This window comes from Pholis gunnellus (assembly GCF_910591455.1).
Source record: "Pholis gunnellus genome assembly, chromosome: 14".
Classification (NCBI taxonomy): Eukaryota; Metazoa; Chordata; class Actinopteri; order Perciformes; family Pholidae; genus Pholis; species Pholis gunnellus.
Window position 1 is genome coordinate 5,437,956 of NC_136541.1, and position 121,896 is coordinate 5,559,851.

Below are 121,896 nucleotides of genomic sequence, written 5' to 3' on the forward strand. Positions count from 1 at the left end.
AGGCAGCTACAGGTGCCTCTGTGGTGTAAGCAGTTCATCCTTGCACACTGGGGCAGAAGGCTGAATGCAGTGAGGGCTTAATGAACAGAAAGGTTGATATTAGTTTTGAGAAATACAGCCACGTTTCTGAGGAAGTCATCGGTGGTAAATGAGAGTCCTCTGATGTAAAGCTTCACAAGTGCCCCAGTTATTTTATACCCTTTAATACTTTAGCTTTAGGATTAGTCCACTCCCATTAAAAAAAAAAGTTTTAAATCTAACTGCTAAGCACTCTGTCAATGATATATGACTTTATTATAAAGTCTGTAAATGCTTTCAGTGCTTCTTTTTTTTTTAGGGTGGAACATAAAAGAGATCCCTGGGATTGTAATTGCTGTTATGATGTATTATCTTCCACATTAGCTTCCATGACAAGCATCACAACAATCCTATAATTTTATGTTGGAGCCCTGGGATTTTCCAGTTCCTCCATCCCTTCTTTAGAAGTGCAAGTCATAGTATGCGGATCTGGGTAGCCTTTCAGCGCAGGGTGGAGACTGAGTCCTCCGACTTGTCCCGACAACTCGGCAGGTTGGGTACTTCTCAATAGAAACACCTCGGCAGCGTCACGTCTGCTACCTGCACCTGCCACAGGCAAGTGCTTCTGCCTCACAAAGGCATAACTTAATGCTGAAGCAGGTCCCAGCCTGCATCACCCCCCCCCCCCCCCCCCCCCCCCCCCCCCCCCCCCACACACACACACCCTGCATCCTCTTACCAAGCCCTGCCTTGTTGTTCTCACCGCCTTATTGTCAGACCACAAGGAAGGCAAGAAAAAGTGCCTACTTGACCTTCTTTGCCATGACTTTCAATAACTTTTATCCTGCAATAACTGTTGGATTGTTTCCTGCATTAGGCCAGATCATTTTAAATCCTCATCCGAGTTGATATTATGGCACACCCGCGCTGATAATGTTGTTTACAGGCAGCTCACAATGTGCCTTGTATATTTGCATATTCAATTTGTCTTCTGTTCGGGCCCTGTGTGCTCTCTGATCAGGTGGGGGTACCTATGTTTTATTAAAGGCTTCTTTCAGAGATGCTACAGTATTCCGTCACAATATATCACCACCGTTGTTTGCATTGAAATGTCAGATTTCCAAAGCTTAGACCACTGTAAAACCAAAGCACTTGAATCGGTGAATCAGTGAGACAAAAGTCAAAACACGATGCCTCTGTGCTCGTGATAACCCTCCGATGCATGCCCAAACAGATATTATTTTGAATTCCTTCTCGCTTATCTCCATCTTGCTCCGCATCTGCTGCCAATTACATCATCAAAATGCTTCAGTTTCCTGTTTCCTCCCTCTCCTGAATGGCTGATCGACCCTCGGTGGCAGTCGAACGGACCCACCAAGGATTTCATTTAGAAGGGGAAGGTGTTAGTGTCTGAATGGATGAAGGGGAGTTATTAATGTGAGGGAGATACAGTACGTATTAGAGCAAATGAGCATTATTCTGCTCTGGAGGGGGGAATTAAATTGATATTGTGGAAATGCTTAAAGTGTATTCTCTAAGGCACTTAAGTATGTACAGGTAGTGGACAAAATAACAAGGACGTTATTCTGGATCAGACAATTAATCAAGAAAATAATATGCAGATTAATCCATTATTAAAAAAAGCATCCATTATAAATTAAACATATATCATGTCATGTCTACAAAATAAGACCTAATACCATAGTCCAAATTTGCCAGGGCTGGTTGGAGGGTTTTTATTTTATTTTATTTTTTTAAGATGAATAATATTAACATAACACAATAGACTTTTTATTCATTTTGATATCTCCAGCTATAGGCAGACTTTGTCAGTGATTTAAAACATGTCCATAGACATAAATGTCTTAAAATCTGATGTTGTTGCATTATTGAAACTAGGGTTGGTAATCTTGAGGAACTAATCATTATCAAACCTAAAATCCCAGCCCAGTGTTGGCAACTCTTCTCAAAGAACAGTAACTTTTGGAGCTGGTGCTGCTAGTTACTAACACCTACAATTGAGGGACTGAAGCGGAATCAATGGAATTATTTTGACGATGACTTGAGTCAGGTGTTGTCACCGCTCAGTCTATTACTTTATTGTATTTTTGCCTCCCGAGTCTACTTTGAATGATGGAAGAGGATATAGGTCAATAAGATGAGCACACATAAAAATGGCTGTTCTTTTCTTCCTGTGCTTCATGAAAAGAAAAGCAGAGTCATTTGTCATTGATTTTTTCCTGCCTCGCCTTCAGATTACTCTTGCTCTCCTCCGCCATGCCCAATACCTCTGGGAGAGCGTACAGGAGAAAGAGGGCAGCTACACCTGTGGCTGCTGAACAAGTGTATCACTGTCTGGGCGCTCTGTCCCGGCATGTCGGGCCCTCTCACCTGGAATGTGCCGATGAGACAATCAGGTGCAGTAGGCGCGTGGCAGCTTGCTGCAGGGAGAGATAACCTGCTTTGAGACACCGAGCAAAGAGCAGCGAAGGACTTTCCACCCCCTCGTGCGCACACTTCTCTTCAAAACCAGACGTGCCAATACAGAGAGAGAAGGAGAGGCCATGTGACACGTCAGTGAGCACAGTGGCTGATTTCTAAACAGATCCTCCTCAGGAGCGAAGTAACGTCTCCAGATTCATCATCGTGTGGGCTTGTTTGACTATCCCAGCATGACTCACTCGAAGGGTGGAGTGCTGTGAGATTTTCTTCAGCCTGAGGGAGTGAATTTCATTTCTATCAAGAAAAAGGTCACAAGCAATGCTCCAGCTTCACAGGAAATGCATCAACGCACATAATTGGATAACCTATCAGTTTTGGGGCCACCGTGATTGGGGTGACACTATTTGCCAGTGATATTTGGTCAGCTGGATTGGTCGTGAAGGAGAAATGTCAGACGCCAAGTAGCTGTTTGGGCTGCTCAGGACAAAAGTTGCCGTAGCAATAATCTTTTATTAGCATGTCGTTGCGAAACATCAACAAGAGTTGTTGAGCTTTAGATGCCAGAATTGAATAAATCTATACTTATGTTTATGTATAAGCTGCTAAATCAAATTAGCTATCTGAGTTCCATCTAAAAATAACATTTCCATGTTGTTATTTTTACCCACACACAGTTTAACATCTTTAGTCTTGGATCACGATGTGATTACGAGCTGTATTTTTCTACGCAAGGCATCATAATCCTTCGTTACTTGTAAATTTAGATTAATGGTTTGATAACAACAGGCATTTTTGTAAAGCTGCATGATTTTCCCCCTCTGAAGGGAATATCATTTACCGCTGAAACCCAAGCAAGACGTTTTGAGGAGAAAACGACCCTTCTCAAGTGTTCACTTTTCCAGAAAGTGTGTGTTTTTGTTGTCTAGGCTTTCCTTGGTGGCCGTGAACAAAGCGTTCTACTGTGGAGTAGTTTCAGCGATCGCAGACACAGTGTCTGTACAGGGAGTTCCTGTCCCTGGCCCAAACCCACAGACCAACAGCAAAGAAGGACAAGGTCAACCATTGCTTCTGCTTTCTCTTGGCATCGAGGCAGTGGAGCTTTACCTCACCCTCAAGTTGTATTCCTCCAGGCTCCAAGTCGGTGGATTTATTTTGCAGATGAATCTGACAAACCTTTTAGAATGTATTTCTACAGAAGCGCTCCATTAAAATGACTCCAAACTGAGTTCTTAAAACTCTGTTAATTGGGGTTTCTTATCAAATGAAAAACATAACAATACAAATCCAGGGGAAGATACAGGGAAGACAGTATGACAGAAGAAAAACTAGAAAAGTCTACTTAGTAGAGTGTAGACCTCCACCAACAACGGCCACTGTAATGTTTGATGGAATGAATACAAATCACAATTGCCCCCCATCTGGACTGCAAACGTATCGGATGCCTTTTTCACTTACACGTCTCCTAGCTTAGCTTAGCATTAAGACTGGAAACTAGCTTGTCAACAGCAGAATCCGCATACCAGCAACTCAAAAGCTCAGCAATTAACACGTCTCCCGTAAAAACCACAACATGTCGTTTCTACACTTCTTTCGAGACTGGGCCTCAACCAATTGTCAAGGATAATTAACATGTTAATTAGTGTGCTTCAGGTGGTTGTCGGTGATGTCGGCTTGGTGACTTTCTTGCTAGATTTGAAACTTTTGGAGCTAGTGCTGCTAGCGTCATTGGAAAAGAGTTGGCAACACTGGGCTGGGATACATTTTAAATAGTGTACGCTTGCTATTTATTCCAATGTTACCTTCCCAAGCAGGTGTTCTTCTGGAGACCCATTCACTTGGTGGTAACCTCACTTACAGTTTTGAGCCAGTTTGTTAAAATGTTAACAATCCACATTAGTTCAACTCTTTGCTCTGATAACCACAGATTACGAGACAATTATCAGAGGCTGGAATTCCAAACTGTGCTGCACATGATAAGAGACGCTCGGCGGTTATAGAAGATAAAAGCAGAGACACCCACCAATGAAAACACAAGAAGTCTTATCAGATTGCAATAGGCTTTGTAGATCCCCCCCTAATCTGTATACTTGCTTTGAAAAAGCTTTCCCTGTCACATTAACTCTCTGCCATATGTGGTTCGTCACCTTGGTCTGGGTGGGAATTCATGCTCTTGTTTGTTTTTTAAAAAGAAAGAGAATTGATTTACATTTTTCCAAATTAGCTCTAGTGCTGTTCTAAGCAATTGCTCTTTCATAAGTGAGAACATCTATTAAATCTGGATCAAATTAATTGTAGCAAGTTAAAAGAGAGAGTGACAAGATAAATAGCCTAGATTAGATTAGATTTATGTGCCTCTGTGAAATAATGAGTCTTCAGTCAGCACAAAGATCACAGGATTTCATACATGTCACTCTGTAATACGCTCAAGTGATGCACACGGTTAAAGAAATACACCTCAATGGATATTACGCATGATGCAAGACTTATTTTTCACGGTATTACTCTGACGGAGAGCTTAAGCATCCTCTCTGACAACTGCAGCAGCCCTCCAGGGGGAATATCTGGCCTTTTCGCAATGTGCCGTTCTCCAGCGGCATTTTAGATCCACATTACAGAGTCCATGCAGCGGTATCTGCGAGGCCGTCTCTCTACAAAGCTTCAGCAGCATTATCTGGAATCTGACCTCTGACTTCATGCTGACACTGACATCAACGTGTTTGGAGCCGGAGGAACAAGATTGTACAAAATGATCTATGACAAAAACCGATGTCGTGCGTTTTGACATTTAGACCCGGTAAATATACATACTGGTTTCCTTTTTTTTCATATAGTTTGGAGTACTTCTGCAGTTAATTGGTATTCTAAGAGCTGCAGAAATCATGTTGTGGCTACTGAGTAGTCTGAAGGGAGGGGAAATCTCATTATCAAACTCTCCAGTAAACCTCTGCAATTTGTGACCAGTTTTTTTGTTATGACGCTGATAGATTTGGTCTATTTTTGGGTCCTTTATTAAAAGTACAGCTGAGCAAAACCAGAAACAAATTCTCCATTCATTTCCAGGTTTTACATTTCTCATGGACAGCTGGAACTCATGGTTATATGGCTCTATCTAAATATTATAGACATATTAGGAAACCACACTATGTTTTTATTATTGTCAACAAATCCCACGAAAAGACCAAAACCAACAATGACTTCATCATAAGTAGTAAAAGCTTGATATTGTAGAGTATTCATCCATGCCATAGACCCCCGAAAACTATTAAAACACGAACATGAGGCATGTTCCTTCAATATGATGAGCACGAGCATTGCAGTTGATTTTGAATTCCACAGACACTGTTCTCCTGGAGCACAACATGTGTTTTAGTCCGCAGCTGAAAATAGTCCCCAAAAAATGTACTTTTTACTCCTATTCTGGTAATGCATGTTAAAAACTACTAATACTAATACCTTCGGAAATCACTTTGCCTTTTTGAAAAATGAAAGTATGTATTTCAATTATAATTTTTTTACATCTTTTACGTCTCCTAGGTTTGGGGCTAAATGGAAAGCCATTGCGACCCCAAACGTCTGTAAAACAAACGATATATAACATAACAGGGAAGCTTTTGAGATGATGGTGGGCGGTTTATGTTTCCTCCGGGCAGAGCCAGGCTGGCTGTTTCCCTTCGTTTCCAGTCTTTATGCTAAGCTAAGCTAACCAGCTGTGTCTTTATATTTACAATTCAAACACAAGAGTGATTTCGGTCTCTTCTCATTTAACTTTCAGCAAGAAAGAAAATAAGCTCATGTCCCAAAACTATTTCTTTAAGTCACATAGTAAAGAACTAATGCCATTTGCAAACTTCACCTCAAACTCTTGAACCGGAATGACTAGAAAATGCATTTCCATACATAAATATGGCAATAAACCATCTTAAGCGTACTGTCCTTTTTGAATTATGCAACAAAAATAGTACTTCCAAATGTGTTGCTTAGCTTAACAAGTCTTTGATGTGGCGCCCCACTGAGAGAAAAAAGCACAACAGGCCTGTACTGCATGATAACAATGCAATTATAGGACATTATTAGCCATGGTCGTTGCCTCTTTTAACAAATCATGCCCGTGCAAGCAAAGCCCCCTTGAGAGCTCCCTTGTCTACACCACATCCTAGTGAGTAAGAGCAGGCCAAGACGCTGATGTACTCCGGGCCCTGCCTACTTCTCCACACCTACCTCACCGTGTCATCACGGTCAGAGCTACTTGCTGAGCCGTAATTACCTCGGACTGACACACACAACAAGGGGGATGCCTTCAAGTAAACACAGTCCAGATTCTGGCCCAGCTCACTTCAAAGCTGGAGCATGCTGATAACAAAGCACACCCTGGAGAGCCCCCCTCTCGCCTCCCACAGAGAGGGTGGCCGGGGCTCTGGGGGGGTTTGATAGTGGTGGTGGTGGTGTGAGAGAGAGCAAGAGAGGAGGTGTGAAGTGGCTTTTGACAGCACAGCACCTGCTGCGTCTTTACTGCCAGGCAGAGCCTCGCCATTTGTCTCGAGTGACCGGTTAGCGCGGACCGAGGGGATTAGAGCTGGAGGGGGGTTCAACCAGGAGGCATGTTGATGGGGAAGGGTGGCGTTGAGAGAGAGGTGGGGGGATGTTGCTGTGTGATCGGACGCACCCTCTGTCATCCCAGTGGAACATTCCAGCTGTCTGTGGCAACTAACACTGCCGTTGTGGGACGATGACGTGCTTTCCCCCCGCGGGCCCTCAATCCATATCCATTCCTGTGCTCGGTGGCATGTCTCATATTGATGCTATCATCAGTGATCTCAAGCCAGTTTTTTGTTTTGTTTTGGAGTGTCACTGCACTCACAGAGGCCTAAATTAATCTTAATATATCGCGAGCATGGTCTCCTAATACAATCCAAATGTTGCTGGTTGCCTTTAAAGTCACGCCTCATCCCACATCACTGGGTGTCTTCTCGGTCTCTTATCAGCCGTGGTTTACTCTGCGGCTCATGACACAGCTGGATCAGGTCTCCTGTGATCAGTCCACTGGAATGAAAGCATCGGTGCAGACCAGACAATCTCCGAGAATACTCAAAGGCTGTGGTGAAGGCAGAGGAATGCACCATTGACAGAGGATATTTATGGCAGGGAAGACTGTGACTACTAGCTCGCAAAGACAAACAATCTGTTTCTCGGAGGGGGATTGTAATATTGATGCAGTGTTTATAAGCCCCGTAATTGCAAAATATCACTCCGTACAAGTATTCAGCTGCCTGGTGGGTTATGTTAGAAATCCTAGAGTGCTGAAATGTTTCCGACTCCTCTTGAAAAACAGGAAAATGGCAATAAGTTCTGTTCAGCGTGAATACAATCCAGCAGTCCCAGAGGAGTTTTCACTTCACTGTGGACGGTTTTCTTGGATACTGTAAACATTTCTGTATCTATTCTGTTCCAGTCATAACAGAAAAAATACAATTCGAGCCAAAAAACTAGTCATACTGAAAAAAAATGTTTTAATGACTGATGACATTCAGCCATTTTGGTTCCGTATGCAGATGGTATTTCATCGTGCATATCGTATCGAAATGTGTCGCCAGACTGGATTTAGTGAGAAAGAGTATTAAAACTATCACACTACGACTACGGTTACTTTTTCAGATCTTGCACAAAAGAAGAATTTGTTTAAGTGAAAGTAGCTCATAAAATATTTCCCAGGCAATTAAGATACTCTATACACACAGTGTTCTTTAGATAAAAACAACTATAAAAGATTCCCATTTACAAAATGATTTATTGCTCGATAAACTTTTTCTTTGGCCCTGGTACAGGCTCTTCAAAGCCTTCCTGGCTCATCAAGCTGATAACGTAAAGTACTGAAAGATCATAGTCATCATTTCCTGTGACAGGTACTGGGACGTGGGAAGTTTTGGCAAGGGGAGAGGTGAAGGGGTCAACACAATCAGGGGTACATCCTTCAGTAACTATAAATGTGGTTAAAAAAACTTGGGGGAATCAGTTTTCTCATGTACAAAGTTGACGCGAGGTGCTCACATAGCGGTCCTAAATTAATGGGTTCATCTTTTGGGAACAGGCGGTAACCTCCGGGTCTGAAGCCAACGCCAAGTACCTTAAACTTGCATTCTTTCTAATGGCCATCAGGAGATTGTCAGATTGTATAGAAGTCAATGAGGAAATGACTCTACTTCGCACTTGATTTATTACCTCAGTAAACATTGTAAACATGAGTTTATGGTCTCAACCGCGAGTTTCATGTCTTCTTCAATACAGCATGATGTTCATTTATTTTGGTAAATTATGGTTCCGTTTATAGTAAATTAGATGATAAAGCAGGGTATGCTTTAGGGCGCGGCTACCCGCGGCTTTAGGTCGTCACCACGGCTTTGTCGGGTGAATTACTGCATGATTTTACCTCTTCTTCTTCTTCTTCTTCTTCTTCTTCTTCTTCTTCTTCTTCTTCTTCTTCTTCTTCTTCTTCTTCTTCTTCTTCTTCTTCTTCTTCTTCGTTTTGAATAACTGGTGGCAACCTGCTGACATATGCAACGTGTGACGAGGAGCCCCAAGTAAACCAAGCTTTGTTTTAAAAGTACACAAGCCATTTTGGTTGGAAACCACTAACTTAAAGAAGAGATTTTAACATTTATAATAGGCCATTTTAACATATTAAAAAAGTTTCCTTTCATACTGTTCAATTAGTATAGTGAAAACATACTTTAAAAAGTAAAATTATGACCTCAGAAAATACAGGATACAATGAGTATGAGAATAAATAAAAATGCCTGTTTTCTATAATGTAATATAATCCAACATTTCTGTAATGATTGCTACACTTGTGAAACTTTAATGACTTTGTGATTGGTGTTTACATGGTGCCAATGGTGTTGATTCAACTCGTTCAACGCTGAGTTGCAGCTTGCTTTGCTGTTGTATTAATCGCATTGCATTGCACTGTGTTTTTGCTCCTAGTGAAGTGGACAACATATTGGGAACACCTTTTAAATATAATGTAGTGCGAAACCACATAAAGTACCAGAGAACTGCGTCAAAACACAGATCAACTACTGTGGTCTGAAAAGAAACATGTGGTAGTATTTCCTGCAGGGCTGCTCCTGTATTGCATAACATCTTGCAGGTGTTTCTATTTTTCTAGTTGTGACATCTCATGTAGTAAAACATTTGTGATGTGTTATTCATATGCAGCAGCAGAGGCACAGATTATCTACATAACTTTTTTTTTCTTTTTAATCCGCTGAGTCAAGTCCTACCAATCCCCGGAGAAGCTTCTCTGGAGGTGCGCGTCCTGTTGAGGCTTGTCAGCAGAGTACAATACCCAGAGTCTGAATAATGTGGCCGGGAGCTAGTTTATTCAAGCACCTTTTGTTTGTGCTCCATACTCACCTTTTCCCTCGGCTGATGATCAGATAACCACGAGACAGAAGGGAGGAAAAAACTATCTGACGCACTATAGCTGCCACTGGCTCTTTGCAGAATGTGTCTCAGTGGATATTGTCGTCTGATTTCATACCCTGTCATGGTTTGGGCCTAACACATCCATCTAAGAAATCCCCCAAATCCCTCAAAGCAACGTATTCAAGTGTTGTGGATAGCGCCTGATACAACTCGGAGGCCCAATGTCATGCCAAACTACAGGGCGAGGCTTTTCTCAAGCCCCCAGAGTATTCTGTTTCACTATTTACCCATAAGTTAAGAGAGGTCACACAGTATGTGTGTGTCCCCGAACAGCTGCTCTTTGATGTCGGTACCTGGGTCTCAACAGGGATACGCATATTTCAATGACAAGCTCATGCAATCTAGATCCAGTTAGGTTCTTTTTTTTTTTCCATAAAGGAGTAGTATGGCATTAGATGTTGAAGTTATAGTTTGGGTCTTTTGAAGTGGGGTTATATGAGGTACTTATTCATAGTCAGTGTATTACCTGCAGTAGACTAGGCAATGGACACGCCTCCAATTTGGAGAAACACACACAAGTACCAGCACAGCAGCCAAGCAATGTACTGAAGCCATTATCTATGCTCTCGCCAAAGCTACCAGACTCCATTGGAAAAAAAAACATTTTTTGTTGCTTATTGATTCACCAAAGTCACACAATAACACAAACACTCCAACCAAACAAGGCAGAGGTGGATAGTAATTTCTCTGTTCTGCGAGGTCAAATTGTTTTTTTTCAATAGAGTTCCTTGTTGGAACGGCTGCCTCATGGCGAAGCAAACCGACGAAAATATTCTAGATAAAGCAGACATGTATAAACGGATATATGTATTTTTAGGTCGACCTTTGTTTTAAGTGGCTAAAATAAGTTCGACTAACGTCCTCTTCCTCAGAAGTACATTACTTTGCTGCTGTGCCGGTCTGCTTCTCATAACTGGGGGCGTGTCATCTGTCATCTTCCTTAGGTAATACTGACTATGGATAGGTACCGCACACAAACCCACTTTAAAAGACTCAAAAATATCCCTTTACGTTATGAGAAGAGGGATATCACTCTTCGTCAGCGAGCGGTAGCAATCTCCCCATCTAACTCTCGACAAGAAGCAGGTTCCCAAAATGTCAAAGCAGTCCTTTTTTTTAAAAAGCCACACAACAAAATATCTTCTTTAATCCTCGATAGTCCCCTTTTTTTTTCCAGCTCATACAACAAGAAAATGTGTTGAGCAACATACCTACTGCCTCTGTGGAGCTCGGAGCATCGCTGTTGTGTTTTGCTGCTCTGTTGAGGCTGTTCATGCTGTTGCTGTGGAGTGTAAAAGCACTTAGAAACGGCTGGTGGCTAGACAGCTTTTTCCCAGCTCTGATTCATCATAATTAGGTCACTGGCTCGGTCTGCTGGCCTCTCAGGGATCATCTCACACTTGTGCGCTCACACCACTGTGCACCGCCAACGCTGCTCAGTGATAATCAGTGATCAAAATGATATGCCGGGAACGTGCAGCAATGCTCCTCATATTTACAGAAGCTGCAACCCTCCTTTTGCACAATGTCTAATTATTGTCTTGTAAATCCTTCTCAAACTCGTCTGCGGCTCTTTATCCGTCTCCTCCTGTGTCGTTGGTGTGGATTCATTGGGTGAAATCAATTAAGGATAATAGCCTCATCAGTGGATGTCATGAAAAGTGCCCGGTAATATTTTTTATATTCAGGATATGTAATGGATTGGAATGAAAAGAAAGAAAAAAAGTACATTAAGATGCACAGCGAGAGTTCCACAACAGGTAAACAATGAGAAAATCAATTTGAATAAATGACTTAGGACACAGCTGTACAATTAGAAAGTAAATCCCATTTCCACGATGATTATTTGTCTTTAAAAGTCCGGGGCATTCTGTTTTGTAATTTCTCCTCCTAATCTGGATGTGAATGAACAGCCACAGTTGTGATTGGACCCAAACGACTGGTAAATATATGCAGTCGGTATAGACCTACCTCGCTGTTAATTTGTTGCTCAGAGCAGAACGTGACTGTGAAATAGTATAATTAATTCTAAAAGTGGAGATCCAGTGTGGAGCTGGACGGAGTTACCTTATAGAGGTATAGAAGTAAACATTTACTAAACAACTTTTAGAGGTTATGGTTGTTACGTCTCTGAATATTCATAATTATTCTCCGGATTTGTCTTTCATTATCTTATATATTTGCCATTAACGGATGATGTGAGGTTTTTTTTTATTTGGTAATAGACAAAAGAACTATTGGTGCCTAAAATTAATTAATGACAACCAATTACTGACAAGCTACCAGCCTGTTTAAACACTGACAGTGTATGTGAGGCTGCCTTAACTCGTAACGTCTGATGGCTGCCAAAACATCCTCTGAAAGAGACAAGAGCGAGTTCTGCATTGTCTTACTAAATGAGGAACATATTAATATTTCATGTTATTGAAAACACTGCGGCTTAAAATAACGATCAAAACAGCCTTCTTGACGTTAATAAAAAATGAAATGAAATTCCTCCACAGGACTTTGAGTTTGTTTAACCAAAAGAGTGAACCCTGAACACCAGATAACATGCAAAGTGTGTACAGAAGTACATGCAGAAGTGTTTTTATGTTCATCCACTTTGGAGAGCTTTTTGAAAAGGTGCATTTTCTGTGGTATTAAATGCTGACATGATAAGATAAAATATGTTTAATTAGTTCTAATGTGGATATGACCTCGGTCTATCCAAAGTTCAGCTTCAGCAGACGTCAGCTACTAAATGGTTCTTCTGGTAAGATTGATTTGACAATTAATGTGTTCAGCTTTGTTGGAATTTGATCAGCTCTGTAAGGGTGTCCTGAGGCACAGTGGTGCTTTGTGCTAAATGATAAGGACATCGTGCTAACATGCTCACAATGACAACGCTAACATGCAGATGTTTACCAGGTATAATGCTTACCATGTTGTCTGTCTTCATTTAGCGTGTTAGCATGCTAACATTTGTTAGTTAGCACCTATGATGCAAGTCAGAAGAAGATAATTCAAAGTCAGTATTACCAAATTCTGACTTGAATGACCGTTCCGTTGCACTTCTCTGTGTCCGAGGTCGTTTTTTTCTGAGTTTCTATTACTGTGGATTGAAGCATGAACACGAAGAACAACTGAGGCTGATGGGAATGTCATAAGTTTTGCAGTTATTCAGACGTTAACAAATCGATCACATTTTTACCTGAGGATGGCACAGATGATGATGGTGAAAAGTCAAGGGATCGCTTACATTCTGAGAGGGGCATGAATGTCTGTGATAAATGTCATGGCACTCCACCCAATTGTTATCGCAACATTTCACTCAAAACCACAAATGTGAACCTGGTGATGGCGCTAGAGGAACAGTCAGGGGATCAACAGAGGTCGGTTGTTGTTTTAGTGTAACAAGGCTGTTCATGGAAACTGATGATACATTAGGATTTAACAGAAAGCATAGCTCCAAATCATCGCCATATCGACAAAACGAAGCATTGTGTTTACAAATGATGTGGCTCAGGGGGATCTACTGTATGTGTAGAATGGGTCGGCTCAGAAATTGAGCCCTGAGGAACTCCGCATTGATGTTTGCTCAAGAGAAAGATGAGATTCCACTGGTGGAATAAAAGTTTCTGTTTGAGTGGAGGGAGATGAATCAGTCAAGCGCAGGGCAGGTAATAACACCCATGTGCTTACGGCGTTCAATTTAAAATTGGATGATCAACAGTGTCAAAGGCAGCTCTGAGGTCTAAAAGGATTAAAAATGAGCAATTTGCTGGATCCACTTTTCAAAGAATGGCATCATTATTATTCAAATTAAAAGCAGGTTCTCCCCACTAAGTGTGACAGTGGCTTCACATCAAACTCTTCTGCATCACTTTGTGAAAATGACAATCATTCAGAGGTTCCTGTCAGAACATTACCTGAAAACTCTGATGTCACCCGGATGGAAAGGACTCAAAACTCTGGAGAGCTGCACGTTGAAAGAGAAATCCAAACTAATGGAATCATGTGGCGTCTTTAAAATCTGTACGCATGCAGCTCATCTTGCATGTTTTGAGATTGTACTGAATATGTTATTATGGAAAAATGCTCTGAAAGTTCAAGAGGGTTATATTGAATTCAAATTGGAAAGACGTTCAAGGATCATTTATTGTCATTATGCAACACAGGGATGCGCAACGAAATTCAGTTATAGCCCATTTGTAACATAACAAACACATGACAAACAGAACAAAAACAGTTTTACATGTTGTGCATTTTTTCAATTTGCATCACAAGGAATGTAAAACACCAGGAACAAAAATAATTCTCCGGGCAGATAATATGGCCGACAGCTTCACATTAAAAATTCAACATGAGGAAAACATTGCCCATCAATTCTGAATGTGTTTACATCAAGATGCTCGGTGCTCAAACACAGAGTCCTGCTCCTCTCGTCCAACCGTAGTCCGGCGCTCTGCCCTGCTGTCCGTCCGTCAAGTGCAGCTTGGCCCGGGATGAACGATGGGTCCAGGTCTCCGTGAAGGCGTGAAGGCTGGGTTGTGGACTAGACTCAGGTCTTAGCTGGGTTAGCTTAGCTTCCATCTCGGCTCTCCTCCCTCTCCTCCCTGGGCCAGGTCTGGCTGGCTGGTCGACCGTTAGATGTTGAAGAATGTATTCCATCATATGCCATTAGTGATAAAGACGCACTAAAAGGTAAACAAAATATAGACAAAAATGTAGCGACATTTATGGGAGCAGTACATGTATATGCGCCTCCGCTGCCAAAGCAAAGATGATCGAACCACAAAACTAAAACAATCCCAGTGTAATTTATATTTAAATATAAACTTCACAATTTCAAATAACTAACATCTTAACACACACACACACACACACACACACGCACACACACACACATAAATCATTCATAAAGTGACACAATGTAGTTATAAGCAGATAAAAGGACATTTTAAGTGTTGATGCCGACTTTAACTCCTGTTATTTTATAATCGGAGTATGAACAGATAATTAATTATTGATTGCTTAATTATCATATTGAATGATACATGAACAAAGCATAAAACATGAATTAAGTGTTTATGGACATGTGCAACATGTGCTAATAATTCACAAGTGGGTTGAAAACCGTTTATAAATAGATCAGATCTGTTTGTTGTTTCACAACCCGCTGATGTGACAGCATGAGTCTTTGCCCCAAAAGGGAGACTGGCGCTTGATGACCCGCTGCCGATCTGGTCTAATGATTTACCTGTTAGCTGTTACTTACATACAAAACATACATTTTGATGAATTCAGTTCCTGCTGAAGCTAACTAAGCAGAGTAGCTGTAAGTGTCATCAAAGATGCTCTCTAACAAAGATGACGCATAACGAGCTCTGCCAGTCTTCCCCCACACCTTGTTTGGAAGTGTTGATGAATGACAGCATACTCACATAATGAATTTATGTTTTCTTTTGCCAACACTTGATATTTACACAGCTAACAGACACATTTAGCTCACTAATGTTAGTTGCCAGATCTCGTGAGTGTGCTGCTGAGACAGAGAAAAGGTCTTCGAACAACGTTCATTTTCTCCTGATTTGTGTGTTTGAAAAGTGACATTTTAGTGTCAGAATGTCCGTGAGATAAGTGGCTTGTGAAAAATGGGTCCAACTACTTTACAGCTACTCTACTTGGATGACTATGGAGCAAAATAATCTGTCATAACATGTGTTCATGTTCACTTCTCCCTTTGGAATCAATAGACTCCAAAGGGGCGAAATCCACGTGACACAGAAATTGACGGCAAGTTGGCCGTCTCCTCTCTGAACTGCCTCTCGTGTCATCTCAGCTTCTAGGCATTCTAGAGGTTAAACTACCTTTAAATGACTTATTAAGATATGTCAACTTGTGGATATTTAATATTCATAGTTTAATATTACTTGTAGACAGACAAAAACCTGCAAGCAAAACAGAGATAGTCTTACATTTAATGAGCCATGGACTTTAAAAAGTAGGGCGATGCACTTGAATAATGAGCACACCAACATATCCTTATCTCTGCTTGCAGCCGCAATGTTTTAATTGTTTATATGCTGCTTATAAATGCTACGTTATTTTGTTAATTAAATAAAACTGTTAGAGTGAAAAATTTTCATACAAGGGCCAACTTTCAGTCGGTCAAACCATCAGTGGTCACAAAGGGCCGTGTTGTTAACGGAGATGTTCTTTTACGGCCGCTGTCATGGGGTTTTGTGGGTTGAACATTAAGGAGGAAATACAATCAAGTAAATATGATCACAGGATCTTTTGACAGCTGACCTCTGCTCGACAAGGAGGCAACAAAAAGAGACCAGAGAGCTATTGATTAAGACAACACAGCCCCGTCTGTGTCTGCTGGACTCTTCACTTCAGTGCTCGTAATGACACACCGAACAAAAACCATTTATGACCTACATGTGAGGGTCAGCAGTCTTTTCTCTGTGCACGAATGCAGCCTGCCGCACATCGAACGGGCGGTCATCTCCTTCTTTTTCTTACTAAAATGATATTTCTTTTTCAGCCCCTCAACATTGAATCGTTTTACTTTTAATGGGATAAACACATAAGACCATAAGACAGCAGCAGAGCTTCAGAGGAATCTATTTCCCCCGGTGATTAAATCACGCTCGCTCGATCTGCATGAATCCAATTTATCAACAAATTGAGCGCCGACGCAAAGGACGGCACACAATTAGAGGAAAACCGTATTATCTGGAAACCTGCACCTCCAGCTGAAAAAAGCAGTGCCAATTCTAAGTAGCTGCCCAGTCACTTGAGGAGACGACAGAAATGAAAGAGAATAGTCTTTAACAAGACGCGGGAGCTCAATAAACAGGCAAAAATTCCTCCAGGCGGTCGGAGTAAAGAGGAATACACAATCATCTCCCTTCTGATGTGGCGGGGAGACAGAGAGGAGGGTTGGGGATCGCTTCCCGGCTAGGACAATCAGACCTCAGAGGGCGCCGTTAACTTTATTTGTTCCACTTGATGGTCATAAAGAAATCATACTCCCTGATTCACCATGAACTCAGCAGGTTTCTGAGAGCTGTGTCCTCCTTTACGTCTAACCCACTGCTCTCTGAGGCAGCTCTGGGTTTTTAAAACGCCCCCAAGCACTCGTCTGTGCAGAGTGAGGACATTTATTTTACATGTGATATAAAATACATGATAAAACACAGAGTATCATGAATTCAGGCTTTAGTGATAGTAAAATATCACAAGGATGGGCTTCCACATGAAATGAACAGACAGCTCAAGAGGCTAAATCATATTTCTGCGAATTAGTCGATTAAACAATTATTTGATTGACGAGAAATTTAAAGCACAACTCTTTTATTTATTGGTTCATCTTTTTAGTCATTTTTCAAACAAAAATGCCAACTTCCAGCTTCTCAAATGTCAGGATTTGCTTCTTTTCTTTGTCATACATCGAAGTAAACTGTTTGTGGTTTGGACTGTCAGATGTAACAAGCGATTCCAAACATGGCCTTGGGGCTGGGGGAAAGAATGACGGGTATTTACATACATTTTTTGATAGAATAATCTGCACTTTTATCGACAACGAAATTACTTGTTAGTTGCCGCTTTGATTTGAACCGAAAATTATAACTCACTTATTTCAGGCATCAAATTTGTTCATTTTAGTTGCCTTTTGGGAAAGATCTGATTGCATTTCACATCCTCTTTACAATGTTTCAGTTCAGTGAAACGATAAAGACAGCCAAAGTAAAACAGGCTGTGGCAAAGGCACATTTTACTTGCATTGAATATGATAAACGACTTAATTCAGGCCTCAAATGTGTAGTTGAATCTTGGGAATGAGCAAATCACATTCAATCTCATCTTCACATTATTTCAGCACGGAGATGCTTTTGCAGAGACACCCACACGCTATCTACCTGCACTTGGCGTCTGCGGGATTCACAACTTAAACACAACAGTGTGACTGTTAACAGTCTCCACACCTAACAAATATTTGATCTCACATTCTTTAACACATCCTCTAATAGGCATATGCTTTAGAACAAATGAGCTCCTGCTCCTTCACCTCCCCTTCTCCTCCCACTATTATCACAATGGCTAAATCAAATATTCATGTTGGAGGGGGAAGCATTTAGCACGTTGTTGTTATCTGAGGAATCTGTCATGCAGTTAATTGTTGTTGTAAAAGGGGAAATCTTGCACGATTATGAAGCTAATTGGTATCATGCATTCATTGTTTGTCCTCTCTGCCACCAGCCTGATAAAGTGTTGCCTATATGGAGTAAAAGATATTAGTGAGTGAGTACAAACAGCTTTACTATCTCAGCAGCATTGGAGTTTAGAGTGCCCTCTCGATGGCACTTTACTTTTATGAGGCAAATGATCTGAATAATAGGAACTGCCGCTTGTAATGTTTCCACATTAGGTCACGGCTGAGGTTTCCACATGTGTCGGCGGACCTGTGGCTGCGGTTTGCATCCTCGCGGTTGCACCTGTTCCTTCCAGAGAGGTTGCTGAAGAGCCCCGGAGTCACCTGGCCCGACTCAGAGCGCGGCGGCGAGCACCTGGAATAGCTCGACGATGACTCACAGCGAGGAGAGTCTACCTACAGGGGAGTTCAGCCCCTCGCTGCGAGAAAAAAAACAAGTGTCTGTTTCTTCAGATCACATCGCTCAGGTCAGTAGCTTTAGGGCATTAGGGGCAAACAGAAACACACTCTGGGGTTTGTTAGAATGAGTTCAACTTTGACTGTATCCCTCTAGGCGTTTTTCTGCTCTAATCTCTATCTGCTGCAAGTAGACAGCATATGGTAAAAGACAACAAAACGTAGCCCGAGGAAGTCTATTTAATCCTGGATGGCAAGCATCCCAGAAATTCAAGGAGGTTGTCAAAGCAAATGCAAATTTGAGCTTTTTGTGAAAACATATTAAAATCTAGATATCCGAGTGTCCTTTACCACTGCAGTCATTGTTATGATTTAGAAGGAAGATAACATTTTTTTTTTTTTTTTTTTTTAAATGTCCTCAAGTTACAAACATTGATGACATGAGATTCGGATTACTTTCTAAAAAGAACAACGCCCTCGCATTTAAACTTTACAAACACTTAGGCAAAGAAAGTCATGGGCCCTCAAAGGGTATAACAAGTGAGTGCAGATCAATATAGCTAGGATGTGTTAAATTTCAAGATTGTTTGATGTCTGGACAGGTTCACAAGGAACAGGTTCAGGCCTGATTCAGAGCTGAGTCACCTCTCTCCTCAGTTTTACATCTCCATAACATGAGATGGTGCAAGCTGGATTAAATATCGTTTACTTTCGTGCAAGTTGTTCCGTTTGAAGCACCTGACAATCAGCGAATGCTGCTGAGTCCTGATGAATGAGCTGCTGCAACCAAAGGCTCCACGGATACAAAAATCAATTTAAAAAAGCAACTTCAAAGATACCAACAAAAATTATACAAAATGTCATGAAACTTTATTTCTTAAAGTGTCATGGAAATATGAAAATATCAAAAGTCGTTCAGCATCACAGTTTTCACTGTAAATATACAATCATCTCAGTCACGCTTTACATTCAATATATAAAAATATAACAGGAAACTGTTGAATAATACAATATTATTGCAAGTAAAAAACTGAGGCACTTGAGAAGGTTTGTTCTGCTATTTGAGTGCTGGCAAACTGTTTCTAATGACTGTGCAAAAGTTATAATAATTTCACCCTAAAAACTAAGTTTGCACTTGTTCCCTAAGTAACAATGGCTTCAGTATTCCTATGTGTACTGTCATTCATAATGCGCCTTTTTTGGTATCGTTTGTGTGGTGCGTATAAAACAAAGTGGAGGACTGCATAACAGCCATTGATAGACATTATACAAAACACTGAAGATAACATTGTAAAGGCATACAAAACATACTAGACATGCAGAAAAAGTGCATGAATAGCACAGGTAGGTGAGTACATGACAAAGCTCGACACAGAAACACTGCTTGAAACGAGAAACACGTGAGCACAGAGCTATTTCTCACTCTGAAATGAAATGGACCGCTTGGGGAAAAAAAAAAAAAAAAGAAGAGAAAAAACAGTCTGCATATTTGGGAACAAACCCCCTTCGATGTGATTCCCTGACAGTTCTCCTGGGAAAAATAGAGAAGCAACAAGAGGTTGTTTTTTTTCTTCTTCTTCTTCTGGTGGTGGAAAAGTATCCCAGTTCAGTGTGCTACACAACAACCAGATTCCTCATGCTTGTGCAGAAGAGACATCCTGGAGAAGGTTTTGGAGCAGTTCTTGCATTGGTATTTTTTCACATCCGAATGGGTCTGTAGGTGAGCCCTGAGATTGGACCTGTCCGCAAAGGCCCTGTTGCAGTGAGGGCAGGAGAACGGCTTCTCTCCTGTCAAGAGGGAGAGATGAGAAGAAAAGAAGAAAAAGACACTGTCAAAGATAGCACACAGACACACGAATAACATTCTTACAGAGGCATCTTGGTCTATTATTTTTCAGGGCTGGTTGCAACACAGTGTTTTGATTGTAACGTGACATTACCCCCCCCCCCCCCAAAAAAAAAGCAATATTTTTTCTTTTCCACACACAAGCAAAAGTAACCCTACAGGAAGTAATAACATTCTGAGAGTTTTCACAGTAATGTCAGCCTCAGTTATGAGCTGTGCAACACGGCACAGAAGGCTGTTCAGTCACGTACTAAGTTGAATTACTTTGCCTGCAAAAACAAAAGCCCACAACGAGTATTCAGCCGTCTTCACACTGAAGGCCCCTCCGCTATTCCCCATTCACTCACCGGTGTGCGTCCTGATGTGTCCTTGGAGCAGCCACGGTCTGGAGAAAGCTTTCCCGCATATTTTGCAAACACAAGGCAACGTGTGAGTCCTGATGTGCATTTTGAGAGCTCCCAGGCTCACGTACTCCTTCTCGCAGTATTTACAACTGAAGGATTTCCTCGTTTGGGCGTCGCAGTGCAGCTGTTTATGCTTGAGCAGTCCAGAGTACGTGGAGTAGGACTTGCTGCACAAGCCGCATTGGAATTTCTCTGCCTCGACTCCGTGAGGGTCTGTCAGCTTGGGCAGCATATGCTCGTCTTCATCGCTCCTCGGACTTTCAGAGCCGCTGTGGTCTTTAGAGGAGGCGTCGGAGAGCGATGATGGGTATCCAGAGATGGGAGAGAGGTCACTGGGGAGCGGAGACAGCGGCAAGCTGCTGGTAGTCCACACTGTGATGGGGCTGTACGCTGCCGGGCTCAGGATCTCCGGCTGGGGGATGACAGGCAAGGGGAGGCCCCTGTAGATGTGTGGCGTGATGAACACTGCAAAATAAAGAAAGCAGAATGAATGATCAGGTCTGGCATCGCTTGAGAAGTGAGGAGCACAGATTGAAAAAAAAAAAAAAAAGTGGGCCAATAAGTTTGAAAACTTTTGTTAAGTTAAAAAAAGAAAGAAAAAGAAAACGCGACTGGTTGTCAGAAACATTAAAAAAAAGTTGGTAAAGTCAGACAGGTTGGAAACGTTACCTATTGGGCTCTCCAGCTCACTATAATTTGGCTTCTTTGCGGAGTTTATGTGTTTCTTGACCAGAAAAGAGCGTGGCATCTTGGAAAACAAGTGGACAACTTTTTGCCCAACTTTTTGTCGTGGAAAATACAGCGGAGAGTTTACTGTGAGAAGACGGAAATCCTTATTGCTTAAGTCCAGTGGAGTGTCATGGTGCGGCGCTGCGCTCTTGGAAACAGTGCAGCGAGTAGCTGTAAAGAGCTGTAAATACTCCCCATCAGGTGCATGGGAGGAGCCATCCACTTCTATTTACATACACTGGGACCTCAAACCAATTAAACGTCGCTTTTACCACGGAGCTCAAAAAACGCTGTTGGCCTACAGGAGCACATAACCCCCCCTAGGGGCTGGGTTAGTGCCATGTTCTCCAGTTAGACAGGTGCTTTGTGCTCGACTGGTGTGTGCTGCAAGGATGCAAGTGTATCATACTGTTGGCAGTACAGTTCATATGTATGTATGTATGTATGTATGTATGTATGTATGTATCTCAAAGATTAAAGTGCAAGGAAAAGAAAATAACAGAACAGATAACAGAATAGTGAGGGTGAGGCAGACAGGGTTATTTATTCAAAATGCCATTGCTAATGTAATCACTGCACACAGTGTGCATGGTGCTGCTGATGATTGTTGTGCTACAAACCTCTGGGGACTGATTATCCTGTGGCATAGTTCTTTATTTGAATTGGATACACCCCCGCCAACACCAGCACTTCTAATCATGAACATTTCTTTATATATGTGTAAATAAAATATGGCAATTCATGATATCGTGAAATGCAATTATGTTGTCTAAATTGATAATGACGAGCACGTACTGGCTTCAATTTCTCAGTAAATCAGAATTGATATGAATACTTCTTCTGGGAATACCCCAAATCAACATAATATTGTCTTACTCTGTGTGCATGCACATAAACAAAGACAGTGTATAGCTGAAAATATGTATTTTCTCAGTAGTTTCATTTGAAACATTTTGACAAAATTGTACTTAATTCACACAGGAGTATAGAAAATAGGCTTCACAATGTGGATATTTATTGAATAACCAGAAAACATACCATATCATGATATATATCGTTATCGAGATATGACACGACCTACATCGGTATGGAAGATTTTGGCCATATTGGCCATTTATACAACTCTTGAACAGACAAATCTGTGGCTTCATGATAAAACCAACAACTGGACCGGCCTACACGCTGCCGTTCACATTGACATTCTGTGGCTTTGCCGGAGGACGACCCTTCCTAATGCAGTTGTGTGTGGAGAAAGCCACACATTTCCTCGCCAATAATGCAATAAGGCAGTCCTCCTTGAAATGTAAATTTTAGAGTAGTTCCCTCTCAAGGTCAGTCATGATGCTCTAATCAAATTTATCCCTGCTGCTGCTGAACTGGACACGGAGAGGCAAACTTAGCAGTCTACGCCCCCTTGTGTTCAACTCAGTTCTTCTGACAGGGGCAGCAAGGGTTGAACATCTGAAGGTAACAAGGCAGGAGAAAACACAAAGGCAAAGGCTTAGTGATTTCAAAAAGCAGCTCCTGGAGCAGTTTGATTGGCTGGGTCAGCAGATATGAAAAGCACCTTATGTCTGGGGCAAGCCTTAAGTTAATTGTGAACCGCTTATCTTATCTGGAAAACATAATTGCAGATCATGAATAGTTTCCCTTTGTGTCCGCTTGGATTTATAAAGGGAAGGGAAGGTTATCAGTCCATAATAACTCCCAGCTACTGTCACACATTCAGCGGGCTGTGTGGCAAGTGTAGGATGTGTGAGGAGTGGCGGTGTTTTGGTGGTGATCCACAAGAAAACATCGTGCACCGTAAGAGATAATGAATTGACATCAATATCACCCACCAACCAAACCGTCTCCATGAGAAGCAGACGGAGCACGGCCAGGAGGGAGAAACAAAAAAAAAAAGCCTTCCTGCAGTTTTCATGCTTCAGTTCTGTTCGCTGCATTCAGAGCATGTGGATGCTGCTCTGCTGACAGGCGTGAAGCGGGAGAGAAAGCTCGGTGCGCTGACTCAAATCATATCACTGTTTCTGAAAAGCAAAGGCTGTAGTTTATGAACTTGAAAATTAATTAACCGAGTGGAAGCTGTGTATCCTTGGCCCTGTGGGATAATGTAACACCAGCAAAAATGTGCTCAATTAAAACCTGAACATGATTTTGATTTCTGGTCAAGCACATGGAAAAGGATGCTTTTTCTTGAGCGGCAGCAGCAGCTTCTCAATGCAACATCCAGGTGTCTCTATAGACAGTTTGGACATCTTCATCTTCTTCTGTGTGTTCACATTTTCATTTACATACAGGTGAAGTTTTGTTAAATTTTGCTTATTTTCCCATCATTCATGATCTTCTTTTAAAAAACATCTCAAACAAACATTGTTAACTTCCCAATTAAAGTGATGTGTGATGAACAACTGGACTGAGACGTATTTTTTTTTCTTTATTTTTTCTCTCTTTGTTTTGTAATTGCCTTCCCATTCCTCATTATTTTCATTTAATGTAATCCTCCTTATCGTGCCTTGAGTTTCTAGGAGCGGCCTTTGCTCGAGCTTTTAGCCCACACCGCTCCTGCACGGGCTTTTGTTTACTTTTAATCCACATATATCTGAGTATATGTAGGCGACGCCATAACTGCATCTGTGTATGTGTATGTGAATACCTTTGTGTACCTATTTATTTCATAATAGCTGTATTTTGAGTGTGCAAAAATTAACATTATATGTACAGACGGTCAGATTGGTTAACGCCCTCCAGAATCTGATCTGTCCACGCGTCAAAAATCATGTGAAACAACCCAAACTGATCAGACTCTGGCAGATCATTTTAGATAATACATCTAGAAGTACTAGATATAGGGTTATTTTCTAATGGACCTTCTGCACAATCTAACTTGTTTTTGCAACCAGAGGTATCGCCCCCTGATGGCCATTAGAAAGAATGCATGTTTGAGGTACTACTGCATTGGCTTCACTTTTCAGAACCGGAGGATGCAGCCTGATACACACCCCTGCAGACCCTGAGCAGCATATAAGAGATATCTGACACACATTTCCTTAGGTTTAGGCAACAAACACACTTGGTTAGGTTCAGGAAAATATCATGCTTTGGGTTAAAATAAACCCTTTTTGGAAGAAGGCCTGATGGCAAGCAGGAAGCAGTATACTGGTCAGAATAAGAGACTTGCACTGCCATCCAAATCACTTACTTTTTCTATTTCACTCTCAGTACATACTGCCCTGAGACATGCTACTTCACCATAACATTTCACCTTGAACTTTGACCCTCTTGCTCATATAACTGCGCTGAGGATTGTGGGTCAGAATAGCCAGAAAAGCATGCTGGCTTACATACTGCAAAATGCAACCGGGTGCAGTAGGACATCCTGATGTTTTTGGCATATACTGCGATCCACTACCCATATTGTCATACTATTAAGTATGTCCCAATACATAGTATTCCAAATATATAGATATTCTACTAACGCCGGTTGCATTTTACAGTGTGCAAGCCGGCATGCTTTCTTGGCTATTCTGACCCACAATCCTTTGCGCAGCAGATATAAAAGCAAGAGGGTCAAAGTTGAAGGTGCAATGTTATGATGAAGCAGTAAGTCCCAATCGAATGCATACTGCTTGCAACAGTATGTACTTTGTAAGGGCATCTGCATTATGGACTATAAGTCAAAAGAAAAACTACAAACGCAGCTGAAAGATGCTTCTGGCATACGTAACAGTATGCTATGGTGGTAGTAAGGGTGTTGATGTGCATGTGGTTTCTGCACGTGCTCCTCAGTTTTAATTTAAGAGCCGTCTATGACGTATTGCCCAGGTTGGTATGGCCAGCGTGAAACGTCAGAGGAGTCAGCTTGCATCATGTGGGGAAACAGACTTCTCAGCTGGCATGATGACAGCGATGAGGTGCACCTGGTCAACTAGCACAGCTGCTCACGCGAGGGCCCCTGGGGAAATAGAACAAATACTACTGAGTGACTGCATATGTAGGCCCACATTGTGTGTGTGTGTGTGTGTGTGTGTGTGTGTGTGTGTGTGTGTGTGTGTGTGTGAGAGTGTTCATTGACAACACAAACTGAGTCATTCATGAGTGTCTGACTGTGCAAAGGCTGAGAAAATCCACCACATTTTATTTTTTAAGTGCCATTTAGCTCAGGAAAAGTTGTAACATGCGTCCACACCACCTTTGAATGTGGAATTGACTTTGAAGTATGGGCGTTGCGTTAAAACAAATATTCTATATATATCGTTCTTATACGCAGATCTCATTCTGTAGGGGGGCAAACCTTGGTATGAATCCCGAGTGAATACATACACACTCACACACACACACACACACACACACACACACACACACACACACACACACACTAGAGGACCGCAGTGCACGCAAACGTAATTGGCAGGAGAAAAAAAAGGGGAGAAAACGCTTTGTGAGATGTTTGTGCGTCTTGAGCTCAGGGTGTCCTGTGGGACAGAGCAGCAGCAGACGTAGCCCATACCTAGAAACAGTGAAAAAAGTAGAGCCATGTAATATTTATGGATCCAGAGTTGTGCGGGTGCCTCGGGTAAACGAAGTCGATTGACGCGCGCGTTAAACCAGCCGCATGTGATTTCTCAGCTTCAGTCATTTTGGCAGCACGATGCGAGAGAGAGAGACAGACACGGAGCTGTGAAACTGGACCCGCTGCCAGAGATGTCGACGGAGAGGAATCCCTGAAACCGCGCCGCTGCCCAGGAAATATGGACAAATCTTGTTTTATGTGCGAGTGCGGGCTGTTTTTTTTCCCCCTGTCGGTTTTTCGCACATCGCTACAGAGTAGGCTATAGTGGACCAGGATGCCGTGTGGGCGATGCTGCCACAAGGGATACATTGTGATTTCGCCGAGATGTTTTAGCAACCGTTGCATATATTAAAATAAGAAAAAGCCCGTCACATGAGGGATTGGAGTCCAAAGGGATCTAATAAGACATCACCACCTGTTACTAGAAAATCAGGTAAGCCTCACAGACCTTTTTTCTTTTTTTTTTGGCTTTTACATTGACAATGTCTCATATTACAGTGTACGACGAACGTAATTATTATGCCAAACACCCATGAAACGAATCATTAATCCTTTTACAATGTACTTTTTTAAAAGATGTAATCTGCCTCAATGCTGCGCACCAAGATTTATGTACCAATCACCTATGTGATCCGATGCATAATAAAGCATCCCGTCCTCCCTATCAGTCACGTTGTGTGTGATGCACTGAGCCGAACACTTCACTTATAATGGGCCTCGTGATGAAACACCCTTTCATTATTGTATGATTTGCAGAGGGGATATGTGGGCTTGCAGAAACCTTCACATTGCCTCAGTGCAGGTACGAGCACCACCCGCAGTTCCTCCAGCCAGTGCAGTGGCAGCAGACCTCTTTTCACCCACAGTGCTAATCAGCAGCGTTAAAGTAATCTCTCTGCACTGGATGCCAATAATCGACAACAGACCTACTTTGTTTTTGTTTTGTTTTTACAGGCTATTTTGTTTCTTAAATGCCACTATTCACAAATTGCTCATCCGCAGCTTCTTCTTCTTGGAAAGAGCACCAAGGCAACGTCCATCTGTGATAGACCTGAGGAGTATTTCAGCTCAGCCTGCTGCTGCTGCTGGTTCAGTGTGTTTTATTAGCCTCGCAGAAAGCTCCTGAATCCTCCAGTGTTTCTCAAAATGTATGTTTCTTCTTTAACTGTAAACTGGCGTGGCAGGGTGCACTGTAGACGGGCTTGCTTTTTTCGCATCAAAGGCTACAGGGTGACAGACAATCAGTGCAGTTTGTAGCTGGAAGCCCACTGAGATGGAGAAATCAGACCTCACATCAATGCTTTCCGTGCCCATACAAGCACGCTGAGTTGAGCAGAGCTGGTCCATTCGCTGGTCATAGGTCAGGAGCAATCTGTTTGATGCACTGGAGGTCTCGCTTCCTATACAGTCCTCGCTCACGCATCCCCTCCCCCCAATTTCTGCTTATGTCCTAAATCACAAAGCAGTTCTGTCAAGTGACACTAGCGGGAAATCAGGCCTGATTGAAATGGTGTCAGCCATGTCCGGTCAATATGTCAGGTGGGAGAGAGAGAGAGGGGGGGGGGCGCCAGGGACAACTTGTTTGAGTCCCCCATACAGTGACGCAGTCTGAATCTGCTGATAGTTGGAGGGGGGGGGGGGGGGGGTCACAAAGCTGTCACAAAGTTTTACCCGACACAATCCCGATCTAAAGCAGGCCGGCATCGATCATGATCTGGAAACAATGTCTACACTGCACAACAAAGAGTTCCTCCACACTTTATCATCCCTGCTTAAGCAATCAATATTCCGCTATTTCTCCTGCAGCTGAATCCCATCGGGTCGTTTAAGAATTCGGACCAGTTAAACGTCTCGAAACACCCAAGTGGGATAGCTTGTCCCAAGCCCTTACTGCAAGCATCGGATGTACACAGTTACATCAATTTAGTATGTTAACAAATTCAAAATATTGTTGCACTCCCCCAGCAGCGTGATATGTAATATTCAAGGCTTACACTTGCAGGACTCGAAGGGAAGCATGAATTCATCTTCTTTATGTCATGTGGCTCTATTCACTGACCTATTTTGATCGTGAAAAGGAGCGCTGTGCTGAAAATGATGCATAAAAAAACTTGACAAGGCTGGCAGGAAAAAAAAAAAGAAGGAAAAGTATAGCAATGAGTTCTAGGGGAAATAAAAAACAAAACTAAAGCATGATGTTGCAGATTTTTGTGTATTTATAGAAAACAGTTCCTCAAAATAGAGCAAAGATGCTCCTGCAGCGATTGTTCCATCTAAAGGGCAGCTGAGAGAGCCTACAGTAAGTCACTGTGAGGCTGGACATCTTCATCACTATCTAGCCCCAGAGCCCCGCAGCAGAGAGGAGAATGTATCACACCTGATGTTTCTGTGGGGCTTTTATAGCAACTGTTTGCTCGACCATCCATACAAACTGCTCCAGATGTTGAATTCACCGGAGAAGCCATATGTTGTTTTTTTGTTTGTTTTTATGGCGGTGTGATGTAGGAGCAGCACAAATAAAAGGAAACAGTATTTATCTCTCTCAGAGAGAGCAGACAAGAAATACTAGGGTCTATGCCACAAAGTCACTGCCTGTCATGCAACAAGAAAACCATTAGTCCGTCTTGGCGGAGACTGATGGCTAATGAAGCGAATGCACACTGAAGTCTCATGGCGGGGAAGACCGAAGACACAACTCTCATTTATATGCGCCTCATATACCAGCCCATCTGATTTAGAGGTTCAGGACTGCAACACAGACCAGCGCACTGAAAGCCACACGAAAGTGATAACTGCCCCAAGTAAAGCAATAAGGGGTTTGGATTACACCTAACGATTTACGATACAAGCGTGCTGCTTTACATACAAGTGACAAAACCCCTCAGAGATAACATCTATACCTCCAACACTGGATTCCTCTTCATTGCTTCACGCTTCGCAACGTGTAAACAACCCAGCCTGGACAATTTTAGGTCACATTTGATTAATGTGGAGAGTCTTATTCGTTAAGCTCTGCTGCCTTGACAAGCTTCGCAGCTCAATCTACGTGTATACGCTGTAAATTGTTTTATTGTGTTTCCTTGGAACGTTTGCAATTCATTCAACCTGTGAATGGTAAAATAACCCAGAGCAGCAATTAACCCACTTCACAGTTTTTGCTTACGAGAGCAAAAACAGACTGCACAGCTGTCACGGTTTTCTTTTTATTTAACAGTTGTGAACACTCCACAAGCAGTTTAGCATTTAGGGCTGAAACAAATAGTAGGGCAACAGAAATGTGGACCGCTAACTGTTTGGTTTCATTTAAAGGGACAGTTCACTCGAAAATAAAGAAATACATATTCACCCTCTTACATAGTGTTATTAATCGATCTGTATTGTTTGGGTGTGACTTGTTGGAGGTATCAGCCCTAGAGGTGTCTTCCTTCTATAATGTGACACTCGGCTTGGTTACTCGAGATAATCCACAGATCTTGTTGTGAGCAGTTTCATGTAACCATTGAGTTTATCTCCATTATATTGAAAAGAAGAGATGGACATCTCTACGGCCGATATCTTCAAAACTGGGCAACTCGCACTAAAACAATCTAGATTGATAAATAGCACGACAGGTAAGAGAAAAATGTCTAGTTTTGATTTTGGGGTGAACTCCCTTCAGTTATTGAATTCAAGCATGAATGCAATATGTTTTCTGATTCCAGCTTTCAAATGTGGGGATTCACTGTTTTCTTTTTATGTTTTATAAATTTGCGTTTTGATCTTTTGATTCAACAAAAAAAAAGCCTTTTTTAAGACGTCACTTTGGGGCTCTGGGAAAATGTGATGGCCATTCGTCTCTATTCTTCCATATTTTATAGACTAAATGATTCAACTGTTAATCAAAACAGGAATGAACAGAATAATGAAAATAGTCATTAACTGCAGTCCTTCATATATGGAGTCACATTAGAGGCAGTTTTCAGATTTATATCAGATTTTGCTTCAGTAGATGACCTGAAGGGAATCGTGCAAATCTCCAGGAAATAAAGCAAACGTACGATCGTCATTTGTTTCTAACTGATCTTTTTTATCTCCAGTAAAGCTTACTACCATTTAAGGTCTACAGAATCTATAATTTATTTCCCTAAGACAGTCATTAGTTTCATGTCAGGCAGTTTGAATTCATAAATAATTTCCCCGAGCAATTGAGAGACAGTTCTATATTTCCTTTTAATTTATATTTAGTAAATGAGCAGATGTGTCCCTCCACTGTGTTGCTGCATTTCGACGTAGTCCGGCCTTCGGCAATTAATCCTTTCATGTACTCCACACACAGCATGGTGCCATTTCCAGGCCCCCAGGTCTTCCCCTGCAAGGGTGCTCGGGCCTTAGTTGAAATACAAAAATGGCTATACACATATAATATAATTAAAAGACTGAATTATGTTATTCAGTGTAGTATAAAGGTTGCTTGTTGAGCCTAATTAAGACCCTCATGTAAGATAACATGCTTGACATGCCCAATCCATTTATCCACAGGCGTTGCAGCATTATATCACATGTTAAAGAAAAGAAAATCAAATGAAGCAGCCCATCAGTATCAAACATGCAGCAGGACCAGTGTCTTCTAGCGATACAGTTTAATATCCTGCGTATGTTCTGCTCCCTGATATCAGTTCAGGAAATGATTCTCACTGATTTAAGATGGCACGCATCTGATATCTGGAGGCTCCCTGATGCCAAAAAGGATACATCATAGTCAGGAAGGTCAAGAGCTCAGTCTATAAACGTGTCCATCACTAATTTACTCCTCTGCCTATCACTCATGAGCGTCTGGCCTGCAGAGCTCCACTGGCTGTTGCCGGGACTCAGGTGTTGACTTACGAGGAAATGACAGATTTCTTTTTTTTGACAAATGCTCCAAATGAATTCAAAGCTCGATGAGATACTCTTTCTATCTTGTCTGAACGATCCATCTTGAGTTTAATCTGAAAGCAAAGAAGGAGATGCAGCACCTCTAGTGGCACACAAAACGGGCCCAGTTGGATGCGAGATGTGCTCTGTAAATACAGAACTGTTCAAACAGCTGCCTCTTTACACGAGCCGTTCACTGTGGGAGACGCTTCAGTTTATTAATGTGTCAGGAATTGGCAGGTGAGGAGGAACCTGCACACCGCCCAAGTTTACACAACATTCTTTAGGTTAAAGTCGATTAGAACGGAAATGAATAGTCAACTGAACTGCAATAGTTTTGCTTTATCGAAAGGAAAAAAGTGATTTTTTTTGGTTCCAGCTGCTTAAATGTGAGGGTTTTTCCGCTGTAAATAGAATATTGTTGGGTTTAGGACGGCTACTCAGACAAAACACCACATTTGAAGATCTCTCCCTGGGCACTTTTGGTGGATTTCTTTTCCTGCATTTTCTGGACCAAACAATTAAAGGAGAAAATAACAGGCAAATGAATCAATAATGAAAAGAATCATTATCGTTCGAGCCCTATAATTGCCTGAAAGTCCCACAGAGATGTACTTTTTTTTTTAAAGGCATAAATGCCAAAAAAAATCCACTGGTTTCAGCTTCTAAAATATAAATATTAGCTTTTTTTATTCTGCGATGGTAAATTGCATATATTTGAACAATTTTGTTGTATCGGTCAGACAAAACGAGTAATCTGTGCATGGCACTGTGGGCTCTGGGATTATTTGATCAACATTTTTCATTGTTTACTGACATTTTATAGCCCTAACCCTCAACTGATTATTATCGGAAATCATCTGCAGATGCATCAATAATGAAAGTAATTGTTGCTGCAGCCCTAAAACCAAGTGAGGAATAGAGAAAATGTACATTTTCTTTCTTTGCCTCACTTTTTCTCGATGAATAAGGCGTATTTTATAGAACTTCCACTTCTATCTGTTCCAATTATACACCTACCGTACATAAAACAAACAAAAAAACAAAAAACAAGACAAACGCAAAGCTACAGCTCACAAATAAGCCTTCACATGTCCATAACGTTTCTACAAGGCCCCGCAACAGTCCAGCAACACTCTTTTCAAAATACGTATAAAAAAACTAAAGTAACAATAGAAAACAATGACAAGGAAACACAATGAAAAAATCATGTAACACGAAGAGCAGAAACCAACAAAATCTGTAACCTTGAACAAAATCGGCCAAACAATTCTGCGTCTCCTCCAGATTTAGATAAATCAACAAGTCCTCACGAATACGAAAGAGAAGGAGCCCAAAAATCGTCAAAAATAAACACACAGTTTAGTGAATTTCTTGGATGGTAAAAATCCTGATAATTGATCAAAAAATAACTCAAATGTTGAGGGAGTGTGTTCCTCTCAAGATGACACACAAATAGATAATCATAATTCTTCATTGTGTGTTTGTATGAACAGATTGAAAAGATGCACACTCGACAGAAAGGTGATCATTAACAACAGAGGAGACTGGAAGCTTGCACCATAAAAGTCATAATGTTTTCTGCCATAAAATGAGCAGCTTCTGTGAAATGCTGTCAGTGTAACACCGTTTATGTTGAGCATGACTCTTTTGGGACGCCATAACATTTGAGTTGCATGATATCTTCTATCATCGCTCGTCAAATTTAAAAAAAAAGCTGCACTCCCAAGCACCACATGTGTCGGGTCAAAGAACAAGTGAACGGCACAGTAAGTGAAACCCATCCCCGGTAATAAAACCACATTCGCTGGAGCACTCTGCAGGCAGCTGCTTCTCCTGCGTTCACAAACGGCCGTTCATCATCCTGTAGGAGCCACAGCTGTCCTCGGGTCTAAGAGATGGAGATGTCACGTTGCAATCTCCGCATCATCCAAGGCAATCTAACTCTGCTCCTCTCGCCATTGTGTCAGAGACAAAAGCGTTATTTGAAAAACACTGGTCTGTAAATTGGTAGGACAGAACATATCTGATGACGTGGTTGTAAAAGGACTTGCGCTGACTCGACTTAAAAGGCACACAAAAGGTTCGGTTTATTTAATCTGTGGATTCTTGCAGAAAAATCAAAAGGGGGGGGGGGGGGGCCCTGGTGCCTGACAGGATGTACGGGAGGGCACCGGCTAAGACAAAGGGCCGGTCTCGGAGCCTGGCCGCAGACATTTTTCAGCTGACCACGTGAAGACATTCATTTTAAAAGCAGGTTCACAAATGATGTCAGGATTTCTCTTACATCCATTACAGAGCTGGCTCGTCTCCGACAGCTCGATGAGGGTAGAGTAGCGCCAACCTGAAAGAAACCCTGTGATCTTGTACTTCAGATTGCATTTCTAAAGTCAAGGAAACTTCAGTAGTAAATCTGTGAAACATTCACATTCATATACAAAATCAATATTATCAATTAAAAATACATGGAACGATTCCGCATATATTTGGAAATGCCTCACTGACCTCAGTAATATTGCAGAATTTGCATCAATGTTTTCATATACAAACTGGAACCCCAATTAATGACTGTTTTATTTATGGTTTATTATCTGCAACATGTTTTGCCAATAAGTTGATTGATGGGTGAGTTGTTTGATCTATAAAATGTCACCACATTCATCCAGTGCACAAGGTCACGTTGTTGCTTGTTTTGCCTGAACTATAATTCTGAACTCTAATGAAGATGGACAGTTTTTTTTCGGGCATTTTTCTCCTCACGATGGCATGAACTATGACACATCGATTATCAATCACATTAACTGAATCAATGAATCAAGTAATTGTCACAGCTCTATGTCAAATTAATAGTATTAATATCATCTTCTGTGTCATTTCTGTAATGTGATATATTCTCACTACATTGAAAAATAACATTACATTTACACTCGGCTGCCAGTTTATTAGGTCCAATGAATGCAATCTATCGCGTCTTTTTTCAGCCATATATATTGGTTTTAATGAAATACTAGAAATATCTCTCAGTCTAACAAAATAGAGTTCAACAGCACACAGCCTACACAATGATTATGTAGTTGAATCTCTCTCTCTCTCACGGGTGGCAGTGTGGATTAGTGTGGCAGGTAAATTGTTTATGGGGCACAGGTGCAACAGACAGGCTAATGATGCATGGGTGAAGGGGAGATCGCACGTTTTTTTACCGAAAGCCTAATTAATTGGGAACCTCACCCAAAAGTGAAAGAGCCTGGAATCTCTTTATTGAAGCGCGTAACAAACATGATCTTCTTCACAGCCGAGCGGCTAGTTGCTGGAATTAGTCACGTCAACCGCAACCTTTTTAATGTGACTTTCCAGCTGATAGCTGTCAACGAACAGAGAATGTAACGTAAACAAGCTGAAAACATCACTCAAAAGACAACAGTCTCTGTTTAACAACCTGACAAAGAAGGTCAAGCCAAGGCAGAGGCTTCGTTTTGTGGCACATTGTCCTAACGTAACACAAACGGCTCTTCATCGATGGCGGGATTGGAACCGAGGCTGAAAAAACGTTTGTACCGTATGAACAACTTGGTGCTATAAATAGCTCCCGCCCACCAGCTCTTGGAGTATAAAAGGTTGAAGACCCCTGCTGCAGAACAACAATCATCGTGGTTAACTCTGCGGCTCAACTTAAAGCTGGCATCGAGCCAACAATGCTAACTAACAAGGAGGGTTGCTCAAGGCTGCACTATTGGAGCGTAATAAACGGAGTCATTTGTGCTTGGCATACAAAAATGGAAGAATATGAGTTAATTGCGTTCTGGCATTCGTGCACACGAAATCCACAGGTTTTTAGGAGTGAGGCGTTTGAGAGGATCCTTCATCGTATGCTGAAGGATGGAATTCACTGTTCTGAGTTTGCTTTTGAATCTCCTTTTTGTTGCACCAGGTGCTTATTTGGGGAAGAAAGCTTTGAGTTGCTTCTGATTCAACATCCCACGTACATGCAGTAGCATTATATTGACATCACACTCATCTGTGTTGCTGGCGACTGTAGATTACATCTCAGTCATTCAATCAACAATATTCAGCTCTCTTTTTGAGCTTCGTTTTAAGACTGTTTTTTTTGTTTGCGTTGAACAGCAGCTCCTCACCGTCAAGAGGTTTTAGTATCAGAATGATACCTTAACTACATCTTCCTCCTGTTACTGCAGCACGACCACCAATCAGGGACCGCTGAGAGTGAAACCTCACCTACACGGTCGCCTCATTCTGCTCTTCGACACCCACAGCCGGCCAGGAGAGGTGACAGCGCCGCTCTCCAAGTCCGACAGCCATGATCCGGGGAGGCCCTCTGCTGCGGCTCAGATCAGGGATCAACTCACCGCTTGATGGCTAGATCTCACCGTACAAAGCACTGGGGGCCTTTCTACTGAGGTAAGTCGCCGACTCCCTCTGCGGCACAGGTTCTATAATTCAAGTGTGAGCCATTTTTGTCCTGCACTCGTTTTGTTGAGTCAAGTGGCAGTCGTGTCTGATTAAAACTGAGTGGAACTGGTTTGTGTAAATGAGGCTCTCGCATAACATTTCTTTAAGGCTGTATACTTGTGTATCATTTGGTATACAGCAGGTAGGATAAGCCACAATAGGTGTCAGGTTGTCGTACTTAAACTGTGGTATTTTCTCCTGCAGTGGCCCAGTTTTACCTCTGACAAGGCATCAGATATAGCAACACAGTTCAACTCTGGGATTCAGTATTGAAACATTTATTAGGATACCTGGGTTCCCACCTTTGCTAATGAATTATTCATTATCGCTTAATGGTCTCCGGTATTCTCCCGGGATTGCTCAATGGGGATTTTTTTTTAAAGTCGAGTTAGAAAAGGCACGTACCTCAGAGATATATGTGAGAAAGGCAGAACTATAATGAAAATGGGGATCCTGCTAACAATGCTAGTTTAAATCGGCTGTACGTCTTTGCTGCAGCGAGCCGGTCGTGTCATTAAGCAATTCTCTCCACGGACTAACTCAATCTTGTTTCTCACCGTTGCAGTATCCCTCACTGCGTAGTAGCACATGGATTTCAAGACTTCAAATGAAGAGGTTGGTAGGATTCAATCAATGTAATATTCTGACAGTAAATTGACTGATTATAGAAACAGCCGTGGCATTTTCAAAGGCCTGAAACGACATCACTGAAAGCATGCGGCTAGACAGCCCATAAATCTGTGGCCCTGTGCATATGCAGCCTCAGAGGCTCCCCCCCCCCCCCCCCCCCCCCTTTCAATCCATCCATTGTTACACCTGCACAAATAACTCAATCAACAAGTAAACACATACAGTACAATGAAACAGGCTTCTTAAAGAGAAAGTCCAATTAGCCGCTGCTCCGTAAAATTGTACGATGTTGTATTTCTTTTTAAAGTTGTCACTATGTTTTTGTCTTATTTGTGTTCATAATATTTCACTGTACAGTATTGCACCACTGTAATCACCATCAATCTCCTTATCAGTGTAAGATGCAGTAAATGACTGATTGAAGGGACTTTTAGTAGTCGCTTTATGAACTCAGATCCTCCGTAACGGGAGGATGACGGACCTGCAGGTGAACCATGTTTTTGTGGCGGTTTGTCGAACTGAGGCCAGTGTTGCTTAATTTATCAGCAACCTAACACTTCTAGCAAGTTGCTTCCCCTTTGATTTATTTCTTTCTCCTGGCTTTCTTTGTTCTTTTTGTAGCCGGAGTTGACCTTACATTTCTTTTATATGACACGACGGCTTCACCTGAAGTCTTCAGCATCAGCGACACTACAGAGGCCTTTATGCTGTTTTAGATACAAGAAATAATCTGACTCACTATTTAGTCAGCCAGAAGCAACAGTTTTCTAATAATGCTATTAACTTAAAAAAAATGATAGCTTTTAATACGATTCTGTATTTGAGGGCCTCGCTATTTATGTCCCTTGGCAATTAGTTCCACTACTCCAATCACTTCTACTCCCCTGGGTTAGAAAGACTTATCCTTGTTGCTTATGCTGCAGTGGAAATACTCAAGTGCACAATATCAGATTAGAGACGATGATGTAGATAATAATGGAGGGGAGGGTGATAGATGAACATACAATAAGATCACAGATGAGGTTAATTATGTGCTATGCAAGTGCTACAGCAGGGTCAAACGACACTCAACCACGTGAGACGCCGCGTGACCCAGCTATATACAATTATGGCACTACTGCCCTCATTTTGCTCGGCTAATGACTCTCGCACACACGTTACTTCAAATAATGTGAATTAATGTGCCCCTCATTTCTTTCCTAACGCTGCAGCTGCAGGCGGAGGCTCATTTCTTCACATTCCTAATTACGGGCGCAAGATAATATGCTCCATAAACTGAAGTTTGACCTGCGGTTGAGATACTCTATCTAAGAATAGCAACCGTGCATCTGTCTTGTTAACTGATGAGCGGCGTATCCCAGGTGACAAGGGCGCTGACACTGGTGTCTTTTTATTTTCTATTAGCAGTCTTGTCAGGTGAAGGTGCTTCTTTTATTCAGACCTTTTTAAGTCAAGGACGGGACCGGCATTGCAATTAGCCAGGGAGGAGGAAGGATACGCAGAATGCAAATTCATGCGGATTAGCACGTTTTAAATGGATCACTGGAAACAGTTGCTTGTGTGAAGCAGGGAAATTCAAATGTGGAGGGCGAGCTTGGTTCCAGCCACTTAATTTCACAGGTTCTTAATTTGCCATCATCCTCATCAGCGTTACACGTAGAACAAATTAGATGATATCATTTTTTTTCTCTCAGCGTGTATGTATCCAAAGCAACCGACTCATGAAAAGCTGCCTCTCGGAGGGTCTGCTCATTATTTGAAAACATAAATCAGCAGTTGTCCTGTTTGTATGTGTATATATATATATATATATATATATACATCACCAAAGCTCTATATCCTAATTTCCATGTTCATCCTGCAGCGAGTATTCTGAACAGCATTTCATTTCATGGCCGGTTAATTTAGTCAAGGAGGGATGATGAATTATCTTATCTTTCTGACTGTTCGCAGACAAAGACTGGGATTTATTTGATGCAAGAAGGTAATGAGGACCCATTTAATATTCGACTGCACTTGGCCAAAGATATTCTGACCATTCAAGAACAAGATGTCATCTGTGTGTCAGGAGAGCCTTTTTATTCAAGTGTAAGTAACCCAGCCCGTCTCATAATCACTAAACGCCGCTGTGCCACACTTCACATGCTCATCTGACTAAACTGGAAGGGGTCTCTGTCTGTCTCTGTGTCTGTTCTTTGATTTTCTCAACAGCCGTTCATCCGATTGACTTCACACTTGGTGTGAATTGCTAAGGACCCGAGAAAGTGCAGCCCTTCAGATCTATGGGACATATTTATTAGTAGTGCGTAATGTAAGCTACACACACTGCGTGTTTGTTGTGCTGTAATTTTAAAATGGGGTTGGCGGGATGGGCGATGGATAAAACAAAAAAAACGATCTTTCCCCCAGGAGACCACTGTTTGTTCCCCATGTGAAATCAACGTTGATTCATTTGTCACATACTTTAGCAACGTCACTTCCTTAGTTATTTTAGCCCAATCAATAATCTTTTCTTAAACCTAACTAAGTCGTTTTGTTGCCTAAACCTAACTAAGTTGTTTCCTGTGAAGAAGGAAGTTTATTTTGAAAAGACTGTATGCATGTAACGAGCGGAAATTGACACATGTTGCCGTCTTTCTTTACGAAAAATATCATACGAACCGTTGTACAACGTATTTATTACTTTTTGAAGCCATAAAATGATTGTGTGCGCTATTGCACCATAATTATGTATATATATATAATCTTAGCATTGCTAAGGGATGCATCGTGTCATGACGGGTGTGTTGCTCAGAAAGCACAGTATCGAGTGTGAAGTTGTTTGGATGAGTGGTTCTTGAGAATACCAGCTCGTTTGAACGGGCCTTGCACTATAGTGCAATGAAATCCGTCACATGTACTGCACAATACATGAAGGTTACAGCACAAAGGTATTAAGAACACTCTGAATGTCTGCACTCTTAAGAAATCTACATCAGTTAATCTATTCCTCATAAATCAAATGTAGCTAATAGTGATTAACCTGCTGCATCATGGTGTATAGAGTGTAGCCTGAGGATAAAGCCACACTCTGACATCTTTTTCGTCACATTAATAAATTCCCTCTTTAAAAAAAACTCCACAGAGGCCCGAGTCCATTTACCTCTCTGAAAAGGGAATCATTCATTCAGTATTGTTGTTGTATAAACCCTCAAAGATTAACAGAGGAAGCACTTGTGTCCTCTGAAACATGATGACTAATTAAGGTAAAGCGAGAAGACATGTTGCAGTAATACAACATTACCATATAAGGTACTCCTAGTGAAGACTTCCTTAGCCTCGGGGACCAATTTACACTTATACATTTAAAAGAAAGTGTTGACTTCCTGCACTGTCAGCACTAAATATGTTGAGTCAGGCACCAACTTCCCAATATGATACAACAACATCTTTATTCTAGAGTCACAGGCAGCAACCACCACTAGGAAAAGGAGTCAAGTCACAAATACCTGCGACAATTACAGAATCAATAATTGTAAAAATTAACAAACAAAAATAAAAACCTTCCCTGATATGAGATAAACAATTTCTCTCAGGATCCATAGACTTAAATAGAAAATAGAGAAAATGAATAAGAGAAGTTCAAATAGAGAAGGGGAAGAGGATTGGACAACAACCAGTCCAAATCTCACATCCAGACTTAGAAATAAGTCTTTTATGTTGTTATTGTTTCAGGTTTTTGTTACTTTTTTGACTGGTTGTTGAAGCTTGTGGCTCAAAAATACAGATGTTCTTACATATTGGGAATTCCCTGCCTGGCAAAGGTCTGCAGTATGACCGAAACATTGCATTTTCAATAAACCTAGTGCTCACAGTAAAGAAAAGAATCAACTTTATTTTTGTCATTTTACATTTACCCACCACTACTTTATCAAAACTGTCTTACGTAGGCTTATATATAACAAACAAGAGAGTACAAATATATCACATTGAATTATCACTGCTTTCTACTTTATGTATGCTTCTTATTGAAAATACACAATACTGTTTTTTTATGTACTTTACAAAAACAGGTTTTTTTTATCGTTCCCCATTTGAATTCATTGTTATTTCATTTGAGTTCTGACAAAAGCAACCCTCCCCACTTCTGTTGTAAGAGCTCCCACAGGCTCAGCATCAGTCTGAACTCATTTCTCGGCTCTAACTGAATCTCTTCCAGGAAAGGACTGTAACGATCAGGAGGCAGACAATTGGAGGGTTTGGCCTGAGCATCAAGGTAATTTAGATCCCATCTGATTAGGCTGCTTGTCCCAACTGCTTTAAATTAAGTCCGAACAAGTGTTATTGATCATTTTCTTGTCAAACTGAAAGAACAGCGTTAGCTGAGGGATTTGAGTTGGGAAAATTGAGTTTGCTTTCGAGTGTTTGTGTTTCTTTTGTAATTCAATGCAATGTAATTTGTCCTTAGGGTGGAGCGGAGCATAAAATCCCTGTTGTAATATCAAAGATATCTAAAGAACAAAAAGGTATGCTGTTTTTTTTGCAAAAGCTCTACAACTCGTTCTATTCCCCCCCTTAGTTTGTTTTTACTAAAGTCATTTCTTTACTTCCAGCTGAACTCTCTGGGCTGCTTTTCATTGGAGACGGCATCCTTCAGGTATAATGCCAACGCTCTTGTTTATACACCTCATCCTACTCTGCAAAATAACACACACACACACACACACACTGTATCTTTAATAATTCATGAGCCACAAAATTGCATCCCCATAGATAAATGTCTCATCCCCAATCTTTCATTTGTTACATGTAATCCACAAAAAAAGAAAAAGTCTCTCAGCGCATCTGATGCAGTGGAAACATTTACAAGCCAGCCAGAGACGCTCTGTATTCATGGCGACTGTGGTTGTGACTCTCTTGTTTACAGTTGTCAGCGCAGATGCCATAACAGTTATTATGCTTTCCTCGTTAATCATTTTGAAGATGGAAGTTACAGTGGTGCGATGCCAGCAGTATTATTTAGGGTAACCCTGTTGCTGTTGTTTCCAGATAAACGGAATAAACGTTAGAAGTTATCGCCACGAGGAAGTGGTAAGCCGTCATCTTATATCTCATATTTTGCAACGGCGCACTGCCACAGCTCTTTCAACAGCTTATCTTGTCTCACTTAAGGATTTGTATCTTTTTGACATGTAAAGCCAATTGTTTCTGTTTCATGCTTTTTTTTTTTTTTTTTAAATGTAACTGCAAGAAAGATGTCTGTGTAAAGTCTGTGTAAATCTCTTATCTTTGATTTCCACTCTTAGAGAGACGTTAGCGCAACATGTTTTATTACAGCATACAGTTCTCAGCTTCTGCAAAAAAAAAAATATATTTTTACCTTCCAGGTCCAGGTTTTGAGAAATGCTGGTGAAGAAGTGACTCTTAACGTCTCTTTCCTCAAGAAGACTCCAGCCTTTCTGAAACTGCCCGTGTGTGAAGACTGCACATGTAAGAAACCTCTACGCACACTCTCTAATTAAAGTATAGGCCGATAATTAACGTTACCGCACTTCAAAATAATTAAACAAGAGTATTAATAGCTGGTATTCATTTCTTGCTAGAATTGGTTGTCCTGGTGACAATAAACTGTAATGAAGAGCCACTTTGAGAATAAAAAATATAAATTCAGTTGCTTCACTTTGCTAAAGATAGGAAGCGAGAGGGGGGGGGATAAAGACTGAACTGAAAGAATTGACATTGCCCATTGTGGTGCAATTGATTGCTCTTGCAAAGGAACGCTTCAGCCTCGTCATCAGACATGAAAGCTTTCATAAAACCCTTTCATACGCGTATATAGGCCAGGTTGACTGGCCATCCAACCAGACAACTGAATACAAATTGGCACAGAGCAGGAGCCCACACTGGAGGAGAGAACAAAGTAACACACTTCTGTTGATATCCGTGATCCACTGCAGTTGGAAACCTTGAAATCGAGGGTGGTGTTGCTCAGAGTTTGGAGGGTTCATTGGCTGTTCTTTGTGTGTGTCCCTGCTGCACATTCAGGCATCCCCAGCGACCAGAGTAGTGGGACCTCCTCTCCTCTGTGCGATAGCGGCCTGCACTTAAACTACCACCCTAACAACACGGTACTTTATTCATTAGCTTCTTATTTGACTGACTGATTCTATAAATGTCCCTCTGTAACCATGCAGCAGCGGACCCGGTGCCAGAAAGTTGTTTCCATGCAACTGTCACTGCTCGCTGATAATCGGGATGCTCTATCTTTATCTTTTGTGGAAGGCGATTCAGCTTTCCCCTGCAGCTCGCGCACGCCGCGCCTGCCTGTGCACATGCAGCAACAACAGCAGAACTCTTGTATGTCGATTGTTTGAAATGTGCGAGGTGGGAAGCGACAAGCTCCTCTAAATTGCGTTTCACACTTCTGCAGGACACGCTGTCCTGCTCGTCCTGGCCCACGTCCCCGGGGCTCCGCTGGGAGAAGAGATGGGTGGACCTGCGCCTTATTCCACTGCTTCACTCACGCCTGTCGCAGTACAACCCGGGCTCTGACGTCTGCAGGTGAGCTGTGGGACTTCATCTTGAAGGGTCAGCGGTGTCAGTTCTCACTTGCAGAGCCGGTTTCCCCCTGTAAGGCTCTACAAGCTAAGATCTCCTACTTGTTAAGTGCCTGGGGGTTTTCAAATGGAGCATCCTTCATCTGTAAAAAAAAAAAAAGTCTGTTTAGTCTATTCCCTTCAAACACAATCAGATAAGCAAAATATAGTCTGCAGTAGGACAGATACTGAATAGTGGGTGCTCGACTTAATAAGCCATTTGGCTGTCAATAAACACATTTTCATTTTGCTACACTGGATGATGGAAACAGCAATCTAGTGGATTGTCTCTTAATGGACCACACTTGTGGTTTGGCATGTTTTAGCCCATTAACTGAAAATTGCATATGCGTATTATACGTTTTTAGATTGATTGGACATGAAGTGGGTAATAGTGTTCACTTTAGCACATCTTTTAGCACATCCGACTTAAAACATATCAGAGTAACAATTGTTTGCTTTATTATTTTTATTTAAGTTATGGAATTGTGAGTCGGCTGTTTTGAAAGTCATATGTTGCATTAAAAGCAGCTATTATCATAATTTTTATGATCACAATATATCAGAGGACAATGTGAAAGAGGTCGCTCGTAGTGATGAACCGTCTGAGAATTATCACCTGAATTTACAGCTCCCCTTAAATCTCCAGAGCTTCATAGTGTTTCAGCTCGTTGTTTAGCTGTCCGGCTGCAACGTCACTGCTTTGGTTCACTCTCATCACTTTCACAGTGTGGCTGCATGAGGCAGCTTTTGGCAAAAAAAGCTGAAGAAAAAACTACAATAGTCAATACCAGACAGCCGTTAGAACTAGCTGATGAATGTGGTGGAGCAGTTAGCATTTAAAAAGCCACATTTTTTCCCATTTAGTCGGCCAGAAACATGACTGGATGTGTAAATAAGCTGCTAAGTTCGCTATATCAACCTAAAAGGGGATAATATGTCAGTGTTGTGTTCACACAACTTGCTTCCATTGCACCAAAGTGGCCAAACAAATCTGTTTTTGCAGGTCCAAAGGAATTCAACTTTTATTCCCTGACACATGAGTCCATATACTACATGTTTGCGAAACACTTTTTTTCTTACTGAGATGTTCAATGAAAAGTGTTGCATGTGAATTTTCAAAGTTTCTGCCCAGAGTTTTGCATGCCGGGATGAAATGAAATGGAATAATTGCTTCGACCACCCTAAAGTAAAGTTGAGAAAGATTACATATTGCAAGTAAGTTTCTCATCCCTTACTGATATAAATGGGAAGTGATTGCTTCCTTGTGCATACTAAATCAATGAAAAGAGTTTCGGTATGTAATTTGCAATTCATCAATGCTAAATCACCCCATAATGTTTTTGTTTTTCTCTTGATTCTTTCAGGATAAATGCTTTCCAGGTCATAGCTGTGGACGGAGTTTGCAGCGGAGTTATACAGTTAACCACAGCGGAGGACTGCTTGGACTGGCTTCAGGCAATAGCGAGCAATATTTCCGGTCTCACCAAGCACAATGTGAGTATGAAATAATAACCCGTGTTAGCCTCTCGCTGTCCCCCATGTAAACCAATAACATGTTGGGTTGGGAGCTGATGCAGAAGAGTTTCAATTTGTCTGAGAGTCCCTTTGCAAATGTCACAGCATTAAGTAGACACATACTAATGTCTTTCCCCTCTATAAGTAAAGTACACACTTATTTCTACGAGCACAGGGTCACAACAACAGCAGTTGCGCTGCACTTACTCCCTCCAGTGAAACCCATGCACTTATTATCTATAATTCAACAAAATACCTTAAACAATAATGATAGCAAGAGGCAGCAAGAGACAAAGAAATAACAACAGTGTTGTGTCTTTCTCTTGTTGTGAGCATATTGTCGGGGGGGAAAAAAAAAACGAAGCGTGTTTCCAGATGGTTGATGATGCTCAGCGAGATGGGCGAGGGGGTCAAATACAAACACCGCTAACAAGCTCCATCATGGGCGGTGAATCATACAAAACCCGTCAAGAAGTGTCTCATTTTGACACATATTTAGGTGTGTTTCCAATCAGCACACTATAAGCTACATATTGTAGAGAGTCTGTTATCTATAAATATGTAACCAGTCAGTACAGTGACGATGAATGCGACATGGAGCGAGCAGTAGTGAAAACAGGGATTTGTAATGATCATGTGTCCACTGGCGGGGCTTTGTGTGTGTGTGTGAGAGAGAGAGAGAGAGAGAGTCTCCAGGGAATAATGGAGGCCTGGTTAATTGGAGTGGATGAAGTGAGGGACGCACTGAACATTACGCTGATCACTCACTGCCAGAATGGCCTCAACAATGGAGAGAGCATTTCTCATTCTCTGGCCTTTGCTTTTACTGAGGTGTGTGAGGAAGCTATAGCAACCTAGATTTAGGACATTAAGATCTCTGATAGAGAAAAATAGATGTCTAATTGAAATGACACTATGATATCGACACCGCTGAACCAGCAATGATGTTGATTATTAACAAACTTCAGTATTTCTCAGATAAGAACCCGCATTACTTTAAAAAAAAAGAAATTGGTTATTGTCTTTGAGCTAAATGCTAACGTCAGCATGCTAACAGGTATAATGTTTACCGTGTCTAGCTTCTTAGGTTAGAGTGTTAGCATGCTTACATTTGCTTATTAGCACTAAACACAACGCTCAACTGAGGCTGATGAGAATGTCATTAGTTCTGCAGGTATTTCATCATAAACCAAAGTATTGGTCAAGCATAGATGTTGTCCCGAGATGAAAAGTGAAGGAATCTCCAAAGCTATTATCTAAGCTAAGTATCATCAATCATGGTGGCATTAAAGGAAAGGTCATGTAGGATTTATCTTCTTGTCCAGTAGTTGTTGAGATATTTCAGTCTGAACCAAAGTGCTGGACCAACAGACAGACCTACAGCTTAAAAAACAATATAACAGATATAAGAAGAACTTGTATTCACTATCATTCAACTAAAATGCCTCAATCAGGATGTCAATTATAACATATTTTATTATTTCATATTTTTTACTCCAAATATAACTATTTTTTAAATGTCTGTGTCTTTTTACACTCTATTGCTTTGTAATATAATGTGTCTTTTGATTATTATTTTATTTGTTTGTGTGCTTTTTGTTTTCATTTCACTGCTGCTCAATTAATTGCCCTTTTTGGGACAAATAAAGTGATTTTATTGATTGAATTATTGGGCTGAGGATCAGCCAGAGTCCCTCAAAGACCTTAAAAAAACAATAAACTGTAAAACAGAATACGTCAGGGGCTTGTTTTAGCAAGTGTTTTTATTATTATAATGATTGAGCCCCACTTGTTAAATAGGAAACCTTACAAATGAGATGTAGAAATGGACAGAAATAGCACAAACATCTAAAAATATAAGAATACCAGGAACGTAATTAAGAGTAAGATCATCCTTTGCTTGCAGAGCAGCTTCAGCCTTTATTTGATAGCTGTCGTAAAATTTAAGTGAGCTGATGGTAGTAAAATATTTCACCATTAGTCTTGAACAAATGCCGTTAAATTACTGGACAGGAAGGTGCATCAATGTTATACTTTTACAATTGATGCAAGTGATGAAATGACACTGTATATACCAGTCTGAATCTCTCAAGTGTTAACACAAAATAGTACATTGATATTGAACTCTAAGTACACCAATAAGTAAAGATCTTTTTTTCAAATGACATGCTTTGCTTGTTGAGTCCTATATTATATTATGATTTGGTAAATAAATCATAAATCATGTGCATAATACACTGTGTCTATTAAGCCCCAGTCCCCACCACAGACGGCCACAGAGAGCACATCAATAACATCAGAGGCCACATCAGTCTCTTATCGTTCGGAGAATGTCTCTTATCAGATGACTCATTTAGGCCAATTAGGAGATAATGCTGTGATGTTTCCTCACTAATTACGTTTTAAATACGGACGTGTTCACTTCTTCACTTTGACTTGAGGAAGGCCATCTGTGGTTGAAACACATCAGTCATGTCTGCATGAAATAAAAGCAGTTTGTGGCTTCAGCCGTGGTGCTTTAAACAGAGAGTCAAGAGGGAGGCGTGGCTGCGGTAGCGTTCAGGAGCGGCAGCAGACCTGGGACCAGCTTGTCTGCTGGACAGAGTCCCCGGTGCTGAGTCACTGCTGATCTACCTCATGGATGCATAATAAAATAGATATAAGTAGAGCGATGAATACATCCAAATGTGACGGAATAAAAGCAAGAATTTAAAAGATATGCTGCACAACAATTACTCAGAAAATTACTTTCGGTACTTTTCACCTGCAGTGAAAGTTCTCCTGTATGTATTTTTGCACTGACTTGTTGCCTGATTTGTTGTGAACTGGACGCCACAGCGGTTCCTAGTTGGTGTCAGAGACGGGTTAGACCTGCTGTCGCTGTGAGCGGTCACAACAACCAACCACTGAATCTGAACAAACCCAACGGTCTCTGCTCTCAAATATCCAAACCCGGCTCACATTGTGACAGTTACATTTGGCTGTTTCGTTTCAGTTCCTCCGCTGGAAAAAAAACATCTCGACCCAAACATTTCGAAATAAAGCAGCAGTGACTCACCTCTATAGGAGGACGGGTTCAGGTCTGGACGGCTTAATTTGGTGTTCTGCTGCTAAGAAAGAGTTATATTGATAGTATAGTATAGGATTAGGAGCGAGTGATACCTGTGATCTGAGCAGAATGTTTTAATTTAAAGCCTGACTGCTCTCTCGGTAGTTTCTCCGCTTTTATTATCACAGAGAGAATGGATTTTTTTAAATGGATTTCTTTTTTTCTTTTTTTATAGGGAGAGCCTCGGGTCCTTGTGGAAATGACTATCTATCTCATTTTGTAATTTGCATGCATTGAATAAATGAAGTAGCTCTAACAGTATTCATTCAGTGCTGTGGTTAACATGTTAGCACAGATACAGTGATTCATAGTTTATTTGTTTTTACACACATTACTGATTGTGAGTCTCTACGGGGTCCCACAACTATTTGATATTCTGCCAGTAATTGGTGTCTGATTGTTAGCAGAAGATATTTTAATGAGATATTGATGTTCTTGTTAAATTTAACAGGTGAAGAAGATTAACCGAAATTTTCCAGTTAACCAGCAGGTAAGATGTTTCTCCGGGCGGCAGTTGAGCCGCTGCTGCTTTGTTTTAGAATTCATTTTTGCTTGGGCTGACTTTAATTTGTGTATTTTATCCTCATCTTGTAACATCACATGTAAATCTAATCAGGTCAGCCAGTCACAGAAAGGGCACAGTACGATCTTGCCAACTATTGCAACACAAGGAGAATGTTTGCATCATTAAAACCCATCCACTGAGAAATGATAAGAAAACAACTGGAGTGCCTTCAGTTAACTTACAGTGTCATCTCTCAGTCTAAACACGGGGAGACGGTGGGGCTCCTTTTCTGTCACTAATTTATTTTGGTTTGTGACATGCCGCACGAAAAACATGTGAATTCACTTGACAATTCTTTTAAGAAATAAAGCGGCATGAGACGTGACTACTTGTCCCAAATCTTTCACTCGCTTGTTTTTCCATCAGTGAAAAAACTCCCAACAGAAAAGCAAGCAAACGTTTTAGTTTTGTTGCAATCACCCATCATTTAATGAGCACTGATGTTGAGATAAACTTGATTTTTCAAATCACGTCTCAGAACATTTGCTTTACTTTCTTCACATCTGTTTTTTCCTGAATAAAAAAATTAATTGCTTTCATGTGGGCAATATGACAAAAACATACAGTTTGTACTGTTTAGCTACGTCTTAAGTACCTATTGTTACAAGAGTGATAATATTGGATTTTTATGTGATTGTGTACCTTGATTTGTCAGATATTTAATCTGAAGTACCTGAATGGTTTATCTTTAAAGCCCCTGAGAACTTTGATTCACAAGTATTTCTCAATTAAGTTGAATATTCCTGCCTTAATAATCATCAAGTTAAAATTTGGAGGGGACATTTTTTTTACAAAAGTTTGATACTATTAAAGCTAGAAAACCTGGGGTGGGCAATATATGGAAACGGTATAGTTAAGTAAATAATTAATTAATCACATACATGCTAAAACAAAAGACATTTTTATTGTTAAATAACAATGTTTCATTGTGTAAATCCTTTGAACCAATGACATGATTGCTGCACGCATGCAAGCTTAAAACCACGCAGAGACTCTAAGAACAGTCTTCACCATGACACCATGCATTTTATTTGGTGTTGATCCTATTGATGCAGTATTGCCACTGAAAACAAAGCTTAGTATTAGTATTGATACTTCACCCCTTAACAAAACTGGCAGAGGAGAGAAGCATTATGATATCGTGACATAAATTTCAGTTTTTTCCGTATCCTCCACCCCACCTTTTGCCTGTATGATCCTTATTATATGTTCCACATCCCTCACACGTCTCTTTTTCCCCGTTTGGTAGATTATCTACATGGGCTGGGTCGACGAGAAGGAGCAGGACTCCGTTCAGGACCGAATGTATTCACCAAAGTTCCTCGCTTTGCGGGGCTCCTCACTCTTTAAGTTTTCAGCACCTCCTGTAAGTTTTCACTTGATCCTCATTTGTTTTGACTAACTTCCTCTTTCAACCATCAGAAGCACGTGTTTGAATTGAACGTCGTTCAACTCTACGGGAGATATTTTTCAAATCACGTTAATGTATTGTTGAAGGAGAAAATGTTTTCCTGTTGGAAAGAAAAGAAGGAAGCAGCTCACTCATAGTCCTTTGTGCTGCATTGATCTTCCTCTTGATTGATGATGATCATTAAAACTGTTTACATTCTGCCAGCCACTTAAGTGATTATGACAAGAAGGATAAGCTGTTGATGGTGCTGGTGATGAGAAAAGATTGATAGAAAACTGGAATTGCCTGCTCAACTTGAATGTGCTCATATAAATGGGATATGCTAATGTGAGTGGATGGTGGAATATAGAAGCTTGTTCAGGCGATGTGACAAGCTTCTTCATCACGAAACACTAGTTACTTACAGTTTAAGGAATATTTCAATAAGGACATTTTCTTCTGCCCTCTGTTCACTGTGTGGGAGCCATGATGCTAGTAGCTCATAGTAGCTCATAGTATCTCATAGTAAATCATAGTAGCTCACAGTATATCATGGTATATCATAGTTTAGAGCAACGATAGTGGTGATTTCTTTTTATTTACTGTATTTGGTTTGGGGAAGTTTACATTTTCTGCAACTCCAGCCAAAGTTAGAAGGTTGTTCCTCATACTCCAATCATTTTGTCTTGTAAAAGTAAAGGATACTCTTTGAACATACACACACTAAATCTGTAACCATTGTGTTGCTCATCTAAGTTTTTCTAGCATTTAAACCATTAAAAGTTACGTTTGATTCATAGCACTGTGTTCCAATACTAGGGCTAACGCTCTACCCTGCAATACAAGAACAGTGTTATTCCTAAATGTCAATGTCTGGCACAACTCACAGAGCTTTAGCGTTAGCATTAACTTTCTAGCTTAGTACAGCTGATAAAAGCTGCTGTCTGTCATTTCAGCCAACACAATCCGCTGTCGTCTGCTAGAAATGATGAGTCTGCTTTTGTTTATTTATTTGTGAAATAAATGTTTGCAGCAATTATTTAAAAAATCAAAGTGAAAAGTGGGAAATTTGCCAAAATTCTCGTTGTACACTGTACGATGGAGAGCTTGGCATCTATAGCAACAGTTTACAAGGGTGGTCGGGTTTAGACAACGATAAATTGTAATTTTATTTGAACGTTTTTCCGTCAGTTCGCTTGAAGGGACGGTTCTTCTGCTTTATATAGAGCTTCTTCTCATCAAAATGTATGTGACATTTTTCAGGTGACAACATGGGACTGGACCAGAGCAGAGAAAAGCTTTACTGTGTACGAAATAATGTGCAAGATTTTAAAGGTAAGGCAGCCGCTTCGGTTCCATTTCTTGAGCATTCAGAGAAGCAACCCCTCGCACTGGATGCATTGAGAGAATATAAAGTAGAAAAGTGAACAATGCACTTATATAACCCACATTGCATGTCTTCTACTTCAATCCCACAGACACTCAAGGTTCAGATTTCATTGTTCACTCTCCGCAGGTTGGAGGTCACTCTGAATTTTATTGTGAGAATTTATCTGCAATTTATTATCTCGAAACTCAGGATGGCAAATTTGATTCATATAGATTCACACATTAAATCAGATAGAAGTTCACCTACTCTGCTATACCCGCAACACAATGCTATTTATGTTACATCAAGTTACAGAAAGATACATTATGGTAAAACATTGCGCCGTTCAGCTTGCATTTAATATGCATTACATTCATGTAAGTGTTGATCATATGGAGTAAAATAATTCAAGTGCTCTTAAAGCCACAGTCTGCAGTCTTCAGAGTAAATGAACCTCCCTTGAGCTTCAGGAAACTGCATTGCTGTTGCTTTGTCTTATCTCCGCGTCACTCTGCCCATCTGTACCTGATCAGCATGGCAGCCGTACTGTCTTATCTTAGGATAATGACCTTCTGGACAAGAGGAAGCACTGCTTCAGCGTCCAGACGGAGAGCGGGGAGGACTTGTTCTTCAGCGTGGAACTGGAGTGCGAGCTGCTGATCTGGGAGAAGGCTTTTCAGATGGCCACGTTCCTGGAGGTGGAGAGGATACAGGTCTGCACCCGAACAGTATAGGCAGCGTGAAGGGAACTGTGATGATTTTAATCTAGCGCACGGTTCCAGCTCAGTCGTTTTAGTACAGAGATTGATAACACTCATATGACATTTTCAGCAGGAAATATAGAGGCTTTTGTGTCCTTGTGTAGCTCTTTTGGGTAACATCTTGTTCTCCCATTCTGCAGTGTAAAACATATGCCTGCATCATGGAGAGCCACCTTATGGGACTAACAGTGGACTTCAGCATGGGCTTTTTGTGCTTTGATGCAGCTTCAAAGGTGAGTGTGAGACTTTATCATCAATACAAATATGGAAGAGAGAATCTTTCAGTGGGAGATTTCAGGCAACTGTATTGTACACAGTGTGATGAAACTAATCACGATGCCTCAGCCTCTCTTTTCCTTTTTTTTTTAGTGCTACTTACTTATTCTGCACTGTGTGCGTTTTGGGAGTATGAGCACATTTGTTTTGATGGCTGGTTCCTCACCCCGGCTCAAACCTCTCACTCCCTCCCGCAGTTCATTTTGGCCTTTCCCCAGGTCTGAGAGCTGTGCCGACTACTCCACTTGTGCACATTATTGTGGACGAGCAGGACACGAGCACTGCCATATTGTTCTCCAGGATTTTGGCCCAAGTTCCTGCAATGTGAAGCAACAATGTCCCCCAAAGACAATAAACATGTTGCCAGCGTATTGTTTGCGGAGAGAAATGCACAAAACACAGTCCATATGTAAACTGCAATCGCAGACAAAACACCGGGTGGTATTACTCTGTAATTAAAAGCTGCTATTGGCAAACTTCAAAAAGCATGTAAGAATTAGTTTCAACCAGAAACAGCGCGGGTATAACTCTGTGGAGATGTATCTGCTGGCTCATGACCCAGTGAGATGCTTTGCCGCGGCTCTTTGTTTTAAAAAGCAGCAACGTTACTTTATAAGGCACACCATTAAAAAACAAAACATATTTAACAAGGACGACAGTATGATCAGACATGTATTTCACATAATATTTAAAAGCACACAGCACTGCTGTGAGTTTGACTGACTGTGGTCTGTCTGTGTTGAGTTTGCACGTTCCTCTTCTCATGTGTGTGATTTCCTCTGACAGTCCAAAGACATGTGGGTTCCTTTAGCTGCTGTCGGTGTAGATGGGCGACCTGTCCAGGGTTAAGATCTCTCTAAGACTCTGGTTCACCCAAGACCCCGCACAATACAAATGGGTATAGATAGTAAATGTATAAAGCTCTTAATGTAGTATAGTCTATCAATAAATGAATATACAATTGCTTTTACATATCTAACGATGGTTTTTCACAAAGCAAGGAAGCCACTCAGTAGAGACTCTGGTACAAAGCTCTGACACCAGACTTTAGAGTTAGCTGCTGCACAAACCAAGAGAGAGAAACAGCAAGCAAACATGTACATTTGACAATTAACTGCATCAGAAACGCCATGAAAAATAATGAAGCTATCGTGTGTAGGTCCTGTGAATCCTTTTTTGTTCTATGTGATACGAATGATGGCAGAAATGACAGATAATCCCATTCTGTAAACTGCATTATTGCTGCGGTGGAAGAAGTAATCAGATCCTTTATTCTAGTAGAAGTAGCAATACCACACTGGGAAAGTATACAAATAAAACAGGGTTCCCACACATCCTGGAAAACAGTTGACTAATTTTCCAGTCATTGAAAACGCCTGGAAAATAAGAGGAAAGGGTGATCTGTTCTATGACATCATGCATTGTCCTGGAATCTGATTTCAACATTCACCCTTGAGCTAAGAATAAACAACTAGGCTAAAATAATTCACAAAATATAATCCTGAACATAAATAGATAAACAGGCTGCTCTCAGTTATGTTGAAGCGCTGTGAACACCCCCCAAGTCTGGTCACATGGTAGCACATGCAGGGTGGATGGCATTACATAACGTCGCTTTCTTCCCAACTTGTTTTGAACGGTTAAATGAAGTGGATGAGTCATTTCTAAGCATCTAAGAGATGATTTCATAGATCCTTTATAGCCACAGACGGCACATCTTTTATATCAGACTTCTACAAAGAGGAACATATTAGTGTATGCAGTGATTCATGTCATGCCAGCTAGATCATCACTGAAAATGTCCTGGAGAAGTCCTGGAACATGACCTCTAGAAAACAGTGGGAATCCCTGTAAAAGACCAGCTTTCACATTTTAGCTTGATGGCTTTTGTTCTTAATCAAAATTAAACTTTATTCAGATTTGAAATCAAATGGCCACTCGTGCACCATAATAACGGAGGGAACACAAGCAAATATAGCCACTGTGGATTCAAATATTCTGGCATTTCTGTGCTTAATTTAGCAAACAAGGAAATCCTCTCTTGCTCTGGTAAAAAATCCCAGATGCATGCTGGTCCTGTACAACATCACATTACAGTCATTTAGCTGACGCTTTTATCCAAAGCGACTTACAATTCAGATGCTATCATACCGTAGGCACAGCTACGGGAGCAGCCTGAGCCTGGTGCCCATAGTGCTGATAATTCTTAAACAACATGATAATCTAAACACATACCAAGCAAAAGAACACACAATATCTTACTTCATACTTATAAAGCGAATATCTCAAACAAATCAAATACTCAAAACAAATAAAAAGGAGCTCCTACAACATGTAAACAATGTAAAAATGCTTATTATGCAGGAGGATGGCCGCTGTCAGCGTTATATCATTATATATTATAATATTGAATACTTACTGCTCCATTAATGTTTAAGACTTTAGAGTTTAATGGAGCTGGTCGAAGCGAGCGAAATTATCTTAATCCATTTATACTGTTCGCTGATTTAATCTGCAGCAATGTATCAATAATCATTTTATGTGAAATCCTAACATGTTGGAATAAGAAGTACCTGCAGCTGCAGTGAAATATAGTGAGTACAATATCTCTTTCTAAAATATAGTAAAGTAGAAATATAAGATAGCATAACACCTACTTTAACTGAAATAAATCTGAGCAGAGATCTCATGAGACTTTAATCCTCTGAGGAAACAGAATTAACATTTTCCCCTGCGCCGTAGGCCTCAGTACAGATATAATATTACAGTAGGTGCTTGTGATTGATATGAAGGAGACCTCTGAGTCAGGGTGGGTTTTAAAGGAAAGCTGGAGAGGTGACACTCTTCCTGTTACACTCTGATGTGTCATGAATATCTGCTCTGATTTTGAATTTCTTTTTTTTTCTTGTGCCAAATATCACAGTGAGACTTCTTGTGTATGGCACGTTAAACGTTATTTCTTATGCCGTAATTAATCTGATTGGTGTCACAGTAATAATTACAGTGGCGGGAACAGTTACAGATACATTTTCATGTAAAAAGCGTGGCCAGCTGTCTACCTGAGGTCTGGAAACTGACTGTCGTCTGGCTCGCTGTGCAGCTTTTGTTTATTCGGTTCAACACTAATTGAATCACTGAAGCTCTGCTATTTCAGGTGAAATCGCGGTGGCTTGTTAAATGTCCTAATGGCGGAAATAACAAGTTTCTATCTGCTCACATGCTCCATTTCTCACTGTCCATGCTAATTTGTTATTCATGAATTAGTGAAATGAGAAGGAATTCAGTAACTGTTGTTGTTGTTTTAGTTAAAGTAAGACTCTTCTAATCTTTGTGATTTGAACTCTTCAGGCTGTCCTGTGGAGATACAAGTTCTCCCAACTTAAAGGATCATCTGATGATGGAAAAAGCAAGATCAAGTTTTTATTCCAAAATCAAGACTCCAAATCTATTGAAGCAAAGGTAATTCACTTTCAGAGAACTTTAATGCTGCATGTCAAGGGAACGGTTATTCAACAAGACAATCAAAGCAACAAAGCTGTGAAAGATATATTCCTTATGTTTCTTTTTCTTCTGTCTTTTAGGAGCTGGAGTTCTCAAACCTCTTCGCCGTGCTTCATTGTATTCACGCTTTTTTTGCTGCCAAAGTCGCTTGCCTGGACCCGATTTTTGTGGAGAGCCAAGGCACCGCGACGACAGCCGGGTTTTCTTCTCTTTGCAGTTTGTCGTGTAACTCACAGACACCTAAACTCAAATACGCCACCTGACAGGCGCCGCTCTCCTCTGACTCATTCTGAAAGGATGCTGCATTGAAGCTGTGACCGTGGCCTAAAAAGGGTGGACGGGAGAACTGAATCACATTATGACATCATTACAAAAGACCTCTTTGAGAGCGATATACTTGATATTGTGGAAGACGTTTCAGATTTCTGGAATAATCGTGGATCTAAACATGAACCTCTACTTTGAGAAACTTCACAAAGAAACTGTGGACATAAAATGTGTGATTCTAATATGTTTTTAAGTGAAATTGTCCTCTTGATCCTCCGACATCCTTATGATCAACACATCTCAAAGAAAAATGCAGTAGCGTGCTTTTTTTTTTAATGTGATTTTATTCAAGATTTTGGAGCCTTTTTGTTTCTCATCAGACAGCAAATCCCTTGAACTTCTGTGGGGATTTGTCTGGACACTGATATGATGATGCTTTCTATATTTCATTTTGTGTTCTTGAGGTGAACAATGTAACCTACATTCGTACTTGAATTAGCAGTACAATTTATTTATGAGTCCAACTAAAAGCTACATGGCAACATAAATCTGATTCAGAATTTTAGATACATTTACACTGATGTTTGCTGGCACCTTTGGTTGGATGAAATGAATGCTTTAGATGTGTGTGTGTGTGTGTGTGTGTGTGTGTGTGTGTGTGTGTGCGCGAATATATGGAGTAACCTCGTTTATTTTTCTCTGATTATGACCCACAAGCTGAGGTCAGAGGGTTGTGTGAAGGCGTAGTTTTTATTGTATGGATGAAAATAAATCACGGACCACACAACTATAACCTGACAATACAACTCCAAACACGATTATAAAACATCTCTTATAATGTTAAAGCATTTTCTCCCCAAAACTTGATTATGTAAATAAACACTGACATTCAAATGAACTCAAAGAATTATGAATTATGGCGATTACTTGAGGGATTACCTGTAGGGATTATGGCATTTGTTAATTTGATGTGCAGCGGAGACGACCAGGTGGAAACCCCGTAACCTCGCGCTCTCTTCATCATCTTCTCGACCAGAAGAATAAAATCTGCAGTGGTGTCTTTTTGGAATATATTTTTTTTAACTTCACCTTGTAAATATGACAACTTTTCGTTGACTATTAAGAGAAAAAAAAACACAGTGAAGAACAGAGATATGTAGCGTCGTGGCCTCCAAAGGTTTGGGATGCCCCTTTAAACTTCTCTCTGTATTAAACTGTTTATAAATGCAGCAGAGGGACAACTAACCTATCCTACTCAAAAGAGTTCAGGTCAATTAGCGCAATTAGTCATGCTCTTACCTTCCATTTACAAAGTAGACTCCGAACAGAAGAGGCCCATGGGTAAGTAAACTCTAGAGGATAGCAAATTAAATGGGGTCAGTGAAGTGCTCTGCACTGTGCGGGCTTGTTAAGCTCACATGAGTGTTTGAGGGAGACTAATGGTGGTGGTGCAGTCTATGCAAAGAAAGTCTGAGTGATGCTTTTGTGCTTTAAAATGATCTCGGTTGCATATACCTTTATATCATAGGATCTAGAGAGTGAGGTTTATTTTATTTTTTGCAGATGTTTTATTAACAAATATTCTGTGTGATAAATTAATAAATAAGACCTTTTATAACATGGCTCACTTGTGGTGGGTTTTATTTTTCATGTGTTCACTGATTTAACACGTAAAGTTCAGTTCACATAACATGAAGAGAGCTCAAATCACAATTGTACGTGTTTTTGTTCATTTGTGAAAACGTAATTTGATTGTACTCAAAGGGGAGCTATGCTTTCAGTACTTAAATGCTGCTATTTCCTTATAAGTAGTACAGCTTGAGATATACTTGACTGCACTCAAAGAAATTGACATTTGGAAAATTACCCTAATTCGCTGTCTTACTGAGAGTTAGATATGAAGATTGATACTCTTGAGAAGTGGTCTAACTGGAGATGGAATGAGCTTCGTTTCAAACTATTCATTTTAATGACATGTGAGCAGTACAACTTCAAACTATATACTTGACTACACTTTGGTGCACTTGACTGCCCTTTTGAGACACCATTGCATTATTAATTATATTGAAATACACTTTGTACTCAATATGAACATACTTAAAATATAACTTAACTTACTCAAATGGATATTTCAGTGATGATATTTACATATTTAAAGACATGGTCCATAATTGTATCAAAAAGACGTGTAGTTCAATACAATTTAGGGGGTTTCCTGAGACAGTCAAGTCTGTTACAATGTAAAAGCAAAAATTACACGAAAAAATCCTGATAAACTCAGAATGGAACAAAAGACAAAAGACGAATCGGCAGCTGCAGCACAGAAGAAGTCTTAAACTCCAGGTGCCTCTGTTCTGTTCACCTGTCTGCTTGAAGCTCCAAGTGTGTCAATTACATCATTATGGGTTATGGTTAGCATTAATGTACCTTGGCATCTGCCTCAATTAATCGTCGGTTTAATGCACCACCCGGTGAGCACGTTAAGCGACCAGAATCAAACGCATCCATGTGTTGCGTCACCAACAGGTGCACGTCGTTTGTCTGGTTAATTGCTTAATGCGGACTGAGTCCACTGAGTGGACTGGTTATGATGGGACAGAGGGGCTGAGTGGACTGGTTATGGTGGGACAGAGGGGCTGAGTGGACTGGTTATGATGGGACAGAGGGGCTGAGTGGACTGGTTTTTAATCTGCATTGAGAACGAAGGGGCAAACAAGTTGTGGAGAACTTCCTGGTGCACGATCGAGGCTCACAGAAAGTCATCCGACAGGTAAATACATCAACACACTCGTGATGGTTGTAACTTTCTAAGAGTAGAACAGTCAACAATGTGTCGTCTGCTGTTGATTCTAACAAGTCGTTTGGCGGAATGTTGTTGTTGCACCCGCCGTGGTGTCCATTTTTATTTGTGGTCGGTCATTTGTGTTTGAGCTTTGTCCTCTTTTCTGCTCATCAGTCGTGTGCAAGTGTCATCTCCAGTCTTTGTAAAAATGCAACGCAGTAACATTTACTCAGAATAAATATGAATATAACCGACTTTTAGGCCAACCTGAGTAAAATGTCTCATTTAAAGTAAAAAATCTTGTCCTTGTGTAACATATTCTAGAACTCTTTCCATTCCTGACTATCCGGTAATCATTTATACATTTAGTAAAATGTTCACAAAGAATAAGAAAAACACCCTGAAGATGTCCTCAGGGTGATCTTATCCTGCACTTAGGAGTTTTTAGTCTGAAACTTGCATCTTATTAAAGATGCAACACTTTATATGAATAAGAGTATCCAACACTTGTGGAGTTTTCTGGAGATTAAAATCGAGATATATCTCTGCTGTTTACATTTTGAGTACCTCTTTACATAAAGCAAAGTAGTATTTAAGAAAAGAAAATATTTTCCAATTAATTAAAGGTTCAAAAGCTGATTTTTACACATCAGCTTCTGTTTCTATAGAGAAATCCATCTTTTACCCATATTACCTCTATTTTTTATGCACCCAAAGGTGGGATGTGTATCATACAACCCGTATATTAACTTGATGTCAAAGTGATATTCTACTACGATTTGTAACTGTCTGGGTTTTTTTTAAAGACAAGAGCCTGTTTAATGGTCTTGCACTGCATCAAGTGACAACAGAAGTAATTGTAGTTTATTCAACACTACACTGCTTTTCATATTCTAGCAAATGGAATTACATTTTTCAGTCTATGTACAGCAAGGTCCAAAAATAGGTTCCGTTTAAAAAACATCGCTTTACCTCTGCTTCCAGCCGTGAAAGGTAGTCGAGTTGTGTAAAGCATCAAGTACATTACACTATAAATCTGTAATGCATGCAGCTTTAGGTTTTATGTGCCTGTTTACTTGTCTTTGGTTGTTGCAGGACATCCATAAATCTTTCAGAAAAGCCGTTATGTGAGGCTAGATGGAAACCTTTTCTGTGTGAATAAATTAATAGTAGCAGTGACAAAAGCAAAAAAAACAACAGCATTATCACAAGCTTTCCAAGGATTCAAGGTTGGCACTCTCGGAGAAAGAAACAAAGGAGACGCATAAAGAGCAGTTACAATGATTAGAAGAGGCATAATGTGATTGTGACCTTTTTATTTTTGTGCCAAACATTTACGGAGAAACGACACATTTTCCAAATGAACTGCACGCACTATGAGAAATCAACCTGGGCCTGATAACCAGTGACACAACTGTTTCGGCTCTTAACAAATGAACTTAATATAAAAGCACAGAATTGGTTATAATTTGGTCTTTACCGGGCGCCATTTTTGTAGTCAAATCTCGTCCACATTAAACGGGATCACAGCAGTCCTATTAACTTTGGTGCAAGGCGTGACCTGAGAGTCGAGGTTGTAGGTCCCCTGCTTTCAATGTGCTCTTTGATTAGCAATTATGTTTTAGGTAATGGTATACAAACCGTTGCATGCCAGTAATTGGTCATGAGGATTTTAATGGATACTACGCAAATCAAATGGGGCTATGTGGTTATTGGTAATTATAAGATGAGAAATTATTCCATTATTGCTTACTTGCAAAGCTTTTCCATGAATGTAAAAAAAAGAAACTGACAGAAAATAATAATTACCTCTTCACACACACAAACTACTAATAGAATAATCACTCCCGTTTTTAAACAAAATATTTTTCATTACACCAGAAAATGAATACCATAAGCACTACTATATTTGATCTATTCAACAGACAGCAGTGGAGTTTTGATCTACAGAGTTCCCAGTGTCAAGATACAGTACAGCAAAAGGGCGCTACAACAAACCAAATCAAACTGTATGCAGAATCCTATGATAACAATACATATATATCACTTTTATATTGAACAGAATTAATATCAACAACATTCAACTCAGCTTTTGGAATACTAAATGATGCATTCAAAGTAAGACGAATGAAATCTCCAAAGTCTGTGACCGTAAAGCATGAAGAAAAAGTGTGACATCTATCAGTGATGTGCGGTTTTCTTTTTTTTTTTTTCTTTCCCCACCGTGGAATGTTTTTGTAGAAATATACCTTTTGTTTGGGTAAATTTACTGTGCCAGGAAACTCACAGAAGTCCTAATGTGATGGGGGTACGTTGGCACTTAGAAGCCACCACTATCAGGGAAGTTCTGCAAGCAAATTGTACTTTGATTAAACAGGATTTACATCACAACAAGTCCAGTCCGCAATAAAAATGATTTTTTTTTCACTTGAGGACTGCAGACTAAGGTGCTTCGTAGGACACGTCTACAGTTCAGGATACAAAAGGCTTCAAAATACAGAATTTGAGATTTGTTTAAAGGCCATCTACTTGATTAATATTCTTTAAATCCTATTTTTTTTATCAAAACATTTCCAGTCTTGATCACTTGGGACATCATCTCCAGTGACCAATCATAAGATGTGAAGTCAGGAACACCCAACACATTTACAGTAAATTCATGCATTATTGACTATCATCTCCCCTTTTACCAGTCCCCTCTAAAAAAACAAAAGGTAAAAATGTGAACCACCACTGAACACCGGTCATCAGTTTTATCATTATTCCAAACCTCTGATATAATTAATTATACTATTTGCATCAAGGATGGGGAAACCATGGAGAGGAGAGGGTCCTACAACACCGCATCATATCAAGTAGGGTGTCAGCTATTCATATGCAAAGTGAGGAAACACAAGCACCCTGTAGAAAAAGTTACATCAAAAGGTGCCCTGTAGAAAAAATGATGAATCAATAAAGTCTCTCCATGATCTCTTGTAACAGGAAGGTACAAAACACGTTGACCGGAAACAAAATCTCAAGAGTAACGACACCCCCATTCATGATTAAGCAAGAAACTCAAAAAAGGTGGAGGGCGTGGCCTTATTTGACTTTCAGTGTCTTTTGCTTCCTTTTCTGGTGATCAATTAATCCCCAGACCCTGACGGTAAGTTAAAGCTTATATAAAAGCTGCAGTAAAAGTCTTCATCTCAGCATGATTATATTCTGACAAATATAATAAGAACTTTTATTTTTTCATATACAATTTTTAATCTGCACATTTCTGCAGAAATCCTGACATTGTGATAAAATCTGAATCTCAAAATGGGTTTCTCAAACTGTCCATTCAGTATACTTTTTACATTTTTTTTTTTTTTAATTTTCATTTTTTTGTTGGGATATACAAATTCATACAATTCGTGATAATCATATAATTATCCACTATCTATGTCGTCTCTTTCCATTACAGTTTTGCCATTACGATTTAATGGAAATAATGCTACATCAGTACTGAAAAGGGTGAAGAAAAGCATCTCAGCAGGCGCTGCACCCATTAAGAGTGGATATTAGTGAATCAGTCATTTCTCTCTGTAATACAGCAGATATGCTTTCAGTGACTCGGGCAGCGGTAAAGACATTATTTGGTCTCTCAACACGTTCACTTGCTTGAGGATTTCAATGTCGCCAATGTCTCGTTCTTCCTCCTCCTCCACTTCCTTGTGTTCTTCCTCGGCGTGCTCCTCCTCCTCGCTCTCCACCATCTGGGGGATCAGCTGATTGCCCACGAAAACGTAGGTGTTGATGCGTCGCCGCCGGCAGCGCCGGCGTTTGCGCTTCTGGGGAACTCTTTGCACGATGTCCTTCCCCTGACTGTCCTCGTTGGCCAGGTTTCTCAGAGTGCGGCGTATGTAGATCCGAGACAGATCCTGAAGGCTGCGGACAGTCAACGGGGCTGAGGACAAACAGAGATGACAGTCCTTCAGGGCAGTGCGCCACAAAAAAAATAAGAATAGTTCATACAACTGCACCAGTCCTTCAACTAGGCCGGCATCAACAGAGGCCATCAAAGAGAGAACTGTGTCTCAGTATTTCAAGGGAAAGGATCTACTGGCTGAACAGAGCAGCTGCAGGGCGAGCTTCATATGTCACACAAAATATTGCTGTTCCAATCGTCACATCACTTTGAATGCACTGTCTGACTTTGAAATATTGCCTGCTTTACACTTCAAGACCAGTTAGGCATAATAAAAACACAAGGTTGTTTTTTTGTTTTTTTTGTTTTTGTGAGGCTGGAGAACTTACGCAGCTGGACAGCGTCGGGCTTCTCTCCATCAGCTATGCTCTGCTGGATCAAGGGGGCAAAGGACACCGCCAAGATGTTTTTGCTGTCCCATGTGCACTGGCCAGTCCTGGTTATCTGGGTCAGCTTCATAAAGAGGCAAAACCTGAACTTAACACTTATAAAATATGAAATGTTGTGTGACACTAGGGAGCAAGAAGCACAGTTTCTTCAAAATATATATATATAGAGAATATCCTTATGGGGACATGACGCTGTTTAATTCTCTACAGATACACGTTTTATTAAATACAGTGTTTGCTTATTAGACAACATTCACACATCTAATGATCTTACTCCAAATTGCACGTGTTCATTATGGTTTGGCAGATGTACATAAACACTGTGTAACCAAAGATAAACTTTGCCCCCGGAGAAGAAATGAGCCCCTTTACCATTTGCCTACATGCTGCTGTAACAAATGGGTGCATGAAACATTAACACACACACTTAAATTTGTGCGTGAGCAACTTACTGCCAATGGGCTTAAAGAACGATCAGACTTTCAAAACAATTAATCTGCAAAATGATGTTGTCAATTAAATTGATGCATCGTTTGATCCATACAACTTCACATTTCCCAAAGCCAAAGGTGACCTCTTCAAATGTCTTGTTTTTGTCAGACCAACCGTCTAAAAGCTCAAAGATAGATAGTTAGTTTTAAGCACTGACATCTGAGAAGCTGGAGACGCCAAATGTTTGTCATTTTGTTCATGAATGAATAATCATTTGGCTCATTGTTGCAGTTATAATATAAATTGGGTTACATCATCCTATCGCACACATCTATCAGACACATTATCAAAATGTCTGGTGGTGGGAGAAGTTGGCTCAGTTCATGACAAGTAATTACTAGTCCACAGTATTGACAGTTCTCAAAACACTGTTAAACCCCATGAGGCTATGGACTCATCATGCATGATAATAAGGGAGAGTACATCTTAGTCCAACAACAGGTCCATTAATACCAGATACTGAAGATGCCCTGGAAGCATATGGTTCATTCATTCATAGCTATTTTTAATGCACTTCATCCAACACAATAATGCTCACTGTCAGAGTGCAGGTCTCTGTGACTACTTATTATTTTTTTCATTAAAGCCTGTAGAGAATTCTGCCCTCTCACCAACATAATGGGGCTATATGGTACTCTGCTTTTGGTGTTCAAAGTGCAAAAAAAACACATTTGAAAAACTCAACAGCAGCGTCTCCTTCCAGAAAGGATGAACCGGCTACTCAAGATAATCCACAGATCTTGTTTTGAGCAGTTTCATGAAGAGACTATTTTATTTCTACCGAACTACACCCGCCAACCGCGTCACTGCGCAGGAGGAGGCGTGCAGCTATACTCGACACAGCTAGCTCACCGCGCACCACTGAGCTAGCTAAACGTTACAACTCAGCCGAGGAGGACGCCATTAATGGTTACACCTCTCGCATGAGTTGATGCACGCTTCCTCCTGCACTAACTAACTTATTGATAACTTGCAGAACACTCGACTTGTGTATAAACGTTTTAATCTAATTATTTTTTCATTGTTGGTCATTTATATAGACACCTATTGTGTGCACATTAGTCCTGTCTATTGTTAACCGTATTTATCCGGCTTTGTTGTCCTTGATCCTAATCATTCTGTCCATTTCTGTATACATTCAGAGCAATGCAAATGTGTGTGTACACATACTGAGCCTTGGGTCATTTATAACCCGTAATCATTCACAATCTGAATTACCACTATTGGCAAACAGTAATTCCTGAGTGTATGCATTGAGATCCCTTTATGCTTATGAGAGCGCCTACCGACATAAACATTAATGAAGAGCATGTTTGAGATCGCCTCTGTATAATGCGATCCATTATATTTAACTGTAACGTACAAGATGAGTGGGGAAGAACAACGGCTTGTTGCTTCGTCCCATTAGTACCCCGCCGTGTCTTTTAAGATACTCAATCATACAGTTTGGCAACATTTGCAAAACGCTCCGTTCTTCTCATGCTTCATGTTTCATAGCTGTCCACTCTGGAGGTGGGAGGGCGGCAGCTTTTATTTATTTTATTTTTTTTAATGATTCGCATTAGTGTGGACATGGTATATGGTTTGTAGTACTTACAAAAATGCCTGATCAAAATGATAATTATTTTCCCCATCATGATTCATAAGCCTGTGAAGGCTGTTTTCGTTCTTACTAAAGCCTTGTACCTTCTTTAAAAACACAGCATAACGTCTGATTGATTTCTTATGAGTATACTGCATTCTCTGAGCTCAGGCCTTAGTACACTCAAGTCTTAAATAACTGACAGCATAACACCTTGGGTCACAATATCTAATCTTAGTCAAGCGTTGCCCAAAATCCTTGACCATGAATCTGTCATAAACTTTACCCTCCTTACTGGAATAAAAGAGTCCAACTATATTCTCCACCAACTTCCCAAAATATGTCCAATGCACTCTTACATGCCCCACACTCAAACATCCATTTCTTTTAAATAAAACGTATTTATACAGCCCTCTGTGTGCTCCTTACACGGCTGCTCAAATCCAGGGGCAGTCGCGGCTCAATAATGCATGTGAAAATTGCATAACCAGTCTTGTAGGTCAAAGCTATTTTACCTGTTTTCCCTCATGTGTTAGCATTTTGAATAGCAACCATTATGTGTTACTTCTTTATCATTCAGGAGGCTTGTAGCACTTACCTGATCTTCTATAGGCATCACCAGAATGCCTCCAATTTTGAGCAGTACTTTCATGTAATTTTCATGGTCTTTCTGCACTCCTGCGCCGCAGTAGATGCGATCGTATTGGTGACTGTCTGTTGAGATTTCAAGGCAATTCCCCACCACAAAGACAGGTTCGCAGAACTCAAACCTGTGAAAAAATAATGACCAGAATAGTGGATGAAATACAGAAAATAACAAAGGAAAACTGTTTTTTTTGCTTTCTTTCAGGCTCATCACATGTGTGAGCTGCAACAGAACATGCAGATTAGATGAATAGAGGAAGAGTGATTTAAATGGAATTAATTTGCAAGACAAAGTCTTATGGTCCACAAGAGCAGAACTGGCAGGCAAAACTGCTACTAGTTTCAACACACACTGTTTTTATTAATAGAAATAAGATAATAATCTAATCTAAAGCTCACTAATTAATAACATGTTAAAATAGCTGTTGTTACACGGAATAAACAAACTAAATAACAGTGAGCATTAGAAGTGCTAGGAGACAGATTTTGTGACATTGGGACAATGTCAGGTTTCCAACCCTTTATGCTAAGCTAAGCTAAGCTAACCAGCTGCCATTTTACGTTTGGCTTTTTGTCTGTTGCAATCTTGGTTTTTGGCCTTTGCCATCTTCCCTTTTTTTTGTAACCAGAAGTGACACGAAGGGGTGGAGCTAAGTACAACGAAACACTGAACAAGACATTCTCAGGTGACCAAAATGTTAAAATCCACTTCCATGAACTAAAAACATTCTATGAACGAGTTAAAGATGGAAATGCAGACAACATCCAGACCGGACAACACAGTGGTAGCAACCTGTCAGTCACAAGGTAGCCACTCCATAAAACGCAACCGTGCTTTATGGAGTATGAACATATGAACATCATGCTGTATTAAAGAAGACTTAAACTAGAGATTGAGACCATAAACTTATGTTTACTGAGGTAATAAATCAAGTGAGAAGTAGAGTCATTTTCTCGTAGACTTATTTTTGAAACCAGAGGAGTCGCCCCCTGCTGGCCATTAGAAAGAATGGAAGTTTAAGTCACTTCAGCGTTGGCTTCACTTTTTAAAACTGGAAGAATTCACCAAAAGATTTAAGAGTGGAATCAATCTTTTCTTCTAACTCTCGGCAAGAAATCGAATTGGCGTTTTTTGCCAAAATGAAATGTTCCTATTAAAAGCAAGAACTTACTTATCAAAGCTGTCACTATTCTTTACGAAATCATCCAGTTTCTCTCTGGCATATTCAACCACGTCCTTATGGAGCTCAACTCCATGGTTCACACCAAATGGCCCTGAGAGAAAAGAAACACACAACAGGAACAATATGTTCTTAAAAAAACAATGAAAAACACAGAAATACCAACTACCTATTGTGACTTCATGTAGAGCTGAAACGGTTAACTGTTACATAATTCTGCCCTTCTTTTGATAATCAAATAGTGATGCAAGTAACAAGGTAATTTTCTTGCAAAAATACCAAATCTGCTGATTATCTTTGTCTTATGTGAGAAACTGAATATTGACTTGTATACAAGCAATTTGTAGATTGTCCCTTCTGGCTTTAGGAAACTGATCTTTTTCTTTAAATAACCAAACATGAAAATTGCAGTCCTATTATCACTGATGCACTGATTTTCAGGCACACGGTGTACTTTTGTTGTACCTAGATTTGATATCCGAGCACCTCCCACACATGAAACAAAGCACAGCTGGGCACGCTATGCTTACCTATGATGAGGCCAACCATTGTGCTCAGGTAGCCAGTCCCACTGCCCAGATTGAGGAAAGAAAGTCCAGGCTGCAGTTTGAGGGCCTCCATCACCTCCGAGTATATACACGGAGCAGACAGGTGTATGTTGCCATGCTTCCACGCCAAGTCTTTGTAGGCACTGTCCCGGTAGCCGTCCAGATAGTAGTCACCGCGGTCTATGGCCCGAAAGGCCTGCTCAACTTTCTCCGTGCGAATGTACTGGGCCTCCTTCAGATTATCAATGAGGTCGTCATTGTCCTCCCCAGCGCTCACGGCTCCCCCCATGGCAAAAAGAGAAGAGAAACACACAAGGGCCGAAACTCGTACTCCGGGTGAGCGATTCCTCCTCAGTGTGGCATGGGGGAAGAACGTCTGACCTGAACGCTGCTGCCGCTGTGACTCCTCGAGCGTCGGTTCAGACTCCGGTCATGTCCACGCAGCAAGTGACCTGAGAAAATATTACATAAACACGTTATGGCAACAACACGCCCGCTGGGGAACACAGCATCTGTGCAGATTTAAGATGCTGATGAAAGTAAAGATTTAGGAATTTTCTCCCACGATTGTGGTTGTTTTTCTGCTGAAAAGTTAACGACTGAAAGCGACAGACTGGAGAATGAAAGAATTATTACATATCAGTGGATTTCCAAATAAATTCACTTTAAAGACGCGATGAAATATGAAAGCTTTATCTATTTGAATATTAACTACAAACCACATAACCCACCAAAGGGTCATATTTTTTTTAAACAATCCAATAATACAACGTTAAGGCATTTTAATTGGATAATAAAATGTGTGGCTTGTAATAAGGAGCCTTCAGATTACTATTCTGCACATCATTACCTCCTGAGATTAACCTCCAAACACACACTTCCCTTATACAAGTTGTTTACTCTTATTCAATGTGTACAGGCCTTTTTTTTCACAGACATTATGCTGGCTCACCAGCACGGCTTTATGAAACAGAACCGTCATTAATGTAATTTGTTACACCCGGGATTTTCCTGCACATACATTACAGAGGATCGGTGGTGGAAAAGCTATGTTAGTCATGCTATATCCTGCGTGCACAGTGTAATGTGCTGTATACTGTAGAGAATGTTTTTTTTATTTTAGAGCTGAAACGATTAGTTTAATTGATTAGTCAAATGTCAAAAGTTCACCACTTCACTTCACTGGGTCAATGAAAACTGATCTCCGCTTGGTCTGAAAACTACATGGCCAGTCCTGAGCTACCGGCTTTACTATTGAATACTATTAAGTACAACATCGTAGAAATAAAGAGTGAACTACGACCACATGCTGCTTTTTAAACATTTTATAGATGCTTTGATGACTTAAGTACCCCGCGACTGGCACAGAGTGGAAGGGTGGCGCTGGAGATGCAGCCCAGGGAGACAAGACTTGAATTCCCTCTCTGCCTCCTCAGCATCTCCACATCTGACTCAGCTAATAAAGATTCAATTCAGAGGTGACTTTGTAGCGGGAGGCCTGGTAAGGTAATTTTCCATTGGCTCCTTCTCGCAGGCAAGAGGAATCATTGATTCGCTTACCAACACTGATTGCACAGCAGTGTATTTTTCTTTTTATTATCTTAGTTCCCCTCTATCCTCTCTGTAATGCATAGTCCTTTTGAGTAGCCTGCATTTGAAAGAAAATCCAGGAAAATGGGTCAGGGGAGGTATTGTACAAGCAAATTGCTTTTGAGCACTGCTGTACAGTCTCACCGATGATTACCTCGAGTCTTGAAACAGGAGTCATCATTCACCCACTCCTTTTTAAAAAAAAAAAGACAAATCAAAAAGCAGCTACGTGATAACATGTGTTGCTATAGTGAAGCTAGTTCTTTCCATTAAAAAAAAAGAACAGAATCTGTGTGTAAAAAGGAAACCACTGGTAAACACACACTGGGTGTCCCGGGTTGAACCCTGGTGTGTGTGTGTGTGTGTGGAAAGTGCGCTGACTCCATGTCAGGTCATGACTGAGCTGCTGTGATCCACGACTCACTGAACCCCGCAGGATGACGAAACATGCAACGGATCCTCCGGTAACACGAGATCAACACTAGTGCTGTAATGAAACACCGACGGACCCTCTAGGCCGCACGGCGACATGTACACACTGCTGATCAGCAGACGGCGAGAGGAAAAACGATAGTGCTCGTGGTTACATGCATTTAAACTGTATACTCAAGACATTTTAGCCACTCTTTTTGCAGCTCTGTCAGCAAAGAAGAGGACGTCTGTGGCAAAATGCGACAGCGGTATGATTCATATGAGTAGAAAATAATCGTACGTGTCAATAAATCAACACTCACAAGTCTCACGTTTGCATTTCTGATGTCGTAACGAAGGCAAATTTGACATTTGTGCTTTTTTTTTTTTTTTTTATTGATTTCCACATTTTTTCACAACTACCCGTGGATATACGAATCCTGCTTATGAATTTACATTACAGCGCTTTGTCCCGTATTCCCTGCAGAAACAATGTGCGCATGTTGGGTTCACAGTGACGGTTAAGAAACTGGATAAAAGACTTGAGACGGTGTAATTAATGAGGTATGTCTGCATGGAAAATAAATTCAGCGACAATTTTCCCTGCAATGTCGAACATATTATTAATACAACCTGTGAGCAAATGTGCTTTACAAATGCAAATTTCGTAGAAGTGCTCGTTTGTTTCGCTACAAAGGCGCCTGAATTGAATGTTATTGAAGTCGGAGTATTCCTCTGTGCACAGAACCGTGTTGTGTTTCTCTCCTCACTGAGATGAAAAACACCTGCACATTTGTATTGTAATTCAGAACAACACTCCTGTAATAAATATCACCTTTTGTGAACACTACTAATTCTAAGCCATGCTGAGTCCTCATCTGCCACCAGCAGGTCAAATACTTTATTTCATGACCCGGAAAACTAATGATCCAAATCCCATTAAATCTGCCGACCATGGCCCCGCAGAAGATAAATCATGGCGATCTTGGTCACCTAATGACGTTTTTTTTCTAGCTCTGAAATGTCCGATTTTACATAATATACCTCAAAATCTGAATATGGTGATGTTTGCTGAATATGTTAATAGTCCTCAGATACTTCCTTTTGAATGTTAATGACCTGCTGACCCCTCCTCCAGGGTGAACCACCGGGGAGACGTCTTACACATAATGTCTGATTACATATTCTAAAAGGGCAGACGGTCACTGTTGAAAGTTTGTTTTAATATAATATTTTTGTTGACCCCCATGACCATAGGTCATTTTTCCTCTTTGACTAAAAGGCAGCATTGATCCACGTTCTGACAAACTGTTTCAATCCTGTGTCGGTTATCTTTAATGCATTACATGCCAGCATTTTAGCCTTTACAGCAGTATGTCTTCCTCGCCTGTTATAAAGTTTTGGCCGATGTTACAGTCGGTATCTGATCAAGACTTTCATTTCCACAACAGCACAACATGTCCCGGAGTGTAATGAGTCACTGTCCATAATGACCCCTTCCTTTAGTGCCATCCTCAGACTGGAATATTAGAGACTGCCATGAAAACCTGAAAGATGTTTGTGCTCAGCAGTGGATCGGTGCTTTTGATTAAGGTCACAATATGGCCGTTCCTCTGACTCCATCCCCAGGCTAGTGGTGGAGATGAGACTGAATGTGAGGTGCATTAGCATCCATCTTTATTCACTCAACCACTGGACTCCGAGTTAATTAGTCACAAACGACCACAGGATGTGACAGTAGAGGCGTCTGCTGTGCCCGGCTAACAACAGGAGCCGACTGCATGCAGCCGGGTATGAAACATATTTAGCAGAACTCCAGCTGTTTCACTTATTCTCCTCTCAATGTTGCTCATATCGACTCTGAATATTCACAAGAAGAGGTCAAAACAGTTTGGGGATGAACGTAACTAACGCCTTTTCCCAATTTGTGGTACCTAACATCAACCTGTAACCTGCGTTTTGCATTGTTTACATTTTATCTATTCTTTTCTGATGTGTGATGAGAATGATGTCATCACAGGGCGTCCAGCAAGGCCAAAGACTTTAGATGTTTTTAGATGAAAACCACGACTCGAGGAAATGACCAGTAGATTATTTGATAATTGTTTGCTGCAGCTCTACTCGGTAGGATTTGCCGTCATGTGGAAAATTCAGAAATAATAGATTTGGCTTTTCAGTTGAGGATACGCTGCTTTTCTTTGTCGTATTTTATTCATCCTTTATTTAAAAGAGGGTCAGAGAGGTCCAAATTGAGATATCTCTTCTGCAAGATGTACAGCAAGGAAATAGTTTTTATAAACTGGGACGAAAGTTAAAAAACGCAATGCACCATGATGTAGACTACATCCAGCTCTCTCAGAAGAGGCATGCATAGAAGTTTCCTTAGCAGCAAAAGGAAAAATGTTCTTAAAGGAAAATAAAAACCTAACTTTAGTGAAGGTTTCTATAGATATAGACTTCAGAGATCAACTTGTTATCAATCCAGATGCCACGGTGTCTGTAAGTCCCTAGATGAGTGCCATCTAGTGTCGAGACAATACAATCAGTAGGTGATGAACGTCGATGTGTAAAAGTCATAAATGTGGTCTTTTAGGAGCTTTAAATCAATTATAAGTTAACAGGAGACATCTGCAATAAACTAAAAGTAAGGAATCCATCCACACTTTTTAAAGCTGGCACTATTTGACAGTTAATTGAATATCTGTATGTTTTGTACAGTTGAGGACAAAATATATATATTTCCTTGAAATTTAGTAAATTGTGATTGGCATTGTTAACTTTTTTTTCATACAGTTTAAAGACCAAACGAGAAAATACTGAGAATACTTATCAATACTGACCCTAATCAGTATAGTTGTACCAGTATAGTAGCTGTTTATTCAGCTGTGGTAGTTTGTATATTATTTATAATGTGTTTCTGATATCGCTGAACACACCAGTCAATCACGAACCTTCAGACTTTGACTTACAGCAGGCACGTTGCCTCACATCATACAGATGTATTTGTATTTTCTTGCCCACTCGGTATTTACAGATGTTCCTGTAGTCCCCACGACTGACACCTGATACAGCCAATCAGCTCGCTGCCTGGTCACGTGCTGCAGTTGCCACACAGATGGCGGCCCGACAGCCAATCGGCTGCTCCGGACGCTTTCTTCGCACTGCGTGTGACGATGGAGTAACAACAACAACAAGAAGAAGAACAGCGATGTTCATGAAAACGCTGTCGAGCGTTATTAATCGCGGCTGTTTCTAAAAAAACTCCTGCACCAAAAAAAAACTCCCACATATGTGAGAAAGCAGAGTCTCACGAGTGCACGAGCTGGCACACACTAAAACAGTGTTATTGTTGTGCGTTCATCCAGCTTTTGTTCCCACTTGTCGGCCATAACCGCAGTCTCTCGCTCTCTGCAGTGAGATTAAGCTCAATCCTTTAGCAGCGACTAGCTAAACCGGTTTGTTGGAAAATGCATTTTAGTAACTGCTGTGCGCGCGCGTGTGCGCGTGGAAAAAAAAATGATCCCACAAAAACAAACGTTGATTTCTCGGAGCTTCTTCCGCCTGATAGAAAAAAGTAAAAAAAAAATAAAAGACGACAACAACGAACAAAAAGAAACTGACGACAGTTGGTGACGCTTGCACATGAAACCGCGAGTTTAAATCGAGGTGTTTGAGTTGATATCTCGTGTTAAAAGTCCACGCAGTGTGGACCTGGCTAACGTTAGCTGTCGTGGGCCTGAGTGCGCCATCACCAGAACAGAGACAAAGCAGGTTAGGTAAGCTCTCGTGTTGATCCTGCACAGCGACTCGAGAGTTTATTAAAGCTAACACGATTATTATGCAGCCAGCAAAACAACCCGGATAACTGACACACGCACACACACACACACACACACACACACACACCAACACACGGCAGTTATCTTAAAAACACATAACAAAGAAAATACTCACAATGCCGTGTCGCATTAACTGGATGCTCTGTGCAATGCGACGGTCAGCGACTTTCAGACGTTTTAGCAGCCCTCCTTTTTTTAAATGTGTTTTGTTTAGAGGCTAACTGCCGGTCAGCTGTGTTGTGTATCTAGTTAACGTCAGCTGGTCCGAGCGATGGAGGGAGAAGTAAGTTGGGAACGTTGAGCCGTTGTGTCGAAGTGAAGGAGAAGACAGACACAGCTGAGAGGATGTAAACATAGGTCACGTGGTTTAAATGTTGTCGATAGAGGGAGGCACTGTTGCTCATATCTATATCTATCTTATCTATGTTATATATCTATTTAATCTGTAGCCTTCTGTTTAGATGCACTTTAGGATGGGATGTTTTTATTTAGGTTCACAAGTGTAATAATTTTTACTACAGATCAAATTGCAACCATTACTTTTATTAACCAATCAATCAGGCAGTGAAAGCATGAAAGTTCTACCTTGTTTGTACAGTATCAATGTCTCTATTTGTCTCAATGTACTGTACTTATTTATGTAGGTTTGTCGAGTTAGGTGTAGCCAATTATTATGTTGAATTGATTGTGATTATTGTTGTTGTTGTTGGGTACTGCACTATAAAGAAAAGTACATCCATTACAGAGAGAATAATCTGGCGATACTTGGTGCACTTTATGTTGTTTTCCTCTTAAAACAGGCTCTCCTTTCAGGCATTTAAGTTATCTCTGTTGGATTGATTTATTCTATAATATACAATTAATTAATCTGCTTTTACTTACATTATACCATGCTGACTCTTCTGCTATTAATTACACCACACCATTGTCACGTTTTTTGTCAAATTGTGTCTTTAAGTGCTCTTGTATAGCTTATATTTTCTACTTCTGTTGTATTTCATTTTGAAATACCTCTTACTATTTACTCTCTATCTGTATTAAATGTGTCCTTGTGCTGGTGCAACAAGCGACTCTTATAGGACCGTATCTATCTATCTATCTATCAGATAAAGGTTGACTAAAGGCATCCAGAGTAAGAAATATAGGTCAGGAATAATACATCCCCATGATCAGCCTGTTCATTATCATTTCCTTTTAACTAGAGAGTTCAACGTCTGAAGGTTCCTGGAAAGTTTCACCCACCGTGTAACCTCACAGCTCCCTAAAGGAAAAGTTTAAATTTAGCCTGCAGCTGGTTTCACTGGGCTGTGTGGGGATAAACGGTCACCAGCAGACGGGCGAAGTTTCAGGGACCTCGCTTCACCTCGTCCTTTGATAATACCATAGATGACTTGTTTTAAGAGGAAGACATGCAGTCACTTCAAGAAAACTAACTGTCTTTTTTTTTGATGCAATAAAACAGTAACAGAGATATTGGAGTCACACGGAAAATTATCTTTCAAAGACTGCTGAAGCCCGAATGTCTGCCTATATTTTTCTCTGTCAAAAGCAAAGATAGTTATCTAGTATTTTATACTCTGGCTTCTCCAAACAAAATAGTTTTTACAGCACAAAACATTCTGGTTAATTAGTTGACAATGCAGCTGATAGAGTAGAAGAGCTAAACAAAAATCCATCAGCATTCACAGTGAAGCGTTTGTGTTAAACTTTCTTTTATTGTAAGAAATATCGTTTTATCTTTTTTTATTTATTTTATTTGCAGTGAAGAGCTGTCGTTCTCCTGCAGTTTGTTCTCTAAAGAGAAGAATCTATTGACTTCCTCCTTCGGGGATTTCATTGCGTAACACAGAGATGCATTGAGCTACGTGACCACGATGTTTTTAATGTGGGTTCATTTAAGTTTTTAAGTAATTGAATACTGGACCTACTCATATGTCAGGATCATTAGTTGTGTCACTCAGGGCCATAACATGCTGACTAATCAAAATCAGCTTCTCCACTACAAGTAAGGTCTGTTTTAGCGTCATAATAAGTGTGTGGAACATGAAACCAGGGCCAGGATTTTAGAAATATAGTCAGGAGGGACATTTTATTCATGCCCCTTATTACACTAAAAATAATGCAAAGTGGAGAGTGGAGACAAACTGACATTGTGTTTTGTTAGTACAAAGATGGATATAAGATTGTGTAACTTGTGTAATGCTGTAGTGTAAACTACTCTTCAGATCATTACTAAGTACTAAGTGAGGACATGACCTCAGTGTCCTCAGAGCTAAGGCCTTCATGGAAATATACAACTTTAAAAATCACAAAACCAAGATCCTGAGTTTGGCCACACTTGTTTCTCATATTATTTCCATGAAACCAAATATTTAGTGGCCGTCTGTGTTATGAGACAAATGTGACCAGACATTGTTGACTACAGTAGGGTGAGCTGAGGTCAGAGTTTCTTTGTGGCCGTCGAGCTTCTCTATATATCTGCACCGACGCTCTCACAGTCTGCACACACACACACACACACACACATACAGTATACATTACAGTGAGACGGGGCCCCTGTGGCATGACTCAAATCATTTTTCGTGGTGGTGTTGAGTGTGAGCAATACAACAAACTTATATATAGTCATCTTGACATGTATGCAGTCAATAATCTTCGCTCGTCCCCGTTTGACTCTGATTCATTACAAACAGTGTTGGAGTTCAAACCATACTTTAGTTTGAAGGTTATTCCCTTATTTAATAGTTGTATTAGTCTTAAACGTGAGTTGAGGTTTAAGGGTCATGTGGTTGATACTCCTGAGTTATATGATTTCTGTCTTTTATCAGCACTGTATGCTTTAATGATGTTCATTTTTAATTTAATTTTAGATTTATTGTTTCTTTTCATTATTCCAGTTTTCAGGTGAGCCAAGTTTGATCAGCCTGTTATTTATTGATTATATTTAGTGCCTAGCAGGCATTTGAGCTCCACACCTCTTTTGATATCTGTGAGTTTGTGTCTGTGTGTTTTTCTTAAGTTGTCGGACTCTTGCTCTTCTGTTATCTGTCACTTTACGTGGGCGACCAAACCAGTTTCCCCTTAAAGAACAGTCTCTAAGCTAGAAATGGAACGAATTGTCGACTGACACAAATTTTATCAGCAACTTATGATAATTGATTGAATGTTTATGTTATTTGTCAAGTAAAAGTGATCTAAAAAAGTTCTGAATTGTGAGGATTTACTGCTTTTCTTTGTCTTGTGTGTTAGTAAACATATGTGTGCTTTGGACTAAAATAAGTAATGAAAAGATGTCAGGAAGTTGTGACTTCACAGACCAAACATTAATTAATCAATTGGGAAAATTATTGGGAGATGAACTAATAATGACAATGATCATTCGTTGCAGCCCTAAACTGAATACATTGAATATTGTCGTGTGCACTTTGATTTATTCAGGTATTTTTCGGTCGGTGTAGAGAGTTCAAATGAAAGTGAAACAGATGGATGACCTGCGTTACAGTTACACAGTCAGCATCTTAAACCTTTATTATGATTTCTAACCCCAGCAGCTGTTGGTATCTGGACTCCATCGACCACTCCCTGTCCCTCTAGATGTAGTACCCTGTATTCACCATGAGGTGGTGCTAATGCATAAGGAAATGTGAGACCTGACTTAAGACTTTGAGACACCACACAACCATTTGAAAAGTTTATTTCTACCATACACAAACTGTACAACACAGCGCATATCTGTTTATTATGAAATAGTAAAAGTAATAGGAAGTTTTCAATTTACAAACTACTTCAACTGAAAAAAAGCATTACATTATAATTTAAAAGAAAAGAAAATACAATACAATTTCATATCATACTAATATTGTTCCACAAAAAAAGCATTTCACATTACAAAACATCAAATACTAACAGGGAAAAATAAATATTATTCACAAAACTTCCTGAGCAAACAATGTGTGGTATAGGAATTAAATATACGAAATTATAAATAAAGGATTGCTAGGTTTAAAGAATTTGATTCCATTTTTTTTTAAAGATCAAAACTCTTTAAAACGTTGAGTTTTTGGATAAAACAGGATCTTATTTTTCTGTAATTTGGCTCTTTTGCTGTTACATTGTTTTTCTCTTCGAATTGTCCTAGGCTACATTTCTTTGACTTCTTTTTGCAGAAATGAAAAATGTATTGCTCAAATGAATTACTGGGTCATTTTTCTTGTGGGATTAGCTTCATGTTAAATAGAGACACGTACCGTATAGAACAGTGATGCGACAACTGTGTCACATTTCCCTCTTTTTGTTGAAGTCAAGGGCAGTACATTGAACTAAAAATACAAAATAATTGGATACAAAAGTGCAATTGATGCCAATAACTACCATTTGTCTTGTGTTTTCATTACTTTTTTTCTTTTTTCTTTGTTTTATTGTTGCATTTAATGATTGAAACCAAAATGCGAGTTGTGTTGGTCGACAGCTCGGTTTTTGAAATAGCTACTATTCAAATCTGCCCCAAGCGTTACAAGAATATTCAAACTGTAAGACTGGTTGAAGTGTTAAGGCTTGTAAGCAGTTTAAGATCAAAGAGGAATAGATGTTTTTATTTTTTTTTATTCATTCCTTCCCTTTTTCCCCCTCTCCACGCTAGCGAAAGGTAAAATATACACCAGACTTTTCAATCTCAGTCGTGATATTTCAAACCCTGCCTCTGAGATTACAGCTACTGAGACAACGGTATTCAAACAGTCATCAGGAACGTTTCCTCCTATGAAAATAATTGTACTGTATAATAAATTAGACACCATCCACATAATACTGTCCTACCACAAAACATAGTACTCGTATACTTTTATGGATTCATATACATTTAGGCACATACTATATGCACACTCCAACGTGTGTGCACAGAAGGCAGTTTAATATCTATATTTAAAAAAAGACATCTTGACAAAGTGGATTTTTGATTTGTGTTGCACTCTTCTTCTATGCAAAGCAGAATCTTGACATTCAGTTCACCAAATGATGTTGCATTTTTGCTCAGTGTCACTTCCTGTTTGCATTCAGCTGCTATTGGTTTAAGAAGGAAAAGGTACAGTACAGTTGCATTGCATTTTTTTTTTTTTTATCTCAGTGTTCACTTTGTCTCACCATACATTCAGTTTCCAATAAAGAAAGCAAAAGCAATGCTTAAAAATATTGATTCTTAGTCGTTTTGGTAGGTTTTTACTTTGAAGGGAGATCCAACTTATGGTTTAATAATAATAATAATAATATAAGTTTTTCAACACTAGATGGCGAAAGTATGCCATGAAATTGGAATGTGCTTCTATGTAAATTTACAATGTGCAGAAAGTCAAACATATTTCTTAATTATCAAGCATTTACAATTCAAGGAATAAATAAAAATCGAGGAAATAAATACACTGATGAACAAATATAATAATAATAATAAATAGCGATAATATAAGAATGACATGAACAGATACAGATTAAAATCAAGCAAACCATACAAAATAATTAAGTGCAAGAGGGGTAAAAATCTCACCAAGATAAACATATCAAGTGAATGCAGAAACAGTAAAAGCATTACAAATCTGGCTGGTACTTTTTCTCAGTGCAGTGTATTTACCGGGAAACACATTTCCAAAAGCCTCGTCTTATACATGCAGCCAAGCCATCACTCGTCAGTGAAATAGAGCTATCTAGTGCCATTATCCCAAGTCAGAGAAACCTCTTGGTAGCTCTACAGCTTAAACATGGATGCCCTTAATAGCCTGTTTGATATTATCCAAGAGGGCCTTGCACTCTGGAGAGTATTCATGCTCCGAGTTGTTGTACATATCAGTTAATGTGTTCACATAGGCTTCAAAATTATGCTCACTGATGGGTCCCTGCAACAAAAACATGTTTGACTATTAGTGAAAGCAGCACAGCAGAAAATGACAATTCACAGAAAATGACATTTCTTCCAGGTTAGATATAGTGAGTTGTAGTGGAGTCTGTGGTCAAAGGCTTACTGTACCATTTGAGGCAGCTGAATGTCTGTTAGGCTGTTAATGAGAGCTTGGCTAAGGCGTGCGAGCTCCTTCAGAAGGCTGTCGTTGTGCTGTTCGATCATCTTGTTCTCCTCTTCAATTGTCCTCAGGTTACATTCCATAGACGAGATCTGCTTTCGGGTACAAAAACGAGCACACACAAAAAAAATTAGAAAGAATTCGTCAAATTCAGCGAGCAAAGATCTCTTTTTTTATTTTTTTTAATGAACTTGTCAGAGTAGATATTTACCTGCGTTTGAAGTTGCATCATATCGGCTTCTATTTTCATGTTGGATTCATTCAGCTCCTTAATTTCATGATCCAAATGTTGAATATCTTCTTTGTTTTCAACACCTGAGTTGGAGCATATCATCTCATTTATCATGTTCAAGCTGAAAATATTGGTATTCTTTGCCAAGATACATGCAGCTGCAAAATACCACACGGTGTGTCAGGGTATCTTACCACTGCTGGTTTTCAGTTTGATGGTCATCATCTCCTCCTCCGAGGGCTTTTTCTTGATACTCTGTGCGTTCAGTGGGCAACCCGACAAGCTGTAGTCCAGCAGGTCATAAAGGACAGTTTTTAGGTGGGAGAATGTCACAAAACTTCAGCATCAAGAGAGATTGTGAATGAGAACTGAGAATGCAACATGTCGACCAGCAGTGTTGTTTAGAGATAAAATGGAGGACAGGCGACCTCACCTTCTGTGAGTGGCAAACACATTATTGGCATGTCCAAGGCCATTGCAGCCAGGCAAGGGACAATGGGGCAGTTCCTGTTTATTGGCCTTCCAGGCAAAGGGCAGCCCATTGATGGACGACTCCTTCTGTCTTTTGGCAGCGAGTGGACAACTGCCCGCGCTGCGATGGGATGTGTATTTTCCTGATATATGGCCCTGTCCGTCACATCCCATTACTGGACACCTACCAGAGAAACCCATACATGTTGTAAACACTGCTGACTCACACAGGGAAAATGTAACTAACCTGCATTAAATAACATTGCTATGCTGCAGAGAAAACAAAGACATTTAGCTGCTCGTAAAATAACAACCACATCATTAAAAAAAAAAAACGAAAAAAAAAAAAAAACTCTGTTTCAACAACTAGACCGGAAGATTTGTTAACCATTAAGTTGATTAATCCAGCCAAATGCTGATTAAAAATGAAGTCGCCAAAACTAAAAATAATCTCATTAACTAGAAGTTACTAATCCACTAGAACTTGAGTTAGAACGGACGCTGTGTTCAGCGCGTGCGTTCGGAGGTTGCTGATGTTTGCGCTTGAAAACAAAAGCACAAGTCACGCTGAATATCATTAAGAGTTTGTCAGTTGCATTTCCAGGCCTGTTTTTTTTTTTTTCCTGCGGGTCAGTAATGGAGTGACATGAATTACAGATAATTGTCATGTATCCCCTCATGCGAAAGAATGTAATTTGGAGGTGGTGAACCCTTTCCCTTATTGATAAAGGTGAAAGGTCACCTGAGATGATACAAATGGCACGCATGCTGTAGAGTGCTGCTGCAAAAAGCCTGTTTCAGCATTTTGTTACTCGACAGCAGCAGCACTTAGAGGACAAAACAACACCGGTGCCATTACTTACATCTACTACAGGTAGGTAGCTTGATGCAAGGCATCAGGACAATGGAGGCATGCCATATGGCCCACTGTTTACAATAATCTGGGGACATTTGCTACCCTCCCCCTTTTCTCTCCCTTTCTCTCTTAATGTGTATGAGATCTATTCCAGTCTAATTCCTAAGCTCATGCTCTTGCATTAGTAATTAAAAAGAAAAAATCTCTGTGTCCAGATGTATAAGTAAACAAGGGCTCATATATCTGACTTTTGGATTTAAACTGCAAATCAATTACATTATTTTTTTTCCAATAACACTTTCACAGACAATGATTAAGCTGCAAATGAGTGCAATGCCATCGGAGCGGGCAATTCGACGTTTTCTTAATATACTATAATTATAAAGAAAGCACTCAGTGGAGAGTAATAAGCCAGATATTCCATTCAGAAAATAGGAAAAATACAAAACCCTGAAAAAAAATCCCACAAAAACACGCTGCTAATCCTTAGAAAATAATTCACTAATGTTACGACAAGAGAAGTATTATTTTCTTTGTTTAACTTAATGGCCTCCAGGTATAATGCCCCGGGCACAAAAGCATGACGCATTTTCACAATGTTTTATCTTTTTATTTTTTTTTTTAAACAAAAAAGGAAAAAAAAAAAAATGACAGCATGGGATGAGGGGAAAAAAAATCTCTTACTTAAGCTCTTGCTCATCTTTGTCATCCTTGTTTGGTGTGAGCTTCAAACCTCCCTTTCTGGCACGTGGACATCCTGACAAGCTAAAAATGATTGGCGACAGTATGGGTTAACATGGAGGAAATCTATTTAAGAGTAAAAAATAAAAGCTAAGTAGTTACAGGCCGCTATGAGGTCTGAAATCTAAAGCTGTAAATCTACACAGTAAATGTCTAGTCGCTGGAGAAATCGGCAGCCAAAAAATATCAATAAAAACAAGAATTCGAAAAGTGCAGCATGTTTGCGGCATAAAGTGAGACTTTCACCATCTGTCTGAATGTCATGCATCTGACAAATGTATTTCATGCTCAGTTGCGTTGATTTTTCTCTGCTACCTTCTGTGCGAAGCATAGTTCCCAGTCACGTGTCCAGATCCATCACAACCAGGTGTTGGGCACCTGCAGGTTGAGAGACACAGAGACCAGGTGCTTTTTACAGCAAAAGACTGCGAGCAGAGCGGTGGGTTCATGCTAATATGCAGAAAAGTAGTACAAAAGCCAACATGCTTCATGTGGAGTGCATAGAAATCATGCTTAGTGTGGAAGTAGGAGGGGAAAGTAAAGGAAGGGAAAGCATTGACCCAGAACAGGCTGCCTAGTTTAATGTGCAAAATCCTTTAGCAACAATAACAGTTTTCCCAAACACATACTTTAGTTCCTGAGAGTTGGCTGCCATCAGTGATTTGAGTGTTTTGTCAGCCAGGGGACATCCAGACACACTGGAGAGGATAAAGAGCTAACAGTCACTTTAATGCACTCTTTGATCACAGCTGAATTAAATAATCTTAATACAATGTCTCAAAGCATTCTCATACAAAATCATTTGAAAACACAATTCCACCTCCTCTTGACGAGAACGCTTTCTCATGTCAGCATGTTTTTAAGAAAGTGACGTATGATTTGAAAACCTTAACTCTGCCAGCAACTGTGTCAACATAATTAAACAATCAGCACTGTTTCCCTTTGTCTATATATCTGCTGCTAATGAGGACTTAATTGTTTACGGTACCTCCGATGTGATGCATAATTCCCCGTCACGTGGCCGCTGCCGTCACAGCCTGGGGTCGGACAGCTGCAGGAGAACACAAAGCATTAAATACACAGATTACTTTGGTTCCCACAGCTCCAACTGCATCTTTCTCTTACTCTGAGAACCTTTTCCATGGGCATTAAATCGAGGAAAGTTAGTACAGCGGGGAAGTTTAGTAGAAGAATTATTATTATGTTGCTCAACGTTCGGTTTAATGGTGTCTCTGAATGTCCCTGAAGGGAGTGATGTGCTGCAGAAACTAGAGGATCCTACTTTTTTTTGTTTTGTCTCGAGGTGTGATTCTCAAGAGGAGACCCAGCAGAGCATGCACTCTAACTACAAGAGTTGTAAGCTTGTACGGGGGATATACAGGGAGAAAACTCACTTTCAAATAGATACATTTCTGCTCCACATGAACCTGCAGACACACCAGTTACAATGACGTGTAACTCAGCGCTCACTTGCAACAAACTGTCCCACTTAAAGCAAAGTTATGGTGTGTCGTTAATACTGACCATCTGCCAGCTAAAAGGGAAGCTCACGTTATGCACAGTCGGCTGAGCGGGGAGGTTTCATTCTTTAACGTGACGCACCTCAGAAGCTCTTTCTTTGCGTCTCGCAATAGCAGCTTGGCTTTGGGGCTCATCATGCTGCCGTCTACATTGTAGTGTTGGTCCTCCAGGAGAGAGATGTGATCGTAATCCTCCTGGTGAGACAGAAAAAGTGAAAAAAAAAACGTGACCTTCATTGTCTGAACTAAAACCGACCTGATCGACAATGACCTAAAAGTGAATAATTAATGAAAAGCAGTGCATAATACTCTTAAAACACAAGCCCTGGGGGTTACAGCGCGATTATGCTTAAGGATACTTATACTCTAGTAAACCATACATCCATTTAAAGTCATTCTTAATCCACATTCATGAGGTATGGCCATGACGTATGGATTTCCTTTTTTTTCTACAGACAAGATTGTGCAGTCACCAGATGTTGGGTATGATTTCTAAAACCAGGTCAAATGTGATTATTCCTTTATCATAACGACTACAAATGGGTGCCAAAGGTGAAATAAAGAAAGGAGGAACTGGAAAGCCCGGATTAATATTCATGCTGGTGCTTGAATGATGTGTGGAGACCAGTCCTGTTTTCTAGTTTAAAGACCTGACAGGAAAACTGTCTCAGAAAATGTCACAAAATGTAAAATATGGGGAGTTTAGTAACCTGGTGGGGTTTTCTATTCGACACTTAGAAAACTTTTTAGGTGGATTCAAGTATTTTTTGAGTAAAGTTGACTACTTTTACTATTTCCAGACTAAATTCGACAACTTTTAGGTCAACAAGGTAAATAAATCAAATGAAAACTCTATTTCTTTAATCGCTGTTGGTAAGATGAGGGCCTTGAAAAAGCCCTCGACCTTCATCTTTGGAAATGAAATGGTAATAATAAACAGTAAATTCCTATAAAAAAAAGTTTCCTGGAAAGAACTATCTAATCTGGCAACAATTTTAAATTTAGAGCTTCAAGTGTTTAAAAACTTCTTCAAACTATGAGCCTTATTCTCCACCTTTTCTCTCTGTCGTTTACTTTTTAGTCTGTTGCTGTGCTGCTTAATCTCATCATTGTATTTGCACTTTGTATAACTGACTTGTCTTTGCTTGGTGACACAACAACTCACCGTTCTCATGCACTTACTGCATATCTGACATTTTTAGATCACAACCAAAGTGTCAGAGGTTTTTCATTTTTGTACCTCTGCGTCCTGTAACACGTGAGCTTTGCTGAAGTTGACAGGGATGGGGCCGTCCCAGCTGTCTCGCTCACACAGCGGCTGGTAGAAGGCGGGGCTGATGAGCACGCTCCCGCCTTTGGCCACAGAGGCCTCAGAAAGGGACAGCGGGTCGTCCAAAGGGGGTTTTGTCGGAGCTTTCACATTGTCCTTGCACTTCTTCATGCTCAAGTCCAGGGTGCCATTTTCATCCACCTCTATGAGCATGTCCTAAAGGGCAAAGGAGTTTAACCCTCAACATTTAATCACATTAACACCAGTAACAACATGTTGTATAGAAGGGTACAGTAAACAAAGCGTGCCTCACATATCACTGCAGAGCGTGCTACAGCAACATAAGAAAACAAATGAATCAGGGGATACAAATAGAAGCTATTTTCTAATTACACTAAAGGGGAATGTAAATAAAAACGGCACGATGTCTAATTAATATGACAACAGCGATATGGTATACTTGAACCCGACAACAGTTCTCTTTAAAAATGACTTGAAACGCAGAGCAAACAAACATATTTAAATAATACATGCAGTGGTTATCTCACACCAGACAAAGTACCAAACTAAGCCAGCGTTAATTCTGCTGAACACAAAAAAAAAATAATCACTGGTGTGTAGTTTTTCAGTGACAGCTGTGTCATCTGTTTTCTAGGACACACAACCATGATGGCAGCTGGGGGGGGGGTTGCTGGTTTTAGGTCATCATTATTATAGCAAAAATTAAAAAGCTTAATGTGGCATAAGTTTCCCCGCTGACAGATGTGTTTGTCGTTTTTGTGCTGAAACGCAGTAGCATGATGACTTATGGCTGTTTTTATGGTATTAAAAGTTTTACCCCATTAAATGCTGAAATCCGTTTCCATAAATGAAACCAATTATTCAACGCATATGTTCCATTAAACCCTATACATCATTATTTATTATTTTTTGAAACAAAAAGGAGCTTTTCAAATTAATTAAAGGGGATGATTTGCATGAACATTGGATGTGGCTGTCCACTTAAATTATCCAGCCATTGGATGATGTGTGCACCTCATCAAAATAACACTCGGTGTAAAACTAAAGGATGTGCAACATTTTGTTGTGATTTATTTAGATTTGAATGTAGTTTTTAACTAAAAACTTAAACCCAGGATTATTTTCTTTTCTTTTATTGATTTAATTAATGATTTAAGCGTCTCAGATTTTGAAATAAGTAAAAAGAAACAGCTTGTATTCACACTTTAAAGGCCAGCTACGTGGTGCTTTTTGTGTGCGATACATCTCAACACATAATATACATATGCAGATAAGTTAAAGCATCCGACGACATATAACACTCTAAATATGGCCCCCTTTTTTTTCAGACTGGAAAGCTGTTCTTTATTTTGTACGTCTCTCCAAGACAACTAAGCTGTAAATGAGAACAGATGATTAACTTGCTAACACTGTTTTATTCATTCAGTGGGCTGGTACCTGGTACGGGGCCACATTCTCAGCTCAACAAGCTGGGAGACAAGGATCTGTGCTGTGTAGGTGTGGAAACCTTGAATCATCTACAGTACAGGGTGCACGTATGTAACCCACAGAATGCGATCAATATTAATCATGAAGTTTGGAAAAAGCCAAACACAATGGCGCGTCGGAGATTTAGCGACAGCAGTAGAGATTTTGGACCCGCGTGCACTTCCAAGAAGAGTTTGGAATTTGTGCGAATTAAACTTTTCAGATGTTAACTCCTTTAGCTGATTGGCTTAATCCATAAAAATGCTTTTTAAATGCTATCTGGTGTAGACACACAGCCTATCCTGGATCATGTCACTAAGCAAAATATCCTCTGCCATCTGCAGCGGGCAAGAAGCAGTTTCAGACAACAGTTCAGGGTTTTTACATGCCAGCTGATGTCGAAACAAAATACAGTACCACATGTTTTATTAAAAAAATTGACGAGTAGTTGTAATTGGTAAAGAAGGCTGATTGTATTTCTTCTTTTTGATGTGATTACAGAACTATTCATTTGTGTACATTAAAGCTTTCTGGAGAAGCAAACTGCTTGTGTGTCTGCCACCGATGCGCCAAAGCTCCCTTTGCCAAATTCTGTCTTTTGATGTCGTCCCTTTTTATACACAAATCAGAGTTCCTTTAAAATGACTACATTAAATACCTTTCCAAGTGGTCTAATTTGATTACCTTTGTGGAGGTTGCCAAGGGCCGGCCGGCGACAGCCTCCATGTTCTTCCGGTAGCGGGTGGAGAGGTTAAGGATGGCGGCTGTCGCTGCTGCGGCCTGGAGGCCGTCTTCTTTTCTGAACTGACTCGGCGGGCTGTGCTGACCAGAGGTGGGCAAGCCGCCACCTGGAGCGCCGAGGAAGGCATGATACTGCTGAGGTGCTAAAAGACAAATAATTAGCGAGTGTTAGAGTTACACGGAGACACCGGGTGTTACTATCTAAACTTGATGGCACATATAAAATATGCCGCAGGTCGATTTATAACAAACACTGATACAAAGCAATAGATGCAATCCGTTAAAACGTGATAAACTTCACATTTGCATGTAGCTTTGTGATATAAAACAAAGGCTACATACCTAAAAGATGTGACAAAGAAATGTATTCACCCTCAGTACCATGTTAACAAATAGCTTCTTCTTTCTTTTTTTTGCCACAAATAAAATACGTGAAACTTACAATCAGGGAAATGTGGCATTTCCTGGTCCTGGTTGGTCCCCATCAGAGGCTGTTTGCCGAAGACCTGTGCATCAAAGCTGGCGTAATCAAAGCGGATTCTGCTGTACTTGTCCATGTCTTTTGTGAGGCTCGTTTTCAAGGCTGCTACTGGATGAGAGAGCCTGTAGTTCAACTGGTTCATCTCGAACTTCTTTATCAAGCCGATGGCTCTACCAGGAGACAAATTGGGGAGGGGAAAAAAAAAAAAGACTTAATTTTATTGTGCAAACCTTGTGAAATAACAAGTGCCCAATAAGCTCATATTAAGCAGTTAAGTAAAGACGTTGTTTTTGAACCATTCAGGGATGCCAGTGCTTTTGTACATAGTCTGGGATCTGATGTGTGTTGTAGATCCACAGCCAGGTTGCCAGACTAATTAATATAGTAGGAGTGGGCATCCTGCCCATGATATATCCACAGGGAACAAAGAGTTCTGCTCTTTTATCATCTCTAATAGAGAGGAACTCACAGGACCAGCAACCATTGCTTATGTCTGCTTGGAAAGCTCAAAATAGACCGTTCTTTCTGCTGGGATCAGTGAATACAAATACCCCACACTCCCCTCCACAATAATAGTGTTTATCACTTTTTTGCATAACCTCAGTTCCGCTTTTACGACTTCAGTCCACTCCAGAGCTGAATATGATTTCTGGCCGCTTGTTGTAATTATCGTCCTGCACATGTGACCACATTGATAGCAGTGAAAATCCCCGGCGTTATCTGGCAGTGCGCTGTACCTCGGTGAGCGGTCAGGTGTTTGTCTGCATTTCAGGCTCTCGTCCTGAGGTTTGGAGACTTTCACGGCGGCGGCGATGGGGCAGCCTGAGAGACTGGTCGGTGGAGGAAATCAAACACATTAGCCTAATACCGTAACTCGTCTATGAACAGGGTGCAGATTTCTAATGGCTTTTCCGCTGTGGACGTACCTCCTGTGGGTGCTACGGTTGCTGTTGACATGGCCTCTTCCTGTGCACCCGGGTGTAGGGCACTTGAGGACGTTCTCATGCATGGCCAGGACTGAGGGGACGAGGACAGAGAGGGGAGATAAGCTCAGAGAGAGCCCAAAATAATTCAACAACACATAATCAAGCTGGAAGATTATAAGATGTTAAATGCCAATATATACAGAGCATTTTGGAAATAAAACAAACACATTTTCACATATATATATAATGAGGGTTTATGTAACTGGTTGGTACATTAGTGCCTATAGAGTAAAGATCCTACAGAAACAGAAACAGGAGTGGGAAGAAAAAACAAAAGGCTTTGTGAGGAATGCTGTAATGTGCCTGAAATGTAAATAGCTTAGTGCAAAGAGGAGCGTAACAAGACAGCCGATTATATTCTTCAAAACAAACGCGTCGTTAAAGGTCCGCTCTGTATCCTTAGAAACTTCTTTTCTGTACATATTCTCCAATTAGTTTGTTGGAGTTGTCTATTTATTTTTGAATGCTGCGTTAGCTAGCCCTTTGATTTGCAAATACTGCCTCCAGTCTAAGAGCACGCGCTTTTTTGAAAAAGTTAATTACTTTTTCTGTTCCTTTTGTAACATTGCTGTTTAATGTTGAATGTTTGTTGAGTTATATTGAAATGACTTGACAATCGGCAATGTGAGGGGTAAAAAAAAAAAAAGAAAGAAAAAGAAGAATTCAATATTCACACATTACAGCACATTAAGAGAAAGAGAGAGGGAGAAGAAATCCTTAATCCTAAGTTTATTTGAAAAGTTTCATGCACATCTTTTGAATTGAACTAAATGTATAAGCGGGTCTTTCTTGTCTTTGGGTTCGTGCTAAGAGGATTTCAATTACTGTGACTGATTATAAATCCTTCAACTGGCGGATTTTACAAGTATAAATCATCCATTATTTAAAAACAGAAGTGCTTGTGTGACTTACTCTCTGGAGGAACTCTGACTTTGTGAGGACACCCAGACAAACTCCTGTGGTGCGGGTACAGGCCGGTCACATGACCAGTGCCATCGCAGCCAGGAGTCGGACACTTTATGTCCTTTTTATCTGTGCGTGGAGAATCTGCGGACACAGTAAAAAGAGATTTCACAATAAATAGAGATAATACAACCACTGTACTGCTGCCTTAATGCACCAAATCCTTCCTGTCTTTAAGTGTGTTCCATCAAGAAATGTAGAAATAAGTGAAATAGACACATAATGCACTTGCACTTTCCCGCACACATATTGTACACAGGTCGACAGATTGAAATATCATGCAAAGCTAGACACTTTTTTTTCACAAAATGCATCTATTAATCTGCCATTTTAGTTAAGGCTGCAGTTCAACATTCACTTCTTAATGCCCATCCATCGAAAGATTACATCTCGGATTACACATTTAGCTGCAGTGATTTGAAGAATCAGAGGGAAGCATGAGAGGTACTTTAGGAGGATTTAAGACTTATGGTCATGGTTAAATATCCAGTTGATTCCTATCAAAATCCAATATTCTGAGTAGTAGCAATTCCATCAGAAAATGTTATTCTTCTTTATTTTAGTCATTTATTACTTCACTTGTTGCCAAAATGTTTTAGTACTTAAGAGGATTTCCTCTCTCTGATTTCCCCCCCTCCCATGCGTTTGCTTCTTTTATTCCTTTTAATGTTTTGGGGTTTTTTTTTGAGCGCCCAATCATCCAAATCACAAGTGGTCTGTCTGATTTAGGCCGGATGAAGGTACATTCGTGAAAACTGATCGCTCCTTTGTGATTGTCTTTAGATTATCTTACATCGCGGGTCTTTCCCTCCATATTGTTACCTTTTCCTCCATGATAGTTGAGCCTGCTGTCTATGTCCATCATCCTGTGGTGCCTCCTCTCGTTGGTCATCTGCTCCATGAGGAACCGGTCCATCTCCCTGTAGGCGTGGTGCAGGACCTGCCTCTGCTCCGTCTGCAGAGCTATGGCCTGCTCCAACAGGCTGAAGTTCACCCTCCCTCGGCCCATTTCCAGGCCTCTTTCGTGGAGGCCCAGAGCCCAGCCGTCCAGCTGAGGCGGCCTCTCCACCTCCGCCTCCCCCTCACTGTCCTCCTCCGCGGGGAGCGGCCTGTATCTCAGAGCCTCAGCCTGAAGAATACTCGCCCGACCCATCGGACCGCCCAATCCTAAGTGAGGCTCCTCTTTCACGTGGCCGTTCCTGCCTGAGAGGTCTTCAGAGGCTCTGGAGGGGCTGCAGTGGGAGCCGTTCAAGTTGGCAGACAGAGACAGAGGCTCCCACTCAGCCTCCCTCATGTCTTCGTACGGACTCTGTGGCGACGACGTCCCGCTCATCCTGTCTTGACTTTGGTCTTCTCTTTCATTGTTAATGAGCTCCTCGTCATCTTCCTCCATCAGAGGCTCGGATGCGTCCGGCTCACACTGCGGAGAGCCATCGGATGGGATTTCTGACCATCCGAGAGAATCGCCGGACTTTGCAGCCGCGTCGTGGCAGCCATTGTTGTAGGCAACTCCATTGATTGCGCTTAAGTTCCCATCTAAAACAACAAGAACATTCTTCATTATTTTATGTGTTTTCAAGACTTAACGGACCAAACATGTTCTTCTGTAACCCCTCGATCTCACACACACAAGAAATGTATGTCGACGATAATCTTCTCTAAATCCTTTTAAAGGTTTTAGATTCTGTTACTTTTCCACAAATATTATCTTTATGTTATAAAAAACATGTTTTTCCTCGAGGATTTAGAAGAACACATGTTGCAATAGAAATTATAATCATATGGTTGCAGGATTTCCAAACAATTCCTCAAGCATATTTTAGAAAACATATATATATGACCCTTCTGTCATCTTGTTGAACATGAAACCTGGAGATGAGAAACAGAATTGTTTTCTTGTGTCTCCAATTGGAGCAGCAACCCAATACAGATTTAGGACAAGATTACAGAAGGATTGACTGTGCCGTGGACAGTGAACATCAGTTTTTTTTTTCATTGAGTAGTTTTAAGTGCAAACCAAGCAGCAACATGTTGTCATCTTCACAGAAAAAACACATAAATAGTTGTTTCTAGAGATGTGAACAAGGAAAGTGAAGAGGATTCCTGAAAACACAGATGGAGGAAACTACAAAGATGAAGATAAAAGAGAGAAATCTCTGTCAGCTGCTGCTGTCTGAGCGGCACAATTTGGTTTAGGAGAAGCCAACTATACACCTTAAAAACTGACTGATTTTGGTTTCAAAAAACGATAAAGGCACAACGGCTAACAGTGTCCACAGTAATGAGTGGCATTGCTAAGTGAACATGTGCTAAGTGATTAGATAATTACATTTCATAGGAATGTGTATCTCTAATTCAACTGCTGTTTCTTAAGAAAATAGTTATGAGACGCTTGAAAGAAGTGGTTGAAAAATAGCTTTAAATGTCAGAATTAAGAGAAATGTCGAGTCAATTTAACTTATATGTCCGTGTGCACAAAAACAAACAGGATGCTTTTTATTTGTTATAGATGTTTTAAACTCTGTTTTGAAGTAAATAGTTATGTGGATCTTGCTCAGTTAAAATTGTTATTTTAGAGTAAAATATTAACAACCCATATTAGACCAGTAAAACGCATAATGTTGCAGGAAATAATTAGTAGATAATTTAATTGATTGTTCTAGAGAACTAGGGAGGTTTTCTAATGTCAAGTATCTATTTTTGGAAGATGACGAGGAAAATCCTTGTGGGTGTGATGAGATACCACATATGTGATGCATGTAGCAGCATCATTGCAGATTAATGAAATATATATGCATTTCTTCTTAAATGTGACATTAATTGGTCATTTCATATAATCTCTTTTCTCTAGCTTATTTCGCTAAGTGCTCTCAAATATTTAATTTGCCTTTTGACCTTTTGCCGTCTATCTTTTAGCATAAATCCAGAAATCCCGGTCACATGTGCAGAAAGCCACAAGAATGTGCGACGCTGAAAGCCTGATCAGTGGAACGGACAAAGAGGGTTAGAGTTATCCCTAAGTGCATCTGAAACAACACTTTATTAACACCACTGATTATATATTAAGTCATGGTCAGTGATTAACAATGGGAAGCTATCATCTGGATTGATTCAACAAAATCTCTCTTGATCCTCCAAAAGCATTCAAACTTATGCTCGATTAAGGCTCTTTGGACTGTGAGGGTTTTTACTTTCGGCGCCGGACTGTGGACCCAGATCCTCTTAAGTGGCCAGACACCAGATATTCGATAGGTTGAGAAGATAGATAGATTGATGGATTGTGAGAATCAGATCCCATAATGTTTAGGATGATACAGATACATTATTATTAGTGGGAGCAGCACGAGAACTTAATCCTCGTCAAAAGAGCTTTAACAAAATATGTGGCACTAATAACAAAAAGACAAACTATTTTTTGTCTATATATATATATATATATATATATATATATATATGTGTGTATATATATATATATATGTGTGTATATATATATATGATTGCAGTTTGTGAAAATATTTGAAAAGAGGTGTTTAAAGACAAACGCTGTTGAATGAAAAATTAAAGCCAGTTACACGTATTTACATTTATGAGTCGAGCAACAAGGGTTTTGTTTTTCATCCAGATGGACTCCACGGCCTGACACAGCCGCGTACACTAGCAAATAGGCCTATACACACACACACACACACACACACACACACATACACATGCATACTAGCGCAGAGACACAGAAGTGCGGTGAAAAAAGGAAAGAGATGGAGGAAAAAAACTTGGATCCCTCCGGTGGTTTGTGTGTTGGAACAGGTGAACAGTTTGTACTCCAGAATAGCCATTACCAGCACTCTGCAGCAGGGCTGCAGTTGGCTGGAGTTGAACGCAGTGTGGCTCGACCAAACGAGAGGCTTATTTTTCTCCCTTTTTGTTAAAATGCAGATATAACCAGCTTCCCACCGCAACAAAAAAAAAAAATAATCTTCCTGCCTCCAGTCCACTTGTCCAATTTTTGTTTTTTCGCAGAAAATAGCCCCCAAATCTGACAATAACAGCAAAATATGTTCTGAAATTGTTTATCAATACACATGTTCATTTGACACTCTTCAGACTCCTTCTATTTATTCTGCCAGCATTTAGTTTGAAAGCTGGTCCATCAGGCTCAAATAAGGAAAATATACAGCTGTCAATCAACTCTGGATGATGAATAGAAAAAGTATCTAGAATCCACAACAAAAGGAAAAACTGATGATGCACAGTGAATTACTTAGATAATTGTAATGTAATATGAACCCAGGAAACAAATACATTCCATTTCCAATGAATCCACACAATTCAGTGAGCTACTCTCCTGGTCCATTTAACTACACACATGTGTACTATAATGAGCTGTAGACATTATGCCTAATTATGTATTAGACTGTGTTAGAGGGCCTAACAAAAGCTTTTGAAAGGGACAATTACGTTTGTTGCTTAGTTACATCGTTAAAAATATACCAAATCAGTACAGATTATAGTGGGCGAGAATGCACATCTACGCCACAAACATTGTTGCCAAGGAAAAAAGAAAACATTTTCGCTCGCTGGAAAAGGAGAGTGGCATAAGTGAAAGCAAACAATTTTTAACTGTTGTTGCTGAAATGTTTTTTTTCTTCTTTTTTTTTGTGGTTTCGTAAAAATCAAAACGGTTAAACATTAAAACATATGCCAAGCACTGTTGACGCCTCATTTGTTTGTCACAATAGGCGACTTCAGTGTTAATTCAGTTTCAACGAACGGAGGAAGTTTAATTTAAATCAAAGTGAACTGGTGCACTCCCCCATTCAGTGGTTCATTCTATGGATTCAATGGGTTTTGGACTGGCTTTTGAAAAAGGACAGATGAGGGGTCTGAAATCTGGCCTCATCAAAAGAGGGTAGAGCCACGCCAAAAATATCATGGCAGATCAGCTGTCAAAACTTCAATTTGTGGACGTGAGACACAACTAATGTGGACCCAGCAGTGTAGTCTTTCACTTCCACTGCACAATGACTGCGGCTGCTGGCTGATGGCAGAGGGAGGGAAATATGAATGCAACAGATGGGATTTTAAAATTCAGCGTCAATTGTTCATCAAAACAGACAAAACAACAGGACATCTGTTTACCTGCTGGAGTGTCAATGTTCCTCAGCTCTTCTTTGTCCTGTGGCGGTGCCAGGTCCTCGCTCTCCTCTTCACATGCCTCGCTGGGGCTGTAGTGGCGGGGCTTCATCAGCAGGGACTTTCTCTTGTTGACGGGGGCGCCCTGCACCCCTTCCTGAGCACTCCTCTTCCTCGCCATGGACCCATATGGGCTGGAGGGGTAGAGGGGGAACGGACAAAAAGGTACAGCAGGGTCAACAGGAAAAAAAAACACATTACAATTTGAGACTTTCTTTTATGAAATTAAAAAAAAAAAAATCTTAATAAATCGCATAAATGATCTGGGACAGAAAATATTTCCTTTTTTGGAATGAAGATGAGAAAATTCACGTCATAAAGTTTCACCTGTGAGTCTCGGTGATGCAGTCGGCCGGCCCTGTGAAATAAAAGCCCAAAAAGAACAGATGAAACGTCATGTTTACATTTCCACTACAGCAGCACAGCATCTGTCGACTTGTTCTTCATCAAAGGTTCAAACCGACTCACCACTTTTGGAGCGATTTTGCTAATGAAATGTTTTACAATGTTCTGTAAATATTTGTTTTGTAGCTAATGATTTAGGGATGATGCCACCTGGGTTAATACTGCTTTAACCTTTATTCTCTTTTACAATGCCATCGGGTATAATCAGCACAAGGATGGAGAAGTGGTCCCGCCATTGATCTGAAACGGTTTTCATTCAGTCTGCTCGTTCTCTTGGAGACCAACGGCAGCACCTCCTTTGACAACATGATCTAAAAAGGCTAAATCAATTTTCCCAGGGGCCCCGCGTGAATCTCATTCACAAGTTCCAGCCCTGTTCCCATGCAGCACAACCAATAATAACACTTTTCATGATCATTTTTATGTAGTAATAGCTCCAGCGTGAGCAGGCGGGCCTCAGAGGCCCTGAACACTTGCATAATGACACATCCAGTCTAGAGGTTTTCAATCACACGATATATACACACTCCTTAACTAATTTGAGCCACTGTTCCAATTTTAATGAAGTTATTCCCCTCTGAATAATGAAATGGCTGTGCAGTGCTCTTCAAACCGGTAAGATCATACATAAAATTGACAGTTATAAAGTTGGATTGTTGAACCGATACCCCTAACCCATGGCGATAAGTGGAACGTGTGTGTGTGTGTGTGAGTGTGTGTGTGTGTGTGTGTGTGTGAGTGTGAGAGAGAGAGAGAGAGAGTGTATGTTTAGTTAAAAGCAAAAACTGAAATCTGCTCTCACCTGCGCTACCGTTACATGTTTTCAGGGTTTGCTCCTCACCTATAGAATCCATCTGTAAAATAAATACATGCGACGTACAGATGAGCCACTAAACATTTTAATGTATTTCATTTGTATTTGCTTCTTTTATTTGAAATGGAAAAGAAGCATTATAGATTTTTTTTTTCTTTTTCAGCCTGTGAGCCTTAAAATCAATAGGTGTCCATGACAACATCACAAAGAGCTCCTACGAAACATCAGCAATATGCAAACACACAAAGTATAACGTTAGGGGGAAAAAAAAAAAAGTTTCAAAGGTGAGTAAAAATGTAATGATACTAAATAATGACATTAAAGTGCAGACCGCACCTCACTGTGTGTGTGTGTGTGTTTGGACAAAAATAGTTGCTAAAATCCATCCACTCTCGGTGGCTGTTGCTTGTGGGTCCCAAATAAAACCTATTAAACATAATTATTCCAGGCTGATGGTGGCGTATAGTGGTCACAGGCCAGTGAAATCTGTGAGTCATAGGATATGCTGTTACTTTTCCCTGGTAATGGGAAACATGACTCCTCTCTCTCGTTTGCTGTTGTGATTGAAGGCACTGACCTGTCATACATTTATAATAGGGGAGCAGGTGTGGCAGTGATGGACCTTAATTTCCTTTAATAAACCTTTTATGTGCCACACTCTTAATGCCACGCCGGGCCCTCAGAGGTCCTGCTCATAATAGGTTCATTACTTTTGATTACTACAGCCTATTGAGACAAACAACTCCCAAACACTATAGATTACATTCTGTAAAAACGAATGTACCTCATTAGTTTGCCACACTTTTCCACACAGACATGTTTCAACATTTTGGATGGATTTGTTGTTTTGAAGGCGAAAACGTTGCTCTTACGCCCTGCAACCTGAGATTGTAACATGGACATTAATCAAAGTTCAAATGACGTTATCAGCGAACCGAAATATCACCACTGACTCACACATGTTTATTACCTTGGTGGTGGTTTTTTTATTTATTTATTTGACATTTTAGAAGTGCTCTCCTGCAAATTTGTTAAAAACTATTGTATCATTAAACGACAACAAAACATTTTTTCATTTTTTCTTCTATGTATTTTTTTATTCCTCTGAATTAATTAAGAAATGTAATGATAGTATAAACGTCATTCTATTTAATTTGAAAAACAACGTAATGCTACAGGAATCACCGAATAATGGTCAGTTTAATCACTCCTATGCCAATGAAACACAACTACGCTGGACTGTACGTCTGACTATTGCTCAACATATTTTGTGTCGCGTATCCACTTTCACATATTATAGTCTGACGAGCAAATTGATCCCTTTCTTTCGTTGGCATTGCTTTTAAATTGAGTCACGTGTGTCTTTCTGACATAATTATGACGAAACCTACCGGCAGATTTTGACAAAGCAGAGGCTACTGTATGTCTAATTCACGTAACAAGAAGTGACAAGCAACAAGAGAACAAGGAGGGCCTCCGTAGACGCTGTGCTGTACTAACAGGTAGTCCTGGCATGGCAACGTGGACAAACATGTGACGCTGCGTGTTTACAAAAGCAGAACAAATAGATGCATTCAGGGTCAAATGAGAGATTTTATTTGGCGTTCACTGCACAATATGACTGAGGCCTTTTTAATCATTATTGTATGAAAGTTCTTTTGGGTAAAGTGTTTTATTTAAATACAGAATGCTATATTTAGTGTAAGTTAATGAAAAATAATTTACTTTAACGCTATTTTTAGCCGTCATGTATACTGTGTACACATGTAATAAAGGGTTAATGATAAGTGGAAACTAGTGTATAAGATAATCAATGACGTATTCAGTTGTAATAATGTTAAATATGTTTCTATAAGGAAAGTTAAAAATGTTTACAAACACTATAGATTAATACGCACTTAAAACATAATTATATCTGCTAAATAGGGAGTTATATTTAAAAAGAAATTGCATTTACTTAACAAATGTCTCATTCCAGCGTAATAACTCACATAACTTGATGATTGACGGTGTAAATACAGAACAATACTGTTTTTTTTTGCAGAAAACTAATGTACTTCAATGTACTTTTTAGTGGTTTTTGTTCAGTTTTTCATTTTCTTACCTAAAAATTATATTCGTGTTAAAACAATGCGTGTTTCCATCTTCACGTCGTTTCTTCAGCTATCATTCTGTGTTCTCTGGCATTACACACTCTGCCAACTATTTACAAAAATGTTGTGCAGAAACGATTGTTTGATCACTAGTCCAACCGCACACAGAAATAAGGCCACAGCGTAGAATGTTTAAGGTGTTCTAGCATGTTTTACTACAAAAACATCACTGCTTAGCATTTTCCAAAGCTGTATTACCAGCCCTCTAGGCAGTGTGTTATACCAGTGTATACTGTTAAAACACTGTTATGGTCCTTTTAAAGACCTTTTATCAGATCTCTCTAAACTCTATATTATGGTTTCAAAGGAAGTCTTATGAGGTACAAAACTACCTGAGACAACCTGACAACTATCAGCCATCACTTCAGACAAAGCAGACTCAGCAATACCTTTTTATATTATGTGGCAGCCACCCACAGCTCTGCGCAAGTAAAAAACAGTCTCAGTTTGTGGTCAAAGGAGCAGTGACACTCCGCCACTTAGCATGCTACTTATACAAAACACTGTTACACAATCATCTCGAGACTTTCTGTGCCGAACAAAAGTTATTTTCACGCTGTAGGTCATATTCAATCCCTTGTCTGTGTCCGATTATTTACCTTTGATTGTAGTTTTCCGAGCACTCCGTAGGATAAGATTCCAGATCCGCACTGTCCACGCTGGTTGATGCTTTCACACTTGTAATCTCTCAGGAGGTGATCATGTAATTCATTATCTGTAACAGAAAAACAAAACACCGGATACAAGTTTAAAAAAATCTGCAACTTTTTTAGCGCATATTTAAATCAATGGTACGTCTCTGAACCATGTTTTTGAAGGTTTTCATTATTACATTTTCATGACGTAGAGACATGGATGTGAAAAAGGTGGAAAGAGCATATTAATACCTCACATGGAATAAGGAACACGATGCAAATTGATTGCATGACAGAGATCAAATTGCTTGCTTCTAATTAATACAAAACATCCAAGAGGGAAAACAAGGATGAACACAATGAGTACATTAAGCCTCTTCACTTCACAGATCTTATTATGGAATTATTTATTTCTGTTAGCTTTGGGAAAAAAAAAAAGAAAAAAAGGCAACATCTTCTTAATTATAGCTCACAGAGCGCTACCCCGGAAAAACAAAACTGGGGGGAAAAAAGAAGAGGAGGGGGAGTGAGGGTTATTCACTCGGTGTCATTAGCATATGAAAAAAGACTCTCTACTATTTGAGCTGGTTCGTCATCTGCTGAATCATATTTATGCCCCCCCCCCCCCCTCCCCTCCCTCCTCATACACACAACCCCAAGTCCAACACAAATAATGCTTCTCAGAGGACCGTCTCCCTGCGTCTGGGGCAGATTTCTCAGGGGGAAAGGAGGCAGCCTGATGCTGAGGGTCTATGAGATTTTCTATGTGTTAATCTGGCTGCTAGCTGTCCTTGAGCCCAGCCCATTCCCCCCTAACCCCATCTGCCAGCATTCCCACCACAGAGGAGAGAATGGGCTGCGACTGGGGGTAGAAACAGAGAGGGACCTTCCCCGTCCAGCAATCATGAATAACCATTGCCTCGCACCATTATCAGAGAGGCAGGATCCAAGCTGAGAAATATCTGTAAAACACCCCGACGCTCCTGACATTACTCTCACCACACTCTCGCATTTTTTTGTTGTAAGTGATGCTATTATTATTATTTTCATATAATGCCTTATTAATGCCGTGCAGCTGCTGTGGATATTCATCACTGACCTTGAGTCTTTGTGTCCCCTTGTTCCCAGCTTATCCGTGCACTTGGGACGCTCTCATGTAATTAACACAGACATTATTGTGATGGAGTAAAAAAACTCACTGGGCTGATACCTCATCCTGAAACCAATAAAGCAGGCCACAGTCGCAAAGTAAGATTCTGGAGACCATAAAATTAATTACATTATTTACATTTCCTTTAGATAGAGGGGTACAGGCGAGATGATAGAGGCAAATGAGATTACACAAAATAAGATTTCAAAATGTCAGTGCTGCACACTCAACCAACCAACTGTTATGATTAGATTACTCTTTTAATATAATTACTGTCTAAGGCGGTGTGTGGAAACAATGCATACATAAAAAAAAACAACAACACAGGAGCCGCATCTTTCCTGATTCCCATCCTTTTTCCTCCACAAGCCTTTTTCTCTTAACCTTTCTTCAACAGTATCATTTTGAATTATAGAGAACGGATGGGTGCTCTGTGCAAGGTCACTGTCTGGTGTGTATCCTCCCCCCCCCCCCCCCCCCCCCCTCTCTCCTTGTTTTTGTTTCCTCTTCCAGAAGCACACTGAGTGAAGGGTTAAAACTGGAATGGATTTAATTATGGAATGAATGGAATTATAATGCGCCTGCAGCAAGTTTTCCTCCTTATTTATTAAAGCAGCTGATGGGCCAGGTTTGATGAGCCACTTCTGGCATAATTGAGTCATCACACAAAGAGGGTTCCTCGCATTCAGAGTGGTTTTATCAGCAGCAAACAGACCTGATTACTGGCAATTACACTCTGATCTAGGGGAAGGAGAAAAAAAGGGTAAATGTGCGGGGTAACTTCTGTGTTTATAGTTTACCCCGGGAATAATTTTCACATTAATTTTACATGCTAAGTGTTTTCTGTTTATGTATAATAAAGAGCAAACGGCAAGGAGATAGCACCTTTTACTTTCATATTTCCTTGTAATGAATGTCTGAGGATATAGCGAGCTGATCATGATTTATATTTACCCTATAGGAGGTTTGTGGTGTGCAGAGAAGCAGCTGAACATAAAGCCAGATGGAGCAAAAGGTGAGCTGCTTGTGCTCACACCCATTCTGTGGAGAGCAGGTAGAACTATATACAGAAAGCAGGCGATTGCTTTTGCCTTCTTTTTCATAGAGATGCAAATGGCTTCGCGGTGAGTAAATTAAGCTCTGCTCGGAGATTAAAATCAACTTCTGTTCAGAGAGTATTTAGATAAACAACTTTTCTTTTTTTGTCTTTTTTGTGAGGTGGCCAGGGAGCCATCAGACGCCCTGCGCCTAAATACCAGCTGGACATTAGAATAATGGCTGAGATATATTTCAGGAGGGGGGAGGGGACAAAAGAGGTCTAGGATGTCTAATTTATGTCTAGAACTTGGCATAAAATCTTTTTTTTTTTTATTTCACAATGTTTATTTATCGGTTACCTTTGTAGTAAAATTGACAGTTAATCAACACTTAATTGCACTGCAGAATAAGCTGTTTCTATCAGAAAATTATATATTTCCTCAGTTGAATCAAGGGAACAGTCTTTTATAAATGACCCCCGTTGAATGCTTTAAATATTAAGATGAGTTTATTTAGTAGAATCTAAAATTCTGCAAAAATAAAAAATATCTGTTTTTTTTTTTTGCTGTATACTGTTCATATATATGACCTTTTAAAAGAAAATTAAAAAAAAGAAAATGATTCTGCCGGCAATTTATGAGCATTCCTCCGTCTGAAGGAGGTTTCTGGATTCATGCAGACACAGTCAAAAATCTTGAAGTCAACTGCGATTTCAGATATAACAGCCTCACAGCTACCCTGACGGCCAAGCAAAGTGTTTGTGCCTTTTGCCAAAGAGTACTTTTATAGAGGAGCGTATTGGCATCTTATCACTTCTCCAAGACAGAGATGCTTCAATAAAAGAACACAGCTCACAGAATTCTTAACAGACAATTAGGAGCCTGGCTAGCCGCTATCGCTTCAATGATTTGTTATGATGGCATAACTACAGGGGAAACTTGTTATTGGACGGAGTTAGCAAGAGTCCCATAAAAGAGTCAGATGGTGACACCTTTGCCGCGGTGATTTATGAATCTTGTAATCGCTTTCCAAAGTCATCCCAAAGCCTTCCCTCTAAATTGAGTTCATCTGGAGCCGGACCACACAAAGGCACCAAGTCCAGATTGTTTCTTCTGACATCAAAGAGCCAATTTCTGTTTTTGACCAAATTTCTGGTGCTTTTAGTCCCCTTATCGTATGAAAGGCGCCTGGATGATATGCTATTTTATTTGTGAATTCAATCCAATTAAGAACACCAAAAATATTGAGGCAAATAGAATTAGTATGTTCTTGCACTACACTTACGCATCAATAGCATAATAAATGGTGTGGCAGACAATCCATCCATTTGGCAAGTCTCCAGTCTGCCAAACCGCTCTCATGTTAGTTTGAATCTTTGAATTCTGTCATGAACATGTTTTTTTTCAAACCTGTCTAATTTGGGGGACAGGTGTTTGGGGAAAAAGAAGTTCCAGCCCCGGTGTAACAATGAGCGGAGTAATCCCGCTCATTGTTCCTGCCCAAGGAGGCCCTTTCATGGAGGAGGGTTGCATGAATGCTACCAGGTGGTCTGCAATTTGGAGAAACGTAGTAACCGTTCCAGCTAATCCCCCCGTCACAAAAGGCAGGTCTCCAGTGCTCCGGGGCTCTCCGGGGCAAAAGGAAAAGTTTACCTCAAACACACAGTGTCTGAAAGGAGTCAGGGACTCGAGCAGTGATTCCTAATCAGATTGCGCTGAAGTGAACAGCTCGCATGGCAGCTGTAGTTTTCCCAGGGTTAATTACCTTTCACTGCTCCCTCTAAATGAGTCAGCTGTTCCTGTCATTAAACAACTCCACTCTATCTCTGCTCCTCTGTCCTCCACACACATGTGCACACGGGGTGTGCGTGTTCACACGCGCACACAGACACACACACACATAAGAAGACACACCTTTGTTCTTCCTTCCATTATTTTTGACGTATTGGATATGGTGATTAAGCAAAGGGCTATCTAAACATTGATTATTTGAATACTATAGCGACTTTGATCACTTTGCTTATCAGTCAGAGGCCACTGAGAGGAGAGGTTGCTGTTGTTGTTTTTTTTAATTCATGCTACTGATGTTTATGCAGATAGAAGGCAGTATTCCCAATACACCTCCCCTACCACGTTGACGCAAAATAGTACCAATCTGTCAAGGTCTTATTCTAAAGAGCCCATTTAGTACTAATTGAGTGTATATATATATAGGAAGCAGACATGTTCACATATGCGCACACGGGCCATACACACGAACGCAGATACTCGCATGCATGCGTGCGCAAACAAACACGGAGTCCAGCTCTGATATAGTTGTGCTGTCATCAATTCTGAACAATCTGTCCGCTTTACTGAGCTCAGTGGCTTAGGATGTTGGGAGAGTTTTAAGTGATTTTTGCCACTGTATGGTAAAATCCCTTGGCCACCTGGATTACAAACTCTAGTCCTTTAACTCATGCCAGTATAAATCCGTGTTAACTCGGATTTACCTCTGGCATATGAATCCTCAATCTGCGTAAGCTTTGTCTGGAATGAGTCGAACATAAGTATTTCACGCAGTAAAGGGTGCCCAATGGTGAATTCCTATTTCTGTGAAACACACACTGGGAGATATAGTTCACCACCGAATCAGCTGTCGGGGACGACTGGAGGAGCCTTAAGCGGTGTTTTATCACACTCGAGAGGCGAAAGGCCCGCGTCGTCCATTCACAACCCGGGGTGGTGGAAGTGTGCGGTGCTGCGCTGTGGAAAATCCACGTAACCATGGCGACGGGTATAAACTCAGAGACGGTGCGCTGTGGTCAAGAGTTTAATCAGGCTCCTCACACCAAGATTTTGCTCCGCTCATTGTCAGACAAAACATTATTTGCTCAGTTGTTCAAACAAACCAGCCCCCTGATCGGCTAGCAAAGCGATCACGATAAAATAAAATATGGCATGAGCAGCATGGAGGATCTAAATTAAGTATTATCCAATATCCATACAATCTCTCACACTCTCTCTCTCTCTCTCGCTCTCACACACACACAGGGAAACGAGCACACTTCTGGGCTAGCAGAGTTAAGCCAGACTATTTTGTACTTAAAAGGTTAGCAGGGGCTGTTTTGTGAGTTTGATCCATGCTTGCCAAATCAGCAGATGGTCCATGAATATGATTATATGCATCAATAAAAAGGAGTAATCTTTAACAAAATGTAAATTTGACTTAAGTCCAGGGTTTAATATACGCGATGGACTTTAACCCAGTTTCCAGCCTGACAGTGGAGCATGATAAGCTAATGCACTTAAACGTTTGTTAACAGCAATCACTGCTGACGCTCCAGCGCTGCTCTTCAGGGATCAAAAACAGGAAGGTGCCACATCACAATCAGAATGTGCATGTTTGTGTCGAAACAAACACCTATTCACTTTTTCGAGTGAGCATCCAAACAGCTCAGCAATCGATACAATCTGAGCCTGGCTGCTTAACAAGACCCTCTCTTGTGCTGTCATGCTTCTCTCTATTATGCCTTTCATTGCCTTTTTAAAGATAAATCCTTGGACAACACCGAGTCGCGCTTTAATCAAGGATCAACAACCATAACCTGCGTCTGAGTAACCCACACCATTAACAAACACAGGCACCAGAAAACAACCGTTTTACTCTTAAAAAACAAAAGAAAACATGAAGTTCAAGTGCAAGTGGCTCTCGCAGAGAGAGAGATGGAGAGAAAAGTTTTAGCGGCATCGTGGTGATCTTATTCTCAGTAACATAAAGCAAGCATCACTGTTACTGACCCCCTCAATGGATCTACTTATCTGAGCCCGAGGCTTACACAGCACAGCACATCCTCACACAGACAAACAGAAGCACTTGTCTCCTGCATCCAAACGCACTCATGTCAACATGTCCGACAGGGCAGAATCGCCAGCTCGACTTACCAAGCCCCTTTTAGCCTTTGTTTTGCATCTCATAGTGACATCGGGGAGGAGACGGAGCAGAAGGATATCGAGGTGGGGTACAGGGTAGTCCAGAGCATCGCTGCTGAGAGAGTGTGTTTGTGTGTGTGTGTGTCTGTGTGCGCGCAGGGACACAGTGATATTCACCCGAAACGCTAAGCTTTTCTTTTTTTCTTTTTTTTTTTTTTAGCCTTTGTGTCATTCACTTAACAACCAATCTCATTAGCTGCTGGGCTACAATGGGCTGAATTATTTTCTGTGTAAATACACCACATGGTGATCCTCAAGGTAAGACCTCTGAAGGTCTTTTTAATCACATAAAAGATAGATTCACCCCAGAAGAAGAAAAAAAAATCAATGGGTAGGACAGACTGCTCCTAAAAAAAGAATTGAATAAAACAGTAATTTGGAGTGATTCTAATTGAGAAATGAGATTTATATTCCTCGGGGTCTGTGGTGAAGAGAGTGTAAATGTCTAATTATGTGAGTGTAATTAATATAGCATGGTGATATATACACTTTGACTTGATAATGATACTCTGAGCACATATGTAATGTGGGTGATATAAGAAAGGATGCTCCCACTCAGCTTTTTAAAACATCTTAAAGGTGATATAATAGGTAATAAACGCTCATGAAAAAACTGGTTTCAAAATCCTGTACACATATTTAGCATTTTTTAACAAATCTCTTGCTGCAGCGTTTTGTTTGTGCAGAACCATGAATTTGTGTAAAATGTTACTATTGTAAGTACTTGAAGTCATGACAGCTGTCTATAAGCATCAGGGACGTGTCTATTGGCCAACTTGACCCTTGTTAGAAAACAAAACAAATACAAAAAAAGAATACTGCAGCCTGGGACTGCCGAGCCGGGTCACTGGAGATTTTCCAGACAAACGCCGCACAGGGGAGGGGAGGGGAGGAAGAATAAAAAGGACAGGCTCAGAATCTCATTTTAACAGACCGCACACAATCTGGGCTCCCACAGAACTATCTCTGCCTGACCGCTTTCTATTTATCCCTTATCAGTGTTTACCAACCGCTAGTTTTCTTTCATTCACACTGTGAGGCAGTTCTCTTACTATCAGTCAACAGCTGACACCGTGGAACAGCCTCAAAGGCAAGAGGAAGGGATCAAAACTAAACCAAAGCTGTTTAAACAATACAACAGAGGAAATAAATTCATAAATCCTAATTCTTCCCAACCCACAAGGGTATAAGCAGATCCTTTATAGTTAGGCCAACAAACAAAACCACAGCCAATGAGGTACATTACAATCAAGGTAAATTCTGAAATATATTTTTAACACAAGAAAAGGCGGAATAAAATCCCATGTAATATTAATTGGGAACATTTCATAGTCTTGCCCTGTCAAGCAAATGTAACTACCCACTGAAAGGTTTGTTTGTGTTTTATTTTGTTTTAATCTTGTTAACATTTTTAGATCATTTTGCTGCAAAGTAGAACCAAGCTGGAAAAGATGAACGCTATTTTAAAACACTGACATTTTATTAAGATTTTCAAACGGTTTATATGATAATCATTAAAATGTCTATTTTTAGAGTGACTGGTTAGGATTAGTCCACTTCTAAAGGAACAACCAGAACGTCTATCATTTATAAAACGAGGATTACTTTTATCTAATTCTACACACTTGTTATATATTATAATATTTAATTTATAATAGGCTGAAATTTAATTCATACAATATTACTAGCAATATTTTCAAGTGATATATTTTCATTCTAACAAATTCCTGAAAATATGTGTATATTTTCACAATTTAAACAATATTAGGGGCTACATGGAAAGACGATTTAAAACATGTTCCATAAGAACTAAAGAGAAAGGAATACATTTAAAATATATATCATACTGTTGCTTTACATTTCTGTTCCCAGTAGGTCACACAAACAGCACTGTTTTTCTGGAATACTATTAAAAGTTAAGTAATTAATTACATTTATCCTTTCACCAGCTGCTCAACAGCAGATGGATCATTTCTGAGACCTTGTTGAATTAAATCCACATAATTCATTTTCCTGGATTAACTAACTGAAGTTTGAGTAGGGTAAAAAAAAAACAGGTAACACAATATGCAACAGACTGACGTGCATGCTGGGCTTTTTCGTTCGATTTTGTCTTTTACATTGTGTGCCACCGTCGGGCAGTTGACGTGTAATTAAAACAAGCTATTAGAAATCAAAAAGCCACAGAAACCTAATAAAACGGACGAAAATATCGATCGTTTTCAAAGTTCAGTGTGCTTCACAGCTGTGTGAATAAGTTTGTGAACCCAGTTCTGTTCAGCAGCAGGTACCATGGACAGTTCCTGCAGGCGAACAGAGGTTACATTTGTGTGTTGTGCAGCAACTAAACATCCCTGTGCTTTGAAGCAGGGAGGAATAATGCCTCTTACTTATCACTGCTTTACCACACATCCCTGCGACAGCCTGTGCTGCTTTTGTAATTAAAACAAGGAGCAGAGGTGTAACTTCATAACCCCGCTCGCAGGTCCTGTATCTGTTACTTGCCAAACTTTTTCAAAGGATTATCGAGATGTGACACAGTTACACAACGCTGTGTTATCTAATGTCTTTTGTTGCTCTTTTTTCTTGTTAGCGGAGATGCGAGCTGAAATAAGCTGATGGAGTTGTGATTTAAATGGAGGCTAACAGGCAGAATGACAAACCGGCATTTTGATTTATTTTAACTCTGACAATTTTCCAAGTAATTCAAAACCTAAAAATGATTTAACACCTTAATCACGGTGTATAATGCCTCTGAAAGACATTGGAAATAGATAAAGCAGATGTTGTAGCTTTATATATATATATATATATTCTCTCACATAGACTCTTTACTATATTGTTTATTTTCACTTGTTCAAAAGAATAAGGAACAAAATCTAAAAAGACTTTGACGTTTTGATAATATCAGGACTATAAATTCAACCTAGGCCTAAAGTCAGCTCTTGCTTCAAAAAAATAAAAATCCTACCTTGTTTAACAACGATCAACAATAAGTTGGGTCATAAAGCAGATTCTGAGCCATTAGCGTGGCGCACGTTACTAGTAAATGATGAACTTTTCTAACCAGCATCCGTCCTCCTAAATCAATAGTCGCTCTGGAGACTGTCGAGTGTTTTAGTCCCTCTGAATCTGTTCAAAGCTACGATTTACCAACGCAAAACGCAAAAGTTCACCCTGCAGACTGTGCTACTATCAGACTACATTTAGCATTAGCACATCCTTTTTTTTAAAAAACGATTCCACTTCTACCACAGTGACAAGACAAATAATTACAGAGAATCAGAACAGGATGCACTGCTGTTGGTCCTGATGAATCGGTACAAATCTAAGACCCACAAAGTTTAACACAAAAAGCTGATTTGTAGACAATATCACTGCCACACGACAACGTTAGCATATAGTTTTCAAACTTTACCGGACCTACAATTCAAATTACAGCAAGCCCGAACAGGATGCAATAAAAGACTTCACCGACTGTTCAAATACGTTATTGGAACACAGAGTAAATGTTTAAGTGCATTAGCCTCAGTGGTCTTGTATGTACAGCTGTCACTGTCAAAGCCACAGGCAACCTGACAATGCTTTGTCTCTGCACACAATACGAACATGTGCTCTTCTAAGACAAGCTTATACTGCACACAAACGCTGTGACTTTAATCTAGATAGACCGTATCTCATGCTATCTGGATGATCAAAAATAGGTCATGCCTCTCAAAAAACAGTTTGAGCCATTTAATCTCCTCTCAAACTGTCTGAAACCTGGACAGAAGCTGCGCTCGCTGCCCAGCTAAGATTTTAAGAACACCGATTTGTATCAAGCAAACAATGTTCATCACCAGTGCAATATTCTCTACACACAGCCCCGACACAGTGGAAAACAATTGCCAGCACAATACTATTTCACATAATCTTGTAAAATCCACTGAACACAAGTTTAGCAGCCGAGTAAATCTCAGTGTAAATCTAAGTTTTCTAACAGTCCTGTTTTCATATTGCAGCGTCTAACAGCCTGAGCTGAAAAGGCTTGTCTTTCCCATATGCGATGCAGAGTATCAGAGATGGTAAATGCTGACCAAACTGACAGTATCTTAAATAAAAAAAGAACTTTGACACCAACCTAGTGCTGTGATCCAAAAAGTTTGATTTTCTCCCAGTCTCTTGATAGCTGAGCTGGTGCTGTGGCTTTGAAAGGTAGTCCCCAGGAATATGACATACTGTGCCTTTGACAGCCTCGAGATAAGCACCTGCGTTCGGGTCCCTTTTTACGTCACACCTCCCCATTCACAGCCCTTCAACATGATGCACATTTGCACATCAACAGCCACCAACCCCCCCCCTCCCCCCTCCTCCTCCTCCTCGCTCTACTCCCACATCCGCAAAACACACAAACAGGCACACAAGAAGGCAGATGCGCGCACTAGCCTCCGCTCATGCGCGCGCACACTCGCACAGACACCACAGATTTGTGTGCGCTTGGCGAGGATGCATCATACATGCAGGCAAATAAACACACGCGCGCGCGCACACACACACACACACACTCGCAGGTGATTTATTCCTTTTTTTCAGCTCCTTCTTCCAGCTTTATTTCTATATATGTATCGATCCTTATTCAGAGAAAAACAAAAAACTTTCTCTTGCTTTGTCATAAGACCGGGGCATATGCCCTCCCAAGCTCCTCATACATCACTCATCATGCAAATGAGAGGGAATGTCACTCCTCAGCAGCAGATGGCCAGGGATGATAACAATGGCTCAACAGACCAGTTTCAATGTCTGCGACTTTATCGCTACGGCAACAACAAAAATAGACGATATGAAATCCTTGTCTGTTAATTTGATTCCCCCCCCCCCCCCTTTTTTAATGTTTGTACCTGTCAGTCTGTTTCATTTCTCCAGGACCATTTGAATGTAAAAGCTTTGTCCGGGGTTCTCTGTGACAAGACGTCTGGCTATCAGTAAAAGGCAGAGACCTGGAAATGATTCTGGGTGACTACGGAAGGCTGCTGCCTAGCAGTTATTCAAGTAATTAGGTGTAATTCCTCCCTGAAGGCCATGTTAGCCTCCTGAGTTAGCTCATGCGTTCGACAGGCCTGGATAGAGACGGGGAAGAATAAAAGAAGAAAGGGGCCCCGAGAAATCACAAATGCAGCTTTTCAAACAACCCCCCCCCCCCCCCCAGCCAAAGTGATGTCACCCCTGCGTCCTGCTGACTCCTGTTCATACAAGCCCCCATAGCAGAGAGTAAACAGTGGAAGCGTTTAGCAAACAGGGCCAGATTACAATGACAAAGGCAACCACACTTCTGGGTGGAGCCTGGGGCGAGAGGGTGGGGGGGCAAAAGAGAGAGAGGGAGGGGGGGGGGGGGGGGGGAGTCAGGATTTAAAATAAGTGATACCCATGAGGGGGGGGCCCCCCTCAAGATCCAAGCGTAGCTCTTCCACAGCTGATGGTAGGGGCCACCCAAACATGCTTATCTGTAGGTGATGTCCCCCCCGGTCCTCGGGGACTGACGTGTGAACACAATATGTAATAATAATGTATTTTCAGCTCTTTTTTTTCTGTGATTTGTGCCTTTTGGTTATGCAAGGCTGGGGACTTGAGGATGGAGAATATCATTACTTAAGGTTTGGCAGTTGATCATCACCTTGTTTAATGCCTCATTTGAAAGTCTAATTCCTAACTGTCTTCGAGAGCCAATTCATGATACACTGTGAAAGAGACGTACAAAGAGAGTCGACCTGCATCGGTTTTCCCCTCTTTTTTTTCCACCATTTGTGCCTGATAATCGTATGAAAGTAAGGAATCATCTATCTAGGCATCTCATCAAATAACATGTTCTTTGTTTGCTTATGCCGGCAATCTCGCTGCGAGGACACAACAAGCTTGTTCTCGGGATGATTATTTCATGTCCTGCACTAGACGTCAGTATTGCTGGAAGAAGACACACACAAAAAAGAATCAACTCATGTAAAGCAATCAGCAACATATTGAGGACTACACTGCACCGCCATTACAAAATGTAACATTTTCTTTTGGACCTAACATCTGTTTAATCTAAAAAAAAAAAAAAAGAGAGAGAGAGAGAGAGAGAGAGAGAGAGAGAGAGAGAGGGACCTCATTCAGAACAGGCATCGAACACAAACTAGTGTTTTGTCAAGCTATTTCATCAACTGAAAATGTGGGCATAACTGGAGAGAGCTGGTGGAGAAATGAAAGAGGAGTGGGTTGGACAAAATTACATGTCAAACAAGGGTTCACGTTTAAAAAGTCCTGCTCATATTTGTAGAAAGTGTTTGATTGCATTTAGAAAGGTATTACAATGGGTCACATCTGTGTCTAAAAGCTTTTTGCATTCTGCTGCAAATTACGTAAGCAAAGTGAAGGGTCACAGCACCCCGTTGTTGTCGAGCACTATACCTTCCTCCTGTGAAACCTACACAAATATGTTTAACTGAATTCTTCTAATGCACTGTGAGATCAAAATGTCAGCAGTAAAACTTCAACGAACCCCCTCACTCAACACCCCGCCCCGTAATTTCGACAAAGCGAAGCGGCTAATTTCGCATGGCAGCCCGAACACCCAAACAACAATGCATATTCACACTGTGCCATTGAATATGATGGATGTTTAAAAATCTATATTAAACTGTGGTTAATTTCAGCTATAATGCTTTAAGCTTGGTCTAAAATGACACAAATGCTTCTTGGTGGCACTGAAACCTCATTGTGCAACCACTTGATGCCGCTTGTTCATCACACAAAGTCACATAAAAGGACTGAATCAAATGTTTAAAAAAATATATTTGCATATGCAAATACGAGGAACCAAACATAAGTACATGTTGTTGATATGGCTCCAGGATGTAGAACTATCTTTATGTTAATGTCAGCAGACAGGGAATATTCTTTTGAAAATACAGTACATTTTTCATGGGGATCATTATCTACACTGCATGTCACTGTGTCTCAGTTAAAAGAAATGATTAGATTACTTCCCAGCAATCCCCTTTGGGGCGATTTGTGTGTGACCGTGGGCAACCTTACAATATGTTTATCCACTGTCCTTTGAAGACACTTCAATAACATTTCAAATGTTTTATGGAGAAATATAGGATTTCTTCTATCTCTGCCTTGAACTGACTCCTTTTTGGATCTAGGGCTCTGTTATATTTGAGTTTGTTGTCCAAATCCGCTGAATGTTCCTCTCACGGGGTATAACATACTTGGGTAGTCCTCAAAAACTAATAGAATTACTAAGTGGCCAAAGATACAGTTTTACTAGATGTGACAGGTGACCAAACATGGACTTCTGTGTGTAAAAATCACAATTAAGGCTGTATGTTGCGTGCATGGTATTACAAGTCTACCTCCAAATTCCTAAATCCACATGGTTCCAGAAGAATTGTTGATTTAAAGATTTAATTGTTGCAAGTATAATTGGAGGTTGAAATTATTCACCTTACCGATGAAAAGCATCATCCATTAGTGGTCACTACTGGGTCCATGCATTTACTGCCCTCTAATGAGGGCGTCTGAATTCAACAAACTGGCCAAAAATCTAATTCTGTGGTGTAAAAAAAAAATCACAATTAAGGCTGTAAATTGTGTGCATGGAAATAAAGGTTCACTCGTAATTCTTAAAACCATGTATGGATCCAGAAAAATATTGATTCAAGTCAATCTATACTCTTTCTATTACTGCGTGTTCGAATGATCCAGTAGCAACTAAAAGCCATTAGTGGTCACTGCTGGTTCCTTACTTTTACTGCCCTCACATGAGAGCATCTGATTGCTTACATCTAAGAAATCAATGCATGACTGGTCAGTTGATTTCTGGCTTTTGTAGTTCAGAGGCCGTGGACTCATTGTGTTGTGTCATTGAGAGGTTAGGTCCAGATCTGGGCGTCTCTAGGGGTCCCTGCCCATCTTTTCTACTCAGGCGGGCAGACAATGAAGCAGACACGCCTACAATTGGCCAGATAAGAGCTTGGATGTTCAGCCAAAAAACGAGCATCTAAACAATGGTAACAGGTGTGTAAAATGCGTGCTTTGATAATGACCTTGGTGGCCGTAATAGCATGTCTAGACACAACTAACAGGAGGCATTTCTGTCTGGTCTCACAAGTCCCGTGGGTGCTCGATAGCAAGATGCTAAGGCTCAGATATTTTGGTTGGTCAGTCATTGAAGCTAAAAGACTAAAATGTTTATTTTTAATTTGTTTATCTTGACACTGCATGAGAAGCATCAGAAAAGTTAAGTCTGCCACTCAACAGGATTTCCCCCTCCCCCCCGTCTTTAAAATATTTGTTGGGTAGTTTGCATAATAAGCTAAAATCATCTTGAGTATTCAGAGATATGCACTTGAATAAATAGGAGAAAAAAAAACTCCATTAATGTGGATGGCTTGCAATTTTTGATTGCACCAGACACAGGAAGCTTGCTGACATGAACTAAAATGCAAATGTCTTCCGAGCAAAACAAAGAAATTGATTATGAAGTTAGTTTCTTCAGCACAAGTAGCTGGCTTTGAGTGATTAATGGGGGTGGGTCATTGATTTCCTTTTGTTTAGATCTTGGTTAACTTTCTGGAGACACAATTATAATTTGTTTCCAAACAATAAATCCAATCTAGCTTGAGCACATTAAATTTCCCTATGGCCTCTTCTGTGTCATTTTACATCTGAAATGGATTGTTATCAAAAGGCATGGCGTGTAAATGTCTGCTTTTTGTTTACATTTGTTACATTTCTGATTGGATATTGTTTCACTGAGTGTATTAGAAGGTGAGCACCTCCTCAGAGTGAAAAGAGCTGTTTACAGAGATCTGCATGACTTGTCAGCCACGGAGCGAAGGGTTAATCTCCAATAGCTGTATGTCATACACATCCATCCGCATTTCTGATGAGCCATCTATCCACTATATACCGAGAAATACCGTCTACATTGTCTGAAACATGACAAAATATTGTGTATTTGTTGAATGAACACTCATTGTATATTTCTACACTAGCTTTGCTAAAGGTTGGTGAAATGTTTTTGAGTTATCGGCACAATGTACTTTATATTTTTGTATATTTGCAAGTCAAATTGCAGTGTTACAGACTACTTGTATTGAAAGGCTTTCTTTTTTCACATCCTTCAGCTTTACAACTTTGAAAACTTGCACAGATCCAGACATTTATACTTCCTGATTTCTCGCATCATCTCTCCAAGATAGTGATAATACGATTTCTGTGTTTTTCGCTGTTGAGAAACAAACTGGATTATGAACAGATCACTACATAAACAGCTTTCTAAAAGGAGGCAGCTATTTTAAAAAGGGCTGAAGAAATGCAAAGAGGGATTTAAATTTTAATTTGAATTTATTCCAGCAAGTGAAAGGTTCTTTTGAGAGGGGATTTCGGCAAAGATGATGGTATTTAAAAGTGATAAACAAGCATCTAAACCTCCAGTGGAAAACAGTCATTTTGCTCCTTTCTAGTGTAGGAGAGGAATTGGGCTTGCTATGGTCACATCTAAAAAATAAGAATAAGTAATAGTAGTAATTAAAATGTAAATAAGCAATATCCATGGAGATATTTCAACCGATTCCCGTCATAAATTGTGTAATTAACATTTTGCCTTGACACACCTTGTGACTCTGGATGTATAGCTATATGTCCTCAGGTGCAAATTCATGTTCTCTGCGTACTTGGCATAGCGTACTTTATACTGTATATGGATGCTTTAAAAACAGCTTTCACACTTATCACATGCAATTTAAATCCTGTGCCTCGACAGTGGGGACGAACACCAGGCCAAGTTCAAAATGAAATGCCTTACAAATTCGGACTTGTGTTAATTAAGGACTGGTGTTGTGCAGCTTGAGACAGTATCTGTGAAATCTAGTGAATTTAGTGATTCACTCTGGGTAGTCACATGTCCCATTTATGTGACAAAGGATGACTAACCAAGGCTGTCATCTATTGCATTTATAATATATGGATTATAATGATGTGACTGGATTTCAAATGTTTCTATTCTCCTGTGGATGACCACTAAACTTAAGCAGAGAAACCTATGCCACACAAGAAAGACAAAGAGTTACATCATTTTGTTGAACAGTTAATCCGATCATGGACAGTGTTTGTGCATTTGCTATCTTCGGAAAATGCCAGCAAAGGCGCTAAGTAAACCTATTTTACAAGACTCCCTCACAAGGATACAGTGCCAGTATCGGGATAAAATTTCACACAGCGGCATGGCTCAGTCACATAACCTAAGCAGGCTTAGGAAAATGGAGCACTATAAAGTATTGCACTTTCTTCCTGTATGTTTCCTGCAGCAAACAAAAATGCTCGGATGACTGATGTGAGTTTGAGCATGAAAGCCAAAGTGAACTAATGGCTGAATAGCATGTAGATACTGTTGCTAATGCTCTGAGTTGTTTAAAATGGTAGATTATGGAAGTGTGCACCTGGCATTCTGCAGGCTAGCCTGGCAACACTCCTCCCTTATAATTATAATGAACACACAGTAATTCAGGGTTGAGGCTGAAATACGAATGATGTCCTCTGAGACAGCTTGTTTTAATGGTTATGCAGAAGAGTTCCTAGAAGTGCAGATGGCAGATGCAATGCCTTTTAAGCTATTTACAGATCGCACACTACAAGGTATGGAAAGACCCATAGTGTGAGGCCATATTGCTCTTTTGTGCTCCTGGATTAGACATTAGACTGGCTCACAAACTAATGAAAGATGTATTTAAAGCATGTTTACTGCAATATTGATAGTCCATTATACTAACAAGTTAGATAGAGCTGTAGGAAAGAGAGACAATTGCACTGTTAGGACTGCACGGCCTGTTTCATCTAAATACCCCACTGTTCTTACTTTGTCCACATAGGGGTGCATTTGCTCAGGACTTGGGCCCATGTGTAGTCTTTCATTACAGATTGTCAGAAGCCTCATTTCAGTATTCTGAGGATAAAAATCGATAAAATACTGTGGGCCACCTTTTACACTACACTGTATAAAATGGGTTGCGAATAAGATAAGAGCCGACATGGATGGAATTTGTCAAAGAGAGACATATTTGTGAGAGCATATTGCTTTGCTGCACATAAACACTGAACCACCTCCTCCGGGAATCCATAGTGATGTCAATGTATATGCTTTAAATGCGATAAACAAAACATGTCTCGTAATTATAATTTCAACAACACAACTGTGTTATGTAAAAGCAACATTGGTGCCTGTTTGTACAGAAAAATATTCCGCTATAGTGTAAAATCTTTCTTTACATACAGCAGAGTTAATGTATCTCTATCCCTGGCACAGTCCCAAGCCGGTATGAAAGCGTGTGGAGCCTTTTGAATTAGACCACTACTGTGATACAAGAGCAGGTATTGAAACAACAAAAAATGTTCACTCCAAGAAAAAGTTTTGCCGCATTAAAGTCACATAGGAGCCACATTAGCATGTGAAAAGAATAAACAGAGGCATTCTCAGTTACACACTCCACCTGGCTGCTAACCAACGTCCTTGTCAGAAGTCCACCCACCGCACTGGCTAACACTGAAAGACCTCCTGGGGACCGCAGTGACCATTCACTCGGTTCTCTCTTTTTCCCATGCACCTGTGACTGTTTTTGTGTTTGCTATTTTTTGCTTTGTCTTTTTCTGGCAACACTGTATCATCGGAGACACACTTTGCCTCAAAAGGAATTCTCCTGCCCAACAATGTGGTTTGTTTGTTCACCGGATATGGCAGGCCAGAGAGTCAAATGGAGAGGAAAGAAATAAATAAATAGTCACCGCAGTAATAATTAAAATTGCCACAAGAAAAATAGGCGGGGAGACACAGCAGCATGAATGGACTTCAAATAAGAAGATACGGTACTTTTACCAACTGGTTTCTTGCCGAGTTGGGGGGCTTCACAGGTGCAGTTGGACAGGCTCTCCTCCTTACTCTCCTCGGACGGCTCATCCGGCTTCTCCATGGTCCTGGACCTTAGAGAGCTGCTTTTCCATTTTCCAAAGGACTTTGCCACAATCGCTTTGTCCGCTCCTTTCATTGTTTTCTGTAAAACACATTTACAGCATGACTTCCCAGGTTTATCCCTCTTGTGAGCCATCTGCCCCCTTTTTTGGCTCTCAATAAACCTGGGCTCATCTTTCCCAAACCCAAAGTAAGAGAGAATTAGGGCATTGTGTGCATATGCATTCTCTTAAGCATTCCAGAAAATTTCCTGATTGCCCTGGCATCTTTTTTAGAGAGCGTTTGGACATTGTTTTTCCTCCTGACATTTTGCAATCCTGTGTATGGAGAGAGTGGTACTGATTGAAACAGTCTAAAACAAGACTTTGCAAAGTGCCCACACAGTAAACAGTAGAAGGAAAACTGGAAAAAAACAAACACGTTTTCACATTTAATCCAACTTAAAGGAAATAAAAATAGCACATTATGCCCTAATTGAGTGCTGTACAGTCCGCAAATACTATTACAAGGCCGATCAGGATTAGCAGTGGAACATACCTAGTTATCTATTTCTGAGTGCCAAGACTGCTAGCAGTGGGCAACTAAATTTCAAAAGCTGGCAAATCCAGTTGTCTCCTAAATACAGAAAGTACTTAAATCCAGAGCTAACAGAAGAAAAAGACGGATAAAGGGTGCTCTGCATATCACCGAAAAGCTTGTGCACTTTTCAGAATCACTGGCTAGGTTAAACAAATATGCTAAGTAGAGATCAAAACAATCCTTTGATCTGCAGCCTAGTTTCCAGAGGAATGGCTTGGCTGTTGTTGTAAATAACTTGTATAAATCTATATACCATTTGCCTTCAGGTAATATCAAAAGTGCCAGGGATTCGCAGGCAAATACCTTGTGGTTAGGAAATAGATCAGATAAAAGCATATAAATATTTCAGCGACACTGCACTCTGTCATTTTGTGTATTATAGCTGAGCTTTTAACCCCGTATACGAGTTTAGTTCTACAGCAGAAACATGAATGAGGAATATTTGATAGCAGAATTACATTCTACCCCTTTCTATTTCGTAGTTGGGGGGAAAAAGTGTTCCTACCTCCAGCGTGCCATTCAGGTCAAACACAGTGTAAAACATTGTGCTAAACTTCATACAAAAGAGGCTTGAAGAATCAGAATGCAGAAGCTATGCAACTTGCTGACTAACTTTGCCCTCTGTTTTGATCGAGCGCACAAAGAAAAACGCTGTCCATTCAAAACAGACAGCATAACTCTTTTCAGAGAGGGGGGACCGTGAACAAACGAGGCCATGTCCTGAGCTGCAGTCAGTTTCCCGTCAGGCCTGCACAGTGCACGGTGAGGGCCGCAGGGACTGGGACTGGCTGACACCACACTCACGGGCAACAGAACAACTTTTGTGCACACTATCCTCCTCTAGATGTGTTTTTTTTTTTCTCCCTCTCTACCCAAATTGGACACGTGTGTGCTTTTTGGTTTCGAGCTTTGCTTTACCTCTGCCCCGTTGGTCGTAATTCATAAACCTGTTGGCAAAATTTGATAAGCTCTGCAAACGAATTTGATAGCAATATGATACTCTTTATGGTTAAAAGAAATGCCCCTTTAAGCCTTTTATATCACAACCCCGGTCATATTGTGCTCCTATTTAACAATAAATGCAAAAAGATGACAAAGAATTAATTTCTTTGTATTTTAATGTCACAATTCAATCATCTTTTCCTCCTGTAAAACAAAATATGATGTGCGCTTATAATAAGCTAATACCAACCAATCCTAACCACTAATATCATGACATCCATCACTCAATCTGCAACTTTTAACGATAAGGGAGGTGTGTGTGTGTGGAGCCACAGTCCTCTGTAGCTCTCTGTGGCTAAATTCTAAGCCCGCCCACTTTTTAGCGATCCAATCAAATGCAAAGGTTTTGATTCAAATCCCACTTGTAACTGGGCACCGCTGAAATATTATGTTTCACTTGGAAATACTCACAGTAGCTAAAGACATAAAACAGTATTATTATCATTAAAACATAGCACAGAGCAATTAGCTAGCGGTACTTGCATTGTCAAGCACAACATTCAATTCGTTATTCCAGCAAATTAAATTGAAACTTGAGCACAATTAAGGATTCAAATTGGCTAAAATGTCAATTGCCAATTAAGCTAATTTGAATTTGACACTGTGCTCACTAACAAATGTTCATGCTAAGTAGCTCATTCTAGCTTACAAACTGGCTATCTTACTTTCTAGCTGTCTTAACGCACTAGCTAGCTAGTTAGCTTTAATTACCTTGAACTAGACTTAGTCAGCTCCGGAGCACTAAACTATACCAAATTAGTCAAATTGAATTAAAAAAAAGTTTAAAATGTAAAATGAATGCAGGTATCATAAAAGAAAAAAACAGGTAGGATATACTTTAGCACCGGGCTAAACTGGCTAACATAGCATTGCTTTGCTAATTTACCTATTTATCAAAATATTTTCAAGTATAGGCTGAATTTTTAATAGTCACTTCAAATTACTGTTTTTTAATATATATTTTTTGTCATTACGGTCATTAAAAAATATATCCTACATCCTGTTCTCCTTTATTGCTAACAGGCTATAAAAGCTAACATAACAGACAACATGTTTAAAGAAAAAAATGCTTTAACTTACTTATTTATCTAAAGATTTTAGAGTACAGATGGTCGGGATTGGCTGTTCAAATGACTAAATTCTTTATAAAAACATTTTTTTTTTAATGCCATTATGTTGATTCTAAAACACACCAGGGTTTCCTATACATTCAGACTCTTGTGAACTTGGCAGAACTGCATTTACAAGATACATTTTATTGGCAAACGCTATCTCCATATCAGTCATTCGCACCACACTTGCAACATGTTTCTTGAGGAATGTAACTGTTTCAAACAGTCGAGCTTTCTCGTTCGTGCCTCTGAGTTCCAATCTTACTGTGAACACTACATGCTATAATGTGAATGCACATTTATTGTGTGAGTGTTATGTGACTACGTGTCAACTAGTTTTTGCCAGGTCTAGTAAGAAAGAAAGCGCATCTAAAGACACTTGCTGGCTTAAAATGAAAACTTGCACGACTGTCACAAAATTACAGTAAGATTTAGAAAAAAGTAGACAGGTTTGAAATATTGCATAATTTCATTAATACAGATTATATTTTACACCTGGTGAGTGTTTTAAATCATTAAAAAAAAACCCTCATCTTAGGTGTTTGAAGGATATCATGAGAGCTTCTCTAGAGTCCTGGAAAAGCGATTTTTTGAGAGAGAACAGAATGTACCATATTCTTGACCCGTCTGCCTCAGATGCTTGCGGTATATGGAACTGAATACTGGACGTGAATTGTATCATTCTCTGTGTCAACTTGTTAGATGGCAGTTGCTGTAGTGGAGTGGTGAGAGCGGCACATATGCATTATAGGAGAAAATTGTGAAATGACAGATTCCGGGTGTGATACTGAGGGAATGACTAACTAATAGGAGGGGTGCTCCAGGCTGTTAGCTTTGAAAAGCAGTTTGCACATTACTTTATCTTGTCAATCAGATTCCTGGAATGGAAGAGGTGACTGATAACTTGAATTAATTATTTTCTTATTGCATGCATGTGTTAATTCATGTTAATTTATGTCCCTTACAGGCCCAAGCCAGAATATCCAGAGTAAAGCACCACCTCTGGCACCCAGATCACCACACCACTCTCTTTGCATATATTTATATCAAATGAAAGACTTTTTTTTAATCCTGTTGGAACAAGGACTGACTGCCAAATTTGATTTTTAAATGTACTTTTAAGCTGTTCATGCTTTACGTTTGCATTTCTTCTTAACAAGTGAACAACACGGAGCAGTATTTACGGCTATGATGGGATTTGAAAGTTACAGATTATTTTTCATAAGTAAATCCTACCTCTTAAAACACTCCCCCTTTTCCTAACAAACACAGTTAAATAACGTGTGTTAACACCTTGCATACCTTCCACATTTTTCTAATTCTGTATTTGGTTGATTTTATTTTATTTTAATCACGTAATCATGCAAGGTTTACAGTCATAAATAAAAAGCCTTTTATTTGTTTTCTACTATATTTTATAAAAAATCAAGAGCAGCAGCAGTTCTGCTGAATGCACAGCGCTCACTTTAAACACTTGCATTTCACTAAACATCTTTAAACATTTGGACAAATTTAACTTCCCCTGAACACGGAGGATAAGAGGAAAAACATTTCTCTGATGAGAACAGAAACAGCAAGAAGTTCTAACAAGGAAAAGCCTGCCAGGTGGCGAACTGGCTGCACCAACAGAACGCACAATCTGTCTGCTTCTCCTTCCAAACCATTGACAGCTGCCATCACCAGCCTTGCACACTCGCACTCAGTGGCTCCTCAGCTCCCTGCCCATCCCTCTTTAGTGTTTCCTGCTAACCTCAGAGACAGGGTCACCTGGCCCCCTAGTCGCCCGTCTGTGGGGCCCTGCTGGCCCCCTGGAGACCTGCCTGCATGGGGATGCATGGCTAACAGAGGTCTACCAAATCCTCTTTAATATGCAAACCAAGGGGCTATTCCTTTGACCCGAGACCATAGCTTTTCTAACAGTGAAATCCAAAAAATATTCAAGTGATGTACAACGATGAGATTTGATGAGCAGTTTTTGATCTGCTGGTTATTTGATATTGAATATTATCAGAGACAAACGGCACCGTAATCAGGTATTCTTTCTCAACCGGGCAGGTTATTCCAGTTTAATTAAAGTAATATGCAGCATGATTGAATCAGATTATGTTCTGCTCGACCCATTTGGAAAAATAATAACCTACAGTTTGAACATTTTTGTAAAATTGGAACAGCGTTTCCTCCACTGAGTAAAAGCTAAGCACACAGATGCACAGAGGCTAAAATGAAGAGTGTTCCACAAAGCTAGCATTGCAACTGGGCTAAAAATAAAACCTGGCAAAGTTATTCTGATCCCTTATTGGTCCCATAGTTTGATTTCACATTTAGCATTTGCATTCCCCTCCGCATAAACATTTAATTCTTCTCCTCCTGCAGTACAATGAGACTTGAGTGACTTTGGCAGCAGATTTTGGATCGGTGCTCCTGAATCCACCAGTGTATGTTATCAGCAGGTAAACAAGCTTTCGAACAAAGCCATAATGGAACTGCAAGCGGCATAAAGAGGCTCATCTCAAAAGCTATACAACCCATCAAAGCTGGTGTCATTTCCTCAACACTGCACTGCAGCTGGAAACTGCATGGCTGTTAGTTACAGTTTAAATCGCCCGTCTATTTTCAGACACTTCAGAACTATTTGTATTGATTATTTACTTGTCAGTAAGCAGCATTAGCGAAATAAGACAACAGATTTTTAATGTTGACTGGATTCTTATCCGTTTTGTTCTGTGGTAGAAAATCAAGAACTGTCATGCACTATATTAATGGGATTTGCACTCTTGGGTATTTGAATAATTATTTTCTACTGGAAATGCAATAGTTCTATCTATATTTGGAAGGATTACCGATGGAATTGAACTTAATGTGAAAATAATTTTCCCTCTTTCTAAATACGTAGTTTAGTTGTATCCCACACTTCCTGCTCGGCAGATGCAATCTTGTTAACCACACGCCGGGATGCTTGTCAACCAACTTTCCCCATATTTGCCTTTTGGGTACAGCTCAGATGCACAACTAAACCTACGCACTCTCCTCCCAGTGAGTGGAGAAGCCTCAAAGCTTTCCTTTCATATGCTGCATTATCTCTTTGGCGGTAATTATCCATAAAACTATGCCATCAGATGGTGATGATTTCCAATATGAACCCAATAAATGTGTTTAAAATTTGAATTATCATATTTATGTGGATATGTGTTACTAATAGTGATTATGCTCGTCATGTGG

At 40.3% G+C, this 121,896-nt stretch overlaps 4 protein-coding genes across 5 annotated transcripts; 1 reads left to right on the top strand and 3 right to left on the bottom strand.

The window, feature by feature from the left end:
- Positions 1 to 19,414: 19,414 nt before the first annotated feature.
- Positions 19,415 to 21,668, bottom strand: snai2 (snail family zinc finger 2). The gene is made up of 3 exons (XM_079173967.1): positions 21,464 to 21,668; positions 20,738 to 21,259; positions 19,415 to 20,332 (listed from the first exon to the last, which is right to left on the bottom strand). Exons 1-3 carry the CDS (start codon positions 21,540 to 21,542, stop codon positions 20,151 to 20,153), a joined length of 783 nt encoding a protein of 260 aa, XP_079030093.1. The 5' UTR covers positions 21,543 to 21,668; the 3' UTR covers positions 19,415 to 20,150.
- Positions 21,669 to 36,044: 14,376 nt separating this feature from the next.
- Positions 36,045 to 55,413, top strand: sntg1 (syntrophin, gamma 1; the record flags this gene model as incomplete). Of its 2 annotated transcripts, none has more annotated exons than XM_079172698.1 (17): positions 36,045 to 36,071; positions 38,040 to 38,174; positions 40,285 to 40,341; positions 40,534 to 40,591; positions 40,679 to 40,722; positions 41,115 to 41,156; positions 41,453 to 41,555; positions 42,111 to 42,193; positions 42,496 to 42,626; positions 44,029 to 44,158; positions 47,740 to 47,778; positions 49,103 to 49,219; positions 50,507 to 50,578; positions 51,173 to 51,325; positions 51,514 to 51,657; positions 54,998 to 55,108; positions 55,231 to 55,413. In XM_079172698.1, the coding sequence occupies 17 exons, from the start codon at positions 36,045 to 36,047 to the stop codon at positions 55,411 to 55,413; spliced, it is 1,629 nt and encodes a 542-aa protein (XP_079028824.1). The 2 variants fall into 2 exon arrangements, with proteins under 2 accessions (XP_079028824.1, XP_079028825.1); XM_079172699.1 differs by having other exon boundaries at positions 51,514 to 51,606.
- A 4,937-nt stretch (positions 55,414 to 60,350) lies between these two features.
- On the bottom strand, positions 60,351 to 73,151 carry pcmtd1 (protein-L-isoaspartate (D-aspartate) O-methyltransferase domain containing 1). Its single transcript, XM_079172615.1, has 6 exons — positions 72,944 to 73,151; positions 66,971 to 67,440; positions 66,432 to 66,534; positions 65,213 to 65,384; positions 62,481 to 62,604; positions 60,351 to 62,130 (listed from the first exon to the last, which is right to left on the bottom strand). The coding sequence occupies exons 2-6, from the start codon at positions 67,275 to 67,277 to the stop codon at positions 61,757 to 61,759; spliced, it is 1,080 nt and encodes a 359-aa protein (XP_079028741.1). The 5' UTR covers positions 67,278 to 67,440; positions 72,944 to 73,151; the 3' UTR covers positions 60,351 to 61,756.
- Positions 73,152 to 78,569: 5,418 nt separating this feature from the next.
- On the bottom strand, positions 78,570 to 117,122 carry st18 (ST18 C2H2C-type zinc finger transcription factor; the record flags this gene model as incomplete). The annotated part of the gene is made up of 23 exons (XM_079173883.1): positions 78,570 to 78,710; positions 78,842 to 78,988; positions 79,105 to 79,208; positions 79,320 to 79,462; positions 79,559 to 79,780; positions 81,137 to 81,217; positions 81,509 to 81,571; positions 81,823 to 81,891; positions 82,182 to 82,244; positions 82,796 to 82,908; positions 83,954 to 84,199; positions 86,156 to 86,355; positions 86,655 to 86,863; positions 87,431 to 87,523; positions 87,620 to 87,710; positions 88,592 to 88,726; positions 89,465 to 90,178; positions 93,779 to 93,966; positions 94,160 to 94,190; positions 95,040 to 95,091; positions 97,804 to 97,919; positions 115,892 to 116,066; positions 117,069 to 117,122. The coding sequence occupies 23 exons, from the start codon at positions 117,120 to 117,122 to the stop codon at positions 78,570 to 78,572; spliced, it is 3,450 nt and encodes a 1,149-aa protein (XP_079030009.1).
- Positions 117,123 to 121,896: the final 4,774 nt, after the last annotated feature.

Bases quoted from the DNA above. Each gene is read 5' to 3' on its own strand.
- snai2 (XM_079173967.1), bottom strand. From the start codon at position 21,542: ATGCCACGCTCTTTTCTGGTCAAGAAACACATAAACTCCGCAAAGAAG. The intron at 21,260-21,463 runs GTAACGTTTCCA...TTTATTTTGCAG, and splicing joins TGAGCTGGAGAGCCCAATAG to TGTTCATCACGCCACACATC. The intron at 20,333-20,737 runs GTGAGTGAATGG...CCCTCTTGACAG, and splicing joins ACACATCAGGACGCACACCG to GAGAGAAGCCGTTCTCCTGC.
- pcmtd1 (XM_079172615.1), bottom strand. From the start codon at position 67,277: ATGGGGGGAGCCGTGAGCGCTGGGGAGGACAATGACGACCTCATTGAT. The intron at 62,605-65,212 runs GTAAGTGCTACA...CTCTTTATGAAG, and splicing joins TGATGCCTATAGAAGATCAG to CTGACCCAGATAACCAGGAC. The intron at 62,131-62,480 runs GTAAGTTCTCCA...GTTTGTCCTCAG, and splicing joins GCCCGACGCTGTCCAGCTGC to CCCCGTTGACTGTCCGCAGC.